The sequence below is a fragment of the Amblyomma maculatum genome, chromosome 1, assembly GCF_055883805.1.
Source record: "Amblyomma maculatum isolate TAMU_Amacu chromosome 1, ASM5588380v1, whole genome shotgun sequence".
Classification (NCBI taxonomy): domain Eukaryota; kingdom Metazoa; phylum Arthropoda; class Arachnida; order Ixodida; family Ixodidae; genus Amblyomma; species Amblyomma maculatum.
Genome location: NC_139344.1, coordinates 491,468,996 through 491,606,072, shown reverse-complemented (window position 1 = coordinate 491,606,072; position 137,077 = coordinate 491,468,996). Strand labels below are relative to the sequence as shown.

General features: G+C 45.4%; 1 protein-coding gene and 2 long non-coding RNA genes across 4 annotated transcripts; 1 reads left to right on the top strand and 2 right to left on the bottom strand.

Annotated features, from left to right (window-relative positions):
* Positions 1-18,613: 18,613 nt before the first annotated feature.
* LOC146210245 (uncharacterized) lies at positions 18,614-19,380 on the bottom strand. The gene is made up of 3 exons (XR_014703518.1): positions 19,259-19,380; positions 18,969-19,118; positions 18,614-18,828 (listed from the first exon to the last, which is right to left on the bottom strand). It is a non-coding gene; the product is annotated as an uncharacterized LOC146210245 (long non-coding RNA).
* A 44,158-nt stretch (positions 19,381-63,538) lies between these two features.
* On the bottom strand, positions 63,539-81,510 carry LOC146210244 (uncharacterized). The gene is made up of 4 exons (XR_014708416.1): positions 81,406-81,510; positions 80,962-81,066; positions 78,765-78,875; positions 63,539-63,870 (listed from the first exon to the last, which is right to left on the bottom strand). It is a non-coding gene; the product is annotated as an uncharacterized LOC146210244 (long non-coding RNA).
* Positions 81,511-81,666: 156 nt separating this feature from the next.
* On the top strand, positions 81,667-113,102 carry LOC146210243 (uncharacterized). Of its 2 annotated transcripts, none has more exons than XM_084608533.1 (2): positions 81,667-81,775; positions 85,445-113,102. In XM_084608533.1, exon 2 carries the CDS (start codon positions 90,967-90,969, stop codon positions 92,149-92,151), a length of 1,185 nt encoding a protein of 394 aa, XP_084464659.1. In that variant the 5' UTR covers positions 81,667-81,775; positions 85,445-90,966; the 3' UTR covers positions 92,152-113,102. Both variants share the same exon structure in this region, with proteins under 2 accessions (XP_084464659.1, XP_084464665.1).
* The last annotated feature ends 23,975 nt before the right edge of the window (positions 113,103-137,077 follow it).

Below are 137,077 nucleotides of genomic sequence, written 5' to 3'. Positions count from 1 at the left end.
TGCTCACGACTGTACATTTCTCCCCCTTTATAGTAAAGACATTTTTGGCAGACATCCGTTATAGTAACGTGCACCTGGTCGCGGCGACGACTCTCGCTCCCGCGCACTACCTAGAATCGCGTGGCAAATATATATTTTTTATTTGAAAACAAAAAAAAATGTCTTTTTTTTTAAGTGGCTTTACCACCAGGCTAAGCAGATTCAGGAGAAGCCTACTTTACGGAAGCTTTGAAGCCATGAGGGAAAGCACGCAGGGCGTAGAAAAAAAAAAGTAAAGCTGTCTACAAACATGAAAAAGAGGCGGTGCGGTCCGTTCAGAAAGCAAAGGATAGTAAAAGTGCGGCAAGAAAAAGGGAAGGGGAGGAATTGGGCGAACATTCACAGCACAGTGCAGCACAAAGCATGAGGCAGCGGAGGTAAGAAGAAGAGGTGCAGCATGTGCGTTCTTGCAGCACTTGACTGCCACGCGCATTTATCATTTATTGCCTTTTAAAGGACAGGAACAGCAAAAAGTGACACCGTGTTCATGTAAAGCTTTGGTTTTCACATTAAGCCATACTTGGTTGTATTTGTAGCTACACTGTCCTCATGCTTAAAAAGTACTTCCACAAGATGTAAAAAATTTTTATAACTGAAAAAAGTTGCATGAAGAGATAAGGGAGAGATGGAAGGTATTTCAGTGTTTTTTTTTTATTAAGCAACAAGACGTGTTTAGTAAGTGCCCATTTAACTACCAGGCAGCATCTTCAGAACCATGTCATCACCAACAACTGATATAGTAAAGATTTTTGCTGGTCCCAGTGACTTTACTGTAAAGGGGTCTACTTAAAGCAGGATGGCTGTGCTGTGTGTATAAATGTTTGGTTGCTGGACAGTAGATGCAGCAATTTCACAAGAGTCCATATAAGTAGAATCCTGCTATAGTAAACTTTGATATAGTAAAAACTCTGACATATAGTTAAGTGACTAGGGTACCTTGTCGCAAGAATGCACACAAAGACATATATACATTACTTTGGTTGTTTTTATTCTAAAAGTCACGCGAATTTGAAAAATTCCTTGATGCCAACAAAAACATGTTGCTGTAATCTGTGCAAGTTCAAAGTGTTGTAATGGTGCCTGCTGGCCACAAGGTCAAAAGGCAAGCACATGTTTAGTCGAAACTTTATGCAGTGACTAAGAAAATAATATACAGCTCAGAAGTATGCTTTTCTGTCGGCTAGCAGTATGTGCTCACATGCATGTCTCTTTAAGAACCCATTGGCAGTAAATTTACTGCCAGTAGATTACTATACCTGCAGCTGTATGCACTCACATATTGCATTTTGATAGGGTACACATTTCTGAATTTTGTACTTGGGGCAGAATTTTCTTGGATGGCAGTTTAATTAGACAGACTTGATTTTGGATTTCAGTTTTTCTTTTTTGGAACATATTATTTTCAATGATAGTTAACTTTCTTATCAGCAGTATAACATGCTACTCCTGTGTTGGTAAAGAAAGATCACTTGGGGTTTACTAGTTTAGTTTAACTTATGGGTTTAACATCCCAAAGCAACTCAGGCTATGAGACTTCATAGTGGAGTCCTCCGGAAATTTCAACCACCCGGCGTTTTATAACATGCACTGACATCGCTCAACACAAAGGTGCCCTGGTTTACCCATCGAAAAGAGGTCGCTGTGGCCTGGTACTTGGGGTTTACCTTAGCCTTTTTGCAGGAACAAGTATTCAATGTAAGGCTAGTTAATGCAAAAACAATCATACTTAGATCTGTACTCTAAAAAAAGAAATGCTGACCTTTTGCTGTTAAATATGTTTGAAAAAAATTATAAGTTTAATGTGCCTAAATCTAATAGAGCAATGAAAAACACTGGTTTGGCATAGTTTATCTTGATAGACGTTATATGTAGATGACGCCTGTATCTTTTTGCCTGCTGTTCCTTGCATCACTTAGCGCATGCTTCTCGGCATTTGACAACTGCCACAAAGGACCAGGCCTGCTATCTTGAAGCAAATTGAAGATCAGGACAGTTTACATGGTTAAACCACATGAGAACATATGTCGCTGCTGACGTCACACGCACATTTAATGCGAGCAAACACAAAGGCAGGTAAATTTAAGACAGATGATGTCACTGAAACAGCCGAAAAGTGGCCAGCCATGCCACCTGCCAGAGACACGGTGTGAAGTGGACCGTGATGTATGTTGTTCAAGCTGCCAGGAGTGACATAAATATAAAGACCAGCTTTAACCAAGCTGAATGAATGTGCTTGTGTGACCTAGGGTAGCATGTCTAGCCTGGGACCCAAGAGTCCTAGAAGGCTGGATTCTGATCTCACCCTCCCATCTCAATGGCGAAGCTAAATTTAGCAGCACTTGCCACTTCAACAATGACACGCGGTCTTGTGACATCACAGGAGTCACCTGTTCATGTCACCTGCCAACTGCAAGAGACATCCTCAGATGGTTGAAGACAAAGGCCACGGCATCAGACATACCTCACGTCTTTTTTATTTACCCCATGCTGTATAGCTTTTGCAGTAAATTTGAATTTGGCATATTTTTTTGCTTTTTCTTGGTTATTGAAAAGTCATTGTTAAAAAATGAAGGTGCCATTTAAAAGCACTTTATGAAGCAGAATGTGTATAATAGGTCACAATCTTCTGGCTCTTTTATGAGGCACAAAGAGCCCAAAGCTCAAAATGTATGTAAGGTGAGAATGGGTCTTGTCTGCTTCCCTGAGAAAATTTTTCAGCTTCACAAGTTCCCCATTGTGCAGCTTGACTGCACACCCCAAGGCATGGGGTCTTTTGACCAACCATGCAAATAACCTGCATGCAACAAGTGTGCTACGAAAGCTTTAGTAAAAGTTCATGAGGAATCTGTGCTTGGCTTAATGAATGATCAGTTGGCCTTGGTGACCCTGGCCCAGGACATTCTTGACACTTAGTAATGCGTTGAATAAAGTTGTTTCCTTCTCCGCCTGACTTACTGACTACTGCTGTCAAGCCTTATGGGCCACAATGTCATGCAAAAGGTGCTGTCACAGATACCAAAGCCAAGGGAGTAGACTGGGCATTGCCGCAAAAGCAAGCATTTTTGAAGAGTAACAGAATCATAGAAAGTTCCAGGCAACTCTACTCTTGCAGAAAATCAGGGATGCCATGGCACTCTTGGTGGGGTGGCACAAAAAAAAAAATAGGGGAGGGTACTGCTCCTCATAACCATAATTCAAAAAAAAAAAAAAAAAAAAAAAGAACAATTGTAACAATGAGAGCTTCACATGCTTACCAGGAAGGAGGCATTATATGAAAGTGTTCTTCCTGTTAGGGCCCGAAAGGGGCTATCGAATAGCTTTGTAGATGGTGCCCGCATGCCACCGTCTGTCGCCTTCCTTTGCCATAGTCATTGCATACAGTGCTTTAGGAGTGTGCAGTAACTGTTTAAGCTTTGCAACCTGGCCCCAAAGTTGCAAGATCACGTGATTGGGTGGCAGCAGTGCCCTGAGCACTGCATGGGCTAGAGATGGCCTTAGAGCTTGGGTTTAAAGTTGCGGGCCCATACACAGAGTTTCAATGTCTAATTATATGGGGTTTTATGGCGCATAAGCAGCTGTGGCTATCATGCACCAAACACAAATGTCTGGGCTTTTGATTCATTATTAAGTACATGTACTTAGGGTGTTACAGCAGAGACATGGATGAAATAAACTATGGTGTGTGCCAAGAAAAAAGTCAAGTTTTATTCACCTATTTTTTTACTTATACCCTACCGCAGTGGCTCGGTGGTTAAGATGCTCAACCACTGAACCAGGGTACCGTGGTTTGACCGTAGGCGTGGCAGCCATGTTTGGATTGATGCAGAAAGCATAGCACCCATGTACTGTGCAGTCAATGCCTTTTGAAGTTAAAGGTGATCGAAATGATCCAGAACCCTCCCCTACAGTGTCCCTCATAGCCAAAGTTGGTCTAGAATGTATACAGCTGTTGTGCTTTTTGTCCGGTTTGATCATGAATTCAACCCATAAAACTCTTGATTAAAAAATTTAGTTCCACTGGCTGCGAGGATGTTTTAATATTTAGACATAGTAGGTCAAAAAATATGACTGAATAAATATGTTTAGTAAATGCTAAGTAATTTAATTGCATGTGTATGCAACCTTCTCCATTTAGGCTCTTGGAACATCCGATCACTGTTAAAAAGGGAGCAGATCAGTGTCACGCCTTAACAAAGGAGCACTATTTAATTATGTTTCATGGAAACCTGAAGTAAAAGCAGATAACCCTGTTGGTGGAAAGTCGTCCTAATAAATGGCCTCGCTGGTCAGCTCCAGTCCAGAATGAGGAGGCTCGACTATTCCTCCAGTAGGTGCACTGAACGGAGCACCTCTGCAACTTCAGCCAAGGAACAGGCCTACTGGTAAAGTTTACCAGATATGGTTCCCTCACCACTTTGGATGCACAATGTAGTGCCTGCCTATAACGGTCGTTTCTGTGTAGCAGCCGAGTGGTCTGGTTTACACTAGCTGTGTACATGTTCTGGTCTCACAGGAGAATGGCGAAGAAAGCGATTTACGCCAAAGGCTTGCTCTCGACAACACCATAAGCTAACTGGTCAAGTGAGTTGGTAAACAAGAACATAGATGTCATTTGCCCTGTGCAAACATCTTTAGCTATTTCCATCTGCTCGTACAAAATCGTGACTGCATGATGAAAAATATTGGTCAATGTAATTCACTGTCCTAGTCACCATGCAGCCACCACACAACGCACTATTTGAAGGTGAGCAAAAGTAAGGAACATCCCTTTAAACTGAACCGCTCAGAAATGTTCACGTCACTAAAGCCCGACTCTCGCATGTGACGATATGCACAAAAGGCCAGAAGGGCTATGTAATACTATATGCAAAAGACTGGCTCATTCCTACCAAATGCCTACACCTCAATTGCGCAATACTTTACATAACCAACTACTGTTCTGGAGCACCTGGGTTCGAGCCAAAGAAACATAAGGCAACTTGTAGCGTAGACAAGACAGCAACGCAGCAATTGACTGCTCCCCAGCCGTTCTGTATTTCACTTCCTCGTTTTCTTCCATGCACATGTGCAACAACACTTCGTCTTTATCACATTTCCACCGCACTTAAAAAAAAAAAAAAAGCTTGCTAGCAAATGGCTAAATATCCTTTAATACATCACAGTCTTTTAAACCTTGCGGGAAGCTTCTTTTGACAAATGCTTCTGCAGGGAGAAGGAAGAGGAGTAGTAGTTGCTGCTGTTGAGGCACACTTGGGTTCAGGGGGGGTCTGTCGGTTCTGTGTCAGGCAAAGCCAGGAATGAGGAAGTTCCCAGGCTAACATCAGCGTTATTGGGGCTACGCGAGGTTGGACTCTGGTCTGCGTTTCTGGTACGTGGACTGGTCGACACTCGGGTGCAGTCAGTGGGCAATAAAATGTTAGCGAGGAGAGCCATCAGAGCTGAAGGCGGAGGTTGGCACTGAACTGCTTTCCTAACAGCTCATAATTTGGACGAGTGCCACACTCGCCCATCATCCAGCAGGTATGAGACTGGTCCAATTTGCTCCACAACTCTTCAAGGCTCCGAAACCGAGCAGCCAGCTTGCCTCGCACAATCGGCTTACGAACTCACACATAGTTGCCAATCTGAAAGTCGCAGTGCTTGGTTACACTCCGCTGGTCTGCATAAAGCTTATATTTGGCTTACTTCTGCTCTAGCCACTGGCATTAGAGCTTCAGCGCTCTTGTGCGATCAGTCGAGAAGCACTGATCTGGCAGGCACGCAACGTTAAGTCTTATGCGAGGCATCTGGCCATGAACTAGGATGGCTGGAGCGATTCCTGTCGTGGCATGTGGCGCACAGCGATAGACACAGAGTTCAATAATAGCTGTACGTAGGTTACGTCGCTCGCAAAGAGCCATCTGAACATATGCCCTGAAAACCTTATTAAACTGTCCTACAAGTCCATTGGCTTGGGGGTCATAAACTGAGGAGTAGCAGTTACGTATACCCCGAGGATGAGAATTGTGATCCGTGATCCAACACAATCTTTTCAGGGTAACCCTTGTGAACAAATGTACCTAGAAGCAATTCTTGAACTGTGGCAGTTGTGAAAGAAGCCTCCGGCCATTTACTGTAATAGTCAACGAGTGTTATAGCAAAGCGACAGTTACTAGGAGCTTGGTCGAAACGCCCCACGATGTCGATTGCAGGCTTATCCCAAAGCTTGTCTGGCAAAGCAACAGGTTGCAGAGGAACAGTGGAGACGTACAATAGCATCACTGCTGGAGGAATCATCTTCGACTTTCTGCACTTCACTGGAACGATCAGACGACTTGCAGATTCCAAATGGCCCACTTTGCCGCACCGACGACACTTCCGTTTGCGATTGGTTGGTTGCACAACTTTTTATTTCCATCGGAAATGGGCGTCCTCTTCCCCGCCCCCGGCACGCGTGCCGGGGAAGACGGAGAGTCGTGCGCCCGCGGATTAGAGGCTGGCTATTCTACTTGCGAGCTTGCCACGTGGAGTCGTTCGCCAGGTGGGTAGGAGAACCGCAGCGATAGCACGAGCGCTCCGGAAGTGCAGATGAAGATTTACATACGTGGCAACTGCATTTGATGCAAGGGACCTGAGGGACCCGTTATGATGTGCACTCGCATCTCACGCGCTGTACTGGAGCCACCTCTCCCGACAGCTCATTTGCTTCATGGCAAGCTTGCTGGCACTGTCTAGCAAAGGCCAGGGCGCGCGAGAAAGTCAAGGAGGAGATGGCGTTCACCGAAATGGTGACTAATGGTCTTCTTCACCAGCTGGTTCCTGATTTTGTAGTCTGCGAAGCTCCCAAAAAAACCGCAGTCGCCGACAAGGCTGCGAAGGGCAGCGATGTGTACTCATATGCCATCTCTCCGGCAGTTTGTACTCAGCGTTGAAAACGGTGGCGTGCGGCGATCACATTTATGGAAGATTTGTAGTGCGTCGCCAGTAAAAAGATAGCATCGTCACCGGAGTGTGAGGCAGCAGCGGTAGGCGCTGAAGGGGACGACGGCGACAATGTGTAGAAAATTCGCTGGCAGGATAGCCCTCTCCGGTTAGCAGAAGTGTGGAGGTATCTAGTGGAGGCACCAGACGCCAGCATGTAGTTGTGGAACGCCAGCCTCCATTACTCCCACGGAAGGGCGGAGGCGGCTGAAGACCCGAAAAGCTCATGATGGACGGTCAGCAGTCCACGCCGAAGTCCTGGTTTACGCTACCATCCTTGTCGCCAAAATATGTAGCATCTTTTTCTCGCTGTGCGCGTGCAACACTTCGTCTTTACCGCACAACTCACAAAACAAATGAACTCATGCGTACCAATAGCAATAATTAATACCGCCGCAACAAAATTAACGGCTTTAAAGCTATGACAACGAACAAATTTCACACAGATGAAACGCCACTCGGCTAAGGAGGCAATGCTAGGAATTGCACGCCTTGCAACGCGCCATTTTAAACGGAAGCGCACAACCACTGACGTCATCATGCACGGGTCACGTGAGTGTGACGTATTTCCGTGCGTGGCAGCAGGAGAAACGTGTGTGGGGTCGGCTGCTGCCACGGGCGTGGCTCTAGCCTCGGCCTAATTTTAACTTATGTGTATCGGCGGCGTTGGCATGGCGTTGGCGCGTTGGTCATGGCGTTGGTCGCGCACTTGTACTCATGGGTTATTTCCATGCCTATTTCAGTCGAAGCGTTTCGCGTACTCATATATCAAAGTTGCTAATCTCTGGGGCCGAATTACGGACTCCGCTCACAAGTTTGTGAGCGTGACGTCAAAATTACGAAGCTGTGACGCAGCCTTGAGACGTCAATCGTGACGAGTATGCGAAAGCGACTTTTAGCGTGGCTCCGCCCTAGTAGTCCCGAATCCTCGGCAAACGTTGATGCCACAGTGTGGCACAAAACTGAGCAGGGAGTCTCCTAACTTTTTCTAACACGACGCAACTAATACGCAATAAATAAAACAAACAAAGGTTTATTTTGGCAAGATACTATTTTTAGTATTGATTAACATTGAGCTCAAGTTGAAGCGTTCTTAGTTGTGTAGTCATAGAGAAACATATATGTTTCTCTATGGTGTAGTTATACTTGCTATTAGGTAACTTTTGTTGCCGCGAGGGTGCGCCGGCGGCGTCATGGCGTGCACATGGCGGCCTGCAAGCAAACAGCTGATTCCCCGAGAAGGTGCTGCTTTTTTTAGTGTCATCGGTAATCGAAGTACCGTGCAAGTGCCGTGAGCATGCTGAAAATCTAATAGAATGCAGTCGAAGTCCAGGGCCTGCAGCGATAAAATTTCATGGAGCGCTTGACACGGAAATGGACAAAGACAACTTGCGAAGATGTTTTCGGTCGGCGCCTACTAGTATCGATGAGAAAAGTGCTTAAAGTGCGACGTGCAGGCTCCGTGGTTCCATTTGTTTCTCTTTAGGAAATGCAAGACGACTGTGAAGCATGTAGTGTAGGCCAAAATGAAGCTCTGTCCTTGCATTATCATCTGTTTGTATGTAGCTGGATAGTTTAGGAAAGAACATGATCATGGGAATGCTTCCACCCCTGCCGTGACTGAACCCGAAGCCTTCATTCACTGCAGTGCCACCGTGACATGGCTTTCGATGTAGCTTTCGTTGTAGTGTGCTCTGTATTTTTTTTCTTTGTTCTCATGACTGAGTTGCTTTGTTTTTGAGCGATACCTTCTGCCCACACACCATTTGCTTGATGCATATGTGATGTTTTTCTGCGTACGCTACAATCACTGTGAGCACTAAAACTCGCAATATTATGCATTCAATTTGTCAGCTTTACACTGTTTAGCATTAAGCAAATGCTTTCTATGCGTCCTAACAGTATATGCAGGCCTGTAGTCCTGGAAGGTTCACTAATGGAGACTACCTTATGCAAACATTGTACATAGCACTACTTGTGTCATGTTTCTGCACTGTTAAGAGCCATACTTTGTTTCCTGCTTCTGAAATGTGCCAAACCTATGACAACTACTATGCAAGCCTGTAATCATTAAGCAACTATTATTTTGTGTCATGCCTCTGAGTCGCAGTTTTATGCACAATACTTTCATTTCTTGTTTCTGAAGTGTGTCAGACCTGCGATGAGTACAGTGCCAGCTTACAGGCTCTAAAAAATTATTCGTGTATGTCTTCTCTGTGTAGCACAATCGTGCAGCACGTGCAAATAACTGCCTGTGCTATTGCAGGCAGTTGGTTTCGCTGCTGCATATTCAAGCGTGTGAAACGCTGCAGGAAAATAAAGGGGCACAGTTGATACACGTGCTTCTAAAAAACTTCTGTGAGACTTTCCCATTCCGATAGGCATCACAATTGCTGCCTCGTTGTGAAACACTTTAATTATGTACTCAAACACAGGCACACACACAAACACCAACATGCACGGTTGCAAGCAACAGTGAATGGGGGGGGGGGGGTACGAAGACAAATTTGGCTTGACAGATGAGGTTCGAGAAGATTCATCATTATCACAAAGGTTTCTGGCACAGACATGAAACGAGAAGGCGCTGCACTTGGCTGCCTGCGATGAGTTGGTCAGCTACGTGTGGTATATCATAGCCGATTGTTGTGCTGGCATTGACGCCGCAGCTGTTGCCGCACCATGGGCAGCTGTGCCAGCCAGCTCTGGTGGCAGGTTCTGTGGAACAGGCTAACACGATTCTGTATGGCTTTTCCCTAGAGGTATGCATGGTAATAGTGATCCCACTTCCAAGTAGCCGGTACACAGATGTGACCCTTTCTTGTCCAAGCCAGCAGCACCCTCCTCGTCTGCAGGCAGGAAGACATCCAAAGAAGTTATGCAACACGGCACATGTTACACGCTCTGGCTGGTAGAGGAGCGTCTAGTATTTTTGCAAGCACTGGAAGCGGCTCTTCAGCACGCCTACGCAGTTATCCACCATTAACCTTGTGGAGGTGTATGCCTTGTTCTATAGCCGTTATGGAGAGTCCGGACCGGGATGCCATGACACTGGCAGCCATGTCTCCAACAGGTGCCCCTTTCACCAGCATAACCGAAAATGGCACGCTGTTAAGCACATTCTTCGTCGTTGTCGACCTCAACAGCCTCATAACCTCCTGAGACCCGGGAATGCATTGGGTGCGCAGATTTTTCTTTAACTTTCAGAATAAGTCAGTATGGTTATGAAGGTGAAAAGTGTTAAACGTTTTTTCAATAGCCCTGATAGTATCGGCTCAGTACGATGTCCAATATATTGGACACTGGGATTCTACCCGTTCTTTTTTCACCAAGCGCGCATGTATTTACATGCCGCAGGTAGTGCTCTCAAACTCGTGTGCAATTTTTTTTATTAACTTCAAAGGTAAAGTTAAAGTTAAGTTAAATTGGTTCACAGGAAGGGAAAGGCGCAGTAACTGTCACACTTGCTCTGTGGACACCCGAACCGCGCCGTAAGGGAAGGGAGGAAGGTGGGAATGAAAGTGGAAAGAGAGAAAGAGGAGCCGTAGTGGAGGGCTACGGAGTAATTTCGACCACCTGGGGATCTTTAACGTGCGCTGACATCGCACAGCACACGGACGCCACTTCGTTTCGCCTCCATCGAAACGCAGCCGCCGCGGTCGGGTTCGAACCCGGGAACTCCGGCACAGTAGTCGGGCGTCTTACCACTGCACCACCCCGGCGGGGCTCAAAGGTAAAGTGTTTTTTTTTTTTTTTTTTTTTTTTTTGAGCAAAGGAAGGCTCGCTTTTACGTTCTTTTTCAAGGTAAAGTGGTGAAAAAGAACGTAAAAGCGAGCCTTCCTTTGCTCAAAAAAAAAAAAAAAGAAACTTTCGCTCGCTTCTTCACTTTCTGTGGGCAATTTCAAAACATCTTCTCTCCTTTGTGATGCAGAAGCAGAGCTGGCATTTGGTACAAAAGAACATTGCTTTATGTTAAAAAAATTATAAAATTTTATATTTATGATTTATGATGTTATGATTTAAAAATTTTAATTTTTAATTAAAATTATAAATTATAAAATTGAAAAATTGCGTCAGCTGTCTCATCAGACACGCGAGGCCGGTCTGCTACACAACAAAGAGAGGCAATTTCGTCCGCAAGCCGCTAAATACCAACAATAATCGTCTGCTATTCATAACAAGGCCGTGGCAAAAGCGCGGTCAAAATGACCGGGTTGAGTCCCAGCGTCCAACACAGTGGACACGCGAAATCAAAGAACGCATGAATGAAACTAAGCGCTTGAACAGTTTAAATTTCTTATTCTGCGCATTCGCTGTTGTATTACCTTTAATATAAAATCAAAGATATGCTCTGAAAGTAGGTAGAACTACGAGAAACAGTACTTACTTCGCCGACAGGTGCCATAAAACGCGCGCCGCTGAATGACGCCGTTTTGAAAAGTTTTGGCGGGAATTTGAACGATGCGTTTTCATCTATCTTGCATAGATGGCGCTAGCAGGTGTCCAATATATTGGACTGCAGGGTTTTATGAGGATGAATGCCTTGGCATAGGAGTACTGTCTGATTACTTAGTGTCCAATATATTGGACAAATCCCCATAGCCGGGTCTCAGGAGGATAAACTTTAACAGCCTTGCTGACACAATGGAAGAGTCGCATCAAGTAGCTCATTGCCAGGTCTTGCTGACGATGACATTCATGGGAGTGCAGACAATGAATGATTGAAAGTTTCAGCAACACTGCTGTAAGGACAGCCTTGCACTTCATATCGGTATAAATGATGCCCCATTCCTTCTCAATACAGGCATCAAACACACGCATTCCCATATTCGTTTCTTACGTAGGCATTTCAAAAATGTACGACGTGTCTTGTCTTACGTTTCAGCTTTTATAAAAGCCCAAGAACGGCAAAACATGTGAGGCATGTGGAGCCTACCGTAACTTATCTTGCAAAGAGCAGCACGGCTCACTGTCGTGAATTCGACGCCTCGCAGAAGGCCTTCCTCGGCCTGTGTCATGCCTGTGTGCAGCCGAGAAGGCCGCCAGAAGAAAGCATCATGCCAAGATACCACGTAGGGAGGTTCATGGCCCAAATCATGTCGGCATCTCATATCTGAAAACAGGGACATCACAAGGCTACTCGTAGACGCCCGATGGGCCGTCGACAAACCCGACGACGCCCGGTATGCTGCCGTGACTAAGGAAGCCTTTCTTCGCCGCCGCCTTGCTGCATGCCGCAAACGCTTTCGAAGTGTCGGCTGCGCGAGGCCGATGTTCGCCTCGTTGCCAGTAGCGGTTTGGAAGCCACTAGGAGCTCGGAAAAAGCGCAGTGCACACATTATCTGCCGCCACACAGACAGCGCACTCGGCCGCACGCACCTATCTCAGTTCGTCGCGTCGCACAGTCACTGTCCTATATCCTTCTCGAGTAGCAACATGCGTCGAAACATCTCGCCCGGCACGTCAAACAGTCTTCGTACACCGTCCTTTGCCGATGATCGCGTCGGGGCGCCGCCGCTACCGCCTCACGAGAACGCCGGCCGCAGCATAGACCGCCGCCATTTTTCCTTTGTGAGCGCGCTCACAAACGAGTTGTGAGCGGCTCGCATCGCTCACATCCCCCGCTCACAATTGGCCCGTAGTCGACGTCACCACTTCAAGTGTGTTCATGACGTAAACAGCAGACGTCGATGATGTAAAGGACGGCCACTCCCACCGTTTTGCCGCTGGCCAATAGGAAGATTGTGAGTGTGAGTGTGATTGTGAGTGTGAGCCGTCTGTAATACGGCCCCTGGATTAGCAAGAAGGATTTTAGAAATCCGCGCTTGGTTGCTACAATCAAGCGCGGAGTTTGGTTGTTGTTGAAAAAACCTTTATTTCCACCAAGAAGAAGCTCCGTTTCGGACTCCCCGGCACGCAGGCCTGATGGAGCCTTACTCAGGAGCCTCGCGAACTAAGGTCTGGTGAAGATACATTGTTGCTTCACGGCCTCAGCCGCCAGGCGGATGGCTTGCTGCTGCTGAGCGGGGTCCTCGCTTCGCAGCAGGGTCTCCCAGGCGTCTCTATCTATATTTTCTTTAGCTCCTGGGCTGCTGTTACATTCCCAAATAATATGATCTAGAGTGCCCCATCTCCCACATGTTATGCAATGTAGATCCTTTTCATCTTTTGAAATTGTTGCATATACCCAAAAGGGACTAATATGATTGCCCCCTTGTAGCCTCCTCCATGCAATTGCCTCCCCGTTTTCGAGGGAACGGTCTGGCGGCGGATAGACCCTTCTGCTTAGTTTATAGTGCTCTGTAACCTCTTTATACGAGATTAGGCTATCTTTTACATCCATGCAAGAGGGCTGCTCGGCAGCCGCCCGGTGATAGAGAGCTCGGGCAAACTCGTGAGCAGCCTCATTCCCTGCGATGGATTCATGTGCTGGTATCCATATAATTTCCACGTTGCGCTCAAGCGGCCTCGATTCGAGGACTCGTTTAGCTTCTTCTGATATTCTTCCCTTCCCAAAATTTCTGACCGCATTTTTGCTATCGCATAGTATGAATTTAGCCTTGGTACCGACACAAGCAAGCGCTACTGCCAATTCCTCCGCCGCGTTGGCGTCTCTCGTGCGGCTTGAAGCCGATACTACAGGTGCTCCTGTTCCGTCGACTACTGCGGACACGGCTGCTCCTTGCCGTCCACATGCAGCATCTACGTAGGCCACTTGTTCTGCTGGTTGTTCTCCCATTCTTTTCTCGTAGGCTCTGGCTCTATGCCCGCGCCTCTCTTTGTTATATTCGGGGTGCATATTTTTTTGGCATAGGCGGGACGCGTATCCTGGCTCTTATCTCTTCCGGGATATCCACTGTCTTATGAGCAGTGTATCCCGGTTGGATGTCTATCCATTCTAGTATTTTTCTTCCTGTTTCAGATTGGCTAAGTCGCTCCAGCTGAGCTATTCTAACTCCCTCAGCTAGCTCGGCCCATCTGTTGTGGATACCCATTTTCTCAAGACGTTCCGTTGATGTGGATATGGGAAGTCCCAGAGCCCTCTTGGCACATTTCTTCAGTATCCTGTCTAGTTTATCTATGTTCTCTTTGTTCATATTTAAGTACGGCGTTGCATAGCAGATTCTGCTTGTTATGTACGCCTGTGATATTCTTAGGAGGCTTCTCTCTTTTAGGCCTCTCCCTTTTACTGCTATCCTTCTGAATATGCCTTGCACTTGATCCGCATATGTTGCTAATTTCTTTATGGTATTGGTATTGTTGCCTTTATGATTGATAACCATACCCAGGACCCTCATCTCTTCGACCTGCGGCACCTCTAGGCCCTCTACTACCACTTTGATGTTTATTGGCTTTTTGTCTCTGCTGTTGGTGTTGTACCTAAAGAGCTCCGACTTCTGCGGTGAGCATGTTAGTCCTCTGTCGGCTGCATACTTCACCACGGCGTCTGCAGCTCTCTGCAGGCTCCACTCAATTTCTGCATCACTTCCATTGTTCATCCAGATGTTTATATCGTCAGCATACATACTGAACTTTATTCCAGAGATCTCATTCAGCTTAGCTGGGAGGCCTTTCATTGCTATGTTGAATAGAAATGGAGATAACACGGCACCTTGAGGGGTTCCTTTGCTGCCTAGCCTTATGCTGGGAGACTCTGCGTCCTGAAATTTAATCACCGCCCTTCTGCCCTGAAGAAAGTTCTTAATGTAATTGTATGTTCTTTTGCCTACGTTTACCTCCTCAAGACCTTTTAGTACCGCGTCATGTCTGATATTATCGAAGGCCTTCGTGAGGTCTAGGCCTAGGATCACCTTAGTGTCTAGCCCTTTCTTGTCTATGATATCATGTCTTAGTCTGAGCATTATGTCCTGCGTGCTGAGCTTAGGTCTGAACCCTACCATCTCATGCGGCCATAGGTTTTCATCCTCCATGTATTTTGTTAATCTCGCTTGCACTACGTGTTCCATGAGCTTCCCCACACACGATGTCAGAGAGATTGGTCTTAGGTTTTCTAACTTTGGTTCTTTCCCCGGCTTAGGAATGAGAATCACTTCTGCCTTTTTCCATTCGTCCGGTAATTTACTTTCTTTCCATACTTTGTTTATGTATCGTGTGATTGCTTCCACCGATCCTTCATCTAGATTTCTAAGCATGACATTTGATATCTTATCTGGTCCAGAGGCCGAGCGAGTTCTTAACCCCGCAATAGCTGCTCTGACTTCTGCTGCCGTGATATCTGCATCTAGTTTGCCATTCTCTGGACCCCCATATTCCGCTTGTTTAATTTCTGTTGTCTCTCCTATGTATATTTCTTTGAGTCTCTCCATTAGTTGCTTATCCGTCCCATGGAAAGCGTGTCTCGCCTTCACTTGGTTGATGCTAGCTGTCTGTTTTGATTTGTTCGGGTCTAGGAGGTGCCTCAGTAGGTTCCACGTTTTGGCTAAGCTCATATTCCTATCCATTTCGTCACACGTGCTGCACCAGTTTTGCTCGTTAAGTTTTATCGCGTAGGTTTCCATGTCTTTCATATGCCTGGCTAGCGTTCTTCTTAGGTTTCTGTTCCATTTTTGGGATTTCAGTTTTTTTCCAAGTCTCTCCTTCTCCTTCCACATACTCATTAGTTTGCTGTCCATTATTTCGGGCGTGTCTTCCCCTTCGGCAGCCATTTCCGCGCTCTTAGCATCCTCTCTAAGCTGTTTAGCCCAGGTATTTATATCCTCAATTTCTTCAATTCCGTGGTCTCCCCGAATTGCTCGGAATTTATCCCACTCCGTTATTTTGGTCTTTTTGATCTTCCTCAGTTTCACCCCTTCTCCCACTTTGGTGGCTATTATGTAGTGATCACTGCCCAGGTTCTCCATGGTGTTGATCCACTCGACTTTACTAGCATTTTTACTGAAAGTGAGGTCTGGCGCCGTGTCTCCGGTTACACTGCCGCCGACTCTAGTGGGCGCACACGGGTCTGTGTGTAAGGTTAAGCCAAGAGTTTGGGACTCTTCCAGGATAAGTCTACCTTTTAGGTCCTGCCTTACATACCCCCACTCTTGATGCGCCGCATTAAAGTCTCCCACTATCACCAGCGGGTTCAACCCGGCCAATTTGATGGCTTTCTTGAATATCGTTCCGAATTTGGTTTTCTTTTGTCTTGGGCTGCTATAAATGTTAAGCAAAAAGATACTTTTTGCTTTTCTTCCGCCCTGTTATCATTTCTACCAAGACTGCTTCTATGCTTCCAGTGCTAACATCGTGCTCTAAGGTTGCTATGTTTCTCTTGACCAGCGTGGCCATCCTGCATTTTTCTCCCAGATTGCTGCAAAAACTTTGGTATCCGGTCAATTTGACTTAATAACCTCCGGTCTCCTGCAGTGCTATAGCAATCGGTTTGTCGTCTAGATTTTCTAAGTGCTGCTGCAGTAGTGTCCTTTTGCGTCGGTACCCCCGGCAATTCCATTGCCATATGGTAGCGTTCTCTTTCTTATTTCGGTTCGTGTCCATTGTTGGAGTATACTATTTGTTCTAGTTTCGTCATCCTATCAGCGATGCCGCTTAGCGCCACAAGGATTTGGTCTATCGACCCCTTTATGTCGCCCAAGGCGTTAAACCTGTTATTAATTTCTTGCATTTGTGCATCTATTCGTCCCTCTAGCTGTGTAAACCGCGTGCTTACCCAAGCAAAAAAAAGTGTGTGGCAAAAGATAGGGCCGACCTTTCTCGCCGACCAAAAAGTGGCCGGCCGACCTTCGGCACCCGAATGAGGGCCGGCGTCGGGGATTGACACTGACCTAACGTTGGCCGATTTTAGGCAATCGACTACGGCCCGACCTTTTGGCCCGACGTGACCGACCACCTGCCGCACGTGGGCCTGCCGTCTGCCAGCGTTACTGAATGGTCGGCCGCTCGTCTGCCCTAGCATTTTGCTGACGAAAGACCGTACGTCGGCCGGTTGCTTCCCGACGCCGGTTAGTGGCCGGCATTGCCCCTCGTGCAGGTATCATGCCATGCATTTAATATATCGTGGGCCATGCATATATAACGGGGTAGCACATACAAATGCATCAAGAAAAGCAGTAGCTTTTCTGATGCCATGAAGAAACAAAAGCTGCAGTATTTGGTGAAAAATTTATTTGTCAACAGCGTTCAGAAAAAGCTCGCGATTTGCTTTTTAATAAGCGTGGATATATGACTGCGCGTGCGCCACATATGGAAGATGGGCTTGAGGCTTGGTCTCCTTCTTTTGGCAGCCTGTCGATCACTTGATGTCTGCGACTGGTCGGATCTGCGGCAGGTTCCATCTTGGTCAGCTGTACGAAGACAAGTGTTTTAATTAAATATTTCCTTTTTCGCCTAGACTTTTACATTGCAGGCAAATATAGGGTGAAAGGTAGAAAACATAATGTCTGCTCACTGCCACCAACTGCACTATCACATCAATATATTTTATGCGCTTGACTTCATGCGACCCTACTGAAAACACATTAGCGCAAAGCCGGAATACGTAATCAGGATCCGTGAATCCGCGAGAAAGGCGCGATCACTTCGTTTTGCTGGAGTCATGATGTTGCAATTTGAAACTGTAGCGCAGTCAAACCTTATCCTCCCGAAGCGCGTTCTTGAATGCTAATGCTGCAATTTAATAATTCTAGCAAAACCAAGTGTCCGCGCTTGTCATAGAGCGCGTATGAGGGATTCCAACGCGGCTGAACAAACAGTTTCCGCGATATTTACATGAAACCTACAATAAGTTTATTCCGTAGAATACAGCTTAATTTTCTCAAACTAGATGGAACTTTTACAGCAAAAGCGACCGGATATTTAACGATAAGTCATCTTACTTATTTTCGTTATTTAACAACCGAGCATTATTTTAAAAATTGTCTCATCAGCCAAGACGGCTATTTAGACAGCCCAACTCCTAGAAGCTTATAAAACCCGTTGTAAATTTTTAAAGCTTGAAACAAGTTAGCTGAACACTTCATGAGCATGTAAGCACCAGGAAATAATCCGCACGATGAAAATACAACTGCTTGCCCAGAAAGCAAGCGCACAGAGCAAAATGAATGTGAAACAGCTTAGATCTGTGTGCATCACATATGATTCCAAAATCCACAAAACGAACGCACTGGCTCACTTACCTTGCCAGCATACCGCATCACTCAATCATCAATTTTCACGTATAGACATCATTACAGCAGCAAAATAATAATAATAATAATAAACACGGCATAAACCTTGTTCTCAGTCCTGGCACGAGCTTGCTTGGCAGCAGCGATGATGCTTGTACAGCTTCTGATCGCTCCTATGGCGAGGGGTGCTGCAATATTTATATCAGTGATCATCATCATCATCAGCCTGATTATACCCACTGCAGGGCGAAGGCCTCTCCCATATTTCTCCACTTAACCCGGTTCTGTGCTAGCTGCATCCACTTGACCCCTGCGAACTTCTTAATCTCATCCGCCCACCTAACTTTCTGCCTCCCCCTGCTACGCTTTCCTTCCCTTGGAATCCAGTTTGTTACCCTCAGCGACCATCGGTTATCCTCTCTTCGCACTACATGTCCTGCCCATGTCCATTTCTTCTTCTTAATTTCCACTAGAATGTGATATCAGTGATAGCATTTGACATTTAACTGGGTTGCATGCGTCCCATCGATGTGAGTCGGATAATCGAATTTTCCGAACAAAATCAGCGCTAATACCTGTCCGGCAAGTGCACCGCCATAAAGAAGTGAAAGGCCAGCGTTTTAGTGTAGAGGAGACCAAGGACTTTGGGCTTCGGCGAAACGAGCTTCCACTGTCGCAGCCAGTTTCCAGATCAGCTGATATCGCCTCCCTGCACGATCAGCGCAAGGCGCGCACACCAATTACAAAATATGCATTTACAGTAACAAGATGCGCATAAGTCTCAAAACAATACATAATTAGTTGCAGTTCATTATCGTATAGAAGAAAATCAGCGCTAATTTGACTTACCTGATGGGTATACATGTCAGTGCATGCACTTCAATATGAAGAAGTGAAAGACGGGCGTTTTGGGGCAGAGGAGATCGGACCTCGGACTGCAGCGAAAAGAGCTAATTCCACCGCCGCAGCATCGTTTCCAAGTCGGCTCAGCACGTCTTCCTGCGCAATCAGAGCGAAATGCGCACACATCGATTATAAAAAAAATGCACGCAGTAACAAGATGCGCATATATATACGCGCTCCAGAAACAGTTGCAGTATATTGTCGTATCGAACAAAATATGTGCTAATTGGACTTACCTGATCGGTATAGTGAGTGTCCCTCCATGTTAAAAGGCGAGCATTTTGGGGCAGGAGATACCGAAGGACCCAGACTGCAAAATGAGCCAATTCTGCCACCGCAGCCAGCCGCAGCCTTGTTTACAAACGGCTCAGCAAGTCTTCCTGCGCAATCAGCGCCCACACCAATTATATATATATATGAAGAAAGATGCAAGGAGTATATAACAAGACGAACATATGCTCCAAAACAATACATTATTATGTTCAGTATAATATCGAATCTAGCAAAAAGCTCTGATCAAGACCGAAAGATCATGTACTTACGCATGTTTTGGTGAACTTCGGCACGAAGAATCTGTACAGAGCGGCTGCAATCATCAGCTGCATATATGGGCTGTTCTTTTCAAACGCTGACTGCACCAGGAGGTTGAGACAGATTGAATTTGCGCGAAATAAAAGAGGACGATAAGATTAGGCAGTACGCATCGCGCCCACACGGAGGCTGGCCGTCGACTGAGTGGCGCCGCGCATCTTAGCTCGCGCGGGATGTGTTTTCCCGCCATTTGGACACGTGACCTCAATAAGGGAGGAGGGGGGGGGGGAGAGAGAAGCTGCAAAAAGCAGCGAGAATCTCCCTGTGTGCGGTGCATGCAATTCTTTTTTTTTTTTTTTCGCCGCTATCTCTCTCTGCTTCGGCATTCCTTTCGACATAGCCGCAGCGAAAAAAACACAATCACAGAAGGAAGACGCGTACACAAGGACCAACGCTGCAGCGTTGCAGCGTTGGTCCTTGTGTACGTGTCTTCCTTCTGTGATTGTGTTTTTTTCGCTGCGGCTATGTCGAATGTAAACTACCAACTCGCCCAAAAGCTTGTTTTACTGAAGCAAATTTCGGCATTCCTGTCGCCCCCCGCGGTAGGGTGCCTCGATGCCTTTCGCCTCCCCGTGGTTCTTTCCGCTTTGCCGCAGGGAAAAGAGATGGACCGATGGGGGGCAGCGGGTCCGCGCAGCGAGAAGCAGTTTTCTTTCTTTTTCACGTACGCTCCCTCCCCCCCCCCCCCTCCCTCGTCGTTCAAGAAGCGTCGAGGTAGTTTCTTTTCTTTTCTTTTCTTTTTTCTACGGCTTCTGTAGAGCCCTCGTCTTGATACCAGCAGCTGTAGTTCTTTGCATGAAAAAAATATGGCTTGGAGTGAATGTATGTAATGTTCTTTTAACCGAATATCTTCCACATAAACCAAGTGTGGGGCAGTAGAACACCTGCAGCTTCATTTAGCCAAAATAGCAAGACCTAGCTACGTATATAGTGTTCTGCAACTTTATCGGAACCGTCTTTTTCCAAGACAGTTAAGTTGCAGAACACTGTATATTATGAGTGCTTTTGCAGAGATTACATACTCCATGCGGATTTATACTTCCCAAAGCAGTACGTGGGTTATTTAGAGCCCCTCGGGCTGTCATACTAATCGCAAACCACATTTCCGTTTTCGCGTTTGGTTTCCATCATAATGCGGCTTCTGCAGCTCGACTAAAGCCCGTGACTTCGAGCTCAAGCTGGTAAATACCGATTGAACCACATAGTAACTGCTGCAAGTTTCTGACAAAAATATATTTTGTCCATTTGTTTTAGGGATGCATGAAAATCAGTAGAAGGTCGCAGGGCAAAGTGCACCGGATCCGGATGAAAGCTCATAAAAGCTCACCGCCTCTTTTCTTGACCCCGTACGAAATGTAAACTCATGGAGGCTGCGAAACGAATTTAAGGGCGTTTAGGATTGATAGGTTTCGATGGCACTGGCAAAAGTAATTGACGGTTAACATCTTAAAGGCACGTGATCTCTTCGGTTTACCGTGGGTTTGCTTAGGGTTATGTTATAGGTTAACTTTATGATGACGTTGTTTAAATTCAGAGGTTACCATTTAACCATAAAAAAAATGGACAATTACATTCGTAGGTTCATAGCAGTTACCGCGCAAATCTTAGGCACTTAATACTAAGTATGCTTCAAACAGACAATCAGCGCCTACCAGTTCACAAATTCAAGCATAAGTTCATGACAACTCGCGATCAACTACAGAGTGTACCATACCCGCCGCGGCTCAATTAGCGCGCGGTTAAAGCGTTATTTCAAAATATGTATAAATAACAGTTAATTTCACCTTCTGTTGCGCAATGTATAATTCTATCAGCAGGCTCAAATGATATAGTGTCAATATATATCATGCACGCGGTATAACTCAATGTTGCATAAAAATAGCTGTTTCAATGATACGAATTTTCCACTTTTCTCCTGCTAAGCCGACTGCCTCATGGAACGTAGAGGGGAAACCTGCGGTATTGCAGGATACTTTACTTTGATATGCACAATGTTATTTAATGATATATTATAGCAGCAGTGAATACGCGGCTGGGGAAAAGGGGATTCAAGGAACTTTATATATATTCTGGCATTTCATACCATATTTCTGCGTGTGAGGCTGACGTTGAAGAATTTAACACAATGTAGACCGCCTCTGGTGCAGGAGCCGATCGATCCTCGTCATGTTGCGCGGGATTCTCAAAACGCAATCCCTTTGAATTTTCTCAAAAGAACCAAAGGTTACTTCTTGCACAATGCTTGTGTTCGCAGGAAGTACGTTCAACAGGCGAATCGTCCGGGCGATCGGCTCTTTGCGTGCCTTTCATTTTTATTTGAAAACTATCAGGACCACATTTGTGTTCTGGATAAAGACAGTCGGCCTCGGCATATTGATATATAAGGAATAAAGCTTTCCTAATCCCCGTGTTTTAGCTGAGGCGGGCAAATATTTGTCCCAAGCTGTTCCATTTACCCTCATGTCGGCAATATACTCGAGTTTCGTCTATCGAGAGTGCAGCATATATGTATATATGCGAAGCGTTACAGCTCATTTGGTCCAAAAGCCACCTCGCTAACCTGGTTTTCGCTTGAGTATCGTCGAGTTTTGTCTGAAATATTCGGAATGTGGTAGTAAATATGCAGATGCGGTCCAGGTTCCCACCGGGATCTGTGACAGATGCTGCGCCTTTACTTTCCATAACCAATTTGCAATTAACTGCGGTTGTCCACCGAAATAGAGAGATAGAGAGAAGAATGAGAAGGCGTTGTATCCCGTCAAATGTTAAGGGGAAGCTTGAGCGTCCCCTAATTTTTATTTCCTTCTTTCAATTATTATTAACTATTCCATCGTACCACTGTGTAAGATCGTGGAACAATTTACTCTGTGCGACTGCAGACGTGCGTAAGTGCGTGCGTGCGTACGTGCATGCGTCACAATAGTCACACTAGGGATAGACTATTAACTCAATAATCTCGGACATCTTGTTCATCCTAAAGTTATAGCTAATTAACGTATGCGCGATACTTCTGATAAAGTTGGCACACAGGTGCCAACTTTCCCACATCTGTGTTCCTTGATTGTTTATTGATCCAGCCTCCCAATGATACGACCCTGCATGGCTTAGCACGTGTTTTCTTGTGTATTCCTCTTGCAAAGTCAATCTACTTTGATTATATTTTCACTATAGCTAGGTGGTGGCGCCTATTTGGGTTCCGCCTTGTCTTCATTATGCCCTTTGTTGTGCGCTATTGGGTATCCGAGTTAGTGGATCACATAGATTACGTTGGGCGGCCTTAACTTTTATACTGGCTTGGAAGTAGAAGGCATATGTTTGTAGTGCATGGTCAGGGGAAACAGGCGCACGTGTTCGCATAGTTAGAGGAGATGTTCGTAGACGGAGCATGGATAGCCATAGCAGTATCTAATCTCTGCGAAGCGCTCTGCTATTCTGCGCCCCTAGACATATGTGCCAAAGGTATGCGAAGTGGGAGACGCCTGTTGCACCCAATCTCCCGCATGCTGTAAGAGACTTTCGGTGGCGCACTGAGTGTGGCGTATTCGATCCCCACCAAATTAAGACAGGCTTTACAGCCGGCATATTGATCCGCACTGTATCAACTTTGGTCAGGTCGAGTCTCGCACACGTGTCCTTAAGGACTGCGTCGCAGCTTGGACATTCCGCTGCCTAGCGCCGTGAGCTTTTTCGTCGCACAGTGGAAGGCAGCGTGAAGCGTTCGAACAACGTGTAGTGAAGTCCGTAGGATTGATTGTTTGGCAGAATAGGAACGCGGTCGATCGTATTCTTTCGGTGACCCCGTTGTCTACTGTTCCCCATGCTAGTGCGTCTCACCTAGATATAGCCAGCTGTTAGTTCTTGGAGAGCAAAGCTTTATCCGGAGGTTGTTGACGCGGCACATCCAACTCAGGAAGGTCACTTGTACATCGAAGTGATTTGAACTCGGTTCTTGTCTTGAAAGACGCAAGCCTGCGGCTCACGCGTATATGTGTGAGCACAAAGGATCGAGCAATCGACTGTCTGGAAATTTGTTAGGTGGTCAGAGCTCCCGAGGGAGTCCTGTTGCAGCTGCGCATTATTGATATACAACGTGTGACCAGAAACTCACTGCATTATATATTTCTTGCCGCTATCTTATATGTTCGGTACTGTTTGCTGTTTTACTGAAACATTATTTATTGTCCCAGTGTGCTTTGCTATTTCCATGTATATCAATAAGATTTCTTTGGTTCCCTGCTATGTAAATGGTTGAAGTTCACGCCTATGACGTCATGATCGTTTCTACTTTCTTATCCCGGTATTTTTCAAGCAGAAGTCCTAAGTTTCTGGACCTATGCAGCATTCCTTCCATATGCAGGGCTATTCTACAAGCGATCTCTCGGCTTAGTACGTACAACAGATAATTCGCTTTAATCCCTTCCGATACATGTTCACGCCTTAAAACTAAAAGTTCTCCATATTATTAGTCTGAAGCCACAACAAAAACCCGAAATTGCGGCAGCTGCTTCAGGAAAGAATTCTTTTCAATTAGCTTCTTTTATTGCGCGTACCTCGTGTAGTTCTCAATAAATATTATTAATTTTCAATCACACTGTATAACATAGGGGTCTCAAACTCATATTGATATGCAGGATGCGTTGAGAAAATATGTCTCTCGCGGATCAGGAGTGGACAGTAACAAGCAAGAAAATATAGAAGCCATAATTCAAAACAATCTGTAAAACAAAAGCGAAATACTAATAAAATAAATAAAAATCAACTGTATCGTTCCTATGAAACCACACTCCCATTATTTGAGCAAAAAGAAAAAAAGGAAAAAAAAAAACAGAAAAACAGAAAAAGCGGAGCATCTTCGATTTTTTGTGTCCAAACGCGCTGGAGGAGCGCGTTACTTCAGGATGGCTTGGCGGAGGTACTGAAAGGATACAGCGGTTGAAAACTATTACAGTCACTTGTCCTGACAATATATAAATGCGAATGAAAAAGAGGTCTGGTTGTCCAGCGCCTAGTTATTGAAGGTAACAAAGTTGACTGTCTTGTAATTTTAACTAATAAGCGCAACTTTGGAAAACGCGCTTACATTTCCAACATTTCGTTCGCACGTACAGCGTCCTCGCGCGCTCAAGATCGTCTCTTGGTCGCGCTCTACACTTCTGCAATGAACTTGAAAGCACGCACGCACCCACGAGCACAAGCTGCCGAGTCTTCCAAGAACTGTTGACAAGAAGCGGGGGAGGAGAGGGGGGTAGTTTCCGGTCCATTGCAGAATCGGATCGCTCGCTGCGAAAATGCGCCCCTCCGACTTCCGAAAAAAAAAAAATGAAAAGAGCCGCCCGTCCCACCCTGGCAGGTCGTAAAAGAGGATGAATCGGCCACACGCAAAGAAACAAAACCAAATGACAAGGACGCTGGCCCGTTTTCTCGCGGCTCTTAGCTTTACCAGACTGTTTTGAGAAAAAAGGTATGCGATTAATAACCTGGACAATAATCATTTTCCTTCGTTTTTTTTTTCTTCATGTATTTGATCGTAAGACAACTTTGTTCGAAAAGAGCTCCTTCAAAAATAGTATACAAATACCACAAAACTGCATGCTCTCTTCAAAGTCGGCGTGTACATGGTGTACACACTTCTTCTCTCGCCCTGTCAGGAACGCTCGCCACCAACTTTCGAGCTGCGGGGGTGACACAGTTGCCCCGCCCTTCCTTGGAAACGTCCGAGCACGAGGTCGGTTTGTTTCGTCCGGGTAGTCCGGGTCTCCCTCCGTGTACGCATTTTCCTTCTCCTGCTGCGAAGTAGTGTTTTTAGAATTTGTCTCTTTGCTTGCCTGCTGGAGCGTTCGCAGCGGCCAAGGCTTGCCAGTGCCCTACGCATAATTTCTGCCCCCGTGTGCTTTTTCTCTTCTGTCCGCTCTTTATTTTACACAATAGCCTTCTCCTCCCAATGCGAAGTTGCGTCTACTCAAGTGCCCAGCTGCCATATAGCGGACGAATTTCAGTGAGTGATACGGGCTAAATGGGGTGTACGGGAGCTTGTGCGCCAAAAATATAACTGATGTTACATCACCTACAGCTGCGCTTCGTAATAAGCAAAGAGTATAATGTATAATGACATGATCTACACATGAAATCGCGGTCACCTTGTGGCTTGCTGTTTATCAGAACTCGGTAAATAATTTTACTAACAGCTATAAGGTTCACTAAAAATGTGAGCGACAAGTTAAACAAACAATAGCATTAATTAATGTAACAAAACATTTACACTAAATAGCATGTATCATTTTGTTCCATACTAAGCGCAAATTACATAACATCGCGAAAAACCAAAGCCAAGTAACAGGCAAATTAAAAAAAAAGTAGCAGTCGTGCTCTTCATAACTTTTTTTCAATGTACCGCCTCAACAGTCGGGCCGACGCATTGCCACACTCTTGCCATTAACCTGGCGCCGTGCCCGGCATTTAGTCCGCCCAAAAAGTCGGGCCAAAGCCCGCTGCGAACTACTTGCCGAAATGGCTAGCGGCTACCTCCGGGCCGACCGCTTGCCGTGGTTTATTAGCCGACTAAGTAGGCTGCCGACCATTTTCCGAACGTCGGCCACACGTAAATGGTCGGCCAAGGATGCTTGGGTAGTTCTTCTACTCGCGTTTCTAGCTTTTCAATTTTGCTGCCGAATCTGCTTGTTAGTTTCCTTTCGAGTACCAAGAGAGGGTCTGACTCGCCCGCCTTCCGTTTTACTGGTGGGGGTTTAGTTACCTCCGCGTCCATTTTTTCTTCCCCATTTTCTGTTACCTGTTTCGCCTCTGCTGGTTTTTGTATTACCGAAACGTGTACAGGAGGCGTTTCTGGTCTAGATCTGTTATTGGTAAGTTCTGCCATCATTTTTCTTAGCTCTGCAATTTCTGATCCTTGCCTTTTTATATCGGCTTCCTGTTTTTCTATTTTTGTTTTTAGCTCTGCGTTTTCTTTTTTTAGCGCTATAGTTTCTATAGCGCTAAATGGAATGTGTCGATGGAATTGCATATACAGGTTTGGGGTGCGACCTGATGCCGGTGAACACCTCCGGCAACGCACTCCCTCACCAGAACAGGAGTTGGCCACCCTGGTGCAGTAATTGGCCACAACCTCCTATGATAAGCTCCATAAAACCCCGGCCCTCAGTCACCAGCGGCTGCGGGACAACTGACCACGGCGGCGGTCAGACCTGTGACGCAGCAGGGGGTGCTAAGAAAGCCTGGCTCCGCTGGACAGGCCGCCATTGGAAACTGACCCTGGCAACGTTTAATGCTAGAACTCTAGCTAGTGAAGCTAGTTTAGCAGTGCTGTTAGAGGAACTAGAGGGCATGAAATGGGATGTCATAGGGCTTAGTGAGGTTAGGAGGCCGAATGAGGCATATACTGTACTGAAGGATGGGCATGTACTGTGTTATCGAGGTTTACCAGAAAGGCGACAACTAGGAGTAGGTTTCCTTGTCAATAAGTATATAGCGGGTAATATAGATGAATTCTATAGTATTAATGAGAGGGTTGCAGGCATCGTAATTAGACTTAATAAGCGGTATAAACTGAAGGTTGTACAGGCCTATGCACCTACATGTAGTTATGATGACCAGGCAGTTGAAAGCTTCTATGAAGATGTAGAATCGGCAATGCGAAAAGTAAAGACGCAGTATACTGTACTAATGGGCGACTTCAATGCCAAGGTAGGGAAAAAACAGGCAGGAGACAAGGCAGTAGGTGACTATGGCATTAGTTCTAGGAATAGCAGAGGGGAGTTACTAGTTGAGTTTGCAGAGCGCAATAACTTACGAATCATGAATACCTTCTTCAGCAAACGGAAGAACCGAAAATGGACATGGAAAAGTCCTAACGGAGAGACTAAAAATGAAATCGACTTCATAATGTGTTCAACCCCCGCCATTGTGCAGGATGTAGAGGTAATCGGGAAAGTTCGATGTAGTGACCACAGGATGGTGAGGTCCCGAATTAACCTAAATCTGAAGAAGGAACGCAATAGATTAGTAAGAAAGAAACCCATCAACGAATTAGCGGTGAGGGGGAGGGCAGAAGAGTTCAGGATCTCGCTACAGAATAGGTATTCAGCTCTAACTGAGGATGGCGACATTACCCTAGAGGCAAGGAACAATAATTTCAGAGATATCATTACTGAGTGCGCGGTAAAAGTAGGCGGTAGGATAGTTAGAGAGGATACCGGTAAGCTGTCTAAGGAGACGAAAGATTTGATTAAGAAACGGCAGAGTATGAAAGCTTCCAATCCAACAGACCAGATCGAATTGGCCGAGATATCAAAGCTAATCAATAAGCGCAAGGTGGCCGATATAAGGAAGTATAACATGGAGAAAATTGAGCATGCTGTAAAGAACGGGGGAAGCCTTAAAGCGGTAAAGAAGAAATTGGGCATAGGCAAAAACCAGATGTATGCGATAAGGGACAAGGCGGGCAACGTCATCACTAATATGGACAAGATAGTCAAAGTAGCCGAGGAGTTCTATACAGATCTCTACAGTAGCCAAAGTAGTCAGGACCGAAATGAGATTGGCGGTAGGGAAAAACAGTCAGACGTTCCACCAGTGACGAAGGACGAGGTCAAGAAAGCACTAGAAACTATGAAAAGGGGGACATCAGCTGGAGAGGATCAGATAACTACAGATTTGCTGAAGGACGGGGGGGATATCGTGCTAGAAAAACTGGCCACCCTGTATACGCAGTGCCTGGTGTCATCGACGGTACCGGAAGCATGGAAGAATGCAAACATTATCCTCATTCACAAGAAAGGGGACTCTAAGGACCTTAAAAATTACAGACCAATCAGCTTACTGTCTGTTACGTATAAGGTATTTACTAAGGTAATCGCTAATAGAATCAGAACAACCTTAGAATGCAATCAAGCAAAGGATCAAGCAGGGTTTCGGAAACGGTTCTCTACTATCGATCATATCCATACCATCAATCAGGTGATAGAAAAATGCTCGGAATATAACCAGCCCTTATACATAGCATTCATTGATTACGAAAAAGCATTTGACTCAGTTGAAACATCGGCGGTGATGCAGGCATTGCGAAATCAGGGGGTAGACGAGCCATACGTGAAAGTGCTGGAAGATATATATAGTGGCTGCACAGCAACCATAGTTCTACATAAAGAAAGCAACAAAATTCCCATAAAGAAAGGTGTTAGGCAAGGAGACACAATCTCCCCAGTACTATTCACAGCTTGTTTAGAGGAAGTATTCAGAGACTTGGAATGGGAGCAGTTAGGGATAAGGGTAGATGGAGAATACCTCAGTAATCTGCGATTTGCTGATGACATTGCCTTGCTAAGCAACTCGGGAGATGAACTGCAAATAATGATTGATGACCTAGACAGGAAAAGTAGAAAGGTAGGCTTGAAAATCAATATGCAGAAGACTAAGGTAATGTTCAACAGCCTCGGGAAGGAACAGGAGTTTACATTAGGTAGCGAAATACTGGAAGTAGTAGGCGAATATATCTACTTAGGACAGGTAGTAACCGCAGATCCGGATCATGAAAAGGAAATAACAAGAAGAATAAGATTGGGATGGAGCGCATTTGGCAAGCACTCGCAGATTATGACTAGCAGCTTACCGGTATCGCTCAAGAGGAAAGTATACAACAGTTGCATCTTGCCTGTACTCACCTATGGGGCTGAAACGTGGAGGCTAACCAAGAGAGTTCTACTTAAGTTGAGGACAACCCAGAGGGCTATGGAACGAAAAATGGTAGGGGTAACATTAAGAGATAGAAAGCGTGCAGAGTGGGTCAGAGAAATAACTCAAGTTAACGACATTCTAGTGGAAATTAAGAAGAAGAAATGGACATGGGCAGGACATGTAGTGCGACGAGAGGATAACCGATGGTCGCTGAGGGTAACAAACTGGATTCCAAGGGAAGGAAAGCGTAGCAGGGGGCGGCAGAAAGTTAGGTGGGCGGATGAGATTAAGAAGTTCGCAGGGGTCAAGTGGATGCAGCTAGCACAAAACCGGGTTAAGTGGAGAGATATGGGAGAGGCCTTCGCCCTGCAGTGGGTATAATCAGGCTGATGATGATGATGATGATGATGATGATAGTTTCTGGGCTAGCCTGGGAGGCCTTGCTCGCGTAGCTTACCGCTGCCGTTTGGTGCCCCGTCTTGGGTAGTCGCAAGTCCTCCCTGGAGGGTAGGCACGGGAACTCCTTGTCGTCCGCAAGTACCACACTCGGCCGGGGGTTGGGTTTCCCGGAGTTGGGTTTCCTTCCAGATGCAGGCCCTCCTTTGGGCCCACTCTTGGGTAGCGTTGCCTCGCCTTTTTCATCTTCCAGTCTGTTCGTCGGCACGAATGGCTTCCTGTATATTTTTCTGCACTTGCTGTCGCCCAGCATGTGGTCTCCCCCGCATAGTTGGCATACGGGGGTACACGTGTGTCCTTGCTCCGGGTCTTCTTTCCCACAGCCGCGACACTTTATTTTCGTCGGGTCCGGGCATACGTCGGCTCGGTGTCCGAGTCGGCCACACGTCACACACACCTCCAGCTTCTTCTTGTATCTCCAGCATCTTTTAAATGATCCCAAGCACTTTACCATGTCAGGCACCTCGCTTCCCTCGAATAGAATCAGCAGCGAGCCGGAGTCCCCGAGTCTCCGTGCGCCTAATATCGGTGGGTTAGCGTCGCAATCCAGCGTCTCTCTGATCAGTTCTATGCTCATGGTCATGGGAATTCCGTGGATGACTCCTTTTCCGGCGTCTTCCGGCATCGGTGCATGGTTGTTCACCTCCACGGTCTTCCCTCTGATCACCAGTTTCTTGGCTCCTTGGTACTTCACTGCCCTTTCCTCGTTTGCTGACGCTACGAGGATGGTTTGTTGTGTCATATTAATTGAGACCACGTCCTCTCTCATGAGTACCTTGAGGTCGACTCCAGCTTCTTGCGCTAGCGCGCCAGCAACTTCTGCTTCTTCTATGTTTCCCCAATTCGCCGTAATACCGCCCCTCGGTCTGAGGAGCAGCTTTATAGCGCCGCTTGGTAGATTAATCATTTTCCTCTCCACCGCTCTCTTCGCCAGCCTTTTTCCCAGTTTGGGCTTGAACTTGCCTTGACTGGTTAGCCCTTGCGTTCCATCTTCCTCCGACACGTATCTTTTGCCTTCACGTCGAAACCAGCCGGTTTGAAAGGCCGGCTTATCAGCCTCATCTTCTGGCGCCGTCATATCGACACATTCCAGTTCTTGTTCATTTTCTTCTGTGACCATCTTGGCCGGTCTCGGCGTCTAACGTGCGTCGGGTAGCCCCGACCACGTTGCGACGTTAGGCCTAGCGCTAGGCTTAGCGCTCGGCTCCCACGAGGCGACTCAAGGGTGGCGATAAAATCCAAAAATTGGGCCTACCGTTGAAAAACCGGTATTCCACAGAAGCTCCGTAGCCCGGGCAATCGCCTTGCAAAGTCTGAGCGCCGCACGGCAGCTGCGTCCCTGTCTGTTGACTGCGTCGTGGTCAGACCCATGCAGAGCACGTCCGCCGGCCAGTCGCCCCGCCAGCTATCCTCCGCGGAGTTTGGACGCGCTTGATTGTGACGTACAGTTGCAGACGAAGTTTTTCTCGTGTAGTGCAATTTCTAGCTTCGCTCGGCTTCGGGTTCGGCTGTGCATTGTGCGCTTCATTCGACGCAAGGGAATTAGGCTCCCCGTGGGCTGCTTATCTCGTTGCTCTGCCGAAGGTATTCCGCCTTCAAATACGCAGTTGGTGCAGTGTTCTGTTCCATAGCTCTAAGGCTGTACGTTATGGCACTGCATTTATTTACCTCCGAATTCCTTTTTGCGGTCAGCTAGGCTACGCGTTCGCAATTAATAATTCAGTGTTTAATGTATCTGATAGAGACAGGAAATACAGGCTGTATGGCCGGTTAGTATCGCTTGTCAGAAAGAAACTGCAGGCAGCAACAGCTGGTGAATATTCGAGGTTGCTTTGGTTGCCTTTGGTACTTATATGGATTATATATGTATGACCGCGAACTGGGTTTGCATTATGGCTCAGCAGTGTGGCTGATCAATCTAAGTCAGAAAAAACGGTACATAATGCAAACTCCTGTTTTTGGAAGGTTCAGTTGCACTGAGTGTGCCCTGTATCTGAATTAACTCAGCAGTTTTCGTGGAGCCTCCCCGCCCATACTTCTATATCATTTTGAAGGTAGCGCGAAAAACGAGGACCGAGGACACAACACGAGGAAAAAGCGCTCGTGTTGTGTCCTTCTACTCTTGGTCCTCGTTTTTCGCGCTACCTTCAAAATGAACCAGATTCAACTCGCCCAACTTTCAACCTTACTACATACTTCTATAGTTTCCATCTTTCAGAGATTTGTTCAAGTCAGTGCAGTGGCATCGTCTTTTGACTTGTTATTATGTGAAAGTTGCGATATGGGCAGCATGGTATGTTTTTCATCGAGACACTGGCCCAGTCAAGAAAAAAAATTATGATTGTCAATTGAGGTTTGCAGTTGCAAAATTTCTAAATATGCTTTTGGCACAGACTCGAAGCACCAGTTTGAATAAATTGAACATTCCAATTAGGCAGTTCAGCTAAGGCTTCCAGTTTTAATGCTTATTTTGCTGGCACTGACCTGAAATGGCAGCTCCAAGCGGGCGACAGGCAAGCATGCATTCATATGACACATATGTGTCATATATAGACCATAGGAACACTATATATACCCGAAGAGTTGACACGATCTTTTCTTTGTTGGGGTTTAGCCTCGCACATTGGACCCTCCTCTTGCATTTAGTGGCAGATCTTCAGGAGTCAGAGTTACCTCGTTAAATCACAACTTATGTGGTTATAGAAATTATGTAACATTTTTTTATTGAATGTTCAACAGGGCCTTCCAATTGAATGTTCCGAAGTAAGTGCCAATCAGAAGTAGAGAAACCATTTGAGCTACCTGATTACATTCACAAATCTAGCTGGCATGTCTTAATCTATTTCATTACTAATAGACACTTGGTGTCTTTTATCCTGGGGTAAATTGGCAGCACACTTGGCAAAGTTACTGTTCAAAAGCAATTAAATTACATTACCAATTACTTGCTAAGCCTTAAAAATATAATGAAATTGCTAAATACTGCTCCCAAAAAGTAATAACATTACAATTACTTCCGTAGAGCAAATTCCTTCTCATTAATTACTGTCTGGATTTCATCTGTATATAAACTAAGTAAAGCTTGTGAACAAAACCTCTCCAAACACTAGAGCACATTCTTTCATCTTCCTGCCAAATTCTATCCAGTAAGACTATTCCCTCCCCTTTTCCTACAGAACAGGCTATTAAAAATATAAGACAATGGCAACAAAAACAATCGTGGTCAAACACGCCGTGAACATTTCTGCCTGTGTCTTCCCCCAAACTCCTTGTTTGCCCGTGATGGCAAGTGTAACCAGGCGCCACTGTGCCTATAGCCAGTATGCAACAGTGAGTGCTACTGCACACTTTCAAATAGTTTTGACCTTCTACCATTTTGCACCATCTGTCACTTCGATGGACCCTCAACGCCTTACATGTATACCTTCTGCTTAGAGAATGGTTGTGATCCGGAGACACAGGGCAGGTCTGAGGCCTTGAACATGTTTTTCTATCAATTCTGTCTTTTTTTGCTTATCCATCACTGTGGGACAGGCTTGCTGCATGTCATTACTGCTTTCTTGGCATCGTACCGGGAGTACATAGTATGAAGTATAGAAACAGCAGTGGGTCACTTTAGTAAAAGTAATTTTGAAATGAATGACTTACTTTCAGTGCTTAAAGTCTGGCTCTATCAGAGAGACTAGAAATTTGAGCGCAATAGTTGAGGAGGAACTAAGAGGGTGAGAGAAAGGGCTGGCGGCCTTTGCACATGTTTCTATTTAAATGGGAGAAATTATATATATATATATATACATATATATATATATATATATATATATATATATATATATATATATATATATATATATATATATATTAAGGAGGTTTTTGTGATCATTTTATGACATGCACCTGAAAAAGTGATCCCTGCACTCTGCCAGTATGATCGATGATCTGTGATGTAAAGCAGCTTATAGTGAAAAAACAAAGTGTCAGCACTTGTAACATATGCAATATTTCTTTACAGCACTTTATATAGAAAGTACAATCTTAATTGCACGTTAAATGTAAAATCAACTAAGTAAACAATATATATGCTATAATTTTTACACTTCAAGTGAACGCAATGAAAATTAGCAAAAAATATTGTAAGAGCTACCAGCTTGGTTTGTCAGGTGACAAGTACATCATCTGAATAATATTGCGTGAGCATATTGACAATTTGCTCAGCTAGTACCAAAACACAGTGCGAACCGGCAAAACCGAAGAGATGGCATGTGAAAATACCTTAATTAGTTCCAGCCTCTGTGTAAAAGACTAACTTTTGTTTTCTTCATCACAGGTTTTAGAAAATTCTAATTCTTACTAAATTTAAGTAATAATTCTTACAAAAACTTGCTGCAAAATTTTCTAACAATCATAAGCATTCCCTGATTGTCACTGAAAAGAATAAAATTCGAGGACACTTTGGCGACTAAAGTGATGAAAGGCGTAAGCTTGAGTGCTGCATTCTGCTACGCGACTGTTGCGCATGTAGCGATGAGTGCTGCTACAAGTAAAGCGAGTGACTACTCTTTCACATTCTGCAAGTGCATTTATTCAGTGCATTCTGCTTGGCAGCGCAGTGACAAGATCGCGCTCCTTGTATCTTTGCAGTTGTTCTACATTTACTGTTGTGTGGTTGATTTTACCAGGTGTGTGGCATTAATTAATAATTATGAATGAATTAGGCATTAATGTGTAATTAGTAATGAAATAAATAATAAGTCATTTATTTGCAGTTAGCCATTAATTGATTAGTAAACAGTCATTGATTGCCATATGGCCATATAAGCCACGCATTCGCGCATACTGTGGTGGTGCTCTGCGATTGGTGGAGACCTCCATGACGTCATCCTGTCTCGACCGATCAGAGCTGCTGCAAAAGTGTGATATTGCCACCTGGTGTCCCAGATGTTTTTAGGTGGCACCTGGAAGAAAAGGACGCCGAAGTTGTCTCGCGTGCTGTGCGCGGAACTTTGCCTGCTGGTTGAGCTTCGTCCCGTCGTCTTAGTCACATCTAGCCCTGTTGTCCGTGACATATTTTGGTGGAGGTGCGGGGTATCGATCCCAGTATATGTCCCGAACTCCTCCGCATACCCAGGATTCAGGTCCTGTGCCAATCGACACTCCTGTTCACCGCGCTAGCCGGAGGAACCTAGGCCTACCACCTGAGCACGGGCCGTTGGAGTTCAACACCGCAGGCGCCCCTCGACCGGCTATGCAAGGAGCTCCAACTTACTACACCCTGCAAAATCCACGACTGCCTCAGCCCTTCCACGGCAGTCAGAGCGAAGACGTCGAAGACTGGCTTGTCCAATTTGAACGGGTCGCCTCGTTTAATCAGTGGGACGACGCCGCCAAGCTTCGAAATGTCTTCTTCAGCCTGGAAGATGGCGCTCGTACTTGGTACGAGAACCGAGAAGACGCCCTAACATCATGGCGTGAGTTCTGCCGACGAATTCGTGAGACCTATACCAGCGCGGATCGGCGAGAACGCGCAGAAAGGGCTCTACAGTCTCGTATACAGATGCCAAATGAGACTGTGACCATGTATGTGGAGGACATGACCCGGCTCTTCCGACGTTCTGACCCGGCAATGACCGAAGATAAAAAGGTGCGCCACCTTATGCACGGTATTAAAGAGCAACTGTTCGCTGGCCTCGTGCGTAATCCACCAAGGACTGTTGCTGAGTTTCTTTCGGAAGCTGTCACAATAGAGAGGATGCTCCAGCAGCGGTCTACCACTTACGACAGGCCGGTGGTCGCCGCTTCGGTTGTGGAGCCGTTTTCGGCCTTCGGGGCTACCCCGAACCTACGCGACATGATCCGCTCAGTTGTACGCGAAGAGCTCCAGAAGCTTTTCGGTGCTCCACAGCCGGTGGTCGGCTCTGTAGCTAACATTGTCCGCGAAGAGCTTCAAGCGTTGAAGCCCTCGGTAGCGTCCGCTGATCCACAACCTTTCCCCACGGAGTACCTGCGTCCAACTTATGCAGATATGGCGCGACGCCCTGCCACTACTTCGGCGCCATTACCGCCACCCGATCAAGGCTCACTGTATTCCGCACACACTGAGCCGTTCGTCGACAACCGACGACAACCCCAGCGGAAGGCGGACCTGTGGCGCGCCCCAAATCGCCAGCGCCTGTGCTTCCATTGCGGGGAGCCAGGTCATCTCTATCGCCAGTGCCCCTATCGACACCTTGGACTTCACGGATTTCCCATCGACATGCGTCGCCCTCCAATAGGCTAAAGACCCCGGGAGATTGAAGACTACTTAGCGCAGCAGCGCATGGCGCCAACTTCTCAGCGGCAGTCACGATCCACGTCCCCACGCCGACCATCGCCGCAGCGCGGGCCATCCTGGACGGCGCAGCGACGCTCGCCAAGTCCCCACCGGGAAAACTAAAGACAGCGACCTCCGGGGGCGAGGCCGCTTGCAATCGACGTGACGAAGACCCCCTGACAAGGAGACCTGTGAGCGATCTGGATTTTACGGCACCGACGACAGTTCCTACGCATGAACATCGACTCTCGCTGGACATACCCGTGCTTCTCGACGGCCATAAGGTTAGCGCATTGGTGGACACTGGCGCGGATTTTTCGATTATAAGCGGGAAGCTAGCAGCGCTTCTAAAAAAAGTCATGACACCATGGTCGGGCACGCAGATTCGCACCGCTGGCGGACATGTCGTAACTCCTAGTGGCCTGTGCACGGCACGAGTTCAAATTCGCAGCTCCACGTTTATTGTAAGCTGCCTCGTTATACCTGACTGCTCCCGTGACGTTATCCTTGGGGTGGATTTTCTCCGGGAGTATGGAGCTATTATCGACCTCCGAAAGCGCACAGTGACATTTTCAACCGAGAAAGCTGCTGATACTGACGTCAAAAATCGCCAACGCCGCGCCGCCCTTCGAATTTCCGCCGAGAGCGTTTCGATTCCGCCACGCGCCAGTGTTTTTGTGACTGTTACTTGCGACGAACTGCGTGACGGGCATGCGGTCGCGGAAGGCAACCAGTCACTTTTGCTCACCCACGGCATCTGTACAGCGCGCAGCCTCATCCACCTCCGCGACGGCCGGTCTGATCTCCTGGTGACTAACTTCACCAACGAACCCCGGAATCTTTTTCTTGCTACTGCCATCGCGTTTGCTGACTCCTTAGCGGATGTTTCTGAATGTTTTACGTTTGGGGCTGTTAGCACTGTGCAGCCCCCACTTGACCGTCTTGATATTAGTCCGGATCTCTCGGACACACAGAATCGTGAGCTACGTGCCCTCCTACTAGAGTTCAGCTCTTGCTTTGCGTCCTCATCGAAAGTACGGCAAACGCCTCTCGTGAAGCACCGCATCATTACTCCTGACGACGCCCGCCCTATCCGCCAGCAGCCGTACCGTATCTCAACGACAGAACGTGAAGCGATTCAGACACAAGTTCAGGAGATGCTTTGTGATGGTGTCATACAACCATCCAACAGCCCGTGGTCATCCCCTGTCGTGCTGGTAAAGAAAAAAGATGGGACCCTTCGCTTCTGTGTCGATTATCGAAAGCTGAATGCCATCACTAAAAAAGACGTCTACCCGCTGCCCCGTATCGACGATTCGCTCGACAAGCTTCGTCGCGCCCAGTACTTCTCCTCCATTGACTTGAAGAGTGGGTACTGGCAGATTGAGGTTGATGAGCGGGACCGCGAAAAAACAGCTTTTGTCACCCCAGATGGACTGTACGAGTTCAAAGTGCTGCCTTTTGGCCTATGTTCAGCGCCGGCAACTTTTCAGCGCATGATGGACACCGTCCTCGCCGGCCTCAAATGGCAAATCTGCTTAGTCTATCTCGACGACGTTGTCGTATTCTCTGAAACCTTTGAAGACCACCTCGAACGCCTGCGCGCAGTATTAGATGCCCTCCGGTCAGCTGACTTGACGCTCAAGCCCGAGAAGTGCCACTTTGGCTACAAAGAGTTGAAGTTTCTTGGTCACCTTGTGAGTGCCGCAGGCGTTAGGCCAGACCCCGACAAGATTGCTGCTGTCGCCAAATTTCCCGTTCCTGCAAACAAGAGAAGTTTGAAACGCTTCCTGGGTCTCTGCACGTACTACCGCCGCTTCATCGCAGATTTTTCCAAAGTTACCGCCCCCCTGACCCGCCTCACGCGCGATGATACACAGTTCGTATGGGACGCCGAGCAACAAGAGGCTTTTGCGGAGCTGCGCAGCCGACTGCAAACAAGCCCAGTTCTTGCGCACTTTCATGAAGACGCTGACACCGAAGTCCACACCGACGCCAGCAATATCGGCCTTGGCGCTGTACTCGTTCAACACCAAGCTGGCGTCGAAAAGGTAATAGCGTATGCCAGCCGCACGCTCTCCCGCGCCGAGACAAACTACTCCACTACGGAAAAGGAATGCCTTGCGGTTGTGTGGGCAACCATGAAATTTAGGCCTTACCTCTACGGCCGCCAGTTTAAAGTTGTCACCGATCATCATTCCTTGTGCTGGCTGGCTAACCTCCGCGACCCATCGGGGCGCCTAGCACGATGGAGTCTTCGCCTCCAAGAATTTGAGTACACCATTGTGTATAAATCTGGCCAGAAGCACGAAGATGCTGACGCGCTGTCGCGCGCACCCGTCGGTTTAGTCGATGAGAGCACGGACGATGAGAGCGGTTTTCTTGGACTCGTGAGTGCTTCAGACATAATGACCCGACAGCGAGCTGACCCGGACATTCGACCTGTCATTGACCACCTGCAGGGTCGCGCTGCTGATATCCCTCGGCAATTTGCTCGAAACCTGTCTGCTTTCTGTGTCCGGAATGGCGTTCTATGCAAACAGAACTCCAGCACTGTCGACCGAGCGTTCCTCTTCGTAGTGCCAGCCGACCTCCGTGCCGATATCCTTTTTGCCTGCCATGATGAGCCCACCTCCGGCCACTTGGGCTTTACACGCACACTCGCCCGAGTTCGTCAGGCCGGAATACATGGAGCGTTTTTGCCGCGTCAAACCGGCCACGCCCGACGGCGCGCACTTGACGCCCCGCGTCAGAAAAAACGCGCGCCGCCACCGATCTGGCACTGCCAGATATTTGACGCGCGGGCGGCGCGGCGTCCTCTCGAACCGGAAACTACTGTCGACGCGAGCCAATAGGAGCGCGGAAAGCTGGCATTTCCGGTTTGAGCGGCCGCTGTCAACATGGCCGCCATGGCTGACGAGGTATGGGGCAGTTTGGCCGCAGAAATGTGATTATCGTAATAATAAACGCTTAATCAAGCACGGAAAGTGGCCTTTTTGTGAGTATATGACCTACTCTCGGATCGTTGTGTGTTTGTTTGCTCCCTGGAGTGAAATTTGTAAAAATAAAAAAGAAAACCGTGCCGCTGGTATCCGAGCGGGCATTCCGAAGTATCTTCGTTCATTCGAGCGAGCCAAATCCTTGCGCACCTATGTACGCTTTCTACATTTAGCACAGTAGCATTAGAATGAGCACTTTCGGGATTTTACCACAAGGGACCTCAAGTTACCGACATTCTAGTGGAAATTAAGAAGAAGAAATGGACATGGGCAGGACATGTAGTGCGAAGAGAGGATAACCGATGGTCGCTGAGGGTAACAAACTGGATTCCAAGGGAAGGAAAGCGTAGCAGGGGGCGACAGAAAGTTAGGTGGGCGGATGAGATTAAGAAGTTCGCAGGGGTCAAGTGGATGCAGCTAGCACAGAACCGGGTTAAGTGGAGAAATATGGGAGAGGCCTTCGCCCTGCAGTGGGTATAATCAGGCTGATGATGATGATGATGATGATGACCACAAGGGACAGCGTCGCTTCTCTCACGTACCTCGCTCTGCGGTTATTTCCGCTCGCTGATGCATTTGCTTTCGCATCGAGGGATCCGCGGCGGCGCTCGCGCCGCTTCATCGTTCCATGTATCTCGAGCTGGGCGTCGCGTCGGCGCGGCAGTTTTCGACGCGCGAAAATCGTGGAAAAAAAACGCCGCATGTATTCCGGCCTTTATTGGCCTAAACTCGCTGACGCCGTTCATCGCTACGTCAGAGGCTGTCGTGAGTGCCAACGTCGAAAGGCGCCACCTCTCAAGCCAGCGGGTTTGCTCCAACCTATTGCGCCTCCCCGAACACCGTTTGACCAAATCGGCATCGACCTTCTGGGCCCATTTCCGCTGACATCGGTCGGTAACAAATGGATTATAGTCGCGACCGACTATCTCACACGGTATGCGGAAACCAAGGCGGTGAAGCGTGGCACGTCATCTGAGATCGCCCAGTTTTTTATGCAGCAGATCATGTTGCGCCATGGCGCACCGTCCCAAGTAATCACCGATCGAGGCACGGCGTTTACGGCACAACTTATGCACGACGTATTTGAGCTGAGTCACACGAGCCATCGCAAAACCACTGCTTATCACCCACAGACGAATGGCCTCACGGAGAGACTCAATAAAACGATCGCCGACATGATTGCCATGTACATAGACTCCCAGCACAAGACCTGCGAGATTCTCCCGTACGTCACATATGCCTACAACACTGCCATCCAAGAGACTACGCGTTTTACGCCATTTCGCCTGCTCTATGGACGCGACGTTCAGACGATGTTAGATGCCATGCTTCCGTGCTGCACGGATAATCCTCTCATCCCAGACGCTGAGCAGTTTGCTCAGCGCGCCGAGGAAGCACGTCAACTTGCCCGCATCCACATTCAGCAACAGCAGGGAAAGGATACGCGTCGCTACAACCTCCGTCATCGACACGTCACATACCAACCAGGAGAGCAAGTTTGGGTGTGGACACCGGTGCGCCGGCCCGGCTTGTCTGAAAAACTGATGTCGCGATACTTTGGACCTTACAAGGTTCTGCGCCGTGTCACAGATGTGACATACGAAGTCCTTCCAGCGGGTACTGTGCAGACCTCGCGTCGGCAACCACGCTCCGAGGTGGTGCACGTTGTCCGCATGAAACCGTATTTCACGCAGTAATGTGCGGTGTACTATGCACCCGTTTAGTTGTGTAGGGCACCGCCTCTGTTTTATATTCGTTTTCTGTACTGACTTGCATCGCCCATCGCTCGCGCCCAGTCTGTGCTTTCGTTTTTTTTTAGGAGGGGGAGTAATGCCACCTGGTGTCCCAGATGTTTTTAGGTGGCACCTGGAAGAAAAGGACGCCGAAGTTGTCTCGCGTGCTGTGCGCGGAACTTTGCCTGCTGGTTGAGCTTCGTCCCGTCGTCTTAGTCACATCTAGCCCTGTTGTCCGTGACAATATTTTGGCTGACGACAACGATGAGGCAATATAAAGGCCTTTGCCAAACGGATGCACATGCTTCATATTCGTGCAATGCTGGACACCGGATATATTCAAGTGCGGGGGGTCTCAGACCTCTCGTAAAAACTGATGAGGGTTCTCAGACACAATGACACCCCCCTGACTTTAAGTGATAATCTTTTCATGTATCTAAAATAATAATGTGGGCTATTGTGAATTGCACCTTTATTGTAATGCTAGTGTAGTGCATCTGGCAAGTATATTCCCACTGAAATCAGGGCTAGCAGCTGGTAATCGATATGCCTCCAAGAGTATATGATACCTATATGATACCTATATGATACCTTGCTTGTGACCATTGATGAGATAGAAACTTCAAAAAGGCTTGAAATTGAATCTAAGACAGCAGCAAAGGTAGGAAGAGAGCCTAGTGGATTAGTGAACCAGCAGGAGCTCAATGGCAAGATATCCAACAGTTAGATGTAAAGGAATGAATTCCAGGAAAAGATATATGTAACAAGGGGACCCAGATAGCCAGGTGGGCTGGTGAAGTAGATAGCTTGTAGGGATAAAGTAGTTTACACTGGAGAGGGTTAGTTGGAGAAAAACTATAGATGCCTTTGTCCTAGCTGTATAGTGAATGCGCTTATGCTAATGATATGTAACTTGAAACTTACATGCCCTGGAGAGGCATGCTGTGTTGAACATTTGCATGCCTAAGAGAAACTGAGATATTTAATGTTTAAAACATCTGCATTGTACCGTCATATATTTAATACAAGCTATTTTCATAGGAAAAGTCCTAACGGAGAGACTAAAAATGAAATCGACTTCATAATGTGTTCAACCCCCGCCATTGTGCAGGATGTAGAGGTAATCGGGAAAGTTCGATGTAGTGACCATAGGATGGTGAGGTCCCGAATTAGCCTAAATCTGAAGAAGGAACGCAATAGATTAGTAAGAAAGAAACCCATCAACGAATTAGCGGTGAGGGGGAGGGCAGAAGAGTTCAGAATCTCGCTACAGAATAGGTTTTCAGCTCTAACTGAGGATGGCGACATTACCCTAGAGGCAATGAACAATAATTTCAGAGATATCATTACTGAGTGCGCAGTAGAAGTAGGCGGTAGGATAGTTAAAGAGGATACCGGTAAGCTGTCTAAGGAGACGAAAGATTTGATTAAGAAACGGCAGAGTATGAAAGCTTCCAATCCAACAGACCAGATCGAATTGGCCGAGATATCAAAGCTAATCAATAAGCGCAAGGTGGCCGATATAAGGAAGTATAACATGGAGAAAATTGAGCATGCTGTAAAGAACGGGGGAAGCCTTAAAGCGGTAAAGAAGAAATTGGGCATAGGCAAAAACCAGATGTATGCGATAAGGGACAAGGCGGGCAACGTCATCACTAATATGGACAAGATAGTCAAAGTAGCCGAGGAGTTCTATACAGATCTCTACAGTAGCCAAAGTAGTCAGGACCGTAGTGAGATTGGCGGTAGGGAAAAACAGTCAGACGTTCCACCAGTGACGAAGGACGAGGTCAAGAAAGCACTAGAAACTATGAAAAGGGGGAAATCAGCTGGAGAGGATCAGATAACTACAGATTTGCTGAAGGACGGGGGGGATATCGTGCTAGAAAAACTGGCCACCCTGTATACGCAGTGCCTGGTGTCATCGACGGTACCGGAAGCATGGAAGAATGCAAACATTATCCTCATTCACAAGAAAGGGGACTCTAAGGACCTTAAAAATTACAGACCAATCAGCTTACTGTCTGTTACGTATAAGGTATTTACTAAGGTAATCGCCAATAGAATCAGGACAACCTTAGACTGCAATCAAGCAAAGGATCAAGCAGGGTTTCGGAAACGGTACTCTACTATCGATCATATCCATACCATCAATCAGGTGATAGAAAAATGCTCGGAATATAACCAGCCCTTATACATAGCATTCATTGATTACGAAAAAGCATTTGACTCAGTTGAAACGTCGGCGGTGATGCAGGCATTGCGAAATCAGGGGGTAGACGAGCCGTACGTGAAAGTGCTGGAAGATATATATAGTGGCTGCACAGCAACCATAGTTCTACATAAAGAAAGCAATAAAATTCCCATAAAGAAAGGTGTTAGGCAAGGAGACACAATCTCCCCAGTACTATTCACAGCTTGTCTAGAGGAAGTATTTAGAGACTTGGAATGGGAGCAGTTAGGGATAAGGGTAGATGGAGAATACCTCAGTAATCTGCGATTTGCTGATGACATTGCCTTGCTAAGCAACTCGGGAGATGAACTGCAAATAATGATTGATGACCTAGACAGAAAAAGTAGAATGGTAGGCTTGAAAATCAATATGCAGAAGACTAAGGTAATGTTCAACAGCCTCGGGAAGGAACAGCAGTTTACATTAGGTAGCGAAATACTGGAAATAGTAGGCGAATATGTCTACTTAGGACAGGTAGTAACCGCAGATCCAGACCATGAAAAGGAAATATCAAGAAGAATAAGATTGGGATGGAGCGCATTTGGCAAGCACTCGCAGATTATGACTAGCAGCTTACCGGTATCGCTCAAGAGGAAAGTGTACAACAGTTGCATCTTGCCTGTACTCACCTATGGGGCTGAAACGTGGAGGCTAACCAAGAGAGTTCTACTTAAGTTGAGGACAACCCAGAGGGCTATGGAACGAAAAATGGCAGGGGTAACATTAAGAGATAGAAAGCGTGCAGAGTGGGTCAGAGAAATAACTCAAGTTAATGACATTCTAGTGGAAATTAAGAAGAAGAAATGGACATGGGCAGGACATGTAGTGCGAAGAGAGGATAACCGATGGTCGCTGAGGGTAACAAACTGGATTCCAAGGGAAGGAAAGCGTAGCAGGGGGAGGCAGAAAGTTAGGTGGGCGGATGAGATTAAGAAGTTCGCAGGGGTCAAGTGGATGCAGCTAGCACAGAACCGGGTTAAGTGGAGAAATATGGGAGAGGCCTTCGCCCTGCAGTGGGTATAATCAGGCTGATGATGATGATGATGATGATTTTCATAGGCAGCTGAATTTGACACACATTTAAGATGGCGCACATATCAAGCACATTAATTTGAGTGTACTAAAATTGCCCTTAGTAACTATTTCTAGGTCGGTTATCCCCCATGAAAATAGACACCTAGTAGACTTTGTTCAAACGTACCCATTTCACCTGGAAAAGCACATTTCCAGCTGAATTTCTAGCTGGACGGCCATATTTTCCAGCTGGAAAAAAAATGATATTCCAGATAGAGGCTTGACTGGAGGTGTAAATTTTCCAGCTGGAAATCTCAAAATTCCAGCTGGGCATGCATGATTTCTGGTTCCATAATCTAGCAGGAAATAGATGTCAGTCCAGCTGGAATTGCTTTTTCCCAGCCGGAAATCGCAGTTTTCCAGTTGGATAATTTCGGTACACGGTTCCATAATCCAGCAGGAAATGAGTGTTTTTTTTCGTCTGGGATGAGCTTTAACATCCTAGAGCAGCTCAAGTTATGCGACATGCTGTAGTGGAGGGCTTCATAAATTTTTACCACTTGTGCACTGACATCCCATAGCACATGGGCACCTCCAAGCAGTCTCCACAGCCGTGAATCGATCCCATATTCTTCAATAGAGCAGTCGAGCACCCAATCACTGAGCCATCAGGTTGCAGCGCTATTTAAATACTTATACTTAGTATGTGGATTGTATATAGACATACGCACATCAAATGAAAAAAAAAAAAAAAGTTATCTATAGGCGGCAAAATGGAACTGCAGTTTCACTTCACTAGCTGTACCATGCATGTTCTTCAGCATACAGTTTTACTGATTCTGACAGAATGTATATGATAATATCGATAGTATTAATTGGTAACTCATGGATGCATTTAGAAACATTGGGCTTTGTTCACCACTTGATGCAGCATATAACTACAGTAGAACCCCGTTGTAATAAACTCGGATATAGTAAAGTGAAACTGAAGTCCCAGTCCATCTTCCATAGACAGCTGTACTTTTTCCCCCCTTTATGTAAAGATAATTTTGGTAAAAATCGGTTATAGTAAAGTGGGCCTGGCCGCGGCGACGACTCCCAAGATATGACATCGCCGCCCGCGTACTACCTAAAATCACGGGGAAAAGATATATATATATATATATATATATATATATTTCGAGACAAAAATAACACCGAGTGTCCTTTTAAGTGACTTTACCATCAGACTTAGCAGTATTCAGAAGAAGCCTACTTTACAAAGGCCTTGTAGCCGTGAGGGAAAGCACGCAGCGCGTAGGATAAAAAAGGAAAAAGCTGTCTACAAACATGGAAAGGAAGCGGCGCGTCCGTTCAGGGAGTAAAGGAGAGTAAAAGTGTACCAAGAAATAGTTAAGGGGAAGAAACGGGCGAACATTCCCAGCACTGTGCAGCAGAAAGCATGAGGCAGCGGTGGCAAGAAGTGAAGGTGCAGCGTGTGTAGTTTTGCAGCATGTGTAGTTTTGCAGCGTTTTATATGTTCTGTATGCTGATGATAAAAGCTTTTTCTTACTGATTCGTTCATATATAAGTAACCTATTAAAAAGAGGAAACATTGTTCTTCAGTCACGGTTAAGATCAAATGGACTTGTTAAAATTGTCAATAGTAAGACATCTCTTTTGACTTTTAAACTTTAAAGCAACTTTATCAATGCCCATTTTATTTACCTTAAAAATTAATAACAGAATAGAAATTAAAGCAACTTTATCAATGCCCATTTTATTTACCTTAAAAATTAATAACAGAATAGAAATTAAAGCAACTTTATCAATGCCCATTTTATTTACCTTAAAAATTAATAACAGAATAGAAATTAAAGCAACTTTATCAATGCCCATTTTATTTACCTTAAAAATTAATAACAGAATAGAAATTAAAGCAACTTTATCAATGCCCATTTTATTTACCTTAAAAATTAATAACAGAATAGAAATTAAAGCAACTTTATCAATGCCCATTTTATTTACCTTAAAAATTAATAACAGAATAGAAATTAAAGCAACTTTATCAATGCCCATTTTATTTACCTTAAAAATTAATAACAGAATAGAAATTAAAGCAACTTTATCAATCCCCATTTTATTTACCTTAAAAATTAATAACAGAATAGAAATTAAAGCAACTTTATCAATGCCCATTTTATTTACCTTAAAAATTAATAACAGAATAGAAATTAAAGCAACTTTATCAATGCCCATTTTATTTACCTTAAAAATTAATAACAGAATAGAAATTAAAGCAACTTTATCAATGCCCATTTTATTTACCTTAAAAATTAATAACAGAATAGAAATTAAAGCAACTTTATCAATGCCCATTTTATTTACCTTAAAAATTAATAACAGAATAGAAATTAAAGCAACTTTATCAATGCCCATTTTATTTACCTTAAAAATTAATAACAGAATAGAAATTAAAGCAACTTTATCAATGCCCATTTTATTTACCTTAAAAATTAATAACAGAATAGAAATTAAAGCGACTTTATCAATGCCCATTTTATTTACCTTAAAAATTAATAACAGAATAGAAATTAAAGCAACTTTATCAATGCCCATTTTATTTACCTTAAAAATTAATAACAGAATAGAAATTACCTACAGCTTTAAATCGCTGGGCGTCATTTTTGATGCACATACAGAAGGAACAGAACAGATTACATAAAAAGAGTGCCACAGTCTGTTGGTGTCCTTTGCAGATGTCTCAGAATTTTCTCCAAATCTAAAGTTGATAATCTACAACACAATATTTGAATCTTATCTTAACTATTGCCATTTGGTCTGGGCCACTACATCAAGCACTAACATTAATAAGTTACTAATGCTTCAAAAGAAAGTAATTAGATTAATTGTCGGGGACAGTTATACAGCTCATAACAGCAGATTTGTCTTCTTAAATATAAGATTATTTGCATTAATGTCCTCTCTAAATACCAGCTAGTATATTATCTGAGGTTCTCTTCTCCCACAGCAGCTGCTTTTCTTGTGTCCCTCGCTAAATTAAAACCAAAAGAGAAATATATCTTCACCCGATGCACTGATAAATTGGTTCTGCCACCCTTAAGAATAAATTATGCAAGACACTGCAGGCACTAAAGTAGTTCTCATTGCCTCATTTAATTGGTAAATAAATATACTTCCAGGGTAAATGATTTCTCTTCCCCATCTCTGAGGGCACTGAAGTTGCATTTTGTCGTGAGTATGGTTGATGTACACCAACATTATTATTCCATTATATATATATATATATATATATATATATATATATATATATATACATATATTGCCGTGTAATTCGTTAGCTTTGTTTGCAAGCTCCCTTGTATGCCATTTTATTGTTTATGTTGCTTTTGCACTGGGTCACTCACTTTCAAGCTACAGAGTGGTGGCTTTTTCGTCTGCGGTCGCTGAGTCACAACCATTCTCCGAGCAGAATTTAAGGTACGTGTGGCGTCGAGGGTCCGTCGAAGGGACAGATGGTGCAAGGTGGTTGAAATTCAAAACTAGTTGAAAGTGCTCAGCAGCACTCACTGTTGTGTCAGCTATAGGCACAGTGGTGCCTTACACTTGCCGTCACGGGCGAAAAGGGGGGGGAGGGGGAGGAGAGACAGGTGGAAATGTTTATGGCGTGAACATTACCAACTGCAAGCTGCTATGGTCAAGTGTAAAATATATAATGTTCATTCATTCATTCATTTATTTTATGGATAAGGAGACATGAAGCAGTAATCTACTGCTTTTGAGTACTGCAATTCCTTTATTTATATTTGCAGTCTTCTGAAAGTGAAGCTTCCAGTACAGCACTTGGAAAATATTATTTAAAATATAAGACTGTTGGGACTGTGGTTGCTTCAAGTACCAGTGAAGAAAAACAAGCCATATATATCTCCTGTTTGCTAACTTCACCTTGAAAATAAACTGACATCTGATGTACAGACCAAATGGCTAGCCAATTGAACTGAATTGAGCATAGAACTTGCTACAGCAAACAGCTCATGGTTACATTTAATGAAAACTCAAGTCCCAGTTCGTCTTCTGCAGACAACTGTAATTTTTTCACTTTTATAGTAAATACATATTTGACAAAAATTTGAAGTGCGTCTGGCCGCGCCGACGTACTTCCCATGAATTAAAATATACCTATAGAAACGCAAAAGCAAAAAGCAAAGTTTTTTAAACTCTTTACCACTAGGCTCAGCAGCTCTGATAAGCAGATATAGTAAAGAAATTTGCTGGTCCGAGTGACTTTACTATAAAGGGGTTCTAGTACTAGTACTTATTCAACCTGAATTAATGCTTTCAGGGCCTGCATTATACGAGCTCAGTCAAAAAAGACCAATTGGATATTTTCAACTGTAACCATTTAATTTTCCAACTGGAACCAATGGTGTTTTTTGACACTTAACCCATTGCAGCCAATAGGTGAGACCAATTGCACTCAGTGGGTCCAATGGGATGTGCCAATGGTACGTATATACAATGGGTCACACTCATTGCATACAATGGGTCCAACGGAACATACCGAATGGGACAAAAGGTAGATCTGACTTACAATTTGCATGGAAACATGTTTGATGGATATCAAGGAGTACAGGCAAGCATACGTCTCGCATAAGAAATGCAATACTGTACAGTTTCACAGATGCATTATATAACACAAGATTCCATACACCCAGCAAACATACTTCTTAATTCCTACTCTCATGCTGGGGTCAGTCTTGCCATTCGAGTGTAGCTATTTCATTTAATTTTGTAGGCGCAGCGATAGTAAGAGGAAGAATTGTGTTTTACAGGTTAAGCTACTGATAGTCATATATCCAAACCAACTCGTCCAGTTTTCTGTCTTCCAGAAGCTAACTGCTGATTGTTGTTATTTTGAACATTGTGTTTGTTTTCTTTGTGAAATATGGAAATGTTCCCATGGATACACCCAGTGCAGTTGGCCAGACCAATTGGACTCAGATGGTAATTGTCTCACTGTGTGCAATGGGTTTGATAAAGTGGGCTAACCAGTTGGTAAAGATTCATTTATCCGAGTAATCATTTAGAACGGTAAAGATTCATTTAACCGAGTAATCATTTAGAACATATATGATCTGATTAATACTATAGTTATGCACAGATGGCACTCTATAGACTACTTTGCACAAGTAGTTGCAGGATCCAAGTGACCTATCAAATTGGAACCTACTGGAATGAGATTTTCAAATGGAATAAAGTGTTCCAAGTAGACTTTCCAGTGGGTTCCTATGAATTCCAACTGGAACCCATTGAGCCCAATTGGGATGCCTACTTGAAAGGAAAATTCCAATTGAAAAAAAAATTGAGTGCATCAGTACGATTGACAGTCCAGGGGGTTCCAATGCTTTTTTTTTTTTTTTTTTTTACTGGGGCCACTTTAACTCCCTCTTTGCCATCGCACAGATGAATCGTAAGTGTATCATACTTTCTTGTGGTACACTAGCTTCGACGTTGACATTTGTTAGCACTACATGTTTACAGAATTTTCAACCTCTAGTTGCTTATTTCATCTGGAAGTTTTCTAAATGACATGAAATAAGGAAAAGTTTTGGTCATATATAAAAGACGAAAGAATATTTTCCAAGGGCCTTGAAAAGGTTATTCTAAGCCACCTCGACATAGTCAAGCACAATATTTTATCAAAATCTTGGCATGGCTTTCGAAAGGGCAGGTCGATCCGCCCTTCTATGGTTACAACATTAAGGCTGACTTATTCACTTTTGGCATTTTTGTTTTATTTATTATGCCATGTGACTCTTAATAAATTAGATTAGTGTCCATGCTCTTTTGCAATCATATCTAACCGGCTGAACTCGGTACATTCACATCAATGGCTATCATTCTAATTTGCTATGCCAGGTGAAAACCTTAACTGGTCTAACTGGTTTAAGGAACAAATTTCCAGTTAATCGCAGTTGAATTACAGTTGGGGATCCATCGTTATCCAACTAGGATGAACTAGAAATTTGTTCCTTAAGCCAGTTAGAGGGATTTGCACCTATGTTCCCCAAGTCAGCATTCTTGGGCTGTTCTTAAATCTAATTTATACATAAATGATCTCATGCATCAACTTAAGTTTGTTTTTTAGCTCAACTAATAAACTTGATATGTTTGAAATGGCTAACGGCTAGTGCACTGTAAAAACTACTTGAACTACCAAATAAACAGCCTAAAAATTGATGAAACTAAAATCGAAGGAATATTATTTGCTCCTAAAAACAAACATGTTTCCCCAAGCCTCAATTTAAAATTAAGAAGTCATGAAGTAAATGTTGTGATACAGCATAAAATCCTAGGTGTATATTCTCAAGTCAGCTGACATGGGATAGTCATATTGAGCAGGTATCCAAAAAACTCCTGTTGTAGGTATGCCCTCTTTCAGACCCAGAATCAAGTTTACCATCTCATATTCTGTTCCCACCTTAACTATTGCATGCTGGTATGGAAGGCAACTACTAAAAAAAAAGACATCAGTGCACTTCTGCCTCTAGAAAAAAAAAAAGCCGTTTGTTTCATAAACAATTACTGTCAAGCTTCAACAGAGCTAACCATTCAGCATCAAATTGTCTATCTATATTATTTCTTTATAATTTATTATTACCATCTTTTTATCATTTGCACTTTGATGATGAAAAATGTCAGCAATTTAATAACCCAATCAGGGGCAACATTGTTTTAATATTTTGTACCTGTGAAAAAGGGATGATAATTGACATTGCCAAACTAATTACCTCCTTCAGTCTTTTAACTTGTACAGTGCTAGTTCTACTAAATAAACTGTATTTTTCCAATATCAACCTTGTGAGTGACAAAGTTTTGTGTTTAATATTTCTAGAGGGGCCTGTGTTTTCTATTTTACTGTGCATTGCATGGTACCTTGTTCACTGAACCTATAAATGTGAATTTTGTGTGCATTTTGCTATGTTATTTTAGGAATAGTAATGTTGCATATTGTCGGTACTTTGGTTCATCTTTCATTAAATGCATGCACTCAGAAAAGGCTGAATTTCTTCATTAGAAACTTCTTGTTTGAACTTTTGATAATTTTGTCACTGCAGCCTCCCTTACCTCGTCCTAAACTGTCTCTGCAGTTTTTTGTCCGAGAGTTCATAAATGAAATGTTCAGCATAAATTAGATGAATTGAATTAAAATAATTTGAATTACAGCTGGGCTTTTGAACGGGAAATCACTTCTTTCCAGCTGGAAACCATATATATTCCTGCCAGAATGACAGTTTTCAGGCTGGATTATTGAACTACCTATCCATCTGAAAAGTATTTTTGTTTCCAGATGGAAAATTTACATCTCCAGTCAAACAGCTAAACAATTTTTAGCTAGAGTGACTCCAACAAGTCATATAGTGACATATATATGATCCTGCACAACACTAAACAACATATATAACTCGGTGCACTCGCGTCGATATCATGCATGGAGCCAAGCATATAATAACCAGGCCATAATTAAGAGGTGCTATATAGTACTTGGTTTTATATGCTAGTGTACTGACTGTGTTTGTGTGATATTATGTAGATATGTTAACGTAATGCTTAATGTCAGACCAGGTGATTCATATGAGTGGGTGAAAATGAGTAGCCGGAGCCCTCTACTTTATTGTTTATGTAAATAGAAAAAAAAAGGGTGCCCCACGGGGTAGTGATGAATGGGTAGTAAGCAAACCTTTCTAACAAAATACTATATCTGTGCATGCGCTCTGTTGCAGGCAGAATTTAAGAGATTTAGTTGCAAAGTACTGTTAGTTAAAGATGTCTTCGCGGTAAGAGACAGGGAGAAAATTCTGCAACCCACTGCTTCAAGTATATTTTTATTATGTTGTTTCACAGTTATTATTGAAAAAGCGCATAACGATGTAGAGAAGACTGTATCAAAGGAATTTTGCTTTGTAATGTTAAATAATGTTTATACAACATAATGATATTCTTTGATAATTTATAACATAATAATTATAACATTGAAAAGATCAGATAATTACTTATGTAACACAAACAATAATACAACTTACACAATAGTTTTATTATTCTAATGTTGCTACCAGCTGAAGAATTATTTGGCAATTGCTGATTTGCTTCTTGTTCATTGTTTATTGGCATAGATGAAGCATGTATCTATGAGCGGAAACAGGTCTTGTCATCACCTTTGCATGCGGTTCACTCTGCGGGCAAGCAATTTACATTAACATGACCAATATATGTGCAGCAATCCCGTCCTTTGAGCTAAATTGTAGAATATATTTGTAGCAAAAGTTATAAATTTTCAACATGGATCTTTTTTATCACAATAACCAATTCCTATCACTGCTTTGCCGGCTTCCGCCCACGATGCAGCATCACAGCCAGTGAAGAGGATATCGGGTACTTTTTTGTAAAAAAATATCATAATAGGTGGGCTTTACAGCAACATAAGTTGACGTGCAGAGAAGCCCCCTGTTTGTATGCTGAAGACGTCCTTGCATTCCATTATTCTACAGTGTTCCTTTTTCTTTTCTCTTTCAAAAACAGCGTACCTGGAAAATCATTGAGAAGGGGCAGTAAGTAAATATTTTCCACCGCTGAAAAATTCGGCAGATATAATATGTGCCGCGTGACTATAGTTCAACCCGCATGCATTAAATAAAGATTTTAGTTTTTTATTATTATTTTGCATGATCACCACAGCTCGTTTCGTAATATATTCAACCAGCTGTTACGCCCAAATGCGAGCACCCTGTTCTTTCTGTGGTACATATGTCTCACTTGTAATATATGTGGCACATATGATAACAGGCCGCGCGCACTACCGCGACCCTAGTGTGATTCGCATTTCATATAACCTAGAATTGCTTACACGGAAGCTCTACGGATAATATATAGCTACGCTTCGGCGTCGTTAGGTCGGATGTCCTGTTCACTGCAATTCTCTGAGACACTCGAAGTTGTATACATATCATGGTGTTCTCGTGTCTCCCAGGCCGCGTCGTCTGCCATCTCAGCTGCAGCCATGGATGGTATAACAGAATTGACAGGCGAAAACTAAAACACACCATCTATGCGGACCTTTATAGAGCCTGAAATTTAATTTTTAAGTGCAATATTTCATTTGCGGTTGCTTTCTTTTTCTTTTTTTGTCAACAAATGGTACAGTGCGGCACTGCTGCAAGCTACTTTCACTGCGGGACGTATTACAAATGGCGGCGCACTGTAGTTATAGTATCTAGGCACTGTATAGAGGCTAGTCAAATGTGCTAGCCTCTATAGTGTCATGTCTCTTTCCAGGGACCATTACCACATTGAGAACACTTCCCGCATTGACTGTTTTGGTAAGGCTCTCTTAGCATTACTGAAAGTTATATAAAAAGAATTCACAGTGGATTTATTGCATCAGTCATTTATCGTAAAATTTGCGCGTAGATACTTCAATCATTTGTGCTCCCGGTTTCTTCACGTCGTTGGGATACAAGCGGGACAGTGTGTGTACTTGCGAGGTTTGTGTACAGTGCGAGTTGCTTACAGCCCCTTCTGTCACGTCTTCTCCAAGTGTGCAGTGCTGTACGTAGTACATGTTAATTTGGTGCGGTAGCTACCCGTATAGCTACTCGCTGTTGCAGTATCTTTTTTTTTTTTTATGTTGCTTTCCCGAGAACTGGCCTTCATATGTAGGTGCATCGTTGTTGCTTTCAGCTGTCTTAGGTACAGCCTGCCTGTATGCTAGCACACCGTTTGTTGTGTATGCTTCGCCCCTCTGTACTTGTGCACTGCAGAGAAGCACCAGGGCAGATGATCATCACTGTATTTTAGTTCATGTCATGGGCTGCCGGGACTTCATGTACTGCCTTGTTGTACATGCTTACATTTTAGTTAACTGTTAATTCGTAAAATATAAACAAAGGTTAACTTTTCTCATATAGCTGTAAATATTTCGTCACACTGTCTAGGATGCCAAATGAGTTGTTGAAATGTCAGGATGATGCTAGCAATATATTGATCCTTGTTTACCCTTTTTTGCTGTGCTACTACCACAAATTCTGAACAGAACCAGTCAATTCATTTTCTATTGCTGTCCAAAAGAACTTCAGTATACTTTCTTCATCAGTTTAAAAGCACTTCTGCTTGTGTTGCCTCATATATGTTCTGTTTTCACCCAGAACACCTCCACCTTCCCCAGTACTTCAAGAAATAAAAGTAGTCACTGAGCCGAGCTTAATTGTCCTTTGCTACTTTCACTAGAAAAACATGACCCTGCTCGTCCATGTCATGGGCACGGTTAATGCAGACTTTGCAGAGCATGCTTTTCTTGTCTGAAATATTTGGGCATTTTCAAAACATATTCATCATTGCTCGTAGCAGGCATGCCCATGTGGACTAAAATACTGACTCTTCTAGAAATGAGCCCCACCTTGGCTTATGTGTCATGACATCAACTGTAGTTGATGTTGGGACTTGAGTCACAGGTGCTGACTCTGTAACTACAAAAGGCCTCAATTCAACCGGGAAGGGAATTCTTACACATCTCTTGACTGTGGACCAGTGCACTTGTGCTATTTCGAAAACATGAAAAAATACAGATCAAAACAGGATTGGTGTGCTGGGTGTTTAAATGTACAGCAGTGGACAGTAGGTGCAGCAATTTCACAAGAGTCCATGTGCCTGGTACGTTGTCACAAGAATGCACACAAAGAGACATATATATTACTTTGGTTGTTTTTATTCTAAAAGTCTTGTGAGCTTGAAAAATTCCTTTATGCCGACAAAAGTATGTTCTCTGTGCGAGTTCAAAGTGTTGTGGTGGTGCCTGCTGGCCACAAGGTCAAAAGACATGCACAGAGAGAGAGAGACCCTTTAATGAAGAACAGAGATTTTAGCCGTTTAAATTTCTCTGACATGCTACTCTGTGTAGGAAGGGGAATTCGGGAGGTAACGGTGGAAAAAGAATCCTGAGGAGATTAAAAGAAATGAAGAGGGAGATAAAATGCAGCCATTAAGTGCGTTCTAAGGTGCATCGTGGAGTCATGGTATAAAATGAAATGATGAAATGCATAGTCCGATAAATGTGCTTATAGAGTTCACAGCGTGAAAAATGCCACAGTGTGACATTCAAGGTGAACTTAGTTTGTCTAAAAGTCCAATGTCTTTCAAATACGTAAATAAAAAGTTGCGAGTCTCTGTTGCCTAGGGCAGGCTGAGAGACCTAAAACAATGCCCATTGTTAAAGGCACTAGGGAGAGCTTTTCTATGCTATGTTCGTAGTATGCACGCTCGTCAGCATATGCAGGACACTCAAAAGACATGCACATGTTTATTCAAAGCTTTAGGCACTAAAAAAAAAATTATTACTGCTTAGAAGTGTGCTTCCTGTCATAGCAGTATGTGTACACATGCATGTCCTTTTAAGAACCAGCTGGCAGTAAATTTACTACCAGTAGATTATTATACCTACAGCTGTATGCGCTCACATTTTCTGTGATTCAATTAACTTTCTTTTCAGCCGTATAATGTGCTACTCCTGTGTGGGTAAAGAAAGGTCACTTGGGGTTTACTTCTTTAGTTAATGGGTTTAACGTCTCAAAGCATAGTAGAATGGTCCAGAAATTTCAACCACCTGGGTTTTATAACGTGCACTGACATCGCACAACCCAAGGGTGCCTTGGTTTACCCATCACAAAAGGGGTCGCCGCGGCATGGAACTTAGGGTTTACCTCAGTCTTTTTGTGAGCCCAAGTATTCAATGTAAGTGTAGTTAATGCAAAAATGATCATACTTAGATCTGTACTGTAACGAAGAAATGCTGCTCTTTTGCTGTTATATACACCTGAAAAAAAATTTTAATGTGGGAAATTTAATAAAGCAAGCAAGAACACTAGTTTGGCGTAGTTTATTTTGATATACGTGATATAAGGTGTATGTAGATGACTTTGTATCTTCTTGCCTGCTGTTCCTTGTATCGTTTAGCGCAAGTTTCTCGGCATTTGACAACTGCCACAAAGGACCAGGCCTGCTATTTTAAAGCAGATTGAAGATCAGGACAGTTTACATGGTTAAACCACATGAGAACATATGTCGCTGCTGATGTCACACGCACATTTAATGCAAGCAAACACAAAGGCAGGTAAATTTAAGACAGATGATGTCACAGAAACAGCTGAAAAGTGGCCAGCCATGCCACCTGCCAGAGGCATGCTGTGAGGTGGGCCGTAATGTGTGCTGCTCAAGCTGCCGGGAGTGACATAGATATAAAGCCCAACTTTAACCAAGCCATATGAATGTGCTTGTGTGACCTAGGGTAGCATGTCTAGCCTGGGACTCAAAAGGCGATTCTGATCTCACCCTCCCATCTCAATGGCGAAGCTAAAGTTAGCGGCACTTGCCGATTCCACAGTGACGTGCGGTCTTGTGACGTCACAGGAGTCACCTGTTCATGTCACCTGCCAACTGCAAGAGGCATCCTCAAATAGTTGAAGACAAAGGCCACGGCATCAGACATACCTCACATCTTTATTTACCCCATGCTTTTGCAGTAAATTTGAATTCGGCATAATTTTTTTGCTTTATCTTGGTTATTGAAAAATCCTACCTTTGTTAAGAAACGAAGGTGCCATTTAAAAGCACTTTATGAAGCAGAATGTACATAATATGTCACAATCTTTTGACTCTTTTATGAGGCACAAATAGCCCAAAGCTCAAGATGTATGTAAGGTGAGGATGGGTCTTGTCTGCTTCCCTGAGAAACTTTGGCAGCTTCACAAGTTCCCCATTGTGCAGCTTAACTGCACACCCCAAGGCATGGGGTCCTTTGACCAACCATGCAGGTAACCTGCATGCAACAAGTGTGCTACGAAAGCTTTAGTAAAAGTTCACGAGGAATCTGTGCTTGGCTTACTGACTACTGCTGTCAAACCTTATAGGCCACAATGTCATGCAAAAGGTGCTGTCACAGATACCAAAGCCAAGGGAGTAAGTAGACGGGGCATTGCGACAAAAGCAAGCATTTCTGAAGAGTAACAAAATCATAGGCAGTGCCAGGCAACTCTACTCTTTGTTCTTGCAGAGAATCAGGGTCTGCCATTATGGTACTCTCGGTGGAGTGGCACAAAGAAAAAAATGCGGGAGAGTACTGCTCTTCATAAACATAATTCAAAAGAAAAAAAAAAACAATTGTAACAATGAGAGCTTCACATGCTTACCAGGAAGGAGGCATTATATGAAAGTGTTCTTTCTGTCAGGCCCCAAGAAGGGCTATCGGATAGCTTTGTAGATGGTGCCCGCCTGCCACCGTCTCTCGCCTTCCTTCGCCATAGTCATTGCATACAGTACATTAGGAGTGCACAGTAACTGTTCAAGCTTTGCAACCTGTCACCAAAGTTGCAAGATCACTTGACTGGGTGGCAGCAGTGCCCTCAGCACTGCATGGGCTAAGATGGCCTTAGAGCTTGGGTTTAAAGTTGCGGCTCCATACGCAGAATTCTATATGGGGTTTTATGGTGCATAAGCAACTGTGGCTATCACAAATGTCTTGGCTTTTGATTCATTATTGTCAAGTGAAGTAAACTTAGGGTGTTACAGCAGAGACATGGATGAAATAAACTATGGTGTGTGCAAAGAAAAAAGTCAAGGCTTATATACCTATTTTTTTACTTTTACCCCGCCACAGTGGCTCGGTGGTTAAGATGCTCAACCACTGAACCAGGGTACAGTGGTTTGAGCCGTGGCAGCCGTGTTTGAATTGATGCAGAAAGCATAGCACCCGTGTACTGTGCACAGTCAGTACCTGTTAAAGAAGTTAAAGGTGATCGAAATGATCCAGAGCCCTCCCCTACAGTGTCTTCATAGCCCAAGTTGGTCTGGAATGTATACAGCTGTCGTGCTTTTCGTCCGGTTCGATCATGAATTCAACCCATAAAGCTACTGATTAAAAAATGTAATTCCACTGGCTGCAAGGATGTTTTAATATTTAGACATAGTAGGTCAAAAAATATGACTGAATAAACATGTTTACTAAATGCTAAGTAATTTAACTGCATGTGTATGCAACATTCCCCATTTAGGCTCTTGGAACGTCCGATCACTGTTAAAAAGGGAGCTGATCAGTGTAGCGCCTTAACAAAGGAGCACTATTTAATTATTTTCATGGAAACCTGAAGTAAAAGCAGATAACCTTATTGGTGGAAAGTAGTCCTAATAAATAGCGTCGCAGGTCAGTTCCAGCCCAAAATGGGGAGACTCAACTATTCCTCCAGTAGGTGTGCTGAATAGAGCGCCTCTGCAACTCCAGCCAAGGAACATGGTTCCCTCACCACCTTGGATACACAATGCAGTGCCTGCCTATAACGCTCGTTTGTGTGTAGAAGTTGAGTGGTCTGGCTTACATTAGCTGTGTACTTGTTCTGGTCTCACAGGAGAATGGCAAAGAAAGCGATTTACGCCAAAGGCTCGCTCTCGACAATGGCATAAGCTGGTGGCTGGTGGTCAAGTGAATTGGTAAATGAGAACATAGATGTCATTTGCCCCGTGCAAACATCTTCAGCTATTTCTGTCTGCTCGTACAAAATCGTGACTGCGACATGATGAAAAATATTGGTCAACGTAATTCACTGTCCTAGTCACCATGCAGCCACCACACGACACTATTTGAAGGTCAGCAAAAGTAAGGAACATCCCTTTATCTTGCGCGTGACAATGTGCACAAAAGGCCAGAAGGGCTATGTAATATATGCAAAAGACTAGCTCATTCCTACCAAATGCCTATACCTGAATTGAGCAACACTTTACATAACCAACTACTGTTCTGAAGCTCCCGGGTTCAAACCAAAGAAACGTAATGCAACTTGTAGCGTAGACAAGACAGCAATGCAGCAATTGACTACTCTCCAGCCATTCTATATTTCATTTCCTAGTTTTCTTGCATACACATGTGCAACAACACCGTCTTCATCACATTTCCACCGCACTTAAAAAAAACAAAAAAACCTTGCTGGCAAATGGCTAAATATCCTCTAATACATCACAGTCTTTTAAACCTTGCGGGAAGCTTCTTTTCACATTTACTTCTGCGGGGAGAAGGAAGAGGAGTAGTAGTTGCTGCTGTTGAGGCACACTTTGGTTGAGGGGGGTCTGTCAGTTCTGTGTCGGGCAAAGCCAGGAATGGGGAAGTTCCCGGGCTAACACCTGCGTTATTGGGGTTATGCGAGGTTGGACTCTGGTCTGCGTTTCTGGTAGTGGACTGGTCGACACTCGGGTGCAGTCAGTGGGCAACAAAATGTTAGCGGGGAGAGCCATCAGAGCTGAGGGCGGAGGTTGGCGCTGAACAACTGCTTTTCTAACAGCTCATAATTTGGACGAGTGCCACACTCGCCCATCATCCAGCAGGTGTGAGACTGGTCCAATTCGCTCAACAACTCTTCGAGGCTCTGAAACCGAGCAGCCAGCTTGCCTCACACAATCGGCTTGCAAACTCGCACATAGTCGCCAATCTGAAAGTCATAATGCTTGGTTCCACTTCGCTGGTCTGCATAAAGCTTATATTTGGCTTGCTTCTGCTCTATCCACTGGCAATAGAGCTTCAGCACTCTTGTACGATCAGTCGAGAAGCACTGATCCGGGCAGGCACACAATGTTAAGTCTTATGAGAGGCATCTGGCCATGAACTAGGATGACTAGTGCGATTCCTGTCGTGGAATGTGGCGCACAGTGGTAGACGCAGTTATAATAGCGGTACGTAGGTCACGTCGCTCGCAAAGAGCCATCTGAGCATATGCCCTGAAAACCCTATTAAACTGTCCTACAAGTCCATTGGCTTAAGGGTCATAAACTGAGGAGTAGCAGTTACGTATACCCCGAGGATGAAAATTGTGGTCCGTGATCCGACACTACTTATTCAGGGTAATCCTCGTGAAAAAATGTACCTAGAAGCAATTCTTGAACTGTGGCAGTTGTGAAAGAAGCCTCCGGCCATTTACTGTAATAATCAATGAGTGTTATTGCAAAGCGACAGTTACTAGAAGCTTGGTCGAAACGGCCCACGATGTCAATAGCAGGCTTATCCCAAAGCTTGCCTGGCAAAGCAACAGGTTGCAGAGGAACAGTAGAGACCTGAATAATAGCAGCACTGCTGGAAGAATCATCTTCGACTTTCTGCACTTCACTAGAATGATCAGATGACTTGCAGACAGATGCCAAATAGCCCACTTCGCCGCACCGACGACACTTTCGTTTGCGAGCTTGCCATGTGGAGTCGTTCGCCAAGTGGGCAGGAGAACCGCAGCGATAGCACGAACACTCCGGAAGTGCAGATGAAGATTTACATAGGTGGCAACTGCATTTGATGCAAGGGACCTGAAGGACCCGTTCTGATGTGCACCCGCATCCCACGCGCTCTACTGGAGCGACCTCTTCTGACAGCTCCTTTGCTTCACAGGAAGCTTGCTGGCACTGTCTAGCGCGACAGAGTCAAGAAGGAGATGGCGGTTACTGAAATAGTGACTAATGGTCTTCACCAGCTGGTCCCTGATGATGTCCGCGAAGCTCCCAAAACCGCAGTCGCCGACAAGGCTGCGAAGGGCAGCGATGTACTCATATGCTATCTCTCCGGCAGTTTGTACTCGGCAGTGAAAACGGTGGCGTGCGGCGATCACATTTACGGAATATTTGTAATGCGTCGCCAGTATAAAGATAGCATCGTCACCGGAGTGTGAGGCAGCAGCGGTAGGCGCTGAAGTGGACGACGGCGACAATGTGTAGAAAATTCGCTGGCAGGATAGCCCTCTCCGGTTAGCAGAAGTGTGGAGGTATCTAGTGGAGGCACCAGACGCCAGCATGTAGTTGTGGAACGCCAGCCACCATTACTCCCACGGAAGGGCGGAGGCGGCTGAAGACCTGAAAAGCTCATGATAGACGGCCAGCAGTCCACGCCGAGGTCCTGGTTTAAGCTAACATCCTCGTCGCCAAAATATGTAGTATCTTACACGAGACAGGAACGCAGCAATTGACTGTTCTTCTCGCTGCGCGCGTGCAACACTTCGCCTTTAACGCACAACTCACAACACAAAATAGCTCATGCGTACCAATAGCAATAATTAACACCGCCGCAACAAAATCAACACCTTTAAAGCTATGACGAGCAAATATCACACAGATGAAACGCTACTCAACTCGGCTGAACACTTGCAGAGCGCCATTTTAAACGGAAGTGCGCATCCACTGACGTCATCATGCGCGGGTCACGTGAGTGTGACGTATTTCCGTGCGTGGCAGCAGGAGAAACGTGTGTGGGGTCGGATGCTGCCACGGGCGTGTCTCGTGTCTCCAGCCTCGGATTTGGTAAGTGCCGCCATCTGCACCGCTCGCAAATGCAGTTTCGGCGCCCTATTTGAAGTACTTATTTTAAACGAGCGCATGTTTGCAAAGATAGACCTCGCAAGGGCTGCTTTGCTCTATCGAGACATTTGACGCACGACATGTAACAGGGATCGCAAGACACATCCGGGCAGACCTGTGAGGAACCAGTGGAAACGTGAAGAGATTCCTTTGCTCCTTTTTCTTCTCGCAATCAATATTCCAAGCACAAATAGAAGTGACTATGAAAATACTTCGCAGAGCCCAAAAGGAAGAATACCCTGAACAGTTACATTACGAATCCAACTGGATTGACATGTTGGAAAACAAGCGGCAGATTTGATCCAGGCAGTTTTGTTGATGTGTTCAACTGACAGCAAGCAGCCTAACTACAGGCATCAACTAGAGCAAAACTCACCCTTGACGATTTTTTTTTTACTTTTTACAGTGACTCATGCTATACAGATATTTTATAAATGCACTAAACAAAGCGACCCAAGCATGCGAACAAGCGATAGTTTGTTTTGTCTCGCACTCAGTTTTTCCTTCATGCATGAGCGCCCACACACTAGGAGGATGAAAATCCTGCAGGTCATGCACCTGTATAGATATGAACAAGGAATGACAAATGATGCAGCATTTGTCCAAATAAAGGCACATAACGCTCTTGGAGAGCCTATAGAAACTCTCAAATTGAAATAATCTTATACTACAATCCTCCTTTTCTTCTGGATGAACACAATGCTTATAAAATATGTTCGCAAAATATGGTCTGTAATGCAAGCAACTTTCCTGTCATCAGCAGGACATCCGCGGCTATGCATCTAAAACTTGCCGCCACTGTGGGGAAGCAATATGAAATGCAACAGTAAGATGCACTGCTTTGATCTAGCAATCTTTTTCCACCTCAAATGAGAATTCAGTGTACTCACCAATTTACAAGTATTACAAGGTCCTTACTACCCATCCGGTTAGCCCCTGAATTTACATCTCCAAAATGAGAGGGCATGTGCTGCATTTACCATATTTGTTAAATATGCACTCGGGCACAACAAAACACAGTGCCTTTCAGGTCTTGCAGGCATGCGTTATGTTCATCTGTCAAGAAATGTATAAATACTTGCGTGTCTAGTTAGAAACAAACCCCTATTTCACTAAAACTGGGGCAACAAAAATATGTTAGGAACTCGCACAAGCGCACAGTTTCATGCTCGCAGAATAGCAGCTATGTTCTTCTACCAAGCACATATATGACCAACTGCTTATTTCTGTTATCTGAAACTGCTTCCCCAACAAAATCTTAGCTCTTCAGTAAAACTTCCCATCATGTCAGAAAAGAAAGAAATGAAGCACCATACAACACTTCCTAGCTGCGCCATAGAACTGAGCAGTGTCCACTTTTATTTTTTTTGGTAAAGTTATTTTTCTTTTTTAGATACGAAATGGCTGCGCTATTCCAAGTTTGACATTGTGTCCACTCCTATCTTCGTCCAGGTTGGATCGATAGTATGTATAATTAAATCGATAAATATAAAAAATGAAGCTAGTGTGACTTGATGAAAATAATGCTCGGCACTTTCTGCACATTGGAAAGTACAAAACACTAGCCATGCAACAATGACTAGCATCTCACAACAAGTAGGTTTCCATGGATATTGTGTACGTTTTTATGTAGGGGTGTCTTGCACTTTTTTTTTTAGGTGAAGAGGATGCAATAGTGTGCAACAGCAAAGAAAAAAAAAAAATGGCAAGAGCATAGCCGAACAGGTTCCTCATCATCATCCTAACCAGCCTGGCTACACCCACTGCAGGATAAAAGTCTCCTTTAATTCTCTTGTAAGGAGGAGCATGCAGGAAGCTCAATCTTGGCAGCCACAGCCAGTTTGCTCAAAGTGGGAGACAAATCATCAAACTGCATGGGAGAAGTTCTAATAAGCCATTAACGCAGATGATGATGATGATGGTGCCATGGTCAGAGAAAAAGTCAAAACCTGAAATGGTGTCACAGGAGCACAACGAGAGAACAAATTTTATGGTACATAACGAGCTGTGAATGGCGACCCTGGCCGTGCAAGCGGTCAAAGGAGAAAGACACTGAGCATTATGGTGTGAGAAGCGAAAGATCAGATAATGATGTCCTCACTTTTATTAGCTTGTGGAGTTTCCTACACATCACAGATACAGTAGCACCAGTATCAACAAGGAACGGCCCTCCACCGCTTCAAATACATTTGTAGGAACAATACGTGGGCCCTACATTTGTCGACATAATCGCAGTTCTTGCCTCAGGCAGTAACTAGTTTTCCTGGAGCAAAGATGCAGCAAAGAAACCGAGTGGCATTATGAGGATGGAGGCGAGTAGGCAGGTGGTGAGTGGAGGTGTCAAAGTTGTCTGCAGGACAGACGTGGCCGGGGCTCAGGAGGCGCATAAAGTCAGGCACATCTGCAGGTGGTGACAATGACGCACAATGTGACCAGAAACTCTGCACGCATAACAAATAAGAAGGTTGTCATATGTGCGCCAGGAGTCCACACAAAAAGGGGACGGCTACGCAGGAATGAAGGCGGTAGGTTACAGTGGAAGGCGGAACGGGATAAACATGTCTGACCAGATCTGACGTTGCCATACATGAGCGTAACCGCAGCAGGAACCTGCAGATGAATGAATGGCAGCACTTCAGACACTTGCTCGCAAATCAGCCTGAAGGGTCATGGCCAGGCTAGATGGAGATCCCCAAATGTCCTTAATTAGGAGTAGCTGTTATGTCACCTCCCCTGGTTTAAACTGGTCCAGGACGGAACCAAGCTGGAAAGTGATTCAAAGTGCACAGAAGGTGGCTGAACCAGAATGCGCTGCTTTGCTCCTGGCAAAGCATGAATATATTGGCAACAGTGATAGGGTTTCGAACAACAACATCTGGACTGCGTCAGCCTCGATGTTTTTGAGAATGCGCTCTATCCGATCCATCTCTGGCTGGAGACTTCTAGATGTGCGCACAGGTTCACAATGTCTTCAGTATAACTGGTGAAGGATCCTTGCAGCTGGGTTTAGGCTCACAAGTACTGTTTGGAACACAGCTTTTGTATGCAAGGGCGGCCAAAGATCTAAGAAAAGGCGCGTTTAAAAGCAGACTAGGTGATGAAGTTTGCTTTGTGGTTTCTGCTCTACAAACTGGCAACGCCTGTCACGTAAGACACCATGTTGTTCAGCTTCCCAGCGTCGCCTCCCTGGTTGTGGACGCTTAACCGCTTGTAAGAGGGAAGGCAATCCTATGTGTCTTGGTCATTGAACCCATTGAAAATGGCAAGGTCCCAATATCGACACCAATTCCCTACATGCCTATCTTAATGTTTAGCCAGCTGTGGCGACTTAATCCTTGAATACTTCATCTCATTCGCACGCTTCATTTTCTGCTGCCCCTTGCTAAACGAAGTCAAGAATGTAGCGCAAAAGTAAAGAACAATGGACGAAGAAGGACACATAAGGCGATTGACTAGCGCTAGTCAATCATTTTATATGTTCTTCTTCGTCCGTTCTTTATTTTTGCGCTAAATTCTCGACTCCATGAATCATCAACTAGCGCAGCAGCACGCTACACTTGGGAGGGAACGGATAAGGTTTGCCACACGAGGGAAGGTGTACGAATTCAAGATCTCTGAACAGAATAGATAATTCAGTTTTAAGCGACGAAGGCGATCTTAGTCTAGAAGCAATGAGCGATAATTTCAGAGCCATTGATAATGAGTGCATGGCAGAGGTAGGCAATAGGATAATTAGACAGGCTACCAGTAAACTACCTAAGCAGACGAAATATCTTATTATGAAATGGCAAGGCGCGAAAACCTCCATTACAGTGGTCAGGATAGAACTGGCAGAGATGTTAAAGGTACTCAGTGAACGTAACTTGTTCGACGCAAGGAAGTATATTACGGAGAGAATCGAGCATGCTCTAAACAAAACAGTGCTAGCCTGAAAGAGGTGAAGGGGAAATTAAGTAGGTGAAAATCCGATGTATGCATGCCAAGGTAGCCGAGGAGTTCTACACTTAACCAGGCTGATAATGAGATTAGCAATAGTGAAGAGCAATCAGACGTTCCGTCAGTGACAAAGGAAGAGGTTAAGAAAGCTTTAGAAGCTATGAAAAGGAGGAAAGCAGCTGGGGAGGCTCAGGTAACTGCAGATTTGTTGAAGGACGGTGGGGATATTGTGCTTGAAAAATGGCCACCCTGCATATGCAATGTCTGGACATTGGCACCGGAGTTTTGGAAGAATGCTGACATTATTTTAATCTTTAAGAAAGGGGATGCTAAGGACTTGAAAAATTACAGACCAATCAACATACTACCTGCTACTATAGTTATATATATTGAACTCGAAGGGGATCCCGAAATAGTTAGATACATAGGCAATTTCATATATAAGGCATACCAACAGATGAGGCTCTCTATAACCCAGAAGCATGAATATGGTACATGTATGGCAGCGGTGCGTTGCCTGCTGGCAACACACTGCTCACCAAGGACGCGGCGATGACCCGCAAGGCGTACACACGCATTGAATGTCACCTCCCACCTAATGCCGAAAAGGAGAGTACATTGGGCACACTTCCAAATGCCGCTTCGCAGGCGCCGGAAATCTTGGCAGGCAGCAGCTGCCAAGACTGTACAACCCGGCTCCATGCATGAAAAATGATCGCTGGTGAGCTGTTAAAACAATCCTTTGCAGGGCACGACGCGCAATTCGATGGACATGAACAACGCTGCTAAACTTTAATGTAGGATTTTCAGGGGGATATTTTGAGAGTTCGATATAGGAATATGATATATGTGCATTTGATATATCCGGGATCAAATATAGAATCAGGGCAACCTTAAACTTTAATCAACCAAATGATCAGGCAGGTTTTCGGAGAGAGTACTCTACCATCGATCACATTCGTGCTATCAACGAGGTGATAGAAGGATGTTCGGGATATAACCAGCCTCTATAAATAGCATTCGTTGATTAGAATAAGCATTTGACTCAGTCGTAACGTCAGCAGTCATTGCCTAAGGGTGTATATGAGCCGTATGTGAAAGTATTGGAAGATATCAATAGTGGCTGCATTGCAACCATAGTCCTCCATAAAGAAAGTAATAAAATTCCCATAAGGAAAGGCACTAGGCAAGCAGACATGATCTCCCCAGTACTATTTGCCACTTGCTTAGAGGAAGTATTCAGAGACCTGGAGTGGGAACAATTATGGATAAGGGCTGATTTAATACATTGCCTTATTAATTAACTCAGCGGACAAATTACAAAGAATGCTTAATGGCCTAGGCAAGCAAAGCAAAAACATAGGCCTAAAAATTAATATGTGAAACCCTAAGGTAATGGTCAATAGCCTCGGATAAGAACAGCAGTTTACAAAAATTCCGAGGGCACTGTAGAATCTACACTGCAGAAATGCGACAGCATGAGTGTTGTTGGTGCACAAGGTGAATCACATTTGCTCTCATTATCATTACCAACTAATTGCATTGTCATTGCTAATTCCATCATTGTCATTATCGCTAATTGCAGCATTATTGTTATCGCTACTATCATCCTCACTGTAGACAAGAAGAATTATGATGTATTTCACGATTCCGGGCATGGCGCAGTAGGTTAAAGCGCTCGGCAGGGGATCCGAGGGATGGAGGTTTGATTCCCGGTGGAGATCGGATTTTAATTTTTCTAGATTTAAGGACAAAGTTTTCAGCGCAAAGGCACGCAGCTAAAGGAAAGAAGAAGAAGAAGAAAGACTATAGGGACTATGCCTTTGCGCTGAAAACTATGTCCTTAAATCTATAATACCAACTAGCCCAACAACTTACTCTACTGAAGTTCATTTTCCTGATGACGTTACTTTCGGTTTTGGTGATGACGTTATTGGATTGGCAGCTATGTGTGACCGAACGAACAAACAGCAACAGTATGAGCCATTGAAGGCTTTCGCCTTAATAGGTACAGGGGTGGAAGCAGGCTCGAGCATTTTGGAACAGCTCAGGGAGCAGTGGTAATACCACTTTGGAGCACTCAAATTATGCTTTAGAACATGTTTCTAGGGTCAAGCACTTTTAATAATTGCAATTTTTTTCCTGATATACAAAAAAATCCAATTTGATTACTTTTTATTCAATATTCAATGCTGTACTACCTATGCACGCATATCTCAACATGTAAAGATGTTTAAAGTAACAGCTGACTAAAAGCTTTTGCCTATTCTGACTTGACAGCTTGAGACATGTCCACGCTCAAGCACCACCACTACCTTGGAATTGAAATAAACGAGCTGCACATCGCCACTCGCTATCTTCTTCATATCCTTTTTGATCCCGCAGCTGTGCTGATAAATTCCTGGGCACTGCTCAGTAGTACTTTCAGAAAGGATAGATGGCACTAAAGGGTAGCCTTTTCTTCCTTAAGCTTCTTTACTTCATGGTTGTCTCCTAGTGACTCATGTTTTCTTTTAAGTAATACTGGGGCTACACGTCGGCAACAGGCTTTCTATGCCCAACACTCTTGAAAGCATTTCTTGCAATTGACACCGTCATGGCATCACCCCCCTAATGCTTCAAGTATGCTTTTGTCTGATGTAGACTTGACAGGTTTGTTGTTAACAACGATTCTATAGTGAAGTACACACTCGTTTTCACAGCAGAACTGTTGGAACAACTCGTGTAGTTCTTTGTAACCAGAAAAGTTTCCTCAACAGCTCATGGTTGCCTGTGGCGATTGCTTCGCTCCTTGCCCTCACTTCTCTCACCACCGGCGATTCAAAAGGCTGGGAGAAGTTGCCGTCATGTGCACAAAACATTTTTCTTGCAATTAATTCCTCCAAGTCATTTGTGACTCGTTTTAGAATAACTTGAGATCAAAAGATTTCTTATGCTCGCTTTTCTAGTTTATTAAAAATTTATATATGTTAGCTAGGCCCAGCCAAGGTGCATTGTACCTCCACCACCAGTGTGCTGCCTTCGTTTAGACTATGACGGCCCCTATAGACCAGAATACGGAGGGTAAATTGATCGCCACCATATTGAGGGCGCTGTAAGGCTATCTAGAGGTGCTGCAGCGAAATGACGGCTCTGCACTACCAAACAAGGTGGCCATGAGTATTCATAGTGCTTACGCTTTTAAGTCTCTTTGAAGTTTTCACAACTTGCTGCCCACAAAATCGTCAAAAGTGCATTTCCGCCTCATGGCAAGGCTGTTCTGCACATCTCGCAATGGCAGAGGCAAACACAGCGTCCACAAGTGGAGCGAGTGGTTCGGTTAAGTGCATAGTACTTTCTATGCGAAAAATACTACGGTTGTGACTTTTCCACTTTGATTTGCACGCCCAATGATATGCCACATATTACCAAGACCCTTGCAGTACACAATATATCTTACCCTCGCGTGGTATCTGCAGAAATTTGTTGCAGTCCGCACCGCACAAACAGGTGGCATGCCGCAAGTGTGAGTAAACATATCTCATTTGCTCTGATTCCCTGATGTCTCCGTTGTCATTTCAGCAAGGAAGTGCCTTTTTTGTTTTTTAACAGCCAAGATAAGCAACGCCAACCAGTCACAAAAATAATATTTCTTGATATCTCCTGCTTGGATGATGTGCTGCCGATTTCTTCTTCAAACCTGTTGGAAAGGAAAAAAAGAAAAAAAAGAAGAAGAAGAAGAAGAAGAGAGACACCGGGCAATTATCGCCAATGAGAAGTATTCACTCGCAGTAGCGGCATGCGGTCTGTTTTGTGAGGTGTGGGCTGCGGCAGATTTTTTTGCAGTCACCACGCAAAGGTAAAACATACTGCGGACTGCAAAGGTTTAGCTTCTACATGGGACATTACTTGGGGGTGCAAATCAAATAAGAAAAGTCGCAGCCATAGCAAGCCTGCATGCAACGGTACCATGCGCTTATAGGAACCACACGCTTCACTTGTGGACACTGTACTTGCCTCTGCTCTCGCAAGATGTAAAGAATAGCATTGCTGTGAGGCGGAAATTAACTTTTGACAATTTTATCAGCAGCCAGTTCTGAAAACTTCAAAGAAACATAGAAGCACAAGAGCTAGACACCCACGGCTGCCTCGTTTGACAATCCAGAGCCATAGTTTCGCCGCGGCACCTATAGATGGTGCTAGAATGCTCTCAAAATGGCAGTGTTCAATTTACCCTCCTTGCTCTGGTCTATAGACCTTTTCGAAAAGTGGTCGTGGGAGCTGCCATATTGAATACTGGGCTGTGCTGCTCGCACAGGAAAAGTTGAGAATTATCTCTTCCAAACCCGCCTCACAGCCCAGTCAAACCAGTTTCGCCGAGGCTCGTGAAAAGGTTTATAGCACAACATGCCACTGCCCTGCTGCACTTCTCACAGTCACCTAATCAAATTGCACCGAACCGCATTTCTTGTACCTGGCGCAATTAATGGCCCAATACAATTAATGTTAAGCAAAAATCATGTTTCGTTAAATTTTATGGCAAAATAACAAGGCATTAAAACATCATGGCAAAACATCAAGTTTTGGGGTTTTGGAACAATATTGCGTTTTGGGGCAGGATGGAGCAGAATGAAGCAGCTTGGAGCAGAAGAGTGAATGGAGCAGTACTTCCACCCTGCAGGTAACAGAGCACTAGATGATGTTGGCGAATGTGTCTGCTTAGGACAGGTAACAACTGCAGATCCGGACCATGAAAGGGCGATAACTACAGGTTTTCCCCCGAATTTAATCCTAGTGCAAATAATTTGAGTGCTGACCGATACAATCTGCGTGCCATGTAATTTAATTTGAGTGCCAAGCATTTATTAAAGCGCCAGCAAATCTATTTTGAGTGCGAGCTCAAATAATGCCAGCTCCAACTAATTTAATCTGAGTGCCAAAGCAATACAAGCGCCGGCAAATTTAATCCGTGTGCCAACCAACTTAATTCATATGTGGAAAATGAATGCAATAGAGGGCTCCAAAGCACGAAACATGAATTCCAGAAATAAATCGAAATTGGGATCATCTTTCAGACAATGCGCCGAATCGGCGAAGCGTCAACTTATAGGATAGCCTTCATCAGTATTATGACAAATATTGCCTTGATGCAAGTGTTTTAAACCTAATGTCTCCCAGAAAATAAAATTGCATTTTAAAGACGGCCGCTTCTGTGCTTTTACAAGCCTGTAGTTTATTATCCAGCTACGCCGCTACGATTGCCGCCCAGGCAAATTAAGCACTGCTGTTTGGGTTGTAAGCTCTGCTGTACATAGTTTCAGCCACTTTGCCATGTCACAGCCAGACTGAATGCAACGGCGCGCGCTCTCTCTTTCTGTGGTCGTGTAAAATTGAGAAAGCGGTAAAATGAGATATGTTTCTCTGGCTCCATATCTTCTCGCCTGAACCAACTCTGCTTTACACTAATCCTTCTTTTCTGTTAGTGGCATTGAATCATTATTAGAAACACAACTACATTTCTGCACCGGTTGCCATTTCGTAAAAACAGCAGGCTGTTGTGTGAAGGCCGAAATGCCATCGGCATGCAGATTCAGTGCATATGACAACCCATAATAAGCAGTGCTTAACCAGCCGATTAGAAGATGACAGTCATATTTATTCACTAGTCATACGTCTAAACTAAAAGCTGCGAGAGGCGTGTCATAAACTGCAGTTTTTCAGCTGCGTGTGGTTCTTGGTTTTTTGCAAGATACAAGAACAAAGCGAAATAGTGCATGCAGATGTGACGCCTAAGCGTCGCGTGGTCTGCGAAGTGATCTCAATTTCGATTTATTCTGGAATTCATGCTTTGTGCTTTAGGGCCCTCTACCGCATTCATTTTCCACATATGAATTAAATCCGCTATATGCAATTAAATTAATTGCATTGGCACTCTGATTAAATTGTTTGGCACTGTCATTATTCGAGTTGGCGTTCGGATTAAATACACTGCCGCTTTTATTAAATGCTTGGCACTCAAATTAAATTACACGGTGCGCAGATTGTATCAGTTGGCGCTCAGATTATTTCCGCTGGCACTAGGATTAAATTTAGAAGGAAAACCTGTAGAACAAGTCTAGGATGGAGCGCATTTGGCAAGTTCTTGCAGGTCATGACTAGCAGCTTACCGGTATAACTCAGGAGAAAAGTAAACAGTTGCATCTTACGAGTACTCATCTATGGGGCTCAAATGTGAACGCTAATTAAAGGGGTTATACTTAAGTTGAAGAAGATGCATAGAGCTACGGAATGGAAAATGGTAAGTGTAGTCTAAAGATAGGAAGCATGCAGAGTGGGTCCAAGAAATCAACTCTAAATAATGACATTCTAGTTGAAATCAAGAACAAATGGCCACAAGCAGGACATATATTGCAAAGAGAGGATAACCGATTCGCTAAGAGTAACAAATTGAATTCCAAGTGAAGGAAAGCGTGGCAGGGGGCGGCAGAAAGTCAGGTGGGTGGACGAGGTTAGTAAGTTTTCAGGGGTCAAGTGGGTGCAGCTAGCATAAGACCGGGCTAACTGAAGGATTATGAGAGAAGCCTTCGTTCTGCAGTGGGTATAGTCCAGCTAATGATGATAATGATGATGAGCTATGGACAAAGAAAAACCGTATGGCAACAAAGGGCTCCTTTATCACAGAAAAAACTGGATTTAAAAAAATCTTCCCATCAGTTGAACCAAACTCATTAAAATGGCCAATTTGCCACCACTCTGAAATTAATGGCCGTGCAGCAAAACTTTTGGGATCTGCACTCACAAAATCAATACTGACATGTACATTTCACTTGAGAAATCGGTCGCCAACGGTGACACCAGCATTTCATCTCTCCTCCTGAGTACTCCCTGCCACTCTAGATACTGCTCGTGTAAAAAGAAATATTGCTGACATGTCGTATTGTCTACGAAGAGGCTTCACAAATTAATAAAACATTTAGGCTCCAACGCCTTTTAATTAAACTGCACATGCTCTTTTCTCTCTGCGCGTGGAGGGGCAGCTGAACTGCGCATGTGCAAAGGTTATCGCGGTGCACGACTTGCACTTTTGAATGCAGCAAATTAAACCAACTTAGCGTTTTTTTAGGTTTAAGTCACAGAAGAAAGGTACAATAACACGGAAAGTTGAGCTAGTTGGTACATATTTTTAAGGAATAACAGCGCAGAGACGAAGGACAAGGAAGAAGACAACACCTGCGCTGTTGTCTTCTTCCTTGTCCTTTCCTGCCACCTGGTTATTACTTTGACCACGTTCACCTTGATTTGGTTGGACCACCACCTCCACCTAATGGCTGCCGGCACATTCTGATGATGATTGACCGCTTCACTCATTGGCTCGAAGCAGTGCCCATTCTGGACATTACTGCGGAAACAGTTGCCAAAGCCTTCGTTTCAGCATGGATTTCCAGCTCTGGCTGTTACCACGGATCGTGGCCGCCAGTTTGAATGCATCCTCTTCACCTCACTTACCCGTCTGCTCAGCACTAAACACTGCCGCACCACAGCATACCATCCTTGTGCCAACGGCATGGCTGAGCGGCTCCATCGTCAGCTCAAGACTGCCCTCATTGCTCACCTAGATCGCGAGCACTGGGCTGGTCACCTTTTTATGGAGTTTCTTAGCCTACGAACCGTTTTTCATCGCGACCTTAGCTGTTCGGTGGCCGAAGTCATCTCGGAGACTTGTTAGTTCCTTCGGCTTCCTGGTCCCAGCCCCTGCAGTACCTTTAACGTTTTTGGGACTGCATTCAACAGCTAAACCCTGTCCCACCTCGATCATCTGACCGTCAGATCTTTGAGCACCCAGACCTTGCGTCCTCGACACATGTTTTTCTAAGGCTAGACACTGTAAAGGCGCCTCTTAGCCCCCCCTATGATGGCCCGTACTGCATCCTCAACAAGACCACAAAGTCGGCGACTATCCTGCTGGATGGTCGTGAAGGGGTAGTCTCCCTGAATCGCCTTAAACCCAAATACATGGAGACACCTCCCTAGGAGCTCCCCTCGGATGTTGCTGTCTTATCTGCCGACGTGCCTGCCGCTGAGGCCATCCCTGCCCTGTTGGCGCGTACATTTCGCCGCTCCGTTTGGTGGGGGGCCCTGTAGCGCACAGCGCCGCTGTAAAGCGGAGGCGCTAAGATCGGCGTTCACAGCCAGCAAAAGAAGAAAATAAGGTTGAACGACGCGTGCTCAGTGAGCAAGCAAGGCATGGGCTGTTCGGTTCGAGAAGCCTGCCACGCTGGTCCTCTTGTTCTGGTGCTCCTCTACAACGCCGTAAATTCCTTACATGCTCTTCACTGCAGGACACTTTCTGCCGGCTGCAAATATACACAGAACCAGCACTCCACTGCTTCAATAAAATGCTGCTTTAGGCTTGGGCACTGCCAGCTTCGACAATAAAGGAATCTGCTGAAGGCCATGGACACAAAGAAAAATTTAAATGAAGCTGTAGCATGGCACAAGGATCAGAATTCCCCGCAAAGTAATTTGAGATGCAGATCAAAAAGCTGCAGAGAAGACTGTTCTTTGCCCGCAGCTGCAAGGAGGGCTATCAAATGCAGGTGCCGTATTCGGTTTGAGGTCGAGCACAGAGACTGGCATTCAACAAAAACAGTATGAAGCTCCTATCGGGATAGAGTCTGATGCTGATTTACGACCTGCGGGAAGTCGGCGCAGCCGTGGGCGAGCAGCGTACCACGGGCGTACTGGCAGCCCATGACCGGTAGGCGAGCCATGATAATTCGCCCCCTTGTGTTTCCTCGCGACTGCGGCGACAGGGATTTCAGCAGAACGAGTCGGATGTACGGCCTGCATGCGGGGCCCGCTCGGCATAGGGGGTGGCCTTCCTCGCTTTGGCAGCGGCACCAGGAGCAGAGTCCAACAACCCAAGTCCCGACCCCTGCCCTGATTCCTGTATTACATGGGCCTGCTGAAGGACCAGCCGTGCGACTCCAAAGGGGAAAATGGGACCCAGGTGGAGGTCACGATTAAGGGAGGAGGGTGTTGGAATTTTAGATTCCCCGCGCCCGCACGACACGAAGAACACGCCCTCGTCTCCCTCACGGGGATACCTCAGCTCTCTCCTTCCCCTGAAGCAGTGGCGGAGAGGGCAGGGGCGAGAGAACTGGCATAGCGTGCCGAGCGGCCCCTCCTTCCCCCTACCCTCTCATATCGATGCACAGCATCTCATCCAGGGGAGACGACGCCGCGACACCAGAGCGCGCGGATGCTGCTATGACCAAGGATAAAAATTGGGCACTCCCAATAAACAGCCCAGTACGGTGGCTCTGCCTCAGTGTTTCGTTCTTCCCTGCCACGGATGTGGTTAGAGCTAGCGGCAGGGCGTTCGGTTCTGAGCACAGAGCCCGAGTCCCGTGAGAACCCCCACAAGGTGTTGGTACATGTCTCCTTGACGTCAGCTCCGGCATCCATTGCAGTGAAGAGCAAGCACAGAGCAACGCCAGGGTTCAAAGCGATCGCTGAATGGAAATGTTTTTTTTTTTAATCTAAAGCACAAATTAGATTAAGCTCTAAAAAATAAATGCCATTGAATGGTACTGAGTCATGTAATATATATATATATATATAACTGCAAAAAATTTGCACATTTAAAGCTGACAGTGCCCAGGCCTAAAGCACCATTGCACTCAAGCAGTGGACTGCTAGTTCGCAGCCAGCAGAAAGTGGACTGCTGCGATGAGAAGGCACAGAGCAACACCGCGGTTTCCTGCAAAGGCTCAACTTGAGAAATTATTTTCTCACTTAAAAGCACCCTGATTAAACTTTCAGAATTAAATGGCAATGAATGGCTCTGTGCAAACTAGTATTTTTCATAATTTTAATAGGGCCACTTCATTACATAACTGACGGAGGAATAAACCTCAATAAGGTAATTTTCTCGGATTTAAATATTTTTGCAGGTGCACCTTAAGTTGTTTGATCTCTTTTATAGGCTTTTTGTCTTCTAAAAAAGTTGGAGAAATAGATTGAGTACTATAACAGTAATAATTGGCTTACAGGAAAGGAAAAGTTTTTCCGTGGACACCTGAATCACGCTGCAAGGGAAGGAAGATGGGAGCGAAAGCGGAAGGAGAGAGGCCTCATAGTGGAGGGCTACGGAGTAATTTTGACCACCTGGGGATCTTTAACATGCATTGACATCGCACAGCACACAGATGCCTCTCCGCTTTGCATCCATTGAAACGCAGCTGCCAGCAGTCAGATTTGAACCCAGGCACTCTGGAACTCTAGTCTAGCACCTAGTACCATAAGAATATAAAATTTGATAAACATTTCAAAATTTCAGCTTTTTGTACCATATTTTACGATTTATATTTGAACAAATATAAAGCCAATCACTCGCGATCAGCCTCTGCTTTCGTTTTTTTTTAGGAGGAGGGGGGGGGGGGTAATGCCACCTGGTGTTCCCGAGATTCTTAGGTGGTGCCTGGGAGAAAAAGACGTTACAGTCTGCTCGCGCGCTCTGTGCGGAACGCTGGCTGCTGGTACAGCTTCTCCCTGTCTTTTAGGCACGTCTAGCCCTATTGTCCGTGACAATATTTTATGATTTTTATTTGAACAAAAATAAGGCAGAGTTTGTTTATTTCCTGCACATCAAAAGAACAATGCATTTTATTAATATGAAAATTTTTTTTTATAGTGATGCATCAAAAAGTTAATTTCTTTACAAATTTATCTGTGTGACTAGGTTTTGCTATCACTTGCAAACTTAAAAGAGTATAGACCACCTTCGCTCTGGCTCCGTCATGAAGATGTGGTGGCACTGTCGTAATTGCAGACTTTCGTGTGGTAGGAAAAACAATGCTTCAGTTGCTTTCGCCTACTGTGATTGTGCGACGGTTTGCTGCAGCCGAAGAAATAAAAAACAAAGCACCATGCTGACTAGTTGCATCACCGTGGCATGTACTGGATGGTAAAGAACGCAAAGTTTAGTAAGCTTGCACAGGTTTCTTACGGACGAAGGTCGCCGTAAACAGTGGGCCATCGCAGTGAGGCGCGAAGGCTGGATACCGACACCTTTACGCCACAGCGGTTACGAGCTCAAAGGTCATGAATAACTCGAGTTTGGCCTTCTTTACGACGCGTAATGGTATTTTGTGAGTGCACGTAAAATGTTGACGAGGCAGCCAGTATATTAATGCGTAGACCTGTTTATAATGTAAACAATTCCTCAAGCAAATTTTTGTTTTTCACTTTCTAATTGTACGTATTATGTGCATAGTGAGCTGCTGCGCAAGCGATCTGCGTTGCACTCCTCCGTGGTTAAATTGTATGGCTAACATCAGCTTTGTTCACCTAAAATTATTTTAAATTTTGTGATGAAATGTGTGTGCGCTGACAGCCACTGATTTGCTCAATTGGAGCTGAATTTTATTACACCGAGGGGTTTGAGTGGTATTCACTGCAGCTAATTTTGAATGCGAGTTGTGGGGTTGAGCGTCCCGAGTGACATATGGGCCCCTGTTTCAGATTTTGAGGATCTTTACATCAACTACGTACTGCATGGCACACTGTCGCATTCAGAGTTTATCCTACATAGAAACGTGGTCACGGCGGCCGGGACTGAACTGGGTAGCCCTAACTACGCAACCAGCATGTGGACGCTGCAGCTTGTAATGCAAGCTAAAAGCTTGAATACCCATGAAGAAATTATAAATGCTGACACCAATAACCTCCCACGAACACAACAGATAGGCATGCAGCGTGGTGATTTAAAGGAATAATGCAAGGATAAGCAAACCTGTACGGTGCCAAGGCACAATGCCCTTGCTACTGTTGCCATGCTTACCAACAGCGCTCATTTGGTGCTCGGTATGAAGATTCATCCGAGAATGCAATGATGCTTTGAGCGGAGTACTTCCTACCTGGTTTGCGTGCGCTGTTTACGAGCGAGAAAAATCGCATTCCACTTACCCGACTGAAAGTTGTTGTATGCACCCAAAGCTTTGCAATCCTCGACGCATTCCGCGGCTGATGTGCTGGGCAAATAGCAAATAGATATCAATCAACCCTGCTCATTTTCCTGTTTACTATTTGCAAGGCAGCAACAACTTCGCTCGTGCGCTTTGAACCCGCTCTTGGTCTGGTACGGTGTGCAGGACAAGGCGATGCATGCTGTGTACGTGAAGTTTTTCCAAGTATTGCTTTTGTACTCACTACTGAGGTTCACGGAGTACTCACACAGCGCGTGGGTATTTTATCTGCCAAAAAAGTGCCTGCATATCACAATAACACGCTTTTGGCAAGCATGGCCACAGCAGTGGGGTGGCTCCCGTGCTTTCCGCCTGCTCTGGGGCCATAGACGACTGCCGCGCCACCTCGATTGCTGTTTGTTTTAAACATGGTGGAGACCTATAGACACCTAATTTTTGGGTTCGTGTTTTATTAGCTGTAATGATGCGCAAGGTATTACTGTACAGAAAGTGCCAGGTGATATCCACCTATGACTGCTAAACAATTTATCATTGAATTTCTTTCCTCACCCGTTTCGGTTTCAAAAGCCGTGTGATGGCTGTGACGCCAAAGTCTAGGTCACGTGATGGGTGAAAAAAAAATTGTGATATCCTGTGATGTTTAAATTCACTACAACGCTGAAGCCAGCCTGCCTCAAGAACCGGAATCACAAGTGAAGGGCTGGTGATTATACTGCGGCTTTTTTATGCCGTGCATGGCTTGGACTTGATTGTGATGTCACAGCCATCTCTCAGCTGCTGAAACCGAAACAGGTGAGAAAAGAAAAATGAACTGAGAATTATTTAGCGGTCGTAGGCGAAAACCACATGGCGATCCGTATACAGAAATGTCTATGTCTTACAAAAATGCCACCAAAATTTGGTGTCTATACTCCTTTAAGATGATGGTCACAGGAGGAAAATACTTTTTCACCAAAAACAAGCTGGGATAATATTCTTCATAGCAATACAATTTGCTATGATTTTTTAAAAAGAAATTGAGGATGGTCGAGCCCACAACCTGTATCAGTTGGTGTAGAATGAAACCGGCACCTTTACCTTAGCAGATCATGCTAGCCATAACAGCCTAGCATTATCCTTGATGCATCAGCATGACAAGAAAAAAAAAAAAAAAAAAAAAAAAAAAAAAAAAAAAAAAAAAAAAAAAAAAGTGGTAGCATAACATATATACACCACCACAAAATCGAACTTGAAGGTAAGCTGTCTAAAAATTGTAAGAACAATTTTTTTTTTTTTTTTTGTGGAACTGCAGCAGCATCATACTTTGTACTGAAAAAAATTGTTGGCTTGACAAGCACTGGACCATATATATGCTGGTCTGCAAATATGAAACGCCTTTGCCCACACGTACCAGTCACAGCTATCCGATGGAAACTAAGGCAGAATCAAAAGCACAGAAGAAAGCACAGGTTGCCTCCAAAGGATCCCTGTTTCAGCACACGCACCAAAGACAGGGAAGGACCTGGAAATCAGAACAATGCAATATTTATTTATTTATTTGTCTTTACCCTCAGGGCCGTACAGGCATTTCAGAGGGGAGTGGGCAAAAAGAAATACAGGAAAAAAAGAAACACTGCAAAAATCGGGTACATAAATACATCCTATATATACAATATTAGCTATGAAATATTAGCTATAAATGCCCACTCCTGGGAAAGGTAAGACGTGAAGGATTTTGTTACAACACAAAAAGTATAATGAATGAAAGTATGAATTCCGCAGTTCATGGCAGTTGGTTGTGTCTACTATCTTTGCAAACATTTGTCGTCACTTCGCGTAAAGGATCCATTTCTCGTTTCTAATTCTGAGGCAGTTGCTGACTTACTCCAAAATGAGAGCTTGGCATACAGTGCTGGTTTTAGCGTAGATGTGGTTGATTTGTATAATCTTTTTCACACTCTCAACTGATCCAGTATGTTCAGCAATGTATTACGGAGGACTATGATGAATGCTGGTTCCAAAATGAGTGTGGAACCTTAACTGGATCCTTTTTGGAAATGTTATCTTACTACCTGAGTAACACGTTTGTTGAGTGAGATGGTCGAATTTATACGCAAAAATCTGGTGTGTGCATAGGTGCCAAGGTAGCTCCCATCCTCAGCGACATTTATCTAAGCAGGGTTGATATGAAAGTTGAGAATGATTTAGCAAGTTGTTGCACGCACATTTTCCGTTCCGTGGAAGATTTTCTGGTGCTAGCTAGCTCTGTGAATCCTGAATTTGTGTCAAATGTTCTTGATGTTTTTGCACGTAATGGGTCGGGACTAAGGCTCACGCATGAAGTCCCCCAAGAAACAGCCTTACAATTTCTCGATTTAAAGTTGTCTTTCCAACCCCATCATGTCTGTTGGCAGTATTTACCTAGGAGTGAAAAGCACCTTCTGAATTACAGGTCCTTTCATTCAAAGCTCGTAAAAAGTAGTATTGTTACGGGATGCTTAGGCATGGCAGTGAAGAAATCTTGTCATCATGAAATAATGTCCAGTCTCTTAACTCAGGCGGACAAATGCAGGGAAGCTGGTTTCCTGAACCCAGTTCTTGTCTCGAGTGCAGACAAAGTCCTCCGCGCGCTAACATCGTCTTCAAGCATGTGAGGGCGGGAAAGGGGTTCGGAGGAAGGAAGAAGAAAGATAGTAGTCATGCCATATGTACACACGCTGTTGCACCGAATTAAAAGAGTAGGAAGCAAGCATAGGGTAAAAGTTCTGTTTCCTTCTCCTAACAAACTAGAAAGAGTGGGAGCCGCGGTTCAAAGAATGCACGAGGGGCGCAGAAGAAATATGTGCAACATAAATCATGAAAATAGATATGTTCCTTGTAAGACTGGCATAGTATATCAAATCCCTCTGTCCTGTGGCCTTACCTACATAGGCCAGACTGTGCAATGCATTAAAGTGCGGCTCATGGAGCACGCTAATTCGCTGAAAAAGAAAGAAACTAACCTAGCAATGCATTGATTCACGTGCGAATGCACGTCATTTTTTGATGACAGTGATGTTTTGGTCGTTCATTCTTACCAGTGCACTAGAGAAGTAGCCAAAGCTTTTCACAGCAGAAAAAGTAAAGGGTGCGTGAGTACGCCTTTTGTCACATTATCTCCTCGGGAAATGAATATGCTGCACAGTGGGCAGCAGTTCTGCCGATGCACTCGTGCTTTTAAATGCTTTTTTTCCTTTTTACCAAAACTTGAGGTCGTTGACATTGCGCATGTGCGCTGTTTCTTCGTGTGCATATATATGATGTGATTCTCCCTAATAAAAAAATCAGCTGTAAGTTCACCGCTGTTCGTGTGTCTCGTTTCGTTTCTTTCTTGGTCTGTGTATGTTTAGCGCTGTTGGGCCACCATTAATTTCGATTCTCCCCCGCTTTTAACTGCTTTGGCTGTGGCGGTGCTGATCGAAATTCATGCCCTGGCCACATCAGTCATGCTGTGGACTATCTTCATAAATAAAGTCTGTTGATTCCATATATCAGCACCCTTGTGGAGCAACCGGTTTTTGCCGGCACATATTTTTACAAGCGGGTGCACTCAAGTAAGTGCTACTCACCTTTTCATGAGGCACAATTCATACCATCGGGAGAGGCCATGAGCAGAAGCTGCGACGAAGCCAAGATCTCACAATCGCCGTGCATCAAGATTATTTCGGTACACACTGAAAGGAAACAGAAATGGTTGCTCTTGCTGGGACAGGGCTATCCGGGGCCAAACGGAGGCGTATTCGAAAATGAACTACAAAAGAAAGCCCTTTCGTGCGAGCCGCCGGGACTGCTTTTAAACGCGCGAAAAAGGGCTCCCTAGTTTCTCTACACTTCACTTGCAGTCACTGCAGACTCACAGCAAGATTACGAAAAAATAATTGAGATCGCTGAACAATAGCGCGTCGATGCAGAAAAAAAATTCCAATCTGTAACGAGGGGGCAGCGGTGCAATGAGTAGGCGAGGCAAGTACGGAATGCAACACGTGCTTTGCGCTGTATTTCGCAGTACTCACGAAAGTTTGGAGAAAGCTGCAGGGATGCGTGCCACCCAATCTATTTTGCAGAATCCATTTTAGTCCGGTCGATCTGAAACAATGCGATGCAAACGAACCTCCCGCCATCGCCGCTGCGCGCCAAAGTTAAAAAAAAAAAAAAAAGCATCTGCGGTTTCAGAGTCGGAGAAAGAAAAGCTCCTGGGTCCGAGAGTAAGCGCAAGCAAAACACAGACATGAACAGTTCATTACGTCACATCCGCCAGATTACAAACGATTCCTCCTCGCCTACCTTCTTTCTTCTCGCGCATGCGCAGCTTACTAAGATCGCGCGGTGGCGACCGGCAGGTTGGACCTGCGGCGGTTTTTGCAAGTTTCAACCTGCAAACGAGTGAGTCCGGCAATGCCCTTCCACATTCCTCTTTCGCAAAGTGTTGGCGATCATTCAGAAACAAACTGCGTGAAAATCCGCCCAGCAATTCGGAAACTGTCACCAAAAATGTCCCTGAACAAGTTGTAAACAAACTAACCCTAATCGATCTCAAGCCGCCGTGGAAAAGTACTCGAAACTAGAAAAATAAGAGCGCCCGATGTCTAAAATAGGTCAGCGAAGCATCAGAAAGTGACAGGGTGTCTCAAGTAACAAAAAAACAGACCTTCGATAGCCTAAAATAGAACATATAAGCTAAAATACCATCTTGACATGGAAGCCGAGGAGTAGGGGCCCGTACCTCGGCAGGATAACCGGCGCGACATAAAGTTGAATAACTTCGTAAATAGTGAAGCCACAGAAAAGTATAAATATAATTTTAAAAGGCTGAGCAAGGGCTATCCAAAAGTGAAATGGGATTTTGTCTATTATTGCTGGTTTTCGAGATATTGGATAGAAAAGCTGTGGAGCACAAGGTTACCTGAACTAGTGTTATCAGATACCACTGAAAATCTGTCAAAATTAGCGGAAAATTTTTTTAATTTGGATTCGGAATCGGGAAGAAGAAACCAACCAGGAAAAGTTGCTACAATTCAGGTACGGACAAGCATTTAGCTAGTGTGGCACAACACAAGTGAAGATTTCAGAACATTTGAAGTTAACCCTTTGTCACCCAAGCAGACGCCACAGGGTTTTGGGATGCGCGCACAATAAGGTAATTGCTGCAGTGGGCACTTAAGAAGGTGAAGCACAAGAAGATCGTTTGGGCTATGCCCGAAGAAGTGAGGAAGATTAATTAACAACATCAGGAGTGTAGGCTCAGCCGGGCTGCAAACAACTCGTTTGGGCTTCACCTGAAGAGATACCAAGAGGAAAACGACTCAGCAGTAACCAAGCTGTGTGGAAGAAGCCAACTATGTCAGATCAAGAGCAGGCACAGAGGCAAATGGACAAAGAAATGTTCAAGAAGCCTGTAAGCAAGGCAAAAAGGAAGACAGCTGAAAGAAGACCAAAAAAGCCAACATATGACTCAGACGCAAATTACCAGTGTGGTGGACTCAGAAGAAGAGAGGAGGGAACGACAAGAAAAGAACAGAACTCAAGCAAACGCTGACCCCTCAAGGATGGAAACGACATCAATTCTGAATGAGTTGGGAGTAATTGACAAGATGATCTTTTCAGCACTGATCGAAATCTCTAACAAGACGGCAGAAGATGAGAGTGCTCGAAGACAGGTTGACTACATCGTGTCGGGAGTAACCAAGCTGAAAACTCTCTTCCTTGAGGCCACACATGAGAATGAATTTCTCAAGGGAAGTTTGGCGGAGTGTAGAGCAAGAACCCAAGGAGGGCCATCCTATGCGGACATCGTGAAGGAAAATGAGGAAAAGGAACAAAAAGGGAACCAAAACCAAAGCCAGACAAGAGCATTAATCATAACTTCAACGACAAAAAGGAAGGAAAGAATTCTCGAAGACATAAAACGCAACATCAACCCTGTGGAGCTGGCCATCAAAGAAACCTCCCTGAGGACTAGCAGGGAAGGAGTACTGGTGGTTTCATCAAATCAGGAGTCTCTTGAGACAATCGCTAAGATGGTGAAAGAAAATGAAGCAACGAAAGATCTGCAAGTGAAAGAACCCAAGGGACGACGATTGGAAATCAAGGTCGTGGGAATAGAAGGCGACATCGACGATGAAGACCTTGTGGAAACCATCGTCAAGCAAAACAACATCAAGTGCGAAAAAGAAGATATGCACGTGAAAACAACTAGAGATGGACGAAGAGGAAGAACAGCCATAATCGCTGTCAACAAACGTGCATACGAAGCACTAGAAGGTCGCACACATGTAAACGTCGGATGGGAAAGGTGTCCCATCTTTGAGAGCTTATTTGTCATCAAATGTTCAAAATGCCCATGTCTAGAACACGCAGACAGGTTCTGCAAGGCACCAGCTAGGTGCATAAACTGTTCAAAACCAGGAAACATTGCAAACGAGTGCGAACGTGAGTCTTTTTGCTTAGCCTGCTGGCAAGCGGGATATGATGCAGAGGGTTGCAATCACCTGTTGTTGGCTTATTCATGCCCATGCTACCAGAAGAAGGTAGAAAAAGAAAAACAAAGGATTTTGGCAAGGCTGAATTAGGCGGACAACACTCCATGGCGGACAACACTCTGGAACAAGATCTGAAAATCAAAGAGGGCAATTGCAATTAACGCAAAAAGGAAACAAAGAAACAATAACCATAATACAAATCAACCTGGCACGATCATTTAAAGCAAATTGAAAGATTTTAACAACGAACATTCTCACGATATAATTCCATAATTCCATTTCCGATAAAACATAAAATAATAGCAAACAGTAAAAAGCCAAAGGCAGCGATTATTGTACATAAAGATAATATACAAGTTTCCCCAATTAAGGTTGAAGAAAAAGTAGTAATAGCTCGAATAATTAAGGGGAGAAAGAAAATTATTGTAGCAAGTGTATACTGTCCCCCAAATGAAGATATCATACCAATTTTACTCAAAATTGAATTAGATATAGCGCCATTCAAAACAGAAGAGATCTTAGTAATGGGAGATTTCAACGCAAAAAACGTCATATGGGGAAGCAAAGTAAATGATCAGAGAGGGAATGAAACTTGTGAATTTGTAATACGTTATGACCTTATAATTTTAAATGAAAGGAATTCACCACCCACATTTAAAACAAGTAGAGCCAAAGGATGGATAGCTCTAACCCTAGTGAATCAACCATTAAGCAGTTCAATTAAAAGTTGGAAAGTTCTAAAACATGCCAATAATAGTGACCATAGATACATTCAAATAGTAATAGGAAAAGTAGAACAACCAGTAACATTTCATTTAACTATGAAGGGAGAACAAAACATACTCAAGGAATTAAAGGAAGATATATGGTTTGAACAACATCACGAACTAAATTCTGTTGAAGATATAGAAAATGTAGTAAGCGAATTCTATAGAAAGATCAAGTCAATTCAAAGGAAATATCAAACTAAATTAAAGGAAAGCAAACACAAGCTAAATGCAAGGTGGAACACGGAATTAGAAATAGAAAGAAAGTAAGAGCAATGAGAGTTTGTTATAAAAAAAAACAAGGAGATTTAAGACAGGTATTTAAGCAACAATATTACAAGGAACACACAATTTATAATAATATTGTCACGCGCCTTCGTAGAACGTCGACAGAAGATGAAGAACGGTCGGGTAGATTGGTGAAGAAAGAAGAGCAAGGGCAGAGGGATGTTTGTACGTTTCACCGCAGTCCTGTTTGGACAGATCCCTGTAAATAAACCCCCCGTGCGTACAAAGCACTTAACATCTTGGTGGAGGTGCAGGGTGGCGGTTCTTAGAACGTTCTTGTGTTAGCAGGCCGATGGTGATGGTGAAAGGCCGAAACGGTGCAAGTAGTGGGGGAATCGGCCGTGACCAGTTATGAGATGAATAATTGCCTTCACGGGTGGAAATGAGATGGGTATGATATTGGGAAGAAAATCAAAAATGAGTCGCTTTCGAGCTGCTCGAAGAGAATGGTTGTCTCCGAGCAGCGCTCCAGGGGCTCGCGCTAGCCTAGCTCGCCCACCTGTTCGATCGGCTCGCAGCCTAACTCCGGGCTGCGAGGCTTATCTTTTTTCAGGCCAGCCTGCTGTATACCTGCCTGCGGTGCTTCTGGGGCTCTCCTGCTGCGGTCGTGGACGGCGCCGCGACTTCCGCTTGCTGGCCTGCAGCCCGCGGGCGGTATTTTTGGCCGCAATTTTGCGGTTGCGGACTTAGCCACGGCCACTGACCTGCCGCGGCTGCTGTTCCTGCTCGCTGCTGGCGGCCGCCTGGTTCGCGTTTTGGTCCCGCCCTGCCGATTCCACCGCGCGGTCCTGCGCCACGCCCGCGGCTACCGCCAGGGAGTGGCGGCTTTTTCGGTCGCTTTTTTGTGGCGGCTGGACTTTGTCCTGCCTGGCCACGCTGCCTTAGCGAAGCTTAGGCCTAGGCCTAGCCCTGTCCCGCTGGTGGCCGGGCAGGCGGTCACCCGCAGCCGCGCCCATGGCGACCTCGGGCCCTTCGACGTCGCAACCTTCTCCAGGAGCGTCGCCCGCATCACCTGCGTCCCCGCAGCCAACGACATCGGTTGCTGATGACTTCATCCGAGCGGCGACCCAGTCGGTGTCACTGGACGCTGCATCGGTGCCATCGCCTTCCGGTGAGGGTATTCTTCCCTCGATGTGGCCCTTCTCTGATTCCGGCGACGCCGCTATCGCGGCAATTCCTGTTCCGCCGGAGCCTTTGTCCCCGTACTTGGCGGTGCCCAGCACGACAGCCCGGTGCTTCCTCGGCCGGGGGTTCGCGGGCGTCGGACTCCGGCGCGGACGTGCCCGGGCTCGTGGCGGCGGGCGAGACCAACGGCCAGGAGGGCTCGCCTCCTACGGAGGGTCCCTCCGGCCACACCAATTCGTTCGAGCACCTCCCGCGGCTCTACTGCATCAAGTCATTTCAGGAGCGCCTCATAAACTTTATGAGCGCTCCTGAAAACAAGGTCGGTGTCCAGGCCCGCAAATACATCACCCAGGTCTTCGCGGAAGTGACGATTGCCTGCGCCGATTACCATGCGTTGGCGTCGGATGCCCGAGGCTGCTGCGAGGTTCTCCGCGGCATGTGGGCAATGGAGCGGCGAGAGAACGCCGAGCTGCGCGAGCGGGTGATGACGGCGGAGGTCCGGTTGCGGGCCTTTGTACCATCTGCGGTTGCGGCAACGCCAGCGGCCCGACCGACCTTCGCACAAATCGTTGGGACTTCGCCGCGGTCGACGCAGGCACCACCCTCTGCCGCCCACATCAACAAATGGGCAAGTGGCGGGCCACTTGGCATTTATTACCGTGACGTCGCCAGAGGCGACCACACCATCACAGGTCGTCCAGACATTAAATCTAACATCAACCCCGAAGACGCGGGAATCGGTCCAGTCACTATCAAAACCACGCAGAGCGGAGTAACTATAGTCGCTAAGGACCGCGCAACAATAGAGAACCTCCGCAACGCGATTAGAAATAACTCGGTTACAAACAACGTTATGAGCGTTCGCATCCCGGAAAGACGTCATCCGCACGTGCGCATCTGAGGAGTCGACCCCGACGTGGCGGACGGTGATTTAGTTAATACAGTCGCCGACCGATTTTTCGGACTTCAAGGGAACGGGAAAAATGTCCGAATAAACGAACAGTCCGAAAAAACGGTTAAATGAAAAAAATGAACTTTATTTCGGCTCATCAACTTTAAGGGGGGAAGAGGGTCTTAGATAAGGAATTGTTAATATTGCAGTTATGGTGATGAAAATTACTGTGCATATGCAGTTTTTTATGCTGATTTCAAATATGTACCTCTTATTTAGATTAAACAAATTTTTCACTGTTCATGCAGTTTTTAAGTACATAATCTTTGAAATTTTGCCGGAATATTGGAAAGAAATCTGTTGCACATATGTCAGTATATATAATATCAATGGCTTCTGCAGAAGAAAATAAATGCAATAAGACTAATGGCGATTTCCACTGGTCGATCGGAGCAGGGCGCCCGAGCTGACCTAGAGCGCTACAGAGCGAATCAGCCTTGGTCGACCAGTGGAACGTGTAGAGCGCGCGGCGGAAGTAAAGCTGAGCCGGTTTCGAAAGTTGTAGCCGCATCCCAGCGCCAAAATGTTTGCGGTAGATAAATAGGCAGGAGTGCGGCCCTCAACAACTTGCTTTCTCATTTTTTTAACGCTGCAGACGTTTTTCGATAGACGCACTTCGACCAAGACCGACTGAAATACAGACCTGCACAGATAGCACTGCTCCAGCGCGCACCTTCTAGTTCATAGCCTTCGCCGCTAGGGAACGAACACTACGGTTAACCTGGCGCTACTGTAAACCTGTTAATAAGAAGGGTCTATTAGGTCTGTCATTTTTCTTCGTCGTTATAGTTTATTTATCTGTCCACGCTGTAATGCACAAGCACCTGTTCTGCGCATGTGCAGTGAGTAACTGCAGTGCCGTCGCACAAAGCGGAATCGCGGTATGTCTTCTAGCGAGATAAAAACATCAGATAAGCACTGGCCGCTAAAATACAAAAAGGCAAAATTTTAGAAGTATAACCTGAGCAAAGATCTTTTTTTTTTTAATTTGGGTACAGTTTGTTTATATTAATTTGTGATTTGATGATGATGAAAATGACAGACGAACAGGTCAACCGAGAGCCCTCAACGACGAGAAAGGTAACGAAAGTTGGCGCACGAGGTCCCATAGGACCCGGTTTTTTGTGCAGGTCTGTATTTCAGTCGGTCTTGCTTCGACATATTCGCGCAAAAAACGGTGACATCCAGCGTCCACTGCCGATGTCGCTGAAACGGTCAAAAACAGCCAAAAGAATCCAGCAGCATCCGGAAGTGACCGCGTCAGCGACTAGGACTTCCGGCGAGATCCGACTTCGGTCGGCGGATCGAGCTGGAGCGTCCCGAGCTGCCCCAAACGACCAGCGGAATACGCGCAACCTATCTTGGTCGACCAGTGGAAATCGAAATCGTCGTCCCGGAGCAAGAAAACGTGCTCCGTAGCGACCAGTGGAAATCGCCATAACTTTACCATTCTATGTCTCCTACATCAGAAGTTATGCATGTTTGAAGTTACAGTTCAAAAATGGACAAGATTAGAAATAGGCTATGTGAATTTTTATATTATTTGCATTTATGTGAGGTATAACTCTTTCATCTTATTGCAAACATCCAGCATTCAGCTACAAAACAAAAGAGGAATGAGCAAAATCACTTGCATAGAACCAGAGAAAAGTTCACGGCAATAGTATGAAGCGGCAGAAAAACTCGAACTAAGAAAATGGTGAAAAACTAAATGCAATGCTTTTACCACTTTTCTGGCTGATAAAAATGTATTTATTCTGAATGATCCAGGAGCATAATCTGGGTCGTCCTTTCCTCGCTGCCGTCGTTTTGCAGCATGCTGAAAATCGGCCGAGGCTGCAATACGGAGCGTGTCCTTCTCCTTTGCCCTCTGGATACTCTTGCTGTTTTGTGTAACTTGCAGCTCTTGAAGGATACGCCCTGAAGCCTCTCTTATTCCTGAATTGAAGCGTATGACCGCCTCAGCTACTGCTGTTTCTACAGCAATAAGAGATGCATGCTTCTCCTTCGGCATAAGGGACCATATCACCGAGTGCAAAGCTTCATTCGCATTTTGAGTCTTGCCCCTGTGGCACCGGCTCAATAGTGCCTTGTCGCTTAGGCGCTCATACACAGGTAGAAGTGCCCTACTCACATGGTCTGGAAGATTATAGCGGTGTTTGGGCGGAGGTTTCCCTCTTGCAACTGCAGCATTATGTGTGCACCAAGAGTTGATGCCAGTTGGGCATAGGCTGTGGTTTGGCTGTTCCTGTGTGGATGTGACATGGTAATAAGTCGCCATGACAGCCTTATGCATGGCATCAATGTCACCAACATTAGACTTTAAAGCCCAGCTATAATAATCACTGAGCTTTGCAATCATGTCTGCTGTTAATTTTCCTCTCCCGCCAAGACTTCTGCCTTCTGTCGTCCGCTTCTGCACAAGACTGCGAAGTGCAGTACCCATCCGCTTCTTTACATGATTAATGCAGTCCTCCTTTTCCACGGGCATAAAGCCATATACTTGTGCTTCCTGAATGGCACGGAAGGACCTGCTATCCCCGTCACACAACATTGTTGTGTAGCGCAGGTTGTGCCGTGAAAGTGATCGCTGGAAGAGTGTGACAGCAGCCTCCACTTCCATCTGGCCAGATTTGCTGTCAGTATTTTTCTGGCAGACATGGTCCTTTTTTCAGACGGCGTAGCTGGGGTCATCTTCTGAGGGAGCACGCTTGCAGCCAGCACAGAAATTTGAGAGGACTATGAAATCTAGCACATACCCTGAGAACAGTTCAATAACAGTTCCCACACCAATATGGGACAAGTGCCCTCTCGTCATCCAGCTTCCATCGAAACATACTGCTATGTTCCCCGGATTTCCAAAGGAGAGTTCTTTGTAGAGGTCCTTTACCACTGTGGCACATTTTGAAAGCACTGTGTCAGCTGCTTTCATTGCTGCAGGGTTTATTTTAGCCTTCAAATGGTTTTGATATGTCTTGTGGTGCAGGCCCCTGTGAGAGATTCCCATTGTAGAAAAAATATCATTTAATGCTGCACGGCCATTTCCTGTACTCTGTACAGCGCGAGCAGCAAGAATGTTGATTTCAAAAGGGTTGCATTTCGCCATTCCCGCAACCCGGCGAGAGCTCCATTCATTTCCTATGGAACCACAGACATCGCAGTCGAGGCGCAATTTGACCGCGGCGCCATATTCCCGGTCATCCCTGGCGATGGAGATGGAACCCCCGCATCCTCGGCACGCAGCGCTTTCAAGCAAACGGTTGATCACTGTCAAGTCAACGATCGTGTACGTCGCCGCAGACGCCGACAGGCTGGCGTCGTCGCACGTGGGTACAAGTTCCTGCAGCTTACGCTGACTCGCGGAGATCGCCGACAAACCTGCAACTCTTTCGTCGGCCTGTTGTTGCAGTCGCTGCTGATCGGAAGTTGTCAGGAATGTGGTATCAATCCTTATTCGGTCCCCGCAGGGGGCACCTGCTAAAGCAGGTGTTTGTGTGTTTTGTGCGACACCACGGACCCCGAGCACCCACGCTTAGCCGTGCGTGGCATCGTCGTGTCTGGGGAAAAGGGGATCCTGGTGGTTGAGCCGATGCCGAGTGTTTGGACCTTTAAGGCCCCTCGGCGGAGGCAACACACCACTTTGGCCCACGCTTCCCATAGACGGCACCTCCGGGCTGACCCACCCGGGGGAAATCGGCAGTCGCCTTTTCCTGTTCTCCCCTCCATCTTTCACTTTCCTATTTTCTTTCTTAGAACTGTCCTGTCCTCTCTTACCTTCTTCATTTCTTCCTACTTCCAGTCGGCGAGGGTTAACCTTGTGTGGCTAGCTACCCTGAGTTACGCCATATTGGGTAATAGTTGCGGTGTACAGCTGGCGTGGGCAGGAATAGACAATTTCTGTCCCGTCCCCTCGTTGGGCTCCATGGTGGGTGGCTGGCACTGCAGCCGAAAAATACACTTTTTATGGCATCTAAACACCTTAACCCCGATCGTCCTCCTTCTAAAAGGGGGCGCACCGAGACCACCATGTTCTTCTCAAAGAACATAAACAACTTTCCTCGTTTCCACGTGGTCCACAGTGACCACGAGGAAATCACTGCACGACTTGTGTCCCCATTTGTTGTTTCTCGAACGTTGACTGAGGCCATTGGCCAGGGCTATAAGATAAAGAAACTTGGAAACGGTGACCTGTTACTAGAATTAATATACAATCATCAGTATCAGAAGCTCAGTGCAGTCGAATCATTTGGAGAAATACCGGTACAGATTAGCCCGCACCGATCACTGAACACTGCCCGAGGAGTCATCTCTGATGATGACCTTAGGTACGTGAGTGAACAAGAACTTCTTGAAGGCCTGAAGGAACAAAATGTCACAGATGTTTACCGGATAAAGATCAGACGAGATAACAAAGAGATAGAAACAAAGCACATTGTACTCACCTTTGCTGCAAGCACTCTCCCAGAATCAGTCGAAGTAGGCTACACAAAGATAAAACTGAGGCCCTACATCCCTAACCCACGCCGCTGCTTCAAATGTCAGAAATATGGCCATGGATCTCAGAGTTGCCGTGGCCAACTCACATGTGCAAAGTGTGCCTCGCACGAACATCCTACAGACAACTGCGAAGAACAGCTGCTTCTCTGCTCAAACTGTGAAGGTAACCACCCAGCTTATTCACGCTCATGCCCATACTGGAAAAAAGAAAAAGAAATAATTACACTGAAAGTCACCGAAAACATATCTTACGGAGAGGCACGAAAGCGGCTTTCTCTTCCTCAAAAGCCACACTACTCCGTTGTGACGCAGCAGGGCGCGGCATCACAGCGGTCGTCGGCACCTGCCCAGGAAGCACACAGTTCTTCCAGGGCAGCGCCACCTGCGCCCTCGGTGGAGTCAGCTAGCGCTACTCCACCACCACCCGCAAAGCTGGCTGCGCGGACCCCCAGGTCAGCCGGCCCAAAGGCCTCGACCCATGAGTCGAGGCCTAAAACTGACAATCCTGTGCTTTCTGCACAGTCGTCCACCGCATCTGAAGATGCGATGGACACAACTTCTTCACCCCAGCTGCCTAGGCGGCAAAGCTCACTGGAGCGAAAAAGAAAGGGAAAAGTCCCAATAACAGGTCCCAAGGACCTACAAACCTAAATTTAAACTTGTCCCTTAAATAACTTTTAATTATGGCGCTCCTCATTTATTGGAACTGCCGAGGACTCTTTAAAAATTTAGATGATATATATGAAATTCTTGCGGACTATCAGCCAAACATACTTTGTCTGCAAGAAACCCATTTAAAACTAGCAGACTCAAATTTCCTTAAGCAATATAACGTATTCAGGAACGACAGGCAAGGCAGCTCTCACTCCTCTGGTGGCGTTGCCATTGTAACACAGAAATCAATCCCCTCTCGAAACATCTCACTCAACACAGACTTAGAGGCAGTGGCAATCAGAAGCTTAGTTTATGGCAAAATAACAACCGTATGTTCCCTGTATATTGCTCCAACTTATAAGCTAAGTAGCGAAAGTTTTGAAAAATTGATTGATCAACTTCCGGAACCTTGGTTGCTGGTCGGAGACTTTAATGCTCACCACCCATTATGGGGATGTACAAGAACGGACTCCCGAGGTGTTCTAATCGAAAAATTCTTATTGTCCTCGGGATCATGCTTACTAAACACGAAACAGCCAACTTACTACAATATAGCTTATAACTCTTACACATCCATAGACCTAGCCATTGGCTCCTCGATGTTCCTGGCAGCTACAGAGTGGACTGTCATTAACAATCTATACGGAAGTGACCATTTTCCGATCTTAATAAAATATACTGGGAACGGAAATGAAAATGTGTCGAATCCCAGAAAATTCAAAGAAAATGCAGCCAACTGGAAGATGTTCAGGGAACACTCATCATTGGCCAGTTCATCAGTTACTGACTTAGGCGTTGATGAAACTCAACGCTTAATCACGCTGCACATCATAGAGGCAGCAGAAAAATACATTCCACAGACGTCAAGTAAGCCACGAAATAAACGAAGACCCTGGTGGAATGCAGAATGTAAGACTGCTCGTGAAACTCAAAACAGGGCATGGTCGAAACTACGCCGATACCCCACAGCCGAAAACCTAATAGCCTTTAAGCGTGCAAAGGCAAATGGCAGGCGTATTCGACGCATCTCCAAGCGAGAAAGCTGGTCATCATTCCTTTCTTCAGTGAACTCCTATTCTGACGCACACAAAGTTCACAACAGGATAAGAGCACTTAAAGGATATAGCACAGTCCCAACGCCCCTTGTCAGCACCAGTGGTGACTCTCTTGAACATCAAGCAGACACACTAGGGCAACACTTTGAATACATATTCAGCTCAGCACACTATACAGATTCCTTTTTGCGGCACAAGGCAAGAGAGGAGAGGAAGCACATACATGATAAAAGGCCATCCTCAGGAGGATACAATAGCCCATTCACCATGCAGGAGCTGAAGATTGCACTAGACACATGTGGTAACACAGCTCCAGGTCCTGACAGGATCACATATGGAATGCTCAGGCATCTGCATGTGAACACTGTTGAAACCCTACTCTACCTGTATAATAAAGTATGGGCCACAGGACGCTTTCCTAAAGCATGGAAGGAAGCGATCATCATCCCAATATTAAAACCCGGGAAAGAACCCACACTTGCTGCTAGTTATCGGCCTATCGCACTAACCAGCTGTCTATGCAAGCTTTTTGAGAAAATGGTAAATCGTCGCCTTCTCCATTTCCTTGAATACAATGGTCTTCTTTATCAAAACCAAGCTGGTTTTAGAGCTGGGCGATCAACAGCTGATCAGCTCATTGCCTTTGAGTCTTATGCAAGGGATGCTTTTGCACATAAACAACATTGTTTATCTGTCTTTTTCGATCTTGAAAAAGCATATGATACCACTTGGCGCTATGGTATCATCCGCGACCTCTTCTCTCTTGGCATCACAGGAAACATGTTGAGCACAATTCGAACTTACTTGTCTGAACGGACCTTCAAAGTTCGTGTTGGTAATGCATATTCAAAGCAGTACATTCAAGAAAATGGTGTCCCTCAAGGTGGTGTTCTCAGTTGCACACTTTTTGTAGTCAAAATGAACTCTTTAAAAAGCGTGCTGCCAAAAACTATTTCTTGTTCTGTATATGTTGATGACGTCCAGATAAGCTTCAAATCTTGCAACTTGGCCATCTGTGAACGACAAATTCAGCTAGGTGTAAACAAATTGTCCAGGTGGGCTGATGACAATGGGTTTAAATTTAACTCTGGAAAGAGTGTTTGTGTACTTTTCTCTAAGCAGCGTGGCATCAGGCCTGACCCCAACATTACACTGAATGGCCAGAGCCTTGCCTTTAAAAAAGAACATAAATTTCTTGGCGTAGTTGTTGACGAAAAACTTTCCTTCATTCCCCACATAAAACATTTGCGACTGAAGTGTCTCAAAGCGATGAATTTGCTAAAAATTCTCTCTCACCGGTCATGGGGCACAGACCGCGACTGCCTTCTGAACCTTCTGAATAGTGTAGTTCTATCACGCATTGACTATTGCTCGATGGTTTATGGGTCAGCATCATCCTCTGCGCTAAAATTGCTCGATCCCGTGCACCACCTCGGCCTTCGCCTCGCTACAGGCGCTTTCCGAACTAGCCCAATTGCTAGCCTCTATGTCGAGGCGAACCGATGGTCACTGCAACGAAGGAGACAATTTACTTCTCTAACTTATGCTATGAAGGTACTATGCCAACTGGACCATCCATGTCGTCGGCTCCTGCTTGACAAAACTGGCACAGCACTTTTCTCAAAAAAACCATCTCTAACACCACCATATCCAATCAGAGTTGCCACGCACATTGAATATCTGAATGTTTCGGTTACCAGTCTTCATACAACTTCCATAAAAGACCTAATTGCTCCTTGGGAAATGCACGGTGTTAATTGCGACCTGTCGTTTCTTGAAGTGGGCAAACATGCATCCCCTATTGCCATACAGCAGCATTTCATGTCACTTCAGGAGAAGTACACTTGTGATGAATATTACACTGATGCTTCGAAGTCTGCTCAAGTCTCCTGTGCAGCACATGGACCACAGTTTTCACAGTCAAAAACCCTGAACAGACATACTAGTATATTTACCGCTGAATGCAATGGTATCCTTTTAGCTGTGAGACACATTATAGAAAATAAAATACAGACGTCGATCATCTACACAGACTCCCTCAGTGTTTTAAAGTCCCTATCCTTTTGGAAATGGCAAAATAAGAACCCAGTACTGAACTCTCTTTATAACACCCTTATGTTTGCCCATGAACAAGAAATTAAAATTACACTGTGTTGGGTGCCAGGCCACTGCTGTATACCTGGTAATGAGGCAGCTGATAGGCTAGCTGCTTCAGCTGCCCTTCGAAATGACACAGACATTGATAAGATAACTTATCATGACCTCATACCACACATAAAAAACATGATTCGACAACAATGGCAAGAGGAATGGGACGCAGCATCAGAAAATAAACTACACACAATAAAGGCAAAAATAGGCAGGTACACCACAGAAAAACAACACAGATTTAAAGAAGTAGCCCTGTGCAGGCTGAGAATTGGCCACACATACATAACCCATACATATCTTTTAACCAACTCTCCTGCACCACACTGCTCGAGATGTGGTGATCGACTCACTGTCATACATGTTTTAATCATATGTGCACAACTGGAACCAGAAAGAAGACGTCATTTTCCCTCCTTGTTCACTCATCAAATACCTGCACACCCATCCATTTTTATTGGCGACAACCCAATGTTTCCTTTAAAACAGGTGCTTAAATTTTTATCACAAGTAGGGTTTTTACATGAAATTTTTTATCGACGTGGGTCTCAGCCCGCTCCTCCTTGAGAGGACGGATGAGATCTTTTAATACATCTACTTATACATTGCGCATCCATTATATATCACAAATGAATTTTAGGCCCTATACACCATTGTTTTTAGCGATATTACAGAGCGAATACATTTTTAGGCCCTATACACCAGTTTTTTATCCCTTCATGAAAAATCACAACTATTCCATCACATAAACTTGAGTGCACCATTAACGTTGAGTTTGGCGCTCTTTGGCCTGAGTCGCCCTTGCGCCATTAAAATCCATCATCATCATCATCAATCCTTATTCGGTGCTGCTGTGCGCCAGCGTCCGCAGCTTCTGATGTCGCCGCCTCGCCGATCGGTATTGCCGCTGCGATCGTCGTTATCGGCGTCGCCGCCGCTGCCGCGTCGCTCGTTGCAGCCGCTGCCGATCGCCGGAACGCATCAGTTAGCCTTCTTGCACCTTTCTTGCGTTTTTTGCCAAATTTATGCGCACTGTGAAATTTCTGACGCCGCGACCGTGGGCTAGGCATGGCTGGCTTTTTCAAAATGGCGCCGTGCCGAAACGGTGCGAGCCAATGGGACGCGCTAGTTTTGCCACGTGACGGCCGACGGCCAATAGCACAGTCGCGTACCGCTTTTGTTTGTGGCGTTTTTCTTCATTTTCAAAGCCTCGTCGAGAGTTTCCTCTTGGCGGGAAAAAAAGCGGAAGGGCTGCCGTTTCAAACGAGACCAAGATGGTGGCGGTACGGCGGGTAGTTTCGATACGCGGAGCCACGCAAAATCGCCGTTTTTGATGGTTTTTCCTGAGGAATCTCATCGAGATCGAATCTTTAGTTTGATTTTTCTCGAAAACTATGCGGTATTTTGCCTTCAAACTTCGCCAGCAGATGGAAATGAACCTCATAAATATATGTATGACAAAATAAAAAAAAAACATTTTTTTTTCAATTTTGCGCCGTAAAGACCCGCTTCCCCCCTTCAAATAATCTCAGATTGTGCCTTGCCTCATTTTGCGCCTGCGGGATACGACATCCGCTTGTATTTGCGCAAGTGTCGTTGCTTCGTCGTACACATTTGAGAGCAATGTCAAGGCACTGGCAATTTCCGATGTTGGTTGTACACAGCCGAGGGGCTCTTAATCGGAGCCAGAGTCGTCGTCTTGGAGCTCAAGCACCTGCGCAACGATCTCATCATCGGTGAGCTCAGTGCACAGTTCAAGGTCGTTGTCAACTTCGGCAAACTCGCGGAATGTTGTAGCTGCCGGAATGTCCATCCCACTGCTTTTGAGGTCGGCGATTAAGTTTTCGCCGTCTTCTGCTGCTGCGTCGTAACTGGCTGTAGCTGCACTGTCAGCAACAGGCTCTTGGTGGCATAAAATCCGGCGTGCCTGAAGCAATTCGCGATCGCTGCCGGCTGAACGGCCGTCCACGAATCGGCAAGCATGCAAATTGCTGAAAAAAGATTCACTGAGTACGATTTCTCATTTTCAAAGCACAGGATTGTGCGGCGAAGAAGACGGGCTCGGTAGTGCACTTTCAAATTTTGAATCACGCCCTGGTCCATAGGCTGCAGCACACTCGTAGTGTTAGGGGGCAAAAATTCCAGCCGGATGGCCTGAAGGTTGTCTACAGCACCGTGTGCTGCACAATTGTCAACAAAAATTACCACTTGGCGTTGTTGAGACCGGAACATTCTGTCCAAGCGGCGCAGGTAATCCTCGAAGAAGGACTGCATAATCCATGCCTTCGAGTTGTTCATGTACCATGCTGGCAAGTTCCTGGCGCCCTTGAAGCATCTCGGGTTTCGAGACTTTCCAATCACGAGGAGTGGAAGTTTCTCGGTACCAGTCGAGTTCGCGCTGACCATAACGGTAATTCTTTCTTTGCTGTGCCGCTCTCCAGAACACGTGTCACCCGAGAAACACAGCGAACAGTCCGGTAACATCTTAAAGAATAGGCCTGTTTCATCGCAATTAAACAAGTCCTCAGGTCTGTAGTTTTGCAGCACAGAGATTAAATTCTTGGAGCGGTATTCTGCCACTATTTCCTGGTTGACGGCTCCACTTTCCCCACACATCTTCTTGAAGGATATTCCGTGCCTCTTCTTAAAGCCGCGGAGCCATCCGTCGGTGAACTTGAAGTTCTGAATTTTCATCTTGATAGCAAGAGTCTCGGCCTTCTGTTTAAGCGTGTCAACGGAAACTGGAAAGTTCTTTGCCAGCACCCCTTTCAGCCAGAGCTTCAATGCATCTTCCAGCTCTGGGTGATCACCCTTGCAGTCATTTTTCTGGTCCTTCGAGTGCGAATTCTCTAAGGCAGAGAGTATCTTACTCTTGTTTCGGACGTAGTCGGAAACTGTTTGCTTGGACAGCTGGAACTGTTTCGCGACATTTGCTTGCGTCCGTCCTTTCTCTACGAGTCCAATTATCGCAGCTTTCTTTTCCAGCGTCATGGTGCTGTAATTTCCGCGTTTCTTCTTTGCGATGTTCGGCGGAGGGGCACGAGGCGGAGCCATAGCGTCAAAAACACACCACGAATATTCTCGGAAAGGCGTGAATATCCCGGTCGACGAGGACACAACACACAAGTGGCGACTATCACCGTTGGCGGGGACAAAGACAACAAAGAGACCGAGCGACCGAGCCACCGAGCTCACCGCGCAACGATGACGACGTCAACGAGCGCACAATGATGATGATAGTAGAGAAGTTTAGCAATACGTGACCCGCACACCGTGCCGGCAAGGCGCACGTGCTGATTGGCACGACTGCCACACCAATCCAATCCAAGCCACCCGCGGTTCCTAACAAGCCACCAGAATTCAAAATGGCGACATTCGGGTGTCTGAAGGGAGGTTATTCCAAATTTGTAAAGAAGCAAAAAGAGCAGTGTGCTTGCCATAGTTTGTTCGAACGGTTGGTAATAGAAAATTGCTGTCCTTAGCAAATCTTGTTTGATTATTATTGGTGAGGGCCTTCCTGTTGATTACAATTGAGGGTATGGTGTTGTGCACAGCTTTATAAAGTAGGATTGCGAGACTAGAGGTAATCAGTGAAGCGATCGGTAAAATGCTGTGGTCGTGAAGAAGTGATAGCGCTTCGCTGCGGTATGAACTATAGGTTATTATACGTATGGCCTGATTTTGAAGATGTTGCAGTTGATATAAATGTGATGGGTAAGTGTTTCCCCATCAAGTGATGCAGTAATTAAAATGACTATGAATGAATGCGTAGTAAAGAGCTATTAAAGTGTCACGATTGAAAAAGGGACGCGCTTTTAGTAGTGCTCTGATGCCAAAACCACATTTTTGTTTCAGGTTAAAAATGTGCTTATTGTATTTAAGGTTAGCATCCAGAGTAACGCCAAGAAATGTGCAATGTTCTGAAAGTTCAATGCAATGGGAATTAAAAGTAAGTGGTGGGATGTGTACGGGAGCCTTGCGATTGGAGCTGAATACCATGAATGTTGTCTTAGAAGGGTTGATCTGCAAGCAGTTACGATGACACCAGTTTAAAATATTATTGAGATCAGTAGTCAGCACAGATGTTAATGAGTGGATTGATTTATCAGTAGCTAATATAGTAGTGTCATCGGCATAAAGAAACGGTTCTGATTTAGCAAGACAACTAGGTAGATCATTAATATATATTAAAAACAGCAGAGGGCCGAGAATAGAACCTTGAGGCACACCTGTATTAATTGTATTTAAGTTAGAGAGCACATTAGAAATCGACACGGCTTGTTTTCTGTCTAATAAGTAACTTTTGATGAGATTGAGAGGCGGCCCTACTACCCCTACAGCTTCTAGTTTACTTAGTAATATAGAGTGGATGATAGAATCGAAAGCCTTGGTCAAGTCAATAAATACTGCCCCGGCAAAGCATCCCTTATCAACGGCAAATTTAATTTTGTCAGTGAAGGCAACCAATGCTAAGTTAGTTGAATATCCCGAGCGGAACCCAAATTGATGAGGTGAAAGTATGTTGAACTTTGAGAAGTAACTAGTCAGGCACTGTGCTATGCACCGTTCTATTACCTTGCTAAAAAATGGTAAAATGGCAATGGGGCGGTAATTCGAGATACAATGACGGTCACCCTTCTTAAAAACTGGAATAATCTTAGCGTTCTTTAGCTGAGGAGGAAATAGTCCCGTTTCAAAGATGAGGTTAATAATATAAGAGAGAGGATCGGCAATAAGATGAGCGATCCATTTAATGTTAGTGGGGGGAATGCGGTCAAGCCCTGCACTTGTTGTCTTTAGATTTAGAATACATGTTTGGATTTCCTGTGCGGTGACAGGAGATAAGAAAAATGATTGTGGGCAGCGTGGGAAAGGTGAAAGACGAGCATCAACTGGCAATGAGGTGTGATTGCAGTAGAAATCGTTGAATAAGTTTGCAATATCAAATGGATGGTCATAAACGGTGCCTGACGGCATGATTATTTTTTCAATTTGTGGATCTTGGGTTTGTCTGTTTAAAAAAGTATTGAACACTTTCCACTTTTCCCTGTGATCATTTCCAAGCTGGTGAATTTTTGATTCATAATATTTCCTTTTGGCTTCTTTAAGTAATCTGCTGAGCATGTTACTGTATGTGCTGTAGCGGGACTTGAGTTTGAGGTTGAAAGGTCTCTTTTTGACTTTCTTGTAAAGATTGTCTTTCTTACGCATTGAGTTAAGCAGGCCGGTTGTTAACCAAGGGCTATGTGGGGCGGAATATTTTTTACGACATTTAACGGTCTCCGAAGAACTGTTCAGACAGTGTTGTAAGGCGGTAGAAAATGTTTCAAAAGTGATCGCTGCATCTGTTGCTGACTTTAAATTCGTCCAGTCAAGATTAGAAACTTTAGAAATAAATTGGTCTTTATTAACCACAGTCCTATAAAATACTTTTTTGCTGCTGGATAAGCTGGAATGAAGACGAAAGAAAATGGGGTAGTGGTCCGTTATGTCAACCTCGAGGACCCCGCAGTCTTGTGGAGAAATGAAGTTAGAAAAAATGTGGTCGATGAGCGTGCTCGGCCCTCCAGGGACGCATCTAGTTGGCAGCGTAATTGCAGGCTCGTATCCGAATCCGAGGAAGCAGTTCGAGTAGTTGACACTGGCAGGATTGTTTTCCTCTAAAAGGTTAATGTTTATGTCGCCCATTATGACCACATTTTTTCCCTCTGATGATAAAGTAAATAATATCTCGTGAAGTGAAGAGCAAAAGTCGCTCATTGATGACGATGGGGAACGATATAAACATCCAAGAACAAACCTATGCTGACCTGTGGGCAGGGAAAGTTCGGATACCTCTATCCACACAGATTCACAGTCGGCAATGCAAATATCAAGATCTGACCTTCTTGAGTAGTTTATATTTGGCGATATGAAAATAGCGGCACCACCATGCGGCTTCGATGGGCGATAACAGTATTCTGAACAGTAACAATATGGGCTATATAAGTTTTTATCGTCGGGTGATAGCCACGTTTCCGTCATGCAGATGAACGAGAAGTGATTTTCAATAGACGATAATAGCGCATAAATATCATGATAATGCTTTCTTAGGCTTCTGGAATTGAAATGTATACTAGATAAGTAAGAACCATCAAGAAACTGGGTAAGCTGATCAGGCGAGAAGTAACTTAACATGCTAGTAGGAAACAAAAAGCTGGCAGTGTGCTATTACACCAGTCTAGCGAAAAACAGCCAAATCGGCCTCGGAGCGGATACGGAAAGCGGTTCCTTCAGGCGTTTGTCGAGCTTTAATTTGGCAGTTATCCACCCACAAGAACTTCCAGCCCTTTTCTTTCTTCAGTTTCAAAGCCCTGCCAAACAGCCTTTTATTTTCTGGGGTCAATTGGTCGTTGACAAACACTGGGTTCGGGCTTTCTCCGGGAAAACCAAGATCAGCTGTGTTGAGGCGCCTTCCGTGCTTTGCTCACAAATTCTTGTTTCTTTGTCTTTGTGCAGAAGCGGGCTATTATGTGTTTGGTGTTACTGTCAGCTATTGTTGGCACTCGGTGTGTGACGTCAATGTCCGAATCGGACACGGGGCACTCGATTTTCTCTCCAATTGCCTTTATAATGGCGGCGCAGTCTTCACCCTGAGTACAGGGAACACCTTTAATCTCGACGTTTTTTTGACGTGAGTACTGCTCAAGGTCAGCTACTTTCCTTAACAGGGTATCGTTCTGAGTCTTCAAGGCCATGTTAGCTGAGACCAGGTTGGTATTTTCGGTACGGACTTCATCAACAACAGTGGTGAGCTTATTTACTTTTTCAATCAAATTTGCAATTTTCGTTTTCAGTGTCGTAATATCCTCTTCGGATGTTTGCACTTTCGCTTTGAATTTCTCTGCAAGCTTCTCCGCCAGCCTGTCCAGGTTGCCTTCAGAAGCGGCCTCAAGCTCGTCTAAACGCTTAGCCAGCTCAGCATTTGTAGGCATTTTGATAGAAGCCCAGATTGCACAGTGAATGTAACACACAAGAAATACTCAAAATCTCAAAGAACTCAGATCTCCAGCTCGACCCTGCGACCTGCACGCGCCGGCACACGTTTCGTGCCAGGGACGGCACGGAAACACATATTATTTCGGTGCCGCCCGACGCCTTCCGCAGACTTATAGCAAAGTGGCGTGTTACCATCGGGTGGTCCTCAGCGCAGGTGGCCGAGGACCTACACGTCCCTATGTGTACGTACTGCGTCCAGTACGGACACTCGAGGCGGAATTGTCGGGCGGCGTCGGATCCATCTCCTGCTACTTGCACGCGATGTGCCGGTAATCATTTAGCGACTGTGTGCACGAACACTGGGCCGGACGCGGAGGTTGCCTGCGCGGTCTGCACGCATGCAGGTCGCCAGGGTCCCCCGCACAGGGCGGGTGATAAGGTCTGTCCGATTTTGCTGAAGAGGGTGCTCCGCATGCGAAATCGGACAGACTATGACACGTAGCGATCGGATCGACTCCGAGAGGATCGGGAGAGAGACTAAACATTTCAACCAATTCAAAGTGCGTCATCGCATCCCTTTGCGGTATCCTACGCGTTGTTCACCTCAGGAATCTCCACAGCGTGTTCGATCTCCTCTCCCGTCCCCCTTCAAAATTAACCACGCACGAATATGGCGTCCTAAAACTATTACTAACTTCTCTAATTAGGTCTCGCAGTTTTCTGCACTCCCGACCAAATTATATTATCAAAGTTAACTTGGAATCACGTCGTCACAAAGATATGACGACATCTGATTCAAAACCATTATCTTTTCGAATGATCCCATTTATACCATATTCACTTTCTGATTTGGTCGGGCTAAAATTTACGATTCCTATGTTTCATAACACAGGTTTCAGATTCCCACCACTTCGTTTCCACAGTAAAACCCCGTTAATACGTAGTTGGCGGGGACGCGGCAAAAGTACGTACTATCCGGCAGTACACCTTAACCGATTACAACAAATTTTGCCATTACTCACCCTCCAAAAGTGAAGAATAAACCAGACACTGTAAATTTCCCTTGAAGACACGTACTACATGCACTTTATTCTCGTCCTGCCGACCAGAAGTCGGTCATTTTCAGTTGCCGCCGTGGCGGTCGCGCGGCGACAACAGCAGTCTCAAAATCAGCGAGACCGCGAGCAAGCTTGTCCATTAGGCCCATCTTCTCGGCAAACGCTCTCATAACACTTAATGCCTGAGCAGCTTCCGTCACAGTAGGGCCTGAATCGGCACTTCCCAACTCATCGTCGCTGTCCTCATTGTCGATATCCTCATCGCTTTGGGGAGGGGCAACAGCGGCAACAATTTCGCTGTCCGACCAGTCCGGAGACGTTGCAACCTCGCCGTCCATGTCACGGAATATTTCAAAGTCCACAGTCTCAGCACCGCCCTGTCGCTCCAACACTTCCGCTAGTAGGGTGTCACAGTCATCGGCGCCGTTGCTCACCTCGGCATCGCTTGAGCGCACAATGAATTTCGCCTTCGCAAAGCAATTCTGCACTGTCAGCGGATCAACCTGCTGCCACGAGAATGCGAGGAGGTGCACCGCACCTAGCAGATCGATAAAGTATACTTCCCGCTTTCCATTGCCAGAAGCATTCTACGCAGGAGATTCTTCCTATAGTGATGCTTCACTGAATGAATGATGCCTTGATCGAGAGGTTGAGCAAGCGCAGTGGTGTTCGGTGGCAAAAAAAGGAGCTTGATTGTGCCCAGGTTGTCCAAATCAAGATGCGAGGATGCGTTGTCAAGCACAAGTAGAATTTTTCTTTTTTGTGCCATGAAACGCTGGTCCAACAGTCGGACGTATTCCTCAAAAAGCTTTCCGGTCATCACGCTTTTTGGTTGCTTCTGTAGTAAACACCTGAGGGCAGTCGGGCACCTTTGAAGCACCTTGGTGTGGCATGCCTTCCAATCACAAGGAGTAGCAACTTCTGGCTTCCTGTCATGTTGACTGCAAAAGCAACTGATATTCGTTCTTTTGCATGCTTGCCACCAGTGCAGTTCTCACCCTTGAATGTCAGCGTTCTGTTGGGCAGAAGTCGGTAGAAGAGCGCCGACTCGTCGAAGTTGATAGCATCTTCCGCAGCGTAGTTGGCCAACTCGTGTTGCAGCTGCCCATTCTGCCATTCTTCAGCACCATCTTTGTCTGCGTGTGCTGCCTCTCCGCAAACCACCCTCGCACCTATACTGTAGCGTGCTTTAAATCTTGCCAACCAACCATTACTGCAAGAGAAATCTTCGTGGTTCAGCTGGGCTGCGAACGTTTCTGCTTTTTCTGCGAGAAGGGGCCCGGTGACAGGCTGGTTTTGAGCTCTAGCTTTCTTGAGCCACAACACCAAAGCTTCTTCCACGTCGGGAAAAGCAGATCCCCTAAGGCAGCATCTCTTCATATTCGACGCAGCCCCGCTGCTTTTCAACTTCTTCCGAGCATTCCAAATGCCGCAAACTGTAGTCAAGGGCAGGTCCCGCACACGTGCTACTACAGTCTTCGCAGTTCCATTTTCGATGCAACAAATAATATCCAATTTTTCCTTCACACTGATCACGCGATACAACTTCGGGCGGGTAGGCTTCGGCATAGTGCTGCTCATTCACACACACACACGCAACAACCACTTCGCAAAGCACCACAGCTCAATGCAGACGATGCAGCCAACTGTTCCGCACCACATCCACGAAGCAAAGAAAGGAAGATAGGCCATAGGATAGGCTACGTCGCAACTGCACGCGTAGCGCGAAGTCACGTGGGCGGGTTGGGGGTGACTGTGATGGTTACTGCAATAGGGCTGCCAACGATATCGGAGTGGCCGACGATTCCCAGGCTGCCTATTGACATGGACATCACCGCGGCGAACAGCGTTCGTTGGAACATGGTCAAAATAACCGCATGCTTTCTCTGGAATACTTTCTACTATCACCGGCAGTCCGCACGTTCATAACGCTTTTTGGAAAGGTGAAAACGTTTTGCGTCGCAGCACGGCGTCAGCCGAACTGCAACGAAAAGTGCGTATTAACAGGTAGGCACTTCACGAGCCACTACGCATTAAGCAGTCAACCAGTACATGGGTTTCAATAGCGGCTCAGCCGGGGAATCTCCACAACTATGTTTTAACCGCAACTACTTGGTAAGCGGGTACGTATTAACGAGGTTTCACTGCACTCGTATCTTCTTCGCTTAGGATACTGTTTCATGATGCGGTTTTATAGCCTCTCACTAATTTTTCAATTCGGCTTCTCAAATCTAAAATGAATTCGCTTGTATCTTTTTCACTCATACAAGCTAATTTGGACCACTGTAAAAACGCTACGCCAATTCTCATAGAAAGGCTACGAGAGGCTAACATAGACTTTGCATTAGTATCCGACCCATATACGAAGGGAAACGACATTCCGGGAATTCCCCATAATTGGCAAATTTTTAGGGCGCCATCAAATTCAAGAACGTGTATCATTGCACGCACCACTCGTTTTGACATTTTTCCATTCGCATCATCCAGGGTAACATCAGTCATTTGCTCCACAACAACGGCATCATTCATCCTCATTTCTGCATACGCTCCAACCACACTACCCTATGACACCTACGCTTTACGACATACGACAAACACTCATCACCACGGAGGGGATACCGGCGGTACTGGCTGGCGATTTTAATGCCAAGCATACCGCGTGGGGTCCGGAACTCTGCGATGCGAGAGGAGGGGAGTTCCTCCACTTCGCAATGGGTTCCGGTTTAGTCATCCTCAATAACCCACAATCCCCTCCGACATACACAAGTTACACATACAGTTGGATAGACGTTTCTTTAGCTTCCCCATCACTCGTTAGGACAGGTTACACATGGACAGTTACAGATACCAAAACATTTTCCGAACACAAACACATAGAGATTCGATTCGGTCCTATCACGCATCCAAAAGAGCGTAGGCTTACATACAAAGGGACAACACGTCTCCTCAACTCATTATCTTCATCTGGTTTCATGGATGCCGTTGTAGGCGCAAATTTGGCTTCACCGGCGGCATTAGATTTAATTCTTACTAAATTTTAGAGTTTATTCGATTATTTTAGGAAACGAAATTTAACGACCCGTCCGAATTCTCGACCTAATTCAAATGATTCTAACCAATGGTGGACACCCGATTTGACCATCGAGCGTTCCAGAGTCAGAGCACTCAGGAGACGTTATCAAAGATCTACGGAATTAGAAATACGAAAACATAATGGTGACATTTATTACACCATATTGGCATCTTACCGCTTTAAAATATCGGAAGCCCGCAATTCGTACTTGCGAGAATTGGCACGTCAATCGATCAAATCAGGAGTCTTCGCGACCATACAAAATTGCCTTCAAAAAACTTCCGGCACCATTACGCTTCCTCCTGTGGAACGGCACAATGACGGCGTCTCTGCTGGAAACAGCACAGTCGTTTCTTGGTGGTCAAGTTGCTTCAGATTCTGACGAAAACGATAGCGACGCACACAGGGAGATACGTCTACTTGCGGCAAGTCAGTCCCTGGCGTCCGGATTGGACGGCATAACGCCGCGGGTGGTACGCGAACTCTGGGAGCGTCATCCGAATTTTTACATGTTTATATTCATTGCGTCCCTTACACTGTGCCATTTTCTGATGACCTTGTGTAAGGGACGCATCATTTTCTTGCCTAAACCGGGTCGGCCTCCGGAGATGACAACATCATATCGGCCAATATTCATGAATTCTACACTCGGTAAGGTGCTCGAGCGACTCTTGTACGGACGCCTGTACCATTTTCTATCGCGAAGTCAGTTATTACATCCGCAACAATTCGGTTTCACGAGACAGCGAGGGGCCGTCCAGGCCTTGCATTCGCTTGTCACTCAATTAAGAGATATGTGCAATAACGGCCTGTATGCACTGCTCATTTCCATAGACTTTCGCGGCGCTTTTGACAGCGTTTGGCATCCTCTGGTACTGAGCTCGCTCAGAAACTGGGGGTGTCCAAAGAACCTGTGCGCGCTGCTCCGGTCTTTTCTATCTGACCGAGAGGTGGTATTCCGCTGCCAGGCGGGGGACGTGGTGCGCGTCCCACCTTAGGCAGCCCACAGGGATCTCCGCTGTCGTCGCTGCTGTGGAATATAGTGGTGCGCGGTTTGCTAGAGCTCCCGATGCCAGATGGTGTGTCGGTGCAGGCTTATGCGGATGACCTCGTCATCCTTGTGCCTGCATCCGGCAGGAAGGCGTTGACGGAATTGGCGGAGAATGCTCTTGGCAGAGTAGCAACATGGGCGGAGAACGCGAGGGTTAACAATCAAGGGAGAAGACAGTGTGCGTCCTTATTGCTCCCCCCAGGGGCGGAATGGGGCGCACACTTCCCACCGTACGACTTGGCGGAGTGCGCTTGCAGTTCAAGCCCTCCGTCAGTATTCTTGGTGTGGTCTTCGACCGTACCCTGTCGTTCATACCCCATGATGACATGCTCAAGAAGAAAGCCGAGATCTATGCCGCGCGCCTCAGCTCTTTCATGCGGCTTAGCGGCACACCGGCACCGGAGCAGAGGAGGCAGCTTTACCATCAGGTCGTTCTTCCATTTCTTGCATATGCGTCACCCGTTTGGTGGACAGATTCGCCCCATTCGGGTTTACGTGCCCGACTGATTTCAGTTCAGCGCTCTCCGTTATTGGCACTTACAGGAGCGTATTCCACTACGAGCACGAGGGCGCTCCAAATTTTGCTGCACGCGCCTCCACTCGCGTTCGACCTTGACACGTTCAACGCAGAGTTTGCGGTTTTTACGCAGCGCTTAGACACCACGTTTGGTCTTAAGTCATACTGCGCATCGGAGGTGGCCACACAGTTCGATGACTCGCTCGAGCACCCGTCAGAGGTCTTTTCAATCGCGTAAGTCCGTTTGGACAGGGATGGCGCGGAGGCAATGGCGTCGTCACCCGTCTTGTGTGCTATGCTATGCTATGCTATGTGCTATTACTGTTACTACTAATATTATTATTACATAAGTTACGTTGTCTTGGTCCGCATCCCAATATCATCGACTGGCTTCATTCATATATATCTCCAGGACCGCATGCAGCGTGTTGTAATTAATGGTTGCCACTCCAATTCCGTGAACGTCTCCTCAGGTATGCCCCAGGGGTCTCTCCTTGGACCCCTTCTTTTTCTCATTTAATGATATTTATCTTGACCTCACCTGCCAAGTGCGGCTATATGTTGTGGAAAGTTCTTTTGACGCATTAAAACTTCAGCGAGACTTAAATTTTATCCAGTACTGGTGCTCAAAATGGCAAATGTCTTTGAACATTTCAAAATACAAACTTGTCTCATTCACTCGTAAGCGTTCCCCTCTACAGACCTGTTACTCAATAAATAATGTTCCCCTGCAAAAAGTTTCTGAATATAAGTATCTCGGCGTATATTTCACATCTAACCTTACATGGACGAGACAAGTTGAGCATATTACATCGAAAGCCTGCAGAATGTTTAATTTCTTAAAGTGTAATTTCAACAAAGCGCAGTGAAATGTCAAGCAGCTCCTGTATTTCATTTACATAAGGCCAATCCTTGAATATGCATGCCCTGTATGTGATCCCCAGTTTATTTACTTATCTGGCATGCGCGAACGCGTCCAAAATAATGCTGCCAAATTTGTGTCTAACAATTACAATTTTTCATCTAGTGTCACGTCTATTAAACACCATCTTGGTTGGGAATCTTTAGCTCACCACAGAAAACATTTCAGACTGCAGATCACGTATCGCATTTATTTTGGAAAGTTCAGCATTGACAAAGACCGGTACCTGCTTCAACCTCACTTTTTATCCAGACGACTTGATCATCAGTGTAAGATCCGCGAAATAAAATGCCGGACAGATGTGTATAAAACCTCGTTTTTTCCACTGACGATCAATGAGTGGAACCGGCTGCCAGCTGGCATCACTGAGTGTTGCACTGAAAATTTATTTCGGGCTTTTTTATCGGATGTGTGACGTGGCGCCCAGTTCTCTTGCGTGTGTTTCCTTCATTACTTTGTTTTTGAGTGTTTTCATCACTTTGTACGTCGCGCAGTTGCCCCCTTTAGATGCATGTTTCTCATTCAGCATTGTCACTTGTGTCGTGTTATTTTCTTCATTTTTATGTATTTTATTGTACCACTGGCGTTCCCAGCAAGTTTATTTGTCATCTCCACCCCTGCAATAATGCCTTCGGGCGCTGCGGGAACCTGTAATAAATAAATAAATACATGTCTACACGGATGGCGTGTACACCTCTGTCTCTGCCGGGGCGGCCTACGTCGTTATGTCGCCAGCAGGCCGTACAACATCTGTCGGTCGCTTCAGAGTAGAGGGAGCATCTGGCGCATACGGCGTAGAACAAATAGCGTTTGAAGAATCTCTCCGCTGTGTACAGGGTTTGCAGGGGAGCCTGTGCACATATGCACAGACTCCCTTTCGACTCTTGCAGCCCTAGCCGCACCAAAAACTACAAACTGTAAAATTCATGCAAATTAAGCAATTATTAAAACAGATAATCATAACATGCAGGAGTGTTAGGTTATGAGCTCGCTGACATAGTTGCGTCGCGAGCTCATACGTCGAGCCGGACCAGATTGGCTTTACTGTCGCCGACCGTTTTTTCGGACTTGAAGGGACCCGAAAAATGGTCCGAATAATCGAACAGTCCGAAAAATCCGTGAAGCACAAAAAATCACTTTATTCAGAGGAAATCGGCTTAAAAAGTCGCCGATTTTACCTTGCGGCAAATTTCTTTTGCTGGCGACGATTTGCGCTTGTATTTGCGCCAAAGTTGTCGTTTCGCTGTACACGCTAGACAGCAAGTTCACAGCGTTCGTAATTTGTGCAAGCGATGGCTGTGGTAGGCCGCCCGAGTCGTCGTCGGAGTCCGACTCGTCTTCAGGTTGAAGAACCTGGCGTACAAGTTCGTCGTCCGTGAGGTCCGCACACATATCGAGGCCGTCGTCCACTTAAACAAACTCGCGGAACGTGGAGCCCGTTGGAATGTCCATTCCGTTCCCGTGAAGGTCAACGATGAGGTCTTCGCCACTGTCTGCAGTCAAATCCTCAGAATCGTTGCAGTCTTCTACGTCATCGACTTCATCGGCGGAGAATCCAGCGTGCCTGAAGCAATTAGCAATTGTTTCCGCTCTCACTGCCTTCCACGCGTCAGCCAGCATGCTAACCGCCGCAAAAAGATCCGTGGCGTACTTTTTCCCGTTGTCAATACAAAGGACTGTGCGCCGCAGAAGACAGGTCCGATAATGCACCTTAAGGTTTTTGATCACCCCCTGGTCCATTGGTTGGAGCACGCTGGTGGTGTTTGGTGGCAGGTATTCGAGCCGAATGGCTTTCAGGTTGTCGAAGGTGCCGTGAGCCGCGCAGTTATCAACAAAAATAACTTGTCGCCCCTGCCGCTCGAAACTTCGGTTGAGTCGACGCACGTAATCTTCAAACAAAGCATGAGTGATCCATGCCTTAAAGTTGCTGCAGTACCACACGGGAAGGTTCTTCCCGCCCTTAAAACACCTTGGATTTTTGGATTTGCCTATCACAAGAAGTGGCAGCTTCTCAGTGCCAGTGGCATTTGCACCTACCATTACTGTTATCCTTTCCTTGCTGTGGCGGCCCCCTGAACAGGAGTCACCCGAAAAAGAGAGGGTGCGGTCAGGCAACATCTTGAAGAAGAGGCCGGTCTCGTCACAGTTGAAGGTGTCCTCCGGGCTGTACTGGCTCAACAAGGGCTTCAACTTCGTCTGACGGTAGTCTGCTACCGTGGCTGGGTTGGCGGCTCCGCTCTCCCCGCACATCTTCTTAAAAGACACACCGTGTCTCTTCTTGAAACCGCGGAGCCATCCGTCCGTGAACTTGAATTTTTCAATTCTCATTTTCACGGCCAGGGTCTCTGCCTTTTCCTTCAACGTGTCGCCCGACACTGGAAGGTTTTTCGCTAAAGCAGCTTTAAGCCAGAGTAGCAAGGCCTTCTCCAATTCCTGTCGTTCTTCTGGCTGCTGCTGTGGGACGCCTCAAAGGCGGAAAAAATCTTCTCCTTATTTTTCACGTAATCCGAAATAGTTTGCTTCGACAGTGCGAACTCCTTGGCCACGTCAGCTTGCGTTCGCCCACTCAGCACTAGCTTTATGATCGCTGCCTTTTTCTCAAGGGTCATGGTAGAATAGCTCCCAAGCTTCTTTGACGAACCCGGCAGCACCGGCGGGGCCATGTCCACAGCCCGAGTGCGCACCACACCGCTCGTCAAACACGCAAAAATGAGGCACTTTTCGTTCAGAGCGGTGGAACCGCCGGACGCAATCACAAAACGGCCAAAGGATTGACGGCGCGCCACTCGGTTGGTGCGGTCGGAGAAACTCGTGTGACAACACGGCGGATGTATGAGACAAAGCACAAAGAGATAGCTGCCTGCGTCAGCGTTGGCGACAAAAGCAGGTTGACGGCGATGACAATCCGACTGCCACCTCGAAGTGGCAGAGATTGCAGGGGCCTCTCCTGGCAAAAATGGGGCACCGAAACCATGTCAAGCCAATCCAACTGCAGAGCCAATCCACCTCAATCCAAGATGGCGCTTGTTGCGCCGGCGAAAAGCCGATAAGATGGCAGATTTTGGCCTGCAGGGGACTGAAATTAGTCCGAAAAATCGAACTTTCGGACTTTTAAAGTCCGAAATATCCGTCGCGAATATGTATGCGCTTCTATGGGGTGACTGACGGTGCCTCACTGAAGTCCGAAATATCCTACAAGTCCGAATTACCCGTCGGCTACTGTAGCTTCAAAAGCTGTGGTCCGAGCCGACTTCTGTCGGGTAGTTGCAATGAGATGGGCTGTTTGGTGGCGTGAAAACAACGAGGGCACGGAAATATTTGATTTTGTTCCCGATGCCAATAACATACCCATCTCATTTCCACCCGTGAAGCCAATTATTCATCTCATAACTGGTCACGGCCGATTCCCCCACTACTTGCACCGTTTCGGCCTTTCACCATCACCGCAATGCCCCTGCGGAGCATCATAGGGTGACGTCACTCATGTCCATTAACCATTACCCATCGTCGCCATTTAAATCCTCCCCCACCTCCACTACATGACCCAACAATTTGGAGACATTAGCTAGACAATAAATTCAACTGTGCGTGGTTAATTCGACTAGTAAATTTTGTTAGTTCTTTGCTCCCAGATTATAAAAGGCAAAATTACACACGATAAAATTTCATACACAACTTACACTATCATTTTACATTATCCTGTCATCGGCTGGGGGCTAATCAAGCCAAATGAGGTGGGCACTGCCAGTGCTCGCCCTCATGCCGCTTTCAGATAATGTAAATTCTTTATTTTTATTTTTCTTCTGTTTTAATCTTTATTTTCAATTTATATTTATCATTTTTAATTGTACATACTGTAGATAGTGTACATATTGATTCTTGAAAATTTTTGTATTCACCTGCACCTTCCTCTACTCCATTTTCTATTTTCTCTTTTACATCTATTTTCTTCTTTGCTTTTTCCTTGCTTTGCTATGCTCTTTTCTTTTCTATGCTTTACAGTTTTATGGTTCCCTCCTCCGCCAGCTCACCACCAAGATCGAGATTCCCCCTCACACCTTTTCTCATTAAAGTCTCATTGGTTTTTTTCCTCCTTTTTTTTTGTTTTGTTTGTTGTTGTGTGTGTGTTTTTTTGTAAGTGTTATTTTGCAATGTCTATGTATGTGTCCCTGGGCACATTTATTGAATATTACCCTATAACATAAATAAACCAGCTCTGCGAGGATAGCCCACCCTCTGTGCTCGTTGAGCCCTTAGGATACAGATGTGTAACCGTACCCACTATTTATTTTTCCAATTGGCATTTTCTACCAAATTAAACACTTTGGCCGACTGGGCCCTTTTCATTTATTTTTGATTGGTTTAAGCCTGTTATAGCTTAGCTGGTGCAGGCTCATTCTCACTCCGCTTTATTTTTGAATTTACTTTCCAACAGTGTCAGGAGTGAGACTGGATTGGGGCGGTACATCTGTCAAACAGTAACGCAGGTGTCCTAAGGCGAGCTCAGCGAGGACAGAAACCTCTTGTAGAGCAAAAGGGCAAATGCTTGCTTGATCTTGAATTTTAGTACGATTCGAGACCGTGAAAGCAGGGCCCCTCGATTCTTTTGGCTTTAATAGTTTTAAATGCAGTGAGTTTAAGCTGCTCACCGAGGCGAGCTCAGCAAGCATTTGCCCTTTTCCAAAGTCCCATCCTTACACTGTTAAAGAATAAAGTAAAAAATAAAGCGGAATGAGAAAATGCCTGCACCTGCGGAGCATTAACAGGCTTAAGCCAATCAAAACAAAATGAATAGGACCCAGTCAGCCAAAGATTTTAATTTAGTGGAAAAAGCCAATTGAAAAAATGAAAGTGGGCACGGTAACGCATCTGTATCCTAAGGGCTCAACGAGCACAGGGGGTGGGCAACCCTCGCAGAGCTGGTTTATTTGAAATTTATATATATGAGATTCAATAGAAGTGCCCTATAGGCAAGGAATCACACACACACAAGGGGGGAAGGAAAATTAATAAATGAAATAATAAAATGGGGGAGATAGTAGAAAGTTTATTTCAGAGAGAGGGAAAAAAAAATGAAGTAAATTAGTTCGTGCAGGAAGAAATGGTAGAAAATAGCAATAAAACAAAAACAAATAATATTAAAAGAAATGAAAATAAAGAATGAGAAATCAACAAATAATAAAATTTGAAAATAATAAATGAGGTTCATCTTGATGCCAGGCCGGAATCTGTGAACCTACGAAAAGAAAAAACAGAAAGGAAAGACAAAGACAAGGAAGCAGGGCAAAGGGAGAAATTGCTAGAAATAAGTATTGTTGAAGTAAAGTAATGAAGGAAATACAGTCGTGCCCCGTTAATATGACCCCCGTTAATATGGACGACCCGAATTATGGACAGTTTTTCTGGGGACGAAACCTTTTCAATGTATTTATGCCTCGTTAATATGGAAACTCGCTGTCCGGACAATGGACAGGGGAAGAATGCACGCGCCCCACTTGGGCCCATGTATTTTTGTCTCGTTAATATGGACAGTGCTTGAAAAAAAGCAGAGTAGTCCGAACGCAAGTTAAAGAAGGGCGCGCCGCCCGCGAACCTACGCGACAGCCGATACGGCGGGATGCCTGAACGAGTCCTGTGGCATTGGAAAGAACCAAAGCCGGCGTGTTGCCGTTTTAAGGAAGGGGGGAGGTCGGGGGGGGGGGGGGCGCAAGAGCGGAGAGGAGCGTACACAGCAAACCGAGGGCCAGCGTAAGAAAGACCCCGAAAGGGGGAACCAGGAGGCTTCTGGGTGCAGCGGAAGTGCCGCCGGAGTCGGGAAAACAGCAACATGTGGTTGCAATAAATTCTGCTGAACGTGAACAGAGAGGCCGGTAAAAGCGTAAAAAAGAAATGACAGGAAGAAAGACAAGTGCCTACAGTGGCGGTGGGAACTGAAGTTTTCTTTCCCAAAGCGCAATGTGTGTTCCATGAAGCCGTTAATGCTTTTCGGTGAGAGTTAAGACACGCTCTCAAAGTACAGCGGCAAAAGAGGCGACGTACGAACACGCAACCGGGACCGGGCGTCCCGTCCTGGACGCGCTTCCCTCTCATGCTCCTGGTTTTCGTCCTTGTTGCGCTGTCGAACGGCCAAACTTTGCACACTAGGCAGTCCGTATGTCGGCTCCGCTTTGAGTCAACGATGTGTCCTTGACAAGGTCTGAGCTCTTCGTAGTCGGCTAGCCGTCGCTCTAAACTGTACTTCAGCTTGCAGTGTTTGTTTTATGGGAACACATAAAAACGGCGCCAAGAAGGTGGGATGTTCGATAGCCCTCTGCATAGCAGCTTGCCAGCTTGACTCCTTCGCTTTCTTACAGAAACAGTACAAGGCAAAAAAAGAAAGAATCAGAAGAACGGAAAGGCAGAAAGGTTAACTAGGCAAAAAAGTGCACAGCATCAGGAGCCTGTAGCCCTGAACTTGAGTCTGGGTTTTGGCATGGCGGGAGTTAAACGCAAAAGAACAGAGCTGAACGTAGGCGCGAAGAAATCTGTGAATACAAGCGGCAAAAGCCATCTCAGTCAATCCAAGCTGCGAGGGACTAGTATCGACAGCTCAGCTGTTTCCTCGCCTCAGGAGAATCTCAAGCAGCTACTTAGCGGCTACTTAGCTCAGTGAAGAGCACATTTTGGAAGTGGTGGTGAGTAGAGAATCAGACGCTGATTCATCGCCCAGTGGGGAGTTCGTGCTCGAAAGTTCGACCAACACAAAGCCCAACATCACGGGTGTCATGTGCACTACAATTTTTCGAAGACAACAATGACAAGGATAATGCACTCAAATGTGCCGGTGTTCTGTGAAATTTTGAGTCCAGTGCACACCGTTATGTACAAAAGCAGTTGTTAATTACAATTCTCTTTTCCTAATAAAATCCTTTTTGTTTTTATTCATGACTCGTTATTATGGATGACTCGCTTTATGGACAGTTTTGGTCGGGAACCAAAGTGTCCATATTAACGAGGCATGACTGTATTTACAAAAAGGGCTTAACTCTTTCGGGACCGCCCAAAAGACGGCAATTCTGACACGTTTGAAAATATTTTTTTATTCAAAAAATGTTCACACTGTCCTGTTGAAACATACATCAAACTGAAGCTAATTGATTGGGCTTTTATTGTACATAAATTGAAATGACTAAATCGTATATATATGCAGTTAAACCTCGATATAACGAAGTTGGAAAAATCGGCACTTTACTTCGTTAAGTTGAAATTTCGTTACGGCGAAATTCGCCTCCCAGAATGCAAAGGAACTTCCAAAACGTGTTGTGAGTGTGGTGCACGCACGGCAAAACGCTTTATTAATGGTGAAAATAGTCTGTTATCTTTTTCTGCGCTTTTTTCTTCATCAACAAAGGCGTCACACGTCGTTCGTAGGCCCAGAGTGACTGGATGGCATCTTGGTCTTCTTCTGCGCTAGCAAACCGCCTGAGCACGTCGATCGCGTTGGCCACTTCGCGAGTGGTTGGGATGTCGCACTCATCGTCGGCTTCGCCTTCGCTGTCGTCTTGAATGTTTCCCAACACGTCGTTCACGATCGTTTCCACCGTCACCTCCTCCGTCGTGAGGACACAGGAGTCTTCAAAAAGATAGTCATCCAGCTCGACTCCTTCCGGGATGGCACCGTCGCTGCGAAGACGCTGCCACCTCTCATCAAGCGCCTCTTCTTCCAGCGCGGGCAAGTCCGCGTCAGAACTAGCTGCTTCAGCTGTCTTGAAGCCCGCTTTGCAGAAGCAATTCTCAAAAATCTCCTTTGAGGTGGAGTTTCAGGACGCGGACAACATCTCAAGGGCCTGAAACAAGTCCACTTTAGTGGGGCGTTCTAGTCGGAGGTCAAGCAGCAGCTTGTCAATTAGCCGCCGGTGATATGCACACTTTACGCTGCTTATGCCCTGGTCCAGGGGCTGAATTAGTGACGTGCAGTTCGGCGGCAGAAACTTCACCTCAACTTGCGACAGTTCTAAATCTTCAATGTGGTGTGCGGAGCAGTTTTCCAAGATGACGCACACTTTGCGTCCAGCGGTTTTCATGTCCGCGTCGAAGGCTTGCAGCCAGCCACGGAAAATATCACGCGTCATCCATGTTTTTTGGTTGGATGCGTACTGTATTTCCAGCTGGCGCGAATTGCTGAAGCCCCGCGGCTTCTTGCTGCGCCCTATCACGAGCGGCACACGCTTGTCGCTGCCATCCATGTTGGCACAAAGCAAGGCCGAGATGCGCAGTTTGCTATGTTTCCCACCGTGACACTTTTCACCTTTTAATGCCGACGTACGACACGGCAGCATCTGATAGAACAACGCCGTTTCGTCGGCGTTGTAGACGTCGGCTGGATCGTAGTGTGCCAAGATCTTCGGCACTTCTGTGTCGACCCAAGAAGCCGATCCTGTCGTGTCAGCTGATGTTGATTTACCACTTAAGATTTTGCCCACGATAGCATGACGGGCTTTGAAGCGGTGCAGCCACCCGCTGCTGGCCTGAAAATCGTCGTGGTTGAACAGACAGGCAAAATTCCTCGCCTTTTCTTGCAGTAATGCGCCGCATATGGGAATGTTCTGTTCCCTAACTGACACAAACCATGCAAAGACCGCCTTATCCACATCTTCGAAAGTGGGAACCTTCACCGTTTTCGTTGAGCGTTTGTTCCGTTCTTCAGGGATTCGAGGATAGAGTCTTTTGCTTTCAAAATCGTCGAAAGGGTGCTCTGCGGTATTCCGAACCGGACGGCGACATCCTTCTTCTTTTCACCATTTTCCACGGCTTTGAGCACATTCGCCTTTTCTTCAAGAGCTAGGACTTTGCGTTTCCCACTCATTCTTTCCAAGATGTCAGGCGCGCGCACAAAAACACAGCGCGAGACACATCGACGCGTACACTTCAGCAGCACAAAACAGTCAGAAAACTTGCCGTGCACGCTTCGGTGGCAAGGCCTAGACTGCGTGGGCGAGAAAACTGCGCAACTGAATGTGTCGATGCTAGTGTCCTCTAGCGGACTTACTCGACACAACGTTCGGCAGTGTCACCCGTGCTACCCCAGATGGCGTGGCAAACGGCACCTTGTCATCATCATCGCGATTGCCAGCCATGTACAGCTGCGCCGCGGCCATTTTTAGGGGCGCAGGTTAGTGCGCGCACACTTTTCAACCACGAAACTTCGCAGTATACTTTTATTAAATTATTTTGGTTCATCTCGAGCCACCAACAAAATTTTGTTACGTTGAAAGTGCGCCAGAACTGCTTCGTTATACAGAGGTTGAAAATACATTGTGTTCTATGGAAGCGAAGTTATAGAAACTGAAATACTTCGTTACATCGAGGATTTCGTTACACTGAAGTTCGTTACATCGTGGTTTAACTGTAATATATAAAAAAAATTCAAAACACAAAATTTTTCTTCAAGAAAACCAAAAGAAGTTGAACATTTTTGCATGGGAAAGTAAAAAACACCACTAAAAATTTACAGAATATACAAAATGTGCCAGTACCTCTAAGATAACTCTGAGGCAAAAATCTAATTCAGGCTAATGCACTTCTTTTTTTTCCTTGTGATTTCTCACATCACTGCTCACCGCTCACTTCTGTGCACGCTCTGTGCCACTCTAGGAAGCAGTTCCGCGATGCGTTGAAACACAAATGTGCATTGCAGTCACTGCAGAAAACAGTAGCTTTCACCTCAGTTTTTGTTTCATGATAGCACAGCTTGCAATTTTTGCGTTTTTCCACTTTTTGTGGCTTGTGAAGGGGGGGCGTGGCAGGTGGTGGTGGAGGAGCACGAGCTTGCTTGGCTCCTTCAAGATGCAAAAGCTGTTGCAATAGTTCCTCCCTGAAAGCTAGATGGTCATCTGAAGCATTTCTGGCCAGCTCAGGGACTTCTGGGTGTAACTTGCGGTATTCCTGGAATAGTATGAAACTATTCACGCATGTGATGTCGATGCAGTGGAAGAAGAGCGTCTTCCACCAGCGGACACTGCGCATCAGTACATTGTAATAGCCAATCATCTGATCTGATTTATCAACTCCAAGCATTCCAGAATTGTAGTCGTGAATTAGCAAAGGCTTTGGGATAGAAATTTGGGTCCAGGTACCTCCACTTCTTTCTCTTCTTTTTGTGGTGACTGTCTCGTTGGCGGTGTGCATCGTCCTCATCATATTTACTACGCGTCGGTCTTTCCATTGTAGGTAGAGAATTTCTTGGTCGCCCAACCATCTAATTTCACCTCGTTTAGATTTTTTTTCCCAGCGTGTATCTCTCAATTCAGCAGGGAATCCCCGGCGGTCTTTTCGAGTAGTTCCGCAAGCCAATGTTTTCCGGTCGAGCAGGTGACTGAACAGGTGTATAGAGGTGTAAAAGTTGTCCATAAAAATTCTGTAGCCCTGATCAAGGTATTCAGCACACAGCTGGCAAACTACATCGAAAGCCAACCCGTGGGGCCCCGGCTGCTCGCGCTTGCCTGTGTACACCGCAAACTGCACTGTATACCCGGTGTCAGGGTCAGCAAGGACCCACAGCTTGTATCCCCACTTGGTTACCTTGTCCTTGATATATTGCCATATCCCTGACCTCCCTTTAGACTTCACCATGCGTTCGTCCACAGAGAGGTCTCGATGAGGCTGAAAGTGCTTTGCCAACACTTTGTTGATGTGCTGAAGAAGCCACCACACGAAGCGAAGCTTTCCTTTTGACACCTGGGTTGCATTGTCCAGGTCAGCGACATGCAGCATCGCAAGGAGTGCTATGAAGCGACGCCGTGGCATTATTCGCGGTGGCAGCAAACCACCATAGACGCTTGCCCACATTCCAGTACTGTTTGATTCGTGGTACTTTTACGATGCCCATATAAATTACAAGGCCAATGAACTTTATCATTTCGCTAGGAGTCACCTCTTCCAAAGATCCATCGGGACGGGCATGAGTGGGCTTCTTGTGATTGTGATTGTGTTTTTTTCGCTGCGGCTATGTCGAATTCTCCAAAATCATCATCCAAGCATATTTATTCGTGTTGTCACAAAAAGTCTTGATTACTTCAGTCGTGAAAAAAAGGAAGAAGAAGTCCAGAGCGGTCAGGAATTTCCTTGTGGTGGTCCGGAGGGCAACACCCACATCTTCGTTCAGATGCACGCCAGGTTCACGCCTGGGAGCAAACTGGATACTCATCTGCCGCGAGGGTAGGAAGTCATTCCCGTAGGTTGTGGAAACCCTACCAATCACAAAAAAATAGCGAGAACATATAGCGATCCCGCGTAAGTACTCGAGAGCAAGCAGAAAGTGATACGGTTTACTCACCTTCGGACAATTGTTGACAGTCCAGGTGATTGCAATGCTGGATGACTGTCTGAACTAAAATCAGAGCTTGATAACTCATCCTCGGACTCTTCGCTGCTAGTTGCATCGAAAAAGTCCGTTGTCGAAGCAGCTGAGTCGCTTGACAGACGCTTTTTTCTTTGCGCAGCCTGACGTGACGTCGACGCCATGCTTTTGAATCTCGGCCGCTACCGCGTCTAAGATTCAAATCTCTCCTACGTCACCGCCTGCCGAGAGACAGGCAAACTACACAAAAACAAGAAGTATAGATGTTTAATAACAACTCCACTAGATGGCGAAACGGGTTTCAGCGTGAAAATTGAGTTTGAAAAGGCGCATAATTTGATCGGGCATTTTTGCACGAAATCTGGACCGCGGTCCTGAAAGAGTTAAGAAGAATTATAGAACTGTACATATGTACAAGATTTGAAATGTACAGATATGTACAAAGAAACAAAAAAAAAATGCACTGCATATTTCAATACTTGAGAGGGCTGACATAGTGAATGCCCACCTCATTTGGTCAGAATGGCCCTCCCAAGGAAAGAAAAGTATGCAGGATGGTGCATTTAAATGTTGTGTGTTTGTCTGTAGTCTGGTAGGTGAGAGCGGATTGATGATACCACACGCAAGAGCAGTGCGCTATGACGTTTATTATCGAGCCAACTGCGCCAGTGTGCAGTTGGCTGGTCAGTATTTCGGGTAGACGGTAATTGTCAGATAATTTAAGATTTGATAGGACAATTTGTTAGGTAATGGGAGACGTCTCCATCTGGTTGTCCGCAAGGATACTGTGATGAAGGCGCCAGCCCAAATCGGTGAAAGTAGGCCGGAAAACGGCCATGACCTGTCAGTAAAGTTGTCAATGGTTTCGCCGGAGGAAAATTTTGAGGAATGTTGTAAACATTTGGTATCCAATTATATATTGTAGTTCCCTCATTGTGCTCCCGCCACCAGGATTGCCACTTTGCTTTTACCGTTGCTTTGAATCTGGTGCGCACAGAAAATTTTGATCTTGCTGAATACTGAATTCGTGGCGAATTATACGCACCACATGCAATGGTATCCGCAATTTCATTACCTAATATGCCGGAATGGGCCGGTACGTGAAATAATTTAAATAATCGGTGAGAGGCGATATCCCGCAATAGTTGCTTGATTTCGTGAATTTTGGAATCTGATGTGAAGTAGTTCGAGAGGGCGTTAAGTATTGATAAAGAGTCAGTGTATATGTGGACTGGGATGTGTCCTCTGTTGTGTTTAATGTAAAGTAGTGCCTCCTCGAATGCAACCTTTTCGGCGCAATATGCGTTGTTTGCCAATTCGACCCTAAACCGGCCTACTGATAAAATTTGGCCGGTTTGGTTCAAAGCTACAAATGCGGCACCTGCAGCCGTGGAAGTATACGAACTGTCCGTGTAGACATGCAGCGCCGGCAAGGACGCCACAATTGCCACTGCCTGCATGTCTAAACGAACATGCTCGAAAGAACAGACATCCGCCGGATGCCAGAGCGTTTCGTCAAAAGGTTGCACCATTTCTGTAGCTAGAAAAGAATTTAGTCCGAATGTTCTGTCTAATCTCGAAACGAATAAATTGAACTCCGCATTCAGCCTGCCGAGGTCAAACTGAAGCGGAGGTGCATGCATTAAAATTTGAAGCGCCCTCGTGCTCGTCATGGAGTAGGCGCCCGCCATTAGCGGGGCCCGCTGCATGGATAACAATCTTGCACGAAGTTCTGAGTGGGGACACTCAGTCCACCACACAGGGGACGCATACGTAAGAGTGGGCAGAACGACTTGGTGGTATAGAGCTCTTGAGCTGATCCGGAGCCGGCGTGCCACCCATGTGGACAAGCGCTCCGAGACGTGCAGCAAGCACTTCAGCGCGTTCAAAGCTTTAGGTAGTCGCCATGGGCTATGGAGGACAAGGTGCGGTCTATGAAGACTCCGAGCACCCGGATGGCTGGTCTGAATTTAAGACCCACACCATCCAGGCGAACGGTTGGAGGTGTGCGCCCCATGCCCGCCCTGGGAGGGGAGACGAACGCACACAGTCTTCTCCGCACTGATGGTGACCCTTGCCGATCTCGCCCACGTCGCTACTCGGTGAAGTGCTTCCTCTGCCAAAGTCTGCAGAGCCTTCCTGCCACTGCCAGGCACAAGGACGACAACGTCGTCCGCATAGGCCTGCAGCGACACGCCCTCTGACATGGGCTGCTCGAGCAATCCACGCACCACTACGTTCCAGAGGAGAGGCGACAGCGGAAAACCCTGCGGGCTGCCTAAGGTGGGCCGCGCAATCGCGTCTCCCGCTCGAGAGCGAAACACCACCTCTCGGTCTGATAGAAACGACCTGAGCAGCGCGCAGAGATTTCTCGGGCATCCCCATTGTTCGAGCGAAGCAAGAACTAGGGGATGCCAAACGCTGTCAACGCTCCACGGAAGTCGATGGATATCAGTAGTGCGTGTAGTCCTTCTGCCCTTAATTCTCTAATTTTAGTAATTAATGCGTGGAGAGCGTGAACTGCTCCGCGCTGTTTGGTGAATCCGAATTGGTTTGTATGCAAGAAACCCTCACTCGCCATGAAATGGTACAACCGGCCATACAAGAGACGCTCCAACACTCTGCCCAGTGTCAAATTCATAACAATGGGTCGATACGAAGATGTCGCCTCTGGTGGTCTACCTGGCTTAGGGAGAAAAATGATTCTACCTTTCCTCCAATGGAGGGGGAAATATCCCAAGCGCAAGGCGGAAGAAAATATAAATAAGAGGAAGTCTGGTATTAGCTTCCACAACTCCCGGACAATTCTCGGAGTAATTCCGTCGAGTCCCGAAGCTGTTCCCTCCTTCACCTTGGAAACGGCCAAATCAACCTCGCCATAGGTGAAAGGAACATCATCGGGACCTCCCAAATTCGGATTCGTTGCAAAAGCTCGTTGCTCTTTATGCAATTGCGTATCAATGCTATAGTCGTCCGATGCAACTTGTGTGTCCAATAGTAATTGAGCTGTTTCCAGTGTAGACATAGTCATTGATCCGTCCTAATGGGAGGGAGGACTACAGGAGCCTGTAATTTAGGAAATGCAACTTTAAACGCATGCCTGAAAATGTTGGACTTTAAAGAATCTTTAGCTATAATTTTCATTTCGGAATTTCGAGCTCGTGCAACGTTATTTCGGTAAACTCGTAATGCTTCGTAATAATCTTTACCGAATTTTTGACGTAAGGTGTAATCCTTCGTCCTTTGGTATCTTCGTCTCATAGCTCTGATTTTTGATTTCTCTATTGCCAATTCTTCTGTCCACCAATCGCACGGGGACTTAGTTTTTGAATTTTGGATAACTGTCCGGGAGGATAAATTCTTCCGCCTTAATCGGTCAAATATGTCGTAGAATTTGGTTATTATTAATTCGAGTGACTCCGGCGAACCCAAATGTGCACCAACCACTTCTTTGAAAAAGTTTAATTTTGGTATTGCTGTGAGAATTCTGTTGATGCCTAGGTTCGTTAGTCATTTTTGTTTACTGATATGCTCACTTCCAATTTTAAGAACAATGTATTTGTGTTCTGAGAATGTGTGTGTCTGTGACGTGCCATGTTGTGTCCATTGATGTGATTGAAGGTGATGCTAGTGTAACGCCAATTCAGCTGTCTGTGTATGTAGGAGGGGATGCAGGATCGTTCAGTACGATAAGCCCGGAAGCCATTGCGAATTGGAGTTCTCCGCCACGCGCATCGCTTTGTTCCGGGCCCCATACTACATGTTTTGCGATAAAATCACCGGCGAGTACGACCTGCATTCCCTCCGTGAGTGTAAGTAGCGCCCCAATCCAAATTGGTTTCACCGCGCTAACACATTGAACGACAGAAAAGACAAACAGCACGGAGCGCGAACTAACAACTGGTTTTAATGGATGAAACGGAAGTCATTTTATACACAAAACGTGGTCGTCATCAACCAAACATAAGCAACGAGGAAACATGAGGAAACAATCATCGCAGGTAACAAAGGCATACAGCTAGACACACTCATTGCGATAATCTAAGCAAATCAACTTCTTTCGCAGACAACGACAGTGATACTTTGCTGATACACATATCGGCCCCGACGGATTTTATTTCAAACGCTTCTGTGATCTCTCAGTTTTATTATCAGAATGCGAAATAACAGCGGTTTTTTCAAATTGAGGCTTACATTTGCAGTGCTGGCAATGCGTAGCCAGCTTCCCTGGATGCGCGATTGATTTGCAATTGTTAACATGCTCATTTAGCCTTTTGTTTATGCACCGACCCGTTTGGCCGACATACTTCAATCCGCATGAGAGGGGGATGGAATAAACCACGCCTGTATCGCATTCGACGTGTTTCCTCTCATGTTTGGTGGTGCAACGTAGTTTGGGTGTTTCATCGAGTCTGTTTATTTTTGCGCACAACCCCGATAGCTTTTTGGGTGCCGTGAACACCACAGGAACTTCGTGCCTGCCTGCAATCTTTTTTAGACCGTGCGATACTCCGTGTACATACGGGATGACAATCGGACGCGTGATCTTCTTGGAACCTCCAGGGTCATTTTTTTTCTTATTTTTTGCGGTCAATGTTTTTAGGATTTTTTCTGAAATCGAGGCCAGGAGAATATCAGGGTACCCGCTATCTTTTAACCTTGCAACCTGTTGGAAAACTCCTTGCTCTACCTTATGCACGCATGACTTCCTGATGCTCTGAATTATACATGTATTAGCGATGGACCGTTTGATTAATTTTGAGTGTCCGGAATCATACCTTAAAATCGCCTTCTCTCCTTTTGTCTTGTAAAGCCAACACGTGTGCTCTAGGCCCTTATGAATTTCGAGGTCCAGAAACCTAATCACCGATTGTTCCGGCAGTTCAAACGAGAATTTCAGTCCCTTGAATGCTGTTTCAAACAAATTAATAACCAAGTTGGGGTTTACAGTACTGCTTGCATCACCAGGAAAACACAGCAAAAAATCATCAACATAACGGAAACATGCAAGCACTCCGAGGGATTCGAGCTGGTGCTTCAATGCCCTATTTCCTTTTGCCATGTACAGGTCAGACAAAATCGGCGCCAAGCAGGAGCCGATGCATATCCCAGTGCGCTGCTCGAAAAGGTTCCCTTCGAATTCGACAAACAGAGATCCCAAGTACAACTGAAGCAAGTCTAAAAAAGCACGAACACTAGTACCGCATTGATTCTGGAATTTTGTGGGTCCAAAGTACTCCACAGCCTCCTCAACGGCGGTCACGGCATCAGATTTTGGGATGTTGTAGTACATGTCCTGAACATCGATTAGCGCGGTGAAACCAATATGAATAACCAACTAGGCCCAATTCTCGCCATTTTCCCAATCCAAAGTCTCACTCCTGACAATGTTGGAAATTAAATTAAAAAATAAAGCGGAATGAGAAATAGCCTGCACCAGCTGAGCTATATCAGGCTTCCAATCAAAAAACCAATCAAAAATAAATAAACAGGGCCCATTCGGCCAAAGATTTAATTTGGTGGGAAAAGCCAATTGGAAAAATAAAAAGTGGGCACGGTAACGCATCTTTGTCTGAAGGGCTCAACGAGCACAGAGGGTGGGCTAGGCTCGCAGAGCTGTTTTATTGTTCATAAAGGTGAAAAGCAGTAGAAGTGCCTAAGTGGTGGCCTTTATATACACATCCTAAAGGATGTGATAGGAATAAATCACACAGACACAAGCAGAAAAATAAATGAATAAATAATAAATCAGTTATGTACCGAAAAGGAAAAGAGAAGAAAGTAGAAAAGATAAATGAATCATAAACTGTTTATAAGAAAGGGACGTTTGCATTTATTGTAATTTAAACTACATTTTCCGTTCTGGAAAGGGCTGACATGATTGTCCGCCTCAATTGGCCTGAGTGGCCCATCCCAGAAAAGGGAAAATGCAGATTAGTCAGGTCCTGCGTGTCCGTCTGTAATCTGGCAAATTTTCACTGATGAGTGCAACCACTCTTAACAAAAGGGCACAGCATCTTTTGTTATCTAGCCAATCTCTCCAATGTAATGTCGTTTGGTCATCAGCAAGGTTGCGAGGTAGACGTGATGTTACGTCAGATGTAATGGGACAGTTATTGGTGTAATGATGGACGTTACCATCAGGGTGACCGCACGGACATTGAGGCGATGTTGTTATACCAAAACGATTGAAATAAGCCGGAAAGCGGCCGTGTCCTGTCAAAAGTGTAACTAGTGGTTTCGCCAGAGGAAATGTTTTTGGAATGCTAAAAACATTCGGAATTCAATTACAGTGCCCTGATTGTTCTTCCGCCACCAGGTCTGCCATTGCGCTTTGACGGAATGTTTGAAGGCGTTGCGTACAGAAATTTTGGATGTTGAAGAATGTCTAATTCTTGTGTATTTATACGCCTGAGAAGCAATGGTATCTGCTATTTCATTTCCTAAAATGCCCCTGTGGGCAGGAACATGAAATAGCTTTACGGGACGGTCAGATACGACAGTTCTTAAAAGAGTTTTGATAGTATAGATTTCTGGGTCCGATATGAGATAGTACGAAAGGGCATTCAGTACCGAGAGAGAATCTGTATAAATATATACAGGTGATATTCCTCTCTGATCTTTTAAATACCGTAATGCCTCCTCGAGCGCTATTTTTTTTGGCGCAATACGCGCTATTAGCCAATTCGACCCGAAACCGGCCTACTGCTAATATTCGGCCGGTTTGTGTAAGAGCAACGAATGCAGCACCTGCAGCCGTGGAGGTATATGCCATACGTGAAGACATGAAGCGCCGCCGCAGCCATGTCCAAACGAACGTGCTCAAAAGAAGTGACCTCCGACGGATGCTGAAGAGCCTCATCAAAAGGCGATGCCATTTCAGAAGCGAGGAACGTTTTTTGTCCAAATGGGGTATCTGATCTTAATACGAATAGTCTAAACTTTGCGTTTAACCTGTCTAGGTCAAACTGCAGAGGAGGAGCATGCATTAAAATTTGGAGCGCCCTCGTGCTCGTTACGGAGTAGGCTCCCGTCAACGCCATTAACGGGGCCCGCTGCACAGTTATTAACCTAGCACGAAGTCCTAAGTGGGGACACTCAGTCCACCACACAGGGGACGCATAAGTGAGAGTGGGCAGAATGACTTGTTTATATAATGCTCTGAGCTGCTCCGGTGGCAGAGTGCCGCTCATGCGCAAGAGAGTTGCAAGCATCTTGGAATGCTCTTTGAGGTATTCGCCATGGGCTATGAACGACAAGTTGCAATCAAGGAAGACGCCGAGCACCCGGATAGCTTGTCTGAACTTAAGACAGACGCCATCCAGTCGAACGGTTGGTGCAGTACGCCCCATGCCTCCCCTAGGAGGTGTGATTAGGACGCACTCCGTCTTCTGTGCACAGATAGTGACTCTTGCCGTCTTCGCCCATGTCGTCACTCGTCCGAGTGCATCCTCCGCCAAAGTCTGTAAAACTCTCCTGCTAGGCCCAGGCACAATGACGACAACGTCGTCCGCATAGGCCTGGAGCGACACCCCATCCAGCATCGGCTGCTCCAGCAATCCACGCACCACTATATTCCAGAGGAGCGGTGACAGGGGAGAACCCTGTGGGCTGCCTAGGGTGGGACGCGCTATTGCGTCGCCCGCTTTAGAGCGGTACACCACCTCTCGGTCAGATAGGAATGACCTAAGCAGTGCACAGAGATTTCTCGGGCATCCCCATTGTCGAAGCAATGCAAGGACCAGGGGATGCCAGACACTGTCAAAAGCTCCTCTGAAATCTATAGATATCAGCAGCGCGTGGAGTCCGTCTGCCCTTATCTCTCTGACTTTTGAAATTAGTGTGTAAAGAGCATTGACTGCTCCTCTTTGTTTTGTGAAACCGAATTGGTTTGTGTGCAAGAGGTTTGTTCTCGCCAAGAAATGATACAACCTGCCATACATAAGGTGCTCCAACACTTTGCCCAGTGTTGAATTCATCACTATGGGTCTGTAGGAAGATGTCGCCTCTGGCAGCCTGCCTGGCTTTGGGAGAAAAATTATACGGCCTTTTCTCCATATCGAAGGGAAATGTCCCAACGCAAGGCGGAAGAAAATATGAATATTAAAAAATTGAGTTTTAATTTCCATAACTCTGGGACAAATCGTGGCGTTACGCCGTCTATTCCCGATGCTGTTCCCTGTTTCACTCTGGAGACCGCAAAATGAATCTCTCCATACGTGAAAGAAACATCATCGGGTCCTGCCAAATTTGGATCAGTCGCAAGTGCTCGAATCCCCGAATGTAATGGGGTATCAATTCCCAGATTATCTGAAGCTACTTGATTGTTCAATAATATTTGTGCCGTTTCTAAAGTTGACGTTGTTAATGATCCGTCCTCCCTTTGTAAGGGGGGAAGGATGACCGGGCCCTGTAATTTGCAAAACGCGATTTTGAATGTATGACCGAATATATTGGACTTTAATGCATCCTTGGCAATATTTCTCATTTCGGAGGTTCGAGCATGTGCGACGTTGGTTCTATATATTCTTAATGCCTGATAATACTCCTTGCCAAATTGTTGCCTCAATAGATAATCCTTTGTTCTTCGGTATCTGCGGCGTAACGCCCTTACCTTTGACGTTTCTGATGCCAATTCTTGTGTCCACCAAATATTGAAATTTGTCGTTGAATTTGGTTTGTTTGGTCGTGATGATAAATTCTTCCGTCTTAGGCGTTCAAAAATATCTTAGAATTTGGTCACGACTAATTCCAGTGACTCAGGAGAACCCAAATATGCGCCAACTACCACATCGAAAAAGTGCAATTTGGATATAGTTTTCAGTAATCTTGTTAATCCCAAGTTTGTTAATCGTGGTTCTGTGTTTCGACATGTGTTACCCAATGTCACTGTTATGTGTTTGTGTTCTGAAAATGTAATGGTGTCTGACACCTGCCATGACGCCCCCAATTGCGTCAACGCCGGAGATGCCACGGTGACGTCGATCCAGCTGTCAGTGTAGACATTTGTGTATGTGGGAGGAGATGCCGGGTCATTCATGATGACTAGACCAGAAGCCATTGTGAATTGCAATAATTCACCTCCACGCACGTCGGATTGGCTTGGGCCCCATACTGCATGCTTAGCATTAAAATCTCCTGCAATTATCACCGGCATATCCTCCGTTAGTGCGTGTGTGATGTCGTGTAATGTTGGGGACATTGGGAAGTGAGGAATGATGCGGTAGTTGAATTACACACTAATGCAACCACTCTAGTTCTGATGAGTATAGGAAACATGTTAAATGTCATGTGTGCAGCGATCGCGGCTTGGACGGTGCTGCGAATGTAATCCAATTCGGAGGAATGCTCGAAATTCTGTCTGCAACTGTATACGGATCTGATATGAGTGCATAATCATATTTACCATTTACCATGCTGTCTATTAAAATGGGTCGTGTTTTTACTGTGGTCTAAGTTTGCTTGAATGAACGAGATTGAAAGATTAGCTGTCATTTTTGTTTAACGGAATCGGAATGTAGAATTGAAATTTTGAAAGCCTGAAGTGACCCTCTGTATACAAAAGTAAAACAAATAGTCAAGGGTTCGACGAAGGTTCGTCTGGTCAGGCATGGTAGTTGAGTAAAAAGAGTTTGTCACTGACCAAGTCAACATGAAAAAAGAAGACGTTTCGGAACCCCTACGGGTTCCTTGATACGGGTTCCTTGGAACCCCTACGGGTTCCTTGAAGACGTTTCGGAACCCGGGTTCCTTGATAGGGTTCCGAAACGTCTTCAAGGAACCCGTAGGGGTTCCAAGGAACCTGTATCAAGGAACCCGTAGGGGTTCCGAAACGTCTTCTTTTTTCATGTTGACTTGGTCAGTGACTGAAACTCTTTTTACTCAAGTAAAATAAATATTCCTCCGAAAAAAAAAAAAAAATGGCCTGCACAGTGGCAACCGAGGAGACGGGAAAAATTAAAATAATGTTACGTAATGTTACGGGTGAAATAAAAGATTATAAAATATAATATAAAGGAAAAAACTATTACTTGTGCATGTGCCAATCCTATGCACGGCTGGGTCAAAATGATCAGCTGGAAGGTCTATTTTTCCTTCACTATCTGCAATACTCTCCTAGTTGAATACACTAAAAATAAATGTGGCCGTCAAATTGGACGCGCCTAAGTCTGATGAGTAAAAAATAAAAGAAAATGAAAAACCCCTTCCAGTCGAACCGCCCAGAGTCGCGCACCAATAACTTAAACTAGAAATGAACCATGTATACCGCGATGCGCCATCACAACCACACCCGTAATCATTTTTTAGCAAACTGTATTCAAGGAAATTGAAAGAAAAACCCAAGTGGGGAAAACCTGGGAGCCGCCCCTTGGACAAAATTGGTTTTGGAAGCGAGAGGGAGAATGTAACAGCACTGTACTTTGTTAGAAACGGTGAAAGTATCAAGATGTTTGTGGTATGGTATCGGAAAGTTATATTGAGTAGTGTAATCAAAGAGAAGGTATTGCTGTTTACATAAGGTATTTCATAAAAATTAATATTGAAGAGGCTCTCCGACGAGTGCATGCAATCATGTGCGAAGCACGTCTTTGAGGCTAAGAATAAAAAACAGAGCGGCTTCCTGGTCTCCCTTTCCCTTAAGTAAGCTGCTAAGTTTCTCCATAATCCGTTCTGGACCGCAAGCGGTCAGGTCGTGCAGCTAGGATAGGGCAGTCAGAACAACCCGCCCTATGCAGCTGTCCCTCACGTCCCGCCCTAGGGCACAGGCAGTTGCCGAGTCGTCGCGTGCAGTGCAGTCGTTGACTGCATGAGCACCTGCACATCGCGTGCAGACTGTGGGCGTTGCATCCGCGCTTACTCGACAGTTGCGCCTAGAGTGTCCGTAAGGGGCGCAGAAAGTGCACATTGGTATGTGTAAGTCCTCGGCAACTAATGCCGACGACCAACCGATTGTGAGTCTGCCTTTTGAAATTACTCTAGTGAAAGCGTCTGGTGTTATGGACAAAACATGGGTTTTTGTTCCGTCGCGCGATCGGAACGTGTATCTGCGAGTGGTCGTTTCCGGGTCGAGGTTGATGCCGCGAATTTTGGCATTTATATTGGCAATGACGTCGTCGTCAGCGACATCGGGGTCAACACCCCAGACTCTCACATGAGGCCTTCGCCGGTCTACTACGGGAATGTTTGAAGCGTTTTTAGTGACCTCGTTGGATTCAACGGCCACTCGCAGATTATCTACCGTCTGACGGTCGCGTGCTAAAACTGTGACGCCAGCAGCGGTTTGTCGCAGCGTTACTGGCCCGATGCCAGCATCCTCGGGAACTATGTTTGATTTTAGTGTCTGAATTAACTGAGCTGGCATCACAGAGTCGGGTGCCGCGGATGTTAAATACGCTATGTGATTCACTTACCGCACAGGTGGCACTTGCGTCGGCTGCTGTTGTTTAATCGGGAGTGACCCGTGGAGGTCACCCCCGAGAACCAGGTGCGTCCGTGGATAGGAAGGCGCAGAACCCACCTGGTTTTGTTTTCGAGGTTGTTCAGTCCGTCCGAGAGCCCCTTGAAGGGCCGGCGCATATGTTGTTCGCAGCGTTGGGCGCTGGTCCCAATCCGCAAAAGAGGCCAGAAAACCGCTAGCGGACTGAGCGGTCCGCCCGCGGAGGCCGCTGGCGCACGTGGAGGTGTATTCCGCAGGCCGTGGAGCGGCCCAGGAGTTGTAGAAGACGACCGGTAGGCCTAGGGGCAGAATAGATTGCCTGCAAAAGAGGATGAAGCACAGCCAGGCACGGGGAGCGCTGCGCCAACATGTCCTATCACTTCGAGCAGCTCGAAGCGATAGGACGTGAGCTCGAAGTGAGTGTAAGACCGCCCCAATCCAAAGTCTCACTCCTGACACTGTTGGAGAATAAATGCAAAAATAAAGCGGAGTGAGAAAATGCCTGCACCTGCGGGCTTAAGCCAGTCAAAATAAAATGAATTGGGCCCAGTCGGCCAAGAATTTTAATTTGGTGGAAAATAGCCAATTGAAAAAATAAACAGTGGGCACGATAACGCATCTGTGTCCGAAGCGTTCAGCTGGCACAGAGGGTGGGCAATCCTCGCAGAGCTGGTTTATTAATTTTCGTTGGGATGATAATTCAATAAATGTGCCCAGGGACACATACATGCACATGTCGAAATTACACTTAGAAGGCAACACAGCAATTTAGTTTGATATTCCCTTTGAAGTGACCTGATCTTTCTGTAGAATTCGCTTACTACATTTTCTATATCTTCAACAGAATTTAGTTCATGATGTTGCTCAAACCATTTATCTTCCTTTAATTCCTTGAGTACTCTTGTTCTCCCTTCATAGTTAAGTGAAATGTTACTGGTTATTCTACTTTTTCTATTACTATTTGAATGTATCTATGGTCACTATCATTGGCATGTTTTAGAACTTTTGAACTTTTAATTGAACTGCTTAATGGTTGATTCACTAGGGTTAAATCTATCCATCCTTTGGCTCTACTTGTTTTAAATGTGGGTGGTGAATGCCTTTCGTTTAAAATTTAAGGTCATTACGTATTACAAATTCACAAGTTTCATTTCCTCTCTGACCATTTACTTTGCTTCCCCATATGACGTTTTTTGCGTTGAATTCTCCCATTACTAAGATCTGTTTTGAATGGCGCTATATCTAATTCAATTTTGAGTAAAATTGGTATGATATCTTCATTTGGGGGACAGTATACACTTGCTACAATAATTTTCTTTCTCCCCTTAATTATTCGAGCTATTACTACTTTTTCTTCTACCTTAATTGGGAAAACTTGTATATTATCTTGGTGTACAATTGTTGCCTTTGGCTTTTTACTGTTTGCTACTATTTTATGTTTTATCAGAAATGGAATTATTTTGTCGTTCAAAATGTACGGTTCCTGAATTACTGAGATATCGTGAGAATGTTCATTGTTAAAATCTTTCAATGATTGATTCGCTTTAAATCATCGTGCCAAGTTGATTTGTATTATTGTTATTGTTTCTTTGTTTCCTTTTTGCGTTAATTGCAATTGCCCTCTTTGATTTTCAAGCACAGAACCGGGTTAAGTGGAGAAATATGGGAGAGGCCTTCGCCCTGCAGTGGGTATAATCAGGCTGATGATGATGATGATGATGATGATTTTCAAGATCTTGTTCCAGAGTGTTGTCTGCCATGGTGGTTGCAGTGGTTTGTCTTCCTAGTTCAGCCTTGCCAAAATCCTTTGTTTTTCTTTTTCTACCTTCTTCTGGTAGCATGGGCATGAATAAGCCAACAACGGGTGATTGCAATCCTCGGCATCATATCCCGCTTGCCGGCAGGCTAAGCAAAAAGACTCACGTTCGCACTCGTTTGCAATGTGTCCTGGTTTTGAACAGTTTATGCACCTAGCTGGTGCCTTGCAGAACCTGTCTGTGTGTTCCAGACATGGGCATTTTGAACATTTTGAGACAAATATGCTGTCACCTTTCCCATCCGATGTTTACATGCGTGCGACCTTCTAGTGCTTCGTATGCACGTTTGTTGACAGCGATTATGGCTGTTCTTCCTCTTCGTCTATCCCTAATTGTTTTCACTTGCATATCTTCTTTTTCGCACTTGATGTTGTTTTGCTTGACGATGGTTTCCACAAGGTCTTGATCGTCGATGTCGCCTTCTATTCCCACGATCTTGATTTCCAATAGTCGTCCCTTGGGTTCTTTCACTTGCAGATCTTTCGTTGCTTCATTTTCTTTTACCATCTTAGCGATTGTCTCAAGAGACTCCTGATGTGATGAAACCACCAGTACTCCTTCCCTGCTAGTCCTCAGGGAGGTTTCCTTGATGGCCAGCTCCACAGGGTTGATGTTGCGTTTTATGTCTTCGAGAATTCTTTCCTTCCTTTTTGTCGTTTAACTTAACCGAGCTAAGGCAAAAACTTCAAAAGATATAGAGGAAATTGTGTGGCCGTGAGACCAAGACTCACTCAGGCTGGCGGAGCTCCGGAGCGTGCGTCCGTCCGTGGCGGCGGCCGGAAGGAGAGAGTAGATAGGGACAAGGTAAGATGGAGTCCAAAGTCAGACTCCGCCCGCACCACTAATGTATCGCGGGTAGAGAAAGTTCCGCAATTCGAAAAATAAATGAAAAGGTCAATGAGACAAAAGTTTTTGATTTGAAGTTATTAAATAAAAGGGGGGATGTGCTACTAAGCGACCCACAGCCGAGGAAGCGGGCCCAAGGAGACCCCACGTATCTCCCCTGGAAAGTAGCGGAAGGTATGGGTTGTAGGAAAAGGGAAATGGGAATTAGGATAGGGTTATGGGAAGTTGGAGGGGAATTTTATTTATGAGTACTGCAATCCCATGCGGGATTTTAGCAGGGTGGGATACATCCTTATAGACAATAACATAGGCAACAACAACAAGAATACAAAGTTCAATAAGAGGCGGAAACAACAAACAAAGTAAGTCATGGCAAAACAGATGGTTGTAATGATTACACAAAACCGGACAGATTAAGGCGTGAACAAAATAAGTTTACAGATGGCTGTGAAACAGTGTCATTGTCTAATTTATTCCATTCGGTGATAGTCCTGGGAAAGAAAGAATATTTGAAGCAGTTATTGCGAGTGGAATAAGGAGCTATTGTTAGGGCGTGTCTTTGTCTTGTGGCATATCCTGTAGAGAAAGAAATTATATGTGACACGTCAACTTTGTAATCGCCCTTTATCAACTGAAATAGAAATTTTAGGCGCAGTGCTCTGTTCCTTTCGGTAAGAGAAGGAAGTTTGGCCTTTGCTAAAAGTGTTGTCATTGAGGTGCGCCCAAAGCTATTGTAAATAAAACGGACTGCCCTCTTCTGCAAATTTTCAATCATATTGGTGTGTTTTTGTGTATAGGGATACCAGATAATAGAGGCGTATTCTATGCTTGGAAGGACAATGGTTTTATAAGCCATTAACCGGACAGCGGGTGTGGATAGTTTTAATGCTCGTCTTAGAAAAAGGAGTTTTTGATTAGCATTACTTTCTACGTATTTAATATGATTTGTCCAGCTAAGATCTTTTGAAATCCAAAGACCGAGGTATTTAAACTGCTCAACTTCAGATAGAAAAATATTCCGGGCTGAATACCTGAAATGAAGAGGGTTCTTTTTATGGGTTATTTTCATAAATACTGTTTTCTCAAAATTAACCTCCATTTGCCATTCTTCACACCATGAAACAGCTCTTTGAAATGATTCATTTAGCTTTAGCTGATCATTAGCGCTGTTAATTTCAGAATAAATGACGCAATCGTCGGCGTACAGGTTAATCTTAACATCAATGTTATTTGTAATATCATTGAGAAAAATCAAGAATAAAAGAGGTCCAATAACAGAGCCTTGCGGCATGCCGGAGTCAACTGAAACCTTAGAAGAACTCTGATTCTTAAAAGAAACATATTGTTGTCTGTTCGAAAGATAGCAAGAGATCCAATTAATGAGCTGTGGGTTTGCTAATATTTTATCTAACTTAAATAGTAACTTTTTATGTGAAACTTTGTCAAAAGCTTTTGCAAAGTCCATAAAGATTGCATCAATTTGTTTACCTGAATTTATTGTAGCTGCGAAATCATGTACGGTAATAGCTAACTGTGTGGACGTGGAAAAACCTCTTCTGAAACCATGTTGAGCGCTTGATAGAATGTTGTACTTGTCAAGAAATTCAGAAATATGTTTGTGTATTATATGCTCAAGAAGCTTACATGATGTTGAAGTTAATGAAATGGGGCGGTAATTTGTAATTTGATTTTTCTTACCACTCTTATGGAGAGGCTTTATTTTTGCTGTTCTCCAGTCTCTTGGAACTTGACTGTCACACAAAGACTTAGAGAACAAAGCACATAAATACTTTGAAGTCCAGGGAGCATAACGTTTCAGAAATTCATTGGGAATGCCATCTGGCCCGGGTGATTTTTTAACCTCTAGATTTAAAAGTAGATTGAGTATGCCTTGTTCAGTGATGTTAATGTCATGTATTGGTGGATATGAATTATAGAAGTTTGATAGAATGCCATTGTCTTTAGTGAAAACAGACTTGAAATGGGAATTAAAAGCACTTGCAATTTGACAACCATCTTCACATTCAACACCATTAATTTCAAACACTTCATTCGTTCTACATGTAGGTGTAATCAGCCTCCAGAATCTCTCGGGGGACGATGAAATGAAATTGGGAAGTTTTACACCATAGTATTGATGTTTGTCAAAAGCTACTTGTGCCTTTAGCTGAAAAGAAATTTCAGAAATTTTCTTCAGTAGTGCAGGTAGATCCTTAGCAGTACCTTTCTTATGCTTTAAACGCTTAAGTTGCCTTTTCAGTTGCAAAGTCCCACGAGAAATCCAAGGGTTCCGACTTTTCTTTTTCAAAATTTGAGGAACAAAACGATCAATGCAATGGTTTATGAGGCACTTAAATCTTTCCCACAAAACATGAATATCATCGGTGCTGTTCAAAAAGGACTCAAACTCAAAAGATAGCATATCTATTATTGACACATCATCTGCACGCGAGAAATTGGGCACGGGAATGTGGGCAGCGTAGGATTTGACTGTCAGACAATTCGAGTCGAGCTCCCATATGGGCCTCCGTAGAGGGCTAGCACTCGCTCTTAGCCGAATATGCGGCCCTCGGCCCTTGGATCATTCCTCCACCGCAATGCGTTTGCCGGGTCTCCGACTTCTGAGACAGGATCCCTATTGAAGCCGCTTTTGAGGTTCCCCGTACCCCCAGCTCAATTCCCC

Bases quoted from the DNA above. Each gene is read 5' to 3' on its own strand.
- LOC146210243 (XM_084608533.1), top strand. From the start codon at position 90,967: ATGGCATCTAAACACCTTAACCCCGATCGTCCTCCTTCTAAAAGGGGG.